Genomic DNA, 141614 nt, shown 5'->3' with positions numbered 1-141614 from the left:
AGCAGAGTCTCGCCTGGCCGGTGTGGCTCAGTGGATTAAGCGTCATCCCATGGACTGACAGGTCCGGGTTCGATTCCCGGTTAGGGAATGTGCAGGAGGCAGGCGATCAATGTTTCTATCTCTCTCCCTTCTTCTCAAAAAAAAAAAAAAAAAAAAAAATCAATATTTTGCCGGGCCGGTGTGGCTTAGTGGTTGAGCATCGACCCATGCACCAAGAGGTCACCCGTTCAATTCCCGGTCAGGGCATGTGCCCAGGTTTTGGGCCTGATCCCCAGTGTGGGGCACGCAGGAGGTGGCCAATCAATGTTCTCTCTCATCGATGTTTCTATCTCTCCCTCTCCCTAAAATCAATAAAGAAAAATAAATAAATAAAAGCAGAGTCTCACAGGCTGCTCTAAGTGCACTGTCGGGGGCCCAGCGGGAAGGCCTCAGGACCATACAGGCTCACGGAGAAACAGAGGCAGAAGAGTCGGTCCATCTCCCCACACCAGCCAAGCTGCAGGGGTGTCGCTCTGCAGCCGCCTCCCCCCACCCCTTCACGCTGTTGCTTTCCAGTCTTTCCCAAGCTTGCAACTGGGACCTGCACTCAGACGGGGCAGGATCTCAGGGCCAGAACAGAACCAAGGAGCAGCAAAGAACATGGAAAGATGGTCATTCCCCCATCAACTCTCTCCCACAGACAACACACCCAACAGCTTCCCGCCTACCCCGCCACCCTGCTAGAGTAGGCGCGTAAGAAAACTGCCTTGGAAAGGGAAAGGCGGGACGAGGCAGCTGGGTGGCCTCCCATTTATGTGACACCCATCAGACTGAAGGACTGGCTATTTCCCCGGAAGAAGGGAGGGTAGTGACAAAGGACAGGGCCGGCCTGGCAGCTCAGGTGGGGCAGCGGGGAGAGCAGAGAGGGAGGAAAGCAAAGGGGGGGCAGCTGCGTACCTCGCCCTTTCCTCTGGCGGACCGGGGCGTAGTAGCGGATGCTCACCACCTTGGTGGTGCCCCGAGGGGTGGTGCACTTGCGGGACTGTCGCACCACGTTGGTGAAGGACAGTTGCATGTGTTCCTCAGCCGTCTGCAGCCCAAAAAACTTAGTGTTGAAGAACATGAGGGTGTTGAGAAGGACAAAGGGTGAGTACACCCCCAGCTGCTTACACTCCCAGAGGTGCTCTTCCTCCACTCGGGAGAACACCGTGTCTGCAATGGTCAAGGAGAGGCTGGTCAGCAGGGAGCAGCTCCCCAGCCCGAGCGCTCTGGCCCCGGGTGTCCTGCTCATAGCACTTCCATTCAGTGAGCGACCATGGTTAGGGCCCCTGGCATCGGCTACATTCCGCCGTAGAACCAGATGGTTCTTCATCTAGTTCCCACCTGCCTTTGGATCTTCTCTCTCCACCCACGCGTTATAGGCAGGTAGATGTCAACTTGGAGGAATCCCCCAACTTCCTTTTTTATTTTTTTTCAATTACCACCCAAACTCAGGCCACCTTTTGTGGTTCCAAAAATAGTTGTTGAGACCTAAGTCCTGATGCCCTCATGTTCAAGGACAGGGGCTCCGCATCCTCCAGCTCTAAACCCCAAGCCCCGGCTCCATGCTCCTCCCTCAGGCCCTCCGTGGAGAGTGGCAGACCAAACAGCCCGGGACTCCCGGGCTGGTGTCTCTGAAGAACGGAGGGAAGCGCAGGGGGTTGCTATGTCCCTGTCCCTTACTGTTGGGAAGGAGTGTGGGCTGCCAGGTACTCAGAGATTTGTTGAGCTCTTGAACGAAAGTCAGGTAGTAAAGGTCCGTGAAAATGTTCACCATTCGGTTATTTTCTAGCAAGTACTGGAGAAAGAAAAAGAGACACACATCAAGCTAGACTCTGGGTCCCAGAGAAAAGACAGTGATGGCAAAAGCCCCGGGCATGGCAAGCTTGATCATTAGGAGATGGCGGGAAACAGGTGCTTGATGATGTCACCCAGGTGTTCTTCCCCAGGTGTATCTCCACCTGAGGCACCAAGGCCTTGCTGGAAGAGGAGGAGGCTTGGAGATGTCATCGCGGGTTCTTCACAAGCCCAGACCCCTTGTCAGGGATGGCGCCTGGCTGGCCTCTCCCGGCAGGAACTAAACACTGCCCCACCACCCAAGGAGCCCAGTTCTACCCATCCCCATCCCTGGACTGGGTTTGAGGGCTACGCAGGGGACCGAGAACACTGAAGATGGCTCCCCGGCCAACAGTCCTGGAACACAGCTTTGATTTTCGAGGACTATCGACGAAAGGCCGCCTGCTCAGGGTAGCAGGCAGGGTGAGGACCGGGGAGTGGGGCAGAGTCATCCCCGCTCGGACCTTGCCGGCCACGTCACTGTGTTCAGTCGGCAGGCGGGGTGATATGCAAGGGGTACCTGTCAGAAGCCAAGGGGTACCTGTTGGATGCCAAGACACAGATAGTAGATACTGTCAGGTTCATATCGTTCACCGTTGGGTCGAGTGATCTCCCTCACGAACTGGGCCAGCCCGTAGTTGAGCTCCGCAGCCGAGCACGCCAGAATGTCTTCTTTGATACGCATAGGTTTGGCTGTGGGGACAGGTAGTGAAGGCAGGGAGGATTCAGAACAGTTCGCATCGAGAATTTCATTTAGCTCCACCATTCACTCCTTGGTCCCTTAGTCACGTCCGGCTACAGCACAAACCGCCAATTACCAAAAGAGCCCGAAGCCTTGAAACCTAGACAGCATCTCCCCTTATTCTGCGACTCCTCCCGTGTTCGCAGGACAGCCTTAAGCGATCGCAGCCTATCACTGCTAGACATCTTCAGCCGAAGGACAGCCCTGCCCCTTCCCCTCCTCCCCGGGCACTTACGGCCAAAGCGCAGCTCATCACCCTTGCTGGTTTCTCCGTTGGCATATTTCGACTGCACCCAGCACTTCCAAGCATTGACCCCGTATGAGTAGTTGAGGCCGGTACAGCTGGGCTGGCTGCTCATGGAGTCCCGGGAACAGCTCTCTGAAAGCACCAGCCGCTTTTGACCCTGGGGGGGGGGGGAGAAAGGAGGGGGTGATGAAGGAGGCAAGGTTGGGGACACCACCGAAACTAATCAGGACCGTGTTTACCACCAGGGGAGCGGGGGCTGATGCCAGAACACAGCCCCAGGGAGAGCTCTGATGACATCGGGAAGTGGGGAGAGAGTGAAGTCTGGCCGTATCTTCGTACTCACCACGGTGGAGAAGGGAGGTCAGTCAGGGAACAAGGTCAAATTCAAGCTGCTGACCCGGCTGTGAAAGCACCCCCACCGCACCCAGCGCTCTGAACCCCCATCTCTCCTCTGGGGATCCAGCAGCCCCAGCCCTCACCTTCCTCATGGTTCGGGGAAGGTCCTGTTCAGTAGGCACGTCCTCGGGCCCCACCAGGCCACAATCAAAGAGGAAGTCTACGCTGGGGTTAATGTCCAATGGATCTGTCCAAGGGGAGAGGAAGCAAACGGACTTTTCAGATCTCAGCCCTGACCTTCTCAGACACCGCCGATCGCACTCAGTGGGAAGCAGCAAAGCCAGACCCAGACGTGCTCAGAGGCGCGCACAGGCCACAAGTCCCAAGGGGAAGCTCGTAGCGCTCCCCGACTGCGCACTGCAGCCGGGTCAAGGTGCTCAACTCCACAGTCTGTGTTTTAGCACCGTCGAAACAAAATGAGACTCAAGTGTAAAAGTGTGCACCTGTCCCAGGATCTCTGCCACCACTGCCTTGACAGCCTTTTGTCACTGGGTCACCCTTTCCTCATGGCACAAATGCTACCGTACCCGGTGGGCACGCCTTGACTCCCACTCACTCTTGGGGAAGTCCGCCTCCAAGTCTTGCCCGGGCTCATCCAAGACATTGGCCATCTTCACAGCCATGGCCAGGACATCATCGCGAGCTGGCCCAAACAGGTCACAGTCTTCCAGAAGTCCCTCTGCACTCTGGTTGCTCACGAGATCTGGGAGGAAGAGAAGTTGGCTCAGTCACGCGGCGGCTCCCCCACAGGCTTCCAGGGGCTGACCCCGAGCACGCCCCCGGCCCGCTAGGCACCAAAGTCACCACTCCCTGTCCCCCAGGGCAGAGGTGGGCCAGTAAAACCCTGACTCCCTCATCGCCGCCATCCATGGCGTACCACACAGGTCAGACGAGGCCTTGTCTAACTCTTCAGCCTCTGCGATCATTTCTGCCATAGCCAGGATGTCGGCCTCCAAGGGGTTGGAAGGGATCTTCACCTTCAGCTCCTCAATGGTCTCCACAATCTTGTCTGTGCTCTCCAAGGTAGTGGGCAGGAACATGGGCACAGGCACCTAGAGACATGAATCCCGACTGAACGCCCAGGACCGAGACCGCGCCTCAGGGGGGCAGGTTTGAGAGGAGGGCCGGGGGCAGCCCCCCCGGCAGGGCGCTTACCGGGATGGGCATTGAGAAAGGCACCGGGACTTTCTGGCAGTACAGATGCATAGGCACTGGCACGAAGATGGGCACTGGGATGGGCAGCACGATCACCTGCGGCTTCCACTCTTCTGCGGGCAAGAAAGGGGTCTTCTCAGAGCCCCTGTTAGGTGGGTGACATCCAACCCACGACCTGATGCTTGCCTGCCAAAGCTCTGATATGTGCTCAGTGTCACAAAACTGCCCTGGCATCGAAGGTGGAGAGCCAACTCTGTGATCTAGGACAGCCACATCCACGACACTTCAGCCACCTAAGAAACCCCCTCGTGTGGCTCCCAGGCACAGGGCAGGAGGCCTGGAACGACGGAACACCGCCCGTGCGTCTGGGCACCCTGGCTCACCTGTCTGACTCCCTTTGGACTTCATCTCCACTTTGCAGGAGACCCCCCGATTCTGCATCAGAGGCTTACACATGGCAGCTTTGTTTTTGCGGGGTGTGGCTGGGGGCGGTGTGGGGGGAGGAGGGGTAGAAGCAGTGGGAGCCAACCGGATCTTCACAGGGATCTGCACACAAAGGACGGTCAGTGCCACCAACTGCTGGACCCTCCTGCGAGGCCACCTCCCCCTCGGCTTGTGCCCTGACCTTGCCCAGATTCCCATTTTCCTCTGGGATCTTCACTGTATTGCTGTTCTCCACTTTGGTTTGAGAGGGTGTCTGGGGCTTTGATTCAGAAGACTGACCTGTAGATCAAAACAAATGAGTGTTTTCCTCTGCGGAACCAGCTCTCCGTTCTCATCAAATGGGAATGGGAAGCCTAGACCTTCTCCTCCTCACCACCCCAGGGCTAGTCTTCTCTAGGCCCCAGAAACAGTGGCCAAGAAGATTCTTTGCTCCTGGCTGCCACGGAGAATGAAAAACATTAAGTTTCCCCAATAACCCATAATTTGAGCCCTTCTGTTTCATGGCCCTCGGGAGGGTGATCCCCGTGGAGTGGCAGAGGGGCCAGGGTGACATTCTGGAAATGACAGTGGTCTTCAGTTTCACTAAAGGCAGAGCTTAAAGGCGGACATTTCTGCAGCCCCCACATGCCCAACCTACCTGGTACCCATTCCCTAAAAATACATCCTTCTAGAAGATCAGTAGAATCTAGCCCTGGAAACCTTTTTTTTTTTTTTTTATCCTCACCTGAGGACATTTTTACATTTATCTTCAGACAGAGTGGGAGGGAGGGAGGGAGAGAGAGAAACATCGATGTGAGAGAGACATATCGATTGGCTGCCACCTGCATGACCCCAACCGGGGCCAGAAACAAATCGCAACCGAGGCACGTGCCCTTGGCCGGAATCGAACCTGGGACTCCCTGGTCTGCAGGCTGACGCTCTAACCGCTGAGCCAAACCAGCCAGGGCAGGCCCTGGAAACCTTTAAACAAGACTCCCCCTAGTACCTGCACAGGAGCTCTGGCCAGGGAGGAGACGGAAGCCAGAGGAAGAAGAGAGGGCCCGGAACTGGAGTCCAGGCCAGTGCTGACAGCGCGCCCCCTGCCCGGGACTCACTGTTCAGGAGGCTCTCAGGCCCGCTCTGGGTGTCCAAGTTGGGCTGGTTCTGCTGGCTGTAGAACCGTAGCAGACACTGTTGGTTGCAGAAGTGACGGATCTGCCCACGCCAGTGGATGGTCTCCAGCAGCTTCCCCTGGCGCTTGCAGGCGTGGCACCGCGCGGCCTGGGGATGGCGGGATGCTCAGACGGGCCTCCCCCACTGGCCCGGGCCCTGTGCCCTGGAGCCCAGCCCCGCCGGCCCCTTACCTTGCAGTACCACAGCAGGTACTTGCTCTTACAGTCCTCGCTGCAGAAGTCCCAGGTGCTGCCGTCCAGCTGCTCGGTGACGCCGCGCTGGCAGGTCTGGGAGCAGTAGGTACAAGTGATGCAGCACAGCCCCAGCTTCTTGGTGAAGTCCTGTTTGTACAGCAGCACACAGCCTGCAAGAGTCCAGAGGACAGGCGCCGTGGCTGGGAGCCCCACCTTCGCAAGGCAGGACAACCGAAAGCGCTCGCCGACAGCCTCTCGAACCCGGAGCCTCACAAGGGACGGGGCCGAGCATCCTGAGGATCGCATCCCAAGCTCTCAGCCGTTCTCCCCCGGGGTCCGGGGCCTTGGGCCGCTTCTCCACGTCCTTACCTTCGCTGCAGAAGCTCTTCTCCACCCCGCTGAACCGGAGCTTCTCATGCAGGAGTTTCTCCTGGCGGCAGTGTTCGCACTGGGACACGACGCCCCGGAGCCGCTTGAAGTCCTCACAGCAGTCACGGCAGCAGAACTGGAACACCTGGTCCTGGGATGGGGTCACAGGGCGGGGGGAGAGGACTGTGACATCTGGACCTGGCAAGAGCCAGGCGGAAGGACCCCTGCAGACAGACGTCTGGGCATGTGGCAAGATGTGGGCAGGGTGGGGGTCTTACCTGCCAGTCCAAGACCTCAGGCTTGCCACTGAAGAGGCTGTGGCAGTAGTGACAGCTCAGGTGAATGCCCCCCTCAGGGCTTGTGCGCTGGAGGGAAGGAAGACAAGTAAGGGAAGGGCACGAGATGCGTGCTGGCGGTGGGGAGGGGCGGCCACCTATTCCCTGCTCTGCCCAGGCCTACCTACCCCGATTCTCACACCCTCTCTATGGCGCCACACCCTTTATCCCTGGTCCAGGGTCTGAAGTACCTGGAACTTGGTCCAGCAGCTGGGGCTGCAGAATTGGTAGACTGTGCGATCGACCTTGTTGTAGTAACAGGGGTCAGAGAGGCTGCGGCGGCAGAAGCTGCAGGGTCGGGGAGGGCCTGGGGCATAGAGAGAAAGGGAGAGAGAAAGGAGACAGAGAGAGACACACACACACAGAGAGAGAGACAGAGAGAGCACAGAAGGTGTAAGGCAGTGCAGAGAGGGAACAGGAAACCCACGGGGAGGTGTGGTTGGGGCCGAGGTCAGGCAGCAGGGGGTACTTTAGAAGAGGGGAGTATGGGGGGTAGAAGGAAGGCCAGCAGGGGTCTCAGAGAAGAGGGCTTTGCACCTACCAGTGAGCCCTGCCTGCTTCACTTTGTAAGAGGTGGTACAGCAGAGGGAACAGAACAAGCTCGTCTTGCCATTCCGATCCACGTGGGATAGCATGTCAAAGTTCTTACACAGGGTCTTGCACCAGACACAGGGGTACACACGTGTGTTTTTCTGTGAGGATGGGGAAGGAGAGGCTGAGGCTGGATTTGTCCCTTCACTTTTATTTTTTAAATGTTTAAAACATGAAATATTTCAAACATACAAAAAAGTATAGATGATGATATAACAAAGACCTGTGGATCCACCAGCCAGCTTCCAAAAATAAAACATAACAGATACAATTGAAACCCCCTTTATTTGTTTTATTCCTCCCAGCCCTCGACCCATCAGGCACCTTTATTTCTCACCCAGGAACCGCACCCCCTTCCACAGCCCTCTAATACACTACTCCCTCGGCCCCACCTTCTTGTACGCCCCCAAGCAGGTTGTGTTGCAGAACCGCTTTTGTTGGCCCTCGTGGAAGAGGAGCTCGGGGCCAGGGCTCCCGGTCTTGGCGTAGATGTAAGCCCCGCACTGGTCACAACAGTTGGTTTTCAGTCCCTTGTTGGCCCGGAATTTGGAGAAGCAAGAATCGCTGCAGAGCCGGTGCACCACGCTGCCGTTGCTGACCTCGTGCTGAACCTGCCACACACACACACACACCCTGAGCTGGGGCCTGGCCACCACCACCCACCCAGTGCGAGGATAGCCCACCCCACCTCACCCTAGACCTTCACAGCAGACACTGTGCCCAGGGACCCCCCAACCTGCACATCAGGCTGCCGACTCGATGGTGAGGTCCTGGGAGGCAAGGAAGGCCGGCTGCGCACATCCTGGAGAAGCTCTAACCTTGAATATACTCCCTCACGACGGCTGCCTTTCCTCCCCGCTCCCCTCCTCCACAGGGCCTGGCCCCCGCAGCCCCAGGATTGCAGGGGCAGCTTGGGGCTGGCCAGGCTCTGTCATCAGCCCCCATCCAGCGTCCTCACCTCTCCGGTCTTCTGGCATATGCTGCAGCGAGTGGCATCGGCAGGATCTCCAGCCTGGGGCACGGGCCGCTGCTGCTGGGCCTCGTACAGGGAGAGGCAGACGGACGTGCAGAACTCGTGGAAGGAGCCTCCCGAGCCAGTCTGTGCCACGACCAAGTCCTTGGTGTTCCAGATCTCCCTGCAGTGGGGAACAGTCTTGAACATTCACTCATTTCAACCGCTTCCCCCCTTGCTCTGAAATCCATGACCACAGAGCCGACGTGCTCAGACCCCCTACCCAAATGGCCTCTTTCTCCCAGCCCCACTAGGTTCTTGCCAACATAGTCTGTCTCACCCATTATTCCTGGCCGGATGCCTCCCCACAGCCCAGTACCCACACGTACTTCTTGCAGAAGGTACAGGTCTTTTTGCCTGAGGGCTTCTTGGAGAAAGTGGTGAGACAGGATGAGGAGCAAAAGAGCTGAGGCAGGCCCTTGCGCTGGTAGGCCGTCTGTCCCTTCTGCAGCGGTGTCCGGCAATGCGCACAAGTCATCTTGGTGCCCACCGAAGAGCGCCCGGCCCTCTGCGCCACGCTGGAGCGCAAGGACATGCGAGGGGAGCGCCGGGGCCGGAAGGGCACAAAGTCCTCATCGTTGGGGTCATCTACCATGGCGTCAGAATCCTCATCTGACACTGGAACTGAGCAAGGGGGAGGGGCCATGAGAAAACACTCCTGCAAGGTCTTCCAGCCAGGCCCTGACCAACAGGTAGCTCTGCTGCTCCTGGGGTCCCCTCAGCTCTTGCCTTTACTGCCCCCCACCCCATCACATTGGTATCTTCAGCCATGAGCTCTAAGGGGGGACATTCTTCGGGACAAGGATGGCAGAGCTGAAACAGGAAACTCCATTCTCACTGCTCTTGTTTTCAACCTCCCCCACTGCCCCTGGTTCCCATGCCAACCCACAGCAGAGATAGGCACGTCACACTTTGCATGGAGCCAGGAGACCCACGGCGCTTCCCACTCATCCCACTGGTCCGTACTTCCTCCGGTCCTACTCACTGCTCTCAGTGGAGTCCACAACCTCGGGTTTGGGAGGTTCTACTCTTCTAACGCGCTCACTTCTCTTCTGCACCTTGGAAACATGGGGAGGAAAGGAAAACTGACACCAGGGGCCACTGCACTAGCACAGGGTTTAGGGGGCTACAGAGGGGAGGGGGAGGGAAGGTAGGGACCCTTGGCCCAGCCCCTGGGAGGAGGGGAGAGAAGGAGGCTGGCCTTAAGAAGCCATAGACACAAGAGCTCCCTCCCTCCTCCTAACTCTCCTCACACGCACCCTCTACAGAACAACATCTGGGAGGGAAAATGAAGGGTCTGTCCTTCCCAGAGCTAAAGGGGGAACCAGACTCCTTCCAGTCCCCTCCCCCCTCACCCTCTCAGGCGGCTTCTCACTCGCCTTCCCAGTCAGGCCATCTCCTGCAAAGGAAGCAGAAAGCAGCCTAAATCCTCAGCCTGCCCTCACACCCCCTCCCTGGCCCAACCTCGGCCTCCATTCCCGGGGAAGAACTTACTCAAAACTGAAAGGGAAAACTCAAGTGCCTGTGGCTTCTTGGGGCCCCTCTCGGGGTTACCTCGAGCCCTGCACTAAGAGGAGGGTGGTGGTGCAGCTGCTCTCCATGGGAAAGAATCCTACCTTCCCTCCAGCCTTCTGCCCCAATCACCGGGAGTGGAGCAAACACAGGTGGCACACCTCTCACCCACAATGAATCGTTTACCAACAAAAACCAATGAAATCCCCCAAAGGGAGGCAGCAAGGGGAGAAGGTAGGTGCCCTAGACTCAGGTGGTTACATAAGTGCTAAGACCCTGGCCACAGCCTGGGAGAGTCACCACTAGGCAGAACAGGGGAGGAACCAGAGCCTCTCCAAGTCCGAGGCGCCCCTCCCCTCTCAGAGCCTCAGTCCTAGGCCCTGCGCTTCCACCATTCCCCTGAATTCACCAGGCTGTTGGTGGCCCCAGAACCGTCATCCTTGGTCAAACCCAGAATCCCTGCTCTCAGATAAAACAAAACATCTGGAAAGATCTTAGACCCCAGGAGCCTGGAGTCCTCTCCAAATCCTGAAGGACCTGGCACCCAAAACCCACTGGGCTAAGAAAAAGGGAACCTCTCCCACCAAATTCACTCTCACCCACCCCTGAAACCTCAACCCTAGTCCTCCCCCACAGCAGCTGATCTTCAGCCACCCCTACCTTCCTTAATCTTCTTCACCACCTACACTTCTCCCTTCCAAACCCCCAACTCCTCCTCCATACACATCCCTCCTCTTCTCTCTCAAATCTCCCCCCCCACCTCTTCCCCAAACACACACAGCAGCCCCTCCTTACCCCCACCCTCTCTCCAGCCTTGATTCTCCAGCTCAGGAGGCAACCTACCTGGTAAGGAAGGGTGTGCAGGGGGGCTGGGGCCCCCAGGTTTGGTCTGAGAACTGTTGATTCCATCCCCCAGAGTCTCTCCCACTGAAGGGCTGGGGGGGCCATTTGGGCTCTGTGGCTGCCCTTGGGGAAGCTCCTCCTCCTGCCCAGGGGAGCCCCTTTTCCCTGTAGCTATGGAGGTGGTCTCCTCCTCTTCAATATGTGGGGACTGAAGGGTTATTGGAGAATCTGGAGCCAAAGGTTCTAGTAGTCCCTCTGGTGAAGAGGGATTCGCCCCAGTCCCTGGGTCAGGTGGCACCAACTCAGGAGTCTGGCCCCCTGGTCCAGGCTCTAGGGTCTGATCTCCTGCATCCCATGCAAGGGTCTCCTCAGGACCATGGTCCACCTCTGGGGGGGAGGGGGCTTTATAGAGCAGCCCCCCCAGCCCCAGCAGCTCAGTGGCTCCATCCAGAACTCCAGGGTCTTTTTCCAGGCCAGCAGGGGTATCAAGCAGGTCCAGGGCTCCTGAGGATGGAGAAGGGCCAGGGGGGGCCCATCCTCGAGTTGGGGCAGTCTGGGATTCCAGTAGATCCTCTCCAAATTCCATGTCTACTGGAAGGTCTCCAGCCAGGGGCTTCTCTGGCAGGGTCAATGGGTCAAACGGACTGGGGAAATCACTGGGGTCCATGAGGATGGCTGGATATGGGCTGCAGATTAGGGGTAGAAGAGGGGGCAGAAGAGGTGGTCTTCGCCAGAATTCCTTCTCATACAGGCTCTGGGACACACCCCATCATCCACTTGTATTTCTCACGAACAGCCCCCACCACAAACGACAAGCATTTCCACAAGCTCTGGTCCAAACGACCACTCCCCCCCCACCACCACATACAGCGCCCCCTGTGGGGAGAGGCGTTCCCCGCCCTGGCCCCGCGCCCACACTCGCCGGGGCAGTCGTTGGCCCTACCAGCCCGCCTGCCCCCACCACCCCACTGCAACTCCGTTTCCCTCCTCCTTTACCTTTCGCCCCCCCCAACTCGGGCTGAACGCCCCATTAGAGTCTCCCAGGGCCGCTGCCACTAGGAGCCTTTCCCGCCCCCGCGATCCCAGTTTCTACCCCCTCCTCTCGCCCCGGGAGCCCCCCAGCTCCCCAGTCTCTACCCACCCAGCCTGGCCCCACCCCCCCTCCCCGCGCTGCACGGTCCTCCCTCAGCCCTTCCCTCGCCCCCACAAATTGCCCTTCCTAACCCCTCCCCCCAGTTACCTTTCAGGTCGCCCACTTCCTCAGCCCCGTCACCCTTTCCTATTGCTCCCTCAGTCCTCCTCTCCTGTTGCCCACCCCCCACCTCAGGCATTTACAGGAAGACATTTTGGAGCTACGATCTCTCCTTAGACCCCCCTCCCGGCTACTGCGAGATCCCGCCTGCAGGTTCGGTTCGGCTTGATCAGGCCCGACCCCTACCTGCGGCAGGGTTAGTGTAACGGCTATAAGCCTAGAACTGCAGACAGAGACGGCCCCGCGCTCCTTCTCCACCTCCCTCCCTAGCAGCCGGGACAGGGGTCGCGGCCCCTTTAAATGGCAGCGCTGCTCACAGCGCCCAGCTCTCTGCACCAGGCGGGCGGGCGGCGCCAGCAACCAACCCCATTGGCTGGCTCCGGGAGGGGGCTCGCGAGACAGCGCCGGCCCCCGGCGCGAGACTCCCAGCCCAGTGGCCGCCTGGAAATTGCGGAGTGGAGCCGAGTTGCTGGAGATGGAGCTTGAGCCCCCGCCCGGGGCCCCGTTAGTTGGAGAGGAAAAGCTAGGCTCTGGAGCCTGGAAGCCCGCCCCTGGGGGAGGCGGCACCCCCTTTCCACCGAAGGGCTGAGTGCACTAAACCACAAAATCCCAGATCTACGCACCTGCTGCCCTTACCTGGCGCAAGAGTCTGCCCCCCCTCACACCCGTGGCCGCCCTGCCTCCTGGAGCCCACTCTACCCGTGATCCCCTCCTCTCATTCAAATGGTTCCCGGTCCCCTCCCCCTCCCCGTGTCTCTCTTCGCTTCCCACTCGTGTTCAACCCCCGGGCGTCCGCCCCCCTCCACAGTCCCTACCTACGCCATGCAGCAAGCGCCTGCCAAGATTACCCTCCCCCCAACCCCACCTCTCCGGGGCCCGCCCCCTGGGCGACTGTTGGGGTAATGAGTGACAGCAGAGGGTGAGGGGAGGCAGGGACCCAGGCCGCACGTGCCCCTCCTCCCCTTGTCTGCAGCCCCGGGCCCCCCTGACCATTCTGAGAGTCATAGTTGTGGGGTGTCTTAAGCTTGTTCTCCAGTCACCCAGGGCGGGTTACATGGCTCTGGCTCAGTGACAACGCCTATGCAGTAACCGTTACAGCCTGATGACTCCAAAACCAGGTCCTGCAAAGACACTCCCCCCACTCCCTCGAGGGTCTTAGGGTAAGTTCTGGGATCTTCTCCCTGAGTCTAGTCGCAGGGCCTCCCTGCGTTCCCTCTTCAGTAGTTTTCCTCACCAAGGCCCGCAGCTCTCTTGCCCTGTTTCTCTCTCTCTCTCTCTCTGCCTCTCCCTGTCTCAGTCTCTCTCTCCCTCCCTCCCTCTTTCTTTCTGTCCCGGTCGATCTCTTTCCTCCCCCCACCCCCTCTCCCTCTCCCTGGCGCGTACTCTCTCTCTCCCGGTCTCTTTTTGTCTTGGTCTCTGTCTCTCTGCCTCCCCTAAGCACGAGCACGCACGCGCGCGCGCACACACGCTCCCCTCCTGGATGGTCCTTAGCGTGTGGGTGTGGCTGAGGTTGAGGCTGGAGAAGTGGGGTAGGGGGAAGGGGCACCAACACTAGGCCTACCGGCTCTTAAAACTGCGTGCCAGGATCTGTTTTCAGTCTCCATTATAGTTTGAGTACTTTGCAATCCCTGCTCCCCACTTTCCTCCCCCAGCCCCTAGGGCTGAAAAGTGTTTAGTGTCTGAGATACTGCTGGAGGTTCAGGCTAGGAGTCCTGCCACGGATTTAGGCACCAGAAGGTTTGGTGTCCAGTGCCTACCCGAGCCTGCCTCTTTGCTCTGGGCCTTTCTTCCTTCCCACATTAAGCCTTTCCTAGCCTTACAGGGAGTTTGATCCTCCCTTGTCTCATTCACTTTCCCAGAAACCTTATCCTTCCTGACTCCCCACATGGCCTTGAGGTTATCTTTGCTCTCTCCTTATACACAGAGATAAAACCAAGAGTTCTCCCGGTTTCTCAAGTCCCGCTTTCTCTTGATCTTAACCAGCATTCTATGTATCCGTCTTATTTCTCTGTCCGTTTGTTTCTCCCTTTGCGTTTTCAATTTGTTTCATCTCATTTGGGACACTTCTTTCTTTTGCATATTGCCTGCCCTCCTCAAACACATGCTTGGATCCTTGGCCACTCTTGGACTGGGGGGAATGCCCGGTTTCGAGTTGAGGGGAGACACTCTGTGGGTGTTAATGCTGTATTATTAATTCAGAGGCAGCGCGGTTGCATAAAACTGGTCGGGTTCTGGAGAGATAAACTAGTTTTCTAATCCCAGTTCTGCCCACTTTTTAGCCAGTTGACTTTGGACAAGTCACTTGTCAACTCACCGGGTCTTAGTTTTCTCATCTTGAAAAAGAGATAAGAAAACAATCTAAATGTCCAATCATATGGGAACTCTGTACTTTCAGCTTATTTTTTGCTGTAAACATAAAACTGCTCTAAAATATAGTCTATTAAAAAACAAATGACACACGAAAATGCTCCTGATACATTTTTAGAAAGGAGTTAAAATATGATACTTTGTAGGGAAATTCTTCGTCCATGTACACATAGAAAAAGACTAGAAGGAAATAATGGAGATAATACTTCATAGAGATGCTATTGAGATTAAGGGGGGGGCGACGCTGGCTGCCCGTGGCCCCTTTCCCAAGTCCCCCCACCCCCACCCCAGCGGACCACCTCCGCCAGGTGACAGGCCAGACCCCAGCTCCGACCTCCTCCAAAAAAAAGGAAGAAAAAATTTGAGATCAACACCCGCCCGACATACTTAGTTACTATTATCATTAGAAGAGAAATATACCTGACTTCATGCATGGTCGGGGACTTCACACACCGGAGCCTTCATATTCTCAAAAAAAATGTTTTTGTCTTTGACTAAGCCGAGTGCCCACAGTTAATAGGTTTGAGTATGTATCAGCCAAAGATGAAAGGCTCTAGCGAAGAATGGGCTGATTTGGGGGAGGGAGGTTATAGGGTAAGAGTGTAGCCTGCTGCTCAAACATTATCTTCAGCCTTGATTAGTTACAGTTACTCAATGTGCTCATTCTGTTACTTTTTAGCCAACATTTATAAAGCACTCCTTAAGTGCCTTTCCGAAGCACTACCGGGTGGGCAAAAGTAGGTTTACAGTCATTTGTTACAATTATTGCTTAGCGTTCCTTCTGTTACTTGTTAATCAACATTTATAAAGCACTTCTTAAATGCCCTCCGTAAGGACTACGGGGTGGGCAAAAGTAGGTTTACAGTTGTTGTATGGAAAATAATACAATACGAAATAATACAAGAATGAACTATTATTTCACATATTCACAACTAAACCTACTTTTGCCTCACCCCGTATACGATGTAGAAACTCAGTCTTTGTCCTCTAGAGAGCACTTTCATTTTAATTATATATATATTTATTATTACAAAAATATAAATTTTCACTGTAAAAATTTTGGAAAGCATAGAAAGTTTGAAGAAAGCAATAATTACTTATATCCTCCCTATTATACTTGAAAATAACTATTGCCCTTTAAAAATGTTATTATATATATATATATATATATATATATATATATATATATATCAGAGAAACATCGAAACATCAATGTGAGAGCAAAACATCTATCAGCTGCCTCCTCGAGGGATTGAGCTGCAGCCTGGGTATGCGCCCTGACTGGGAATCAGACAGGCAACCTTTCAGTGCCTGGGACAATGCACAACCAACTGAGCCACTCCAGCCAGGGCCCACTGCTCTTTTTTTTTTTTTTTAATTGCTTTTAGAGAGAGAGGAAGGGAGAGGGACAGAGAGAGATAGAAACATCGATGAGAGAGAACATTGATTGGGTGCCTCCTGCATGCCCCCCGCTGGGGATGGGGCCCACAACCTGGGCATGTGCCCTGACCGGAATCGAACCAGTGACCTCTTGATGCATGCATTTATGCTCAACCACTGAGCCACAACAGCCGGGCCCCACCGCTCTTTTTGATGTATAGCCTTTCAGTCATTTTTTTTTTTTGCAAACATATTTTTACAAAATTGGAATTATTTTGTATATGTTCTTCAACATAACTGCAGCAGTTGTATATTGTTTCAGCATTTGGATTCACCGTGCCTTATTTAACTAATTACTGCTGGATGTCAAACTTTAATTTTCTCATGACACGAAAGTTTACATATAACTTGATCAAACAAATGGAGGCACTATTCAGCAGTCATTGATTACAGTGTGGTTCACTTTTTAAAACTTACTCTGAAAAGACATGGGTTTTTTTTTTTCCAGATATTTTTATTATTCAATTGCAGTTGACATTCAATATTATATTAGTTTCAGGTGTTTAGCATAGTGGTTAAACCTTTATATAATTTACAAAATGATTCCCCTGGTAAGTCTAGTACCCGCCTCCCCGACACCATACATAGTTATTACAATATTATTGATGATATTCCCTATGCCGTACTTTACATCCCTGTGACTAGAGGGTATTAGGTGTTAATAAGTTAGACAGAGAAAGACGAATACCATATGATTTCACTTATATGTGAAATCTAAAACACAAACACAACAGAAACAAGCTCATAGATACAGAGAACAAGCTAATGGTTGCCAGATGGGAGGGGGCTTGGGGGGACTGACTTAGAAAAGTAAAGGGATTAAGAAGTACAAATTGGCAGTTATGAAACACATGGATTTTTATTTAGTGTTTTATGTCATTCTAAAGTACCCTGCAATGAAGAAAAGGGCAACAGGTACTCAGGGGGACGCTAGGGAAATGCTAGGCTGAAGTTCCTCAACAGTAGGGACCAGTTCGTACTCATCTCTCTCCAGCATCTAGTATAGGCCCTGATACATGATAAATGTTTATTGGATGAATTGGTGGATGGGTGAATAAAGGAGACAGAAAAGAAGCCCCAAATGAAATCAAACTGTAGCAATATTTCTATAATATAAGGCTTAATAAGGAAAGAAATGAGAGTGAAACTAGGGGAAGCAAGGGCAGGACAGACAATAGTGTGGTGAAGGGCCAGTGGGGGGCGGGAGCGAGGTGGCAAAGGTCAGTGGGGGGAAAGGGAGGACATCTAATACTTTCAACAATAAAGATAATTTTTTTATTAATTTATTTTTGTTACAGATGTTTCTCCTTTTTTCCCCATTGATACCCTCCTCCCCATCCCCCCCTACCTTGTCCCCAGCTTTGTTGTCCATGTCCATTGGCTATGCGTACATGCATATAAATTCTGTGGTTTATCTCTTCCCTCCCCCCACCACCCCCTCTTCTGAGGGTTGTCAGTCTGTACCCTACTTCCACGTCTCTGGGTCTACCCTGTTCCTCAGACTGTTATGTTCATTATATTCCACAAATAAGTGAGATCATGTGATATTTGTCTTTTTCTGCTTGGCTTGTTTTGCTTAGGATAATACTCTCCAGGTCCCTCCATGTCGTCTCAAAGGATAAAGATAATTTTTTTTAAAGAAGGATAAGGGGGTCCTGGCCGGTTTGGCTCAGCGGTTAGAGCGTGGGCTGTGGACCAATGAGTCTCGAGTTCGATTCCGGTCAAGGGCACGTACCTCGGTTGCTGTTCCTCCCCTGGCCGGTCAGGTTGTGCGGGAGGCAACCAGTCCATGTGGCTCTATCACGTCGATGTTTCTCTCTGTCTTTCTCTCTCTCTCTCCCTCCCACTCTATCTAGTGATAAATAGAAAAATATCCTCAGGTGAGGAATAAAAAATAAAAAAATATATTAAAAAAAGAAGGTAAGTGAAACGTAGCAAAAAGGCACCTATTTGTCCTTCTCAGCAAGTCCAATAGTGGCAGTCTGACTTAGTGTGATTCTGACTATACTCCACTCTTTAATATTCACTATGTCTGGTCCAAATATCTCCCCCCAATTTGGAGGCAACATGTCTTAGTTTACTCCACAGAAGGTCTACCAACTTTATGAGACACACTCCCTTGGGTCTATATAGGTCCCAAAGTCTCTACAGGACTTTATGCTATGGCACTGTGCCTTGGGAAATCAACTTAAGTTAGTATTACTCCTTTGGGTCCCACCTACACTTTTCTTTTATCCTCACCCGAGGACATTTTTCCATTTTTGTTCAAATAGACTGGGAGGGAGAGAGAGGGAGGGAGAGAGAGAGAGAGAGAGAGAGAGAAACATCGACGTGAGAGAGACACATCGACTGGCTGCCACCGACAGGACCCCAACTGGGGCCAGGGACAAACTGCGACCGAGGTTCGTGCTCTTAGCAAGAACCGAACCCGGGTCTCTCTGGACCGCGGGCCAATGCTCTAAACGCTGAGCCAAACCGGCCAGGACTTTTTTTTTTTTTTAATTAGAGCTTCATCGAGATAGAATTCATATATTATACAATTTGCCCATTTAAAGTATAAAATGGATTTTAGTATATGCACAGTTGACTTCATGTTTTTATCACTTAAAAAAGAAACCGTGTACCCTTTGGCTATCTTCCCCTACCTTCCCATCCCCCACAGCCTGTGCAAGCACTATTCCACTTTCTGTCTCCATAGATTCACCTATTCTGGACATTTCATATAAATGGAATCATATAATATCTGGTCTTTTGTGACTGGCTTTTTTCTCTTAGCATGTTTTCAAGGCCCATCCATGTTGTAGCATGTATTAGAACTTCATTCCATTTTACAGCTGAATAATATGCCATTGTATGGATATACCAAAGTTTGTTTAAGCATTCATCAGTTGATGTACTTTTGGCTATCATGAATAATGCTACCATAAACATTCATGTGTACAAATGTTATGCGAACATAGGTTTTCAGTTCTCTTGGATAGATAACAACGAGTGGAATTTCTGGATCATGTAGTAACTTTATGTTTGTTTGAGTAACTGCCAGGCTGTTTTCCAAAGTAACTGCACTGTTTTATATTTCCATCAGCAGAATTCCAGTTTCTCCACATTCTTGCTAACGGCTGGTTATCTGATTAATCAAAGTCCATTTATTTAGATCTTCTGGAATTTCTTTCAACAATATTTTGTAGTTTTCAGAGTATAGGTTTTTCACTTCTTTTGTTAAATTTGTTCTTAAGCATGTTATTCTCTTTCGTGTTATTGTAAGTGGAATTGTTCCTTAATTTAGCTTTCAAATTATTCATTGCAAGTGTATAGAAATGCAGTTGATTTGCATATATTGATCTTGTATCCTGAAACTCTGCTTAACTTGTTTATTAGTTCTACTAATTGTTTTAGTGGTTTCCTTAGGATTTCCTATATACAAGATCATGTCATCTGAAAATAGAGGTAGTTTTACTTCTTCCTTTCCATTTGGGATAACTTTTATTTCTTTTTCTTGCCAATTGCCCTGGCTAGAACCTCTAGTACAATGTTGAATATAGGTGACATCCACTTATCATTCTTTTTTGTTGTTGTTGTTGAAAGTATTACAGATGTCCCCTCCTTTTCCCCATTGACCCCCCTCCTCCACTTATAGTTCTTAAAACAGTCTTGCACATTAGGCCATTCACTTTTTCTTGATTGATGTTTCCTGTTTATCTAGTTATTTGGTAACTTACTGAGGACAGTAATCAACTTCAGTACGGATAGACCACACATTATTATGTTCGATACTTTGAAAGTATTAAATAAATATTATGTGGCTGATGATGATAGTAATTAGAAAAAATGAACTCTCAGAGCCTCACTTAGACCCTGTTCTTCTGTTGCTTGGCTGACTCCTCTCACCTTGAACTCAACTTGACCAAAACTGCATTGATTGACTTTCTCCCAATGCTGCTCTGCCTCCTCCATCTCCTATCCTGGTTAGTGGCACAACAACACAACCAGGCACCCAAAACAGAAACCTGGGAATTGTTCTAGTCTTCTTCCACTTCTTACCCCCTGCATTTATTTGGTTATTGTGTCCCCTTGATCTTACCTTCTAAATATTTGGATTTGGTTTCTTCTTCTCTAGCCCTATGACCACTGTCACAGTTCAAGCCTTCCTCATCTTTCACCTGAAACTATTTTTGTGTCCCTCTCTCCTAGCTTACCTTCTCCAATCTTTTCTACACACTATTGCCAGGGTGATTGTGGTAAACTGAATAATGCACTCCCAAAGATATCCCTGTCCTAATTCCTGGAGCCTGTGAGTGTTACCTTACATGGGGAAAAAGTAGGATTTTGCAGATGTGATTAAGTTAAAGATCTTAAGATGGAGAGATGATCAAGGTATGCCTTAAATGTAATGACAAGTATTCTTCCAAGAGAGGCAGAGGGAAGTTTGACACACAAAGAGGAAAAGGCCATGTGACCACGAAGGCAGAGATTGGAGTGATGTAGCCACATGCCAGGGAATGTTGGCATCCACCAGAAGCTGGAAGAAATAAGAAACAGTTTCCCCCAGAGCCTCCAGAGGGATCACGGCCCTGCAAACACCTAGATTTCAACCCAGTGATACTGATCTCAGAGTTCTGACTTCCAGAACCATGAGAGAATACATTTATATTGTTTTAAGCCACTGAGTTTATGGTCATTTTTCACAGCAACCTTAGGACATGAACACAGTGATCTTTCTGAAGTTCAAACTTATCATACACGGAAAAAATGAATTCTCTTTGTCTCTTTCTGCATCTATCTGTATCTATATAGATGACCCCCCCCCTCCCACACACACACCCACAAGCACACATATGTGATAGTTTGGAAGAAAACATATCAAAATATTAACAGTTATTTCTACATAGTAGGATTATGATGATTGTTATACTCCAGTGTATTTCAAATTTTTCCCTCAATAGGCATGTATTACTTTTATAATCAGAAAAAAAACAAGTTATTTTAGTAAAAACCCTTCAATGTCTCCCCATCACCTACAGATTCAAGTACAAACTTCTAAGCATGGCACAGACCCTTAATTACTTGACCTCTGCCTATCTCTCTAGTCTAATTTCCTATTACTTAGCCTCCACTTCTCTTCAGCCATGACAAATGACCAAAAACACAGGTCATTCTGCCTCTGACCCTTTGCACATGGGTCCCTTTGACTCCAACCTCTTGGTTAAGACCCAATTCAAACGTGCTCTTTCCTGTGAAGCCATTCCTGATCCACTCAAGCAGATCCATGCTTCCTTTAAGTTACCACTTCACCTCTAATATGCCATTGTGATCTTATTTACAGAAATGATTTGTTTTCATTAACATTTCTCTGCTTATGTTGTGATGACTTGAGGAGATACACAAATGTACGACAATATCTTTTAAATAAAATTTCCCCTACAACAGATACTAAAAACCATCAAGTGGTAGTTAATATTAAAATATCCTCATAAATCTTTAAGTATTTATATGGAAAGATTGCTAAAGTATTTTTTAGTGCGGTCATGACTCAGAGAACTATATACAGCTTAATCCTACATATGTAAAAGAGTAAAAACATTTCTGTTTGACCAGAACAAGACAAACACAGAAAATAGAAAGGCAAGAACGTGGTGATACTTGTAACCATTAGAATGAGCAGAGAAAGATTCTTTTCTCTTTATACTGTTGGGTATTTATTTTCCCATGAGCAGGAAGAAAATGTCTTTTTCAGAAAAGATAGAGGTAAATTTTCTTTTTTCATAATGGAGGCGTTATTAATTCTCAAAAACTTTGGGGCCTTGGCCAGTTTGGCTCAGCGGTTGAGTGTTGGCCTGCAGACCAGAGAGTCCTGGGTTTGGTTCCCGCCAGGGGCACGTACCACCAAAAAAAAAAATAAATAAATAAAAGTTTGGGAACCACTAGTCCAGATACACACAATATGGTAGCCACTAGCTATATGGACTAAATTTTAGCTAATTATTAATTAGCTAATGAAATAGAATTGCCTTGGCTGGTGTGCTAAGTGGTTAGAGCATCAGCCTGCTCACTGAAGGGTCGAGGGTTCTAGTTCCCCGTCAAGTACCTGGCTTTCCAGTTTGATCCTGGCCTGGTCATGGCATGTTCTGGAGGCAACCAATTGATGTGTCTCTCACATGGATGTCTGTCTCTGTCTCTCTGTCGTCCCTCCCTCCCTCTCTTCCACTCTCTCTAAAAATCAATGCAAAAAATATCCTCAGGTGAGCATTAACAAAAAAATAAAATGAAATAGAATTAACAATTTAGCTCCTTAGTTGCACTAGTCATATTTCAAGTCCTAAATGGTCACATACGGCCAGTAGCTACTGTATTGAACAGAGCAGATACAGAACATTTCTATCATTGCAGAAGGCTATATTGGACAGTGCAGGTCTAGTTCACTGCGTCCCCACATAAGGTGGAGCCACTTAGGACACCCTGAAACCCTGAGTGTGAATTAGTTAACTAGTGGGAATTAACTATGAAGTCCTATCAGTTGAGCCTTGTAGCCCTTGATTTACCACAAGGCTAAGGCTAGTTAAGCGTTACTGAAAAATAAAGGCGATTACCTGATTGGTGTCCTATATAGAATCAGTCTGATCTGGAGGTCTACAGTGTATCCACGCCAATGATGACACCTGTTGAATCTCTGTAAATCTTAGGAACAATAGTGGTGTTTGGACTGCTGGTTTTCCTGGTTACCATGGAAATGAGTACCTGACTACAATTGTGTCATCACAGAGAACAAGGTAGCAACCCTTTCTCCCCTCCCCCACCCCTTTTTATAATCATAACCATAGTGATGATTATTTCAGTTGGGCTTCATGAGCAGACCTGGCAGCAGGAGAAACCACCAGAAATCTGATTAAGTATGGAGTATCAGAGTCCAAGCCCTAAAGAGGAAGTGTGGAAAAGAAACATGGCGGGGCCTTTTTTCAGTAGGAAAAGGCTACATCTAACACACCGAATACAATGACATTGTTACTCTTGCTTCTTGCACAGGCGCAGTGCAGGAAGCCTCAGCACGCCTACGCGCACACTTTCTCCCCTTCTCTCTCTCTCTCTTTCCATTTTCCTCTCTCCCCCTCTTTTCCCTCTCCTTTCCCCCTCCCATCACTTGGTCTTCCAGTCTTTCCGTTAGCCCGTGCACGACTCTCCTTCCGAGCCTCCATCCCCCTCCCCCCTTCCTTTTCGGTCTCCTGCGGACGCAACTGGCGCATGCGCACCAGGCCGAACGCCTCGCTCTTTGTCCCCCATCTGTCGTTCACACGAACTCAAGTCTTTCGCATTCGGCAGCCAATAGGATCGTAGGAATGGCGGAAAGCGGATTCCGCCTCTGAAGATGAACCTTGATTGGCAGTTCAGCGAGCCAATCGAGAAGGCCATTCTGTCCCCCTGGGGAGGCACCGAGCTCCGTCGTCTCGTTTCCGGCGGTCGCGCGCTCTTTTCTTGGGACGGTAGAGGCCGTGTAGCGTCGCCGTTACTTTGAGGAGAGAACAGTCGTTAGAGGGTGAGTTTGGGGACGACTTAGTTCTCGTTTGAGAGGAGAGGGGGGTTTCTCTCGACAATCGAGGAAGGAAGACGCCAGGGCAGGGCTGGGTTTGGAGGGAGGCTGGCCGTTCTTCCCAAGGCCCCCTTGAGGCCTTGTCCCCGCCGCCCCGCGGGCTTCCCAGCCTATCCGCGCGCGGGGCCCATCGCGCTCAAACCTGCCTCCCGCTTCCTCTCCCGCCGCCTTTGTGCGGCGTGGCCCCAAATCTTAGCCCTGTCGGTAAGTTCCCCGGGCCCGAGGGTGTGGGGTCTCAGCCCAGAGCCCTGGAGCGGCGGCAGGAGGAGGAGGCGCTTTGTGGGCCGCTCCTCCCCTCGGCCTCGCGAGGCCATGAATTCCGAATGAGCCACTGGGCCCCCCGAGCGGGGTTCCTTTGTCAAAACTCTTCGCCGGCAAGTTCGTCTGCGAGGCCAGGCCCCTCCGCTCGCCTTTGGCTCCTGGATGCCCTTTTCCCAAGTCTCATTGCCGAGCTACTCGAGCCATGTGTAGCATCACTTTAAAAAAAACAGGGCACTTAATTTTATGGCTATTTTGTGCCGACTCCTTTCCACTCGGAGAACGATTGTTCTTTTGTGTCCTTCGACGAGAAGTCGGGGTTAGAGAACACTGGGAGGCACTTGGCTATCTTAAATCTAAGTTGAGGTGGTTGGAGGATAGCCAGATAAAATATAGGACGCCCCTTTACATTTAAATTTGATGCAGACAACGAAGTATTTTTTAGTATACGTTGCATGCGACTTACACACAAAAAAGCATTCATTGTTAATCGTAAATTCAAATTTTACTGTGTTGTGTATTTCTGTTTGATAAACCTGCCAACTCTAGTCGGGGTACACTGGCTAGATTTATACTGTCTTTGTCCAGCTTCCTTGTTATCAATGAAGGGTCCTAAGAAACTCTTAGGAAATAAAAAAGGACCTTACCATGCCAGTGCATTCTACAGCATTCAGTCTGGTCCACATCCGGGTGGCCATCTGGACCTGGTAGGTTTTTAGCAGGTTTTCCCCACTGTTTCCACTTAAAAAGTTGATCCTTATCCTGAAAGTTAAGGGGACATTTATTTAGGTTTCAGATCTGTGTGATACAGTACTTGGTCCTGTACTTAAACACCTGTGCAGCTGTATCTTGTGCCCAGTAGCCCCAGTCTTTCTACACCAGCAATACATATTTTCCCAAGCAGGTCCTTCCTTCATCAGGGTTAGTCTTTTGGACAGAAATCCTTGCTGCTGATTTTTGTACTTTATTCTTTTCTCAGAGGCATCACGGTTGGGGGGCAGTGACTTCTGCATATTTCCAAATTATATTGGTGGTCAGCATCAGAAGTAGGTGATAGGGACAATACTTAGTACTTGGCTACTCTGGGCACTGAAAGGAAAGATGATAAAGGTGAGCATTGCGGAGACATTTATTTAAAAACACAAAGGTAGGAAATTTGGTTATACAAGTGATTTTTACTAGAATCCAGAAGAGTGGAGGAAGAATGTAATGAATTACATTTGTCTAACTGAAGCACCCACCATATGTGGAAATAAGAGTAGTGACTGCCAGGAGGAACAGGTGTCTGCTGTGTACATGATCTCATTTAGTCCTTAAAATAACCAGCCCCGTGAGGTAGGTATTGTTACCCCCATCTTACAGGTGAGGAAACTGAGGCTCAGAAGTTAGGTGAACATTATGGCTAGTAAGTTTGCGGGACTCTGAAATTGAGGTGAGTTTGATTATAAAGCTTGTAGCATAGTGATGGGTATGAGATTCTCCCCTCCGTGCTTCATCACACTGCATGACCTGGGATGGGCATCATTTTTCTCATCCAGAAGAATAATGGTTGTGAGTACTAAATGAGATAATGCAGACTTAGAACAGTGTCTGACATATAATGGTCGATAAATATCTTGTATTTTCACCTTAACTACCAGGCTACACTTTCTAAAATCAAAAATATCCTCCTTGAAGTAATCTTAAATGGCTTAGAACATCTTAGCACCAAGAAGTAAAATGCCCTTTTTGAAATGAAATAATGAGGTGAGGGTAAGATGTAAATACAGAGTTTGAATATTCATTTTTTAAATGGATCTCTAAAGATTTCTATTAACATGTAAATTATAAATTGTGGATTCCTGAATGGGATGCTAGGTACTGAGGCTGGAGGAAAAAAAGGGTGCTTGGATTCTAGCCAGAGATAATACTGAAGAAATGGCTGTGAAGATAATTCAAGTTTCTGTTATAGGCCACTTTGGGGTCAGGGAAGGGGAGGTGTTTGATAGCTGGGGCTCAAATAGAAAAAGATCTGATTCTAATGCCCACCTTACCTGCCCCCAACTGTTGCTGGGATAGACTTTAAATTTTGTATGTTTTTATTTCTGTTCTAGATCTTTAAAATCATGATTTCCTTTTTTTTTTTTTAAGTTACTCCATTTGTGGTGAAACTGCTACACCTATTCATGGCATTTAAAGTTATTAGAACTTTTTGAGAAAACTGTTTCACTGTGGCAAGAGTCACAGATTCAGTTATTCTATTTTTATCCTAAGGAAATAATGAAGCAGAAAGCTACAAGCAGAGAGATAATTTACTACAGCGTTATAATAGGAAAACATTGAAAACAGCCTAAATGTCTCATAGTAGAGAATAGGTTAGTAGATCCATCTCGGCTTTATGTAGCTGTGAAAAATTATAATTGTGTTCACACTAAAAATGAGGGAAGTGGAATATACAATGGTGCATTATGATTACAGTCATTGACCTGATAATGTACGTTTGGGAGGGTAGAGAAGCAAAAATGGAAATTGTGAGAGGAAGATTTACTCAGAGCTGGTCCCCAAGATTTAGCTATGAGCACTGTTTAATAATGGTGAAGATTTAGAAACAACCCAAGTGTCCACAACAAATGGCTTGGTTGACAGCCGAATACTGTGTCCATTAACAATTAATGTAGTGACATAAAAACTGTTAGTCGTGTGTAAAGTAGAAAAGGCATTATAAAACTATTATAAAATGATTTTTATCATATCTTGTTTACAGTACCTACAAATATGTAAATCAACGACTGGAAGGGTATACCAGAATGTTAACGGTGACTATTTTAGTCCTGGGTCTTAGGATTTTAATTTAATTTTTGTTTTTATTTCTAAGTTTTCTATAACAAAGATGTATTTTGTGATAGGTGCCTTATTAATGAGAAACATAAAGTTGACATAGTGACATAAATGAGAAAATTCAAGTCTGGGCTTAAATGTCAACTTTCCAGTGAGGCTCACCTCACAGCTCTATTTAAAATTGCTGTCTTCACCTTCCACTCCTTGCCCACTTTGCGTGCGTGCGTACACATGCTTTTTCTCTTGATTTTCCGGTAATATCTCTTAGCTACTATGTAATTTAATTATTATGTATATGGTTTCATCTCTCTCCTTAGAAGATAAGATCCTGGAAGGCAAGAATCTTTGTTCATTGATGCATCCCAAGCGACCTAAAATACCCACACGACCTAAAATAGTGCCTAGCAAATAGTAGGCATTTGGTGAATATTTGTTGAATGTATTAATAAAAAATTTATCGATAACCTACAAGGAAGACAGTTTTCATTTTTGCCTACCTTCTGTTCCTTGTCTACATTCTTCATGTTTACATGGTCTTCATAGATACGTACCATAATTTATTAAAAATTGTGCCCTTAATTTTGGGTATGTAAGTCATTTTTATTGTTATAAAGGCCATTGCAGTGAATAGTTCATGGACATGATTTTTAAATTTTAAAGTCATATTCTTTATTAATTTTTTTTTGTTACAGATGTTTCTTCTTTTTTTTCCCCATTGACACCCTTAAAGTTATATTCTTTTTTTAAAATCCTCACCTGAGGACATTTTTCCATTTTTTTGTTTAGATAGAGTGGCAGGGAGAGAGGAAGAGAGAGAGAGAGAGACACACACACACACACACACACACACACACACACACACACGTCGAGTGGTTGCCACCCACACGACCTCAACTGGGGCCGGGGACAAACTGCAACCTAGGTACATGCCCTTAGTGGGGAACCGAACCCGGGTCTCTCTGGACCGCAGGCCGACGCTCTAACCACTGAACCAAACTGGCCAGGGCTAAAGTTATATTCTTAAGATGAATTTCTAGGAATATAATTCCCAAGTTAAAGAATATGAACATCTTTTTTATCTTTACCCGAGGACATTTTTTTCGTTTTTTGTTCAGATAGAGTGGAGGGGGGGGGGGAGACAGACAGACAGACAGACATCGACGTGAAAGGGACACATTCAGTGGTTGCCACCTGCATGACCCAACCAGGGCCGGGGACAAACTGCAACCGAGGTACATGCCCTTAGCGGGAACCGATCCCGGGTCTCTCTGGACCGCAGGCCGACGCTCTAACCACTGAGCCAAACTGGCCAGGGCAAGAATATGAACATCTTGATAGCTCTTATTACCTGTTATCTTATGAAACAACTTTTGTCTATAGTATTTCGTAATTGCATTGATGTTCCCAGTTTTGGTAGGATGTGATAAAAACTATATTAGTAAAGTTTTTATACACGTAAAAGTATTCTCATATGCTCATCATCCAAAATAATAGTTATCAAGCCTTTGTCACATTTTCTTCATCTAAGGAATATAACTTGCACTATTTTATTTTTTGACCTTTATTTATTTATTTAATCTTAGCTTTATTATTGAATGTATTGCAGATGTCCCCCCTTTTCCCTCATTGACCCCCCCCCCGCGTGCCTTCCCCACGCTGTTGTCTTGTGTCCATTGGTTATGCATATACGTTCTTTGGTTTATCTCTTCCTTGCCTTCCCTTTGAGGTTCATCAGTCTAACAACCACTTTGTTAACTTGCGCTATTTTAAAGAAATGATACAAGGTTAACACAGTAGTCATAGAAAGGTCTTTTTCTGCATCTTTCCTTCAGCTGAATTCTGACTAGAGGGTTTTGTGTTTAAGGGAAAGGATTTAGAATTGACTTTGCCCTTTTATTTACTGAAGAACTATCCTTGGATGCCAAGACTGTCCTCAGTTTGTTAATCTGATCAGTTGGAAAATTTGCATTTTGAAGCCATCAATTTCTGGATTGTGCCAGGAATTTTTATTTTGTTTTCTTTCATTCTTATTTTGATTTTTTAAAAATCCTCACCTGAGGATATATTTCTGTTTATCTTCAGATAGAATGGGAGGGAGGGAGAGAGAGAAACATGGACAGGTTGCCTCCCGCACAACCCTGACCAGGGCCAGGGACGATCCGCAACTGAGGTATGTGCCCTTGACTAGAATCGAACCTGCGACTCATTGGTCTGCGGGCCGACATTGTAACTGCTGAACCAAACCCACCAGCGCTTATTTTTATTTTTAAATGACAGGATTTAACATTTTATGTTTGTAGGTTTATCATTTTGTATTGGCTTCTGTTACTACCTTGTTAGCCATTTATCTTTTCATTTTGATTATTAACAATATTTACTGGGTGTTTATCATGTGCCAGTACTTAAACTAGTGTTTTCACATATTGACTGATTCTCATAGCCACCTTGAGAGGGGTATTTATTTATACCCTTTATGACAGATTAAGAAACTGATGCAGATTTACTGAGTAGTACATTAATTAGTATTAGGACCATGCTTGAAACCTAAGTATGTCTAACTCCACAACCCATACTTTTCCTGCTGTTCATTCCATAGTATCTAGTGTAGGTTAGGACTGTGCAACGTGCCAGAGAAAAATAGGACTTATAGTTTCTTGTCCTTGTGATAACTAAAATCTGTTTCAATCATCGTGTTTTGTTTTTATCCTCACCTGAGGACATTTTTGCGTTCATCTTCAGATAGAGTAGGAGGGAGGGAGGGGGAGAGAGAGAAGCATCGATGTGTGGGAGACACATCGAGTGGTTGCCACCCACATGACCCCAACCGGGGCCGGGGGGAGAAACTGCAACCGAGGTGCGTGCCCTTAGTGGGAACCGAACCCAGGTCTCTAGTCTGCAGGCTGACACTCTAACCGCTGAGCCAAACCGGCCAGGGCAATCATTGTGTTTTTAAAATGTGCTTTAATATTATGATAGGGTCAATATTTAAGGGGTAGGTTCTTTTGGGAAAGTAGTTTACTATTATGTGTAAAATGATTGAACTAGAAGATTCCTCAAGTCATTCTAGTGCAAGCAGTTCTTGTCTGGTACGTGTCTAATTTCTGTGCACAACATAACTGCTAATGTCTGGTTGTTTTTGTTTTTGAATTGTACTCCTGTGCCATACTTGTTCAAAATAACCAATTGTTTGGAACTGGCAAAAGCCAGGGTACCAAATGATTGATGATATATAGTATAAGTCATCAGGAAGGTGACTGACTGCATTCTTAGCACTGAATGTAGTATTTGACAGTCAATATTTTCTTTTTAAGTACAAAAAATGCAGAGCAATAAAACCTTTAATTTGGAGAAGCAAAACCATGCTCCAAGGAAGCACCATCAGCACCACCACCAGCAGCACCACCAGCAGCAGCAGCAGCAGCAGCCGCCGCCACCAATACCTGCAAACGGGCAACAAGCCAGTAGCCAGAGTGAGTGCGTCTAAGTAATGGGGTAGTGAGAGCTAGGTTACCTCTTGGGAATGGGTTCTTGCTTTTTACATTAGTGTTTTGGGATTATAAAGAAATAGGTCTTTGTTCTATTTACCTCTTAATACGTCTTAAGATAGAAAAGGGCTGATTCTCTGAAACCAAGGAGCAAACATGTTGTAGGGATAGCAGTTGAGTATAGGTTGCTTTGCTGTGTTGGCACATTTTACTGCTAAACAGATGTCTGCATGTATTACTTCAGAGCTTGGTTTCTTAGAGATAATCAGATGTCTGGTAGTTAGGGTACATATAGAACAAGTCTTTTAAGACTTAATGGAGAAGTAGTATGGTACTGAGTATTTTTACACTTTTAGCCTGGGGTCTGTGCCAGCCCATTTTTAATTGGAGTAAAAAGTCTTTAAAGGTATGTTCCCATTCATTCAGCAAACTTTGAACGTCTATTGTGTGCATCTAAGACTAGAACCTAAAAGAACTCGTGGACATGGACAACAGTATGGTGATTGTGGGGGAGTGGAAGAGGGCATAGAGGGGGGGGGGATATGGTGATGGGAAAGACTAGAACCTACTTCAACCCTCTTTGTTTCCAGAGATTTCTACAAAGAATACTTTTTCCTAACTCATTTCTTTTTATTCTGTTACCCCCATCCCAGCCTGAAAGAATGGGAACTGTTAAGGTTAAGAAGATGGGTGAGAGTGGGAAATGGAGCAGTTATATTTTGCATTTAAAAATCTGTCCCTTCTCACATAGAGTTCCTTGACTTGCTTAATTTTCTCTTTGGCCAGTATCTCCTGGGTTGTCTTTCTGTCTTTGACTTGGTCCAGATTGGCTCCTGGCCCACAGTAGTCCCCCAGGTCTCAGCATGCTGCTTTCATATTCTACGGTGTAATTTAGTAATAAGTGGTTAGTGGATGGATTGCACTGGGAAATGGTGTTTGGCTTTTCTACAGCAATTAGGTTTCCTAATCTAGCAGTAGTTGTAGTTCTTTGAGAATGACTGTACGTCTCTTGTCTTCTCTCAGATGAAGGCTTGACTATTGACCTGAAGAATTTTAGGAAACCGGGAGAGAAGACCTTCACCCAACGTAGCCGGCTCTTTGTGGGCAATCTTCCTCCTGACATCACCGAGGAGGAAATGAGGAAACTGTTTGAGAAGTATGGGAAGGCGGGCGAAGTCTTCATTCATAAGGATAAGGGCTTTGGCTTTATCCGTTTGGTAAGCAGCTGTGGGCTTAAAGAGCAAAGGTGGGGAAGCTGGGGGATGGATATGGAAAATTAGGCAGTAAATGATTCTCAGATGGTCTGTTAAAAGCTTATAGTTGTAGTTGATGGAACAGGACAGAAAATGCAGATTTAAACATTTTTTTCCTTACAGGTTTTTGTTTTGTTTCAAAGACAACTGTAGGTTTATTTTGCCTAAGATACTAGGGCTAAAGTGTGCCTTTTGGAACTTTTTAAAAGTTTATTTCGGAGAGAGATCCATCGATTGGTTGCTTCCTGCACCTGCCCCAACCCACAACCTGGGTATGTGCCCTGACCAGGAATCAAACCTGCCACCTTTTGGTGTACAATACTGTGCTCCAACCAACTGAGTCACACCAGCCAGGGCCCCTTTGGAACTTTTTTGTTTTAAACATACAGAAATAGACAGAATAATGTATTGATCCTGCACATACTGCCCAATATCAGTACTTAACTCATAATCTTGTTTTATCTATACTCTTCCCCTATTCTACCTCCATAAATATTTTAGTGTGTTAGATTTTTTTTTTCAGGAAAGATGAAAAAATGTTTTTATTTTAGTAATGGTCAGGGTTTATATAATTATTTCCAGAGCCCTTCCACGTGTATTGTCTCACTTAAGACTCTTTAAAACTGAGGGGACAGTTTGGGGTTTTTTTGTTTGTTTGTTAATTCTCACCTGAGGATATTTTTTTCTGGGAATTGAACCTATGACCCTTTGGTCTGCAGGCCGACACTCTAACCTGTGTGTTTTTTGTTGTTGTTAATCCTTACCCGAGGATATTTTTCTATTTTCCATTAATTTTTAGAGTGAAAGGGAGAGAGAAAAAGAAGCATTGATGTGAGAAAGACACATCAATTGGTTGCCTCCCACACGACCCTCACCAGGGCTGGGAATCAAACCTAAGACTTCAGTCTGTGGGCTGACGCTCTAACTGCTGAGCCAAACTGGCCAGAGCTATTTGTATCTTTTTTTAAAATTGATTTTAAAGGCAGCTATAGTACTATTATTATTTCTTTAATTGATTTTAGAGAGAAAGAGAGAGAAATATCTATTAGTTGCCTCCCACACGCACCCTGGTTGGGAATCGAACCAGCGACCTTTTGGTACATGAGACGATGCTCAACTAACTCAGCCATACTGGTCAGGGCTGCATCTATTTTTTAATTTAATTATGCTAACATACACATAACATAAAATTTATTACCTTAATCATTTTTAAGTACAGATCTTTTTTTAAAATTGATTTGATTTAGGAAACGTGTTAAGTTTCCTTTCTAGGATCATGATGTGGTCAGAGCTAGTATTCCTTCCAGATGTACCAGTCATTCAAGACTATATAGACAAGTCAGTTTCTCTGGGGCCCAGATTACTCTTTAGTAATATGAAGGGAGTCCCATCAAGGTCTGTGGTTCTAAAGAGGTCTCTTGGAGGGCGTAAGTGATTCTGGGTAACTTGTTTGTGGGTTTTTTAATATGTTTTTTAAATTTTTTTTAGAGAGAGAGGAAGGGGGGAGAGAGAGGTAGAAACATCCATGTGAGAAACATCCATCGGCTGCCTCCTGCACACCCCCTACTGGGGATCGAGCCTGCAACCGGGACATGTGCCCTGACTGGGAATCGAACCAGGACCTCTCAGTCCATGGGATGATGCTCAGTCCACTGAGCCACACTGGCTGGGCTGGGTAACTTGTTTGTAGCTAGCTGAAATTTAAATAATCTAGCTACAGTATTGTAAGGGTAGGTGTTAGGCTGGTCATTGCTATCCAGATGATCTGTTACCCCTTGGGAGAATAACCTGTGATACTGCTGACCATGCAAGTGTTAGTAACTTCTAGGATTTCAAGTTGGTTTATTGCAAGGCCATCAGAGCAGTTAGGCTAATCAAAGAGTTATCTGAAACAAATAATTCCATTCTTTCGTTCTATCTGTGTTTCTTAGTATGCTGTTGACAAGCTTCTTTTTAATTGTTTTGAGACGTTTTATATTGAATTATGCTACTTTAGACTTGGTAACTGTGTAGTTGGTCTGTCGAACTGAGTCATCATTCTAACTTCCTTCTGCTTCCTAGGAAACACGAACCCTAGCAGAGATTGCTAAAGTGGAGCTTGACAACATGCCACTCCGTGGAAAGCAGCTGCGTGTGCGCTTTGCCTGCCATAGTGCATCCCTCACGGTCCGAAACCTTCCTCAGTATGTGTCCAACGAACTGCTGGAGGAAGCCTTTTCTGTGTTCGGCCAGGTGGAAAGGGCCGTGGTCATTGTGGATGATCGAGGAAGGCCCTCAGGAAAAGGCATTGTTGAATTCTCAGGGAAGCCAGCTGCCCGGAAAGCTCTGGACAGATGCAGTGAAGGCTCCTTCCTGCTAACCACGTGAGTGAGGGGTTGTTTTCAGAACTAGACCTTAGACTGTGACTTCCTTTTGTGGTCTGGGGAGTTAGTCTTTAGGACCCTTTTCCTGTGTTCATTTGAAGACTGCTGGTGTTAGTTCAGCTTTCTAGTACGGTTTTTAATGGAATGTGAAATTAATACAAGTAGTATGCAGATTAAGAAATAAACTTTAGCCCGGCTGGTGTGGCTCAGTGGTTGAGCATCGACCCATACACCAAGAGGTCGCCGGTTTGATTCCTGGTCACAGGACATGCCCAGGTTGTGGGCTCAGTCCCCAGTGGGGGGCCTCCAGGGGGCAGCCAATCAATGTTTTCGCTCATCGATGTTTCTATCTTTCCTCCCTTTCTCTCTAAAATCAATAAAGAAAATTTTTTTTTTTAATTTGAAAAAAGCTTTATCAGCCCTGGTCGAGTGGCCCAGTTGATTGGAGTGTCACCCCATACACTAAAAGGTTTCGGGTTCAATTTTCAGTCAGGGCATATACCTAGGTTGGGGTTATGGGAGGCAACCAATTGATGTTTCTCTCTCTTATCCGTGTTTCTCTATCCCCCCCTTCCTCCCTCTCTAAAATCACTAAAAATACATCCTTGGGCGAGGATTAAAAAAATAAAATTTTTCAGCCCTGGCCAGTTTGGCTCAGCGGTTAGAGCGTCGGCCTGCGGTCCGGAGAGACCCGGGTTCGGTTCCCGCTAAGGGCACGTACTTCGGTTGCAGTTTGACCCCGGCCCTGGTTGGTCGAGCGGGTGGCAGCCACTCGATGTGTCCCTTCACGTCGATGTTTCTCTCTCTCTCTCCCTTCCTCTCTCTCCCTCCCACTCTATCTATACAAAAAATGGAAAAATATCCTCGGGTGAGGATAAAAAAAAAAAAAATTAAAAAAAAATAAAATAAAATTTTTCAGTTCTTCAGTGGGTTGTCATTTAATCAGTGTCAAATCTCTCCTTTGAAATTTTATAATTCTGAAAAGTTGTTTTGTGCGAGCAACATCTTAGTATCTACCCCAAGTTGTTGTCTGGAGTCCTGTAGATAATAGATATTTAGACTGTACCTAAGTGCTTTAATTACTTTGAACATCTATTTTTATTTTTAATCCTCACCTGAGGATATTTTTCCATTTAATTTTTAGAAAGTGGAGGCAGGGGGAGAGAGAGAGACAGAAAGAACCATCAATGTGAGAGAGACATATTGATTGGTTGCCTCCTGCACGCACGCTGAGCGGGGCTGGGGATCGAGCCTGGAACCCAGGTATGTGCCCTTGACTGGGAATTGAATCTGTGACCCTTCAGTGCAAGGGCTGGCACTCTGTATCCACTGAGCCACACTGGCCAGGGCTTGAACATCTATTTTAAGGCTGTATTCAGAGTTCTGAAGCCTGACTCGATCCTGTCCACCCCAAATTCCACATAATACCATTAAAAGGAATTGGTTACTTGGGACTGGGTATAAAACCCCTTTAGAAGTTTAATTGTGTAGTTAGTTCATTGTGTCAGTAGCGGGTGTAGAGAGGAAGCCTGGTGTAGAGTATAATTTGATCCTTCTTTTTCCCAGATTTCCTCGGCCTGTGACTGTGGAGCCCATGGACCAGTTAGATGATGAAGAGGGACTTCCAGAGAAGCTGGTTATAAAGAACCAGCAATTTCACAAGTATGTTGTCCTGACAGATTCCCTGTTAGGTGTCTGCCCATTCTTAAGGAAGCTTGTCAGGGGGTGTGTAAAAGAGGTGGGTCTTGGCTGCACATGTTCACTGGCAGCCATTATCTTGGCCCTTGGGAGGAGTGCTTTGCTTAGTTGGAATCTTGGACAGTTTTAGTAACTGGAACCTTGTCTTTAGGGAGCGGGAGCAGCCACCTAGATTTGCACAGCCTGGCTCCTTTGAGTATGAGTATGCCATGCGCTGGAAGGCACTCATTGAGATGGAGAAACAGCAGCAGGACCAAGTGGACCGCAACATCAAGGAGGCTCGTGAGAAACTGGAGATGGAGATGGAGGCGGCCCGCCATGAGCACCAGGTCATGCTAATGAGGCAGGGTGAGTATAAGCCTGCAAGTCTTAGAACTAGAAGGAGAACAAAATAAGTTTTTCCGGAGTTTCTTTGTATCAGTCAGTAGAGAAAGGCCTAAACCTCTACTTTTATTCTCTGAAATATTTTGTTGATCTTGGTAGGCAAATGATCTTGGAGATGTGGCAGAGAATACTGGATTCTGTGGAGAAGGAAATAATAGGTTTGGCTTTATTTTTGGAATCTGGATACCTCGGATGGCCACTCAGGGATTACATATCCCCTTTGCCTTCTGGATCTTTAATTATGGAAAGCTATTGGGCCCGTAGGAGGAGAATGAAGAATACTCTCAATCAATCTGTCATTTTTCTAGATCTGATGAGGCGTCAAGAAGAACTGCGGAGGATGGAAGAGCTGCACAACCAAGAAGTGCAAAAACGAAAGCAGCTGGAGCTCAGGTAACTCCTCACCCTATCCTCCCAGCTTGAAAGGCTATGGGTGTCTTCACCCCTCTCCTGCCACCATGCTGTCTCGTGCATCTGGATATGTTGGCGGGCATTTCCTGGCTGTTTCTGAAGTTCTCCCTTCGGATGGGAGATGGTTCTGAAAATTACTCAGGGCCACACTAGAGGAAAATGGCTGAGTGCTGGTCTCATGAGGTTCCTTTGGGAAAGGACTTTCCCCCCCTGAGAAACACATCTGGGTTGCTTTAGCGCTGGGCACATTTAACATGGAGTTTCCTGGAGAGCTCTGATAGTTTTCAGTAGGCTCTTGATCCCCTTGGCTGAGTACCCTATTCAGATCATCTGTTCACGTTCTGGAAGGCCTCTGCTTAAATACCTTGGTGACTATTGTAGGCAGGAGGAAGAGCGCAGGCGCCGTGAGGAAGAGATGCGGCGACAGCAGGAAGAAATGATGCGGCGACAGCAGGAAGGATTCAAGGGAACCTTCCCTGATGCGGTATATCCTCTTTGTGCCTATGATGTACTAGGCCAGTTGCGATATGACAAACCCACCATGAATTGCCTGCCCACTAGGACTAGACGACCCACCGGGTTATGATCAGTTTTTCCATTCTGTGAAACTTTTTAGAAAGAATTCGTAGGAAGGAAAGGTATGGTTTGAAGGAGAGCTTTTTTTGCCCCACAGGCAATTTAGGATGAAAAGCGGGGACCAGTGTATGCTGTTCAGACTCGGTGGCTCTAGAATGAGCTACATCCAGTTCTATAGCAGCCTTGCCTAGTCCTTTGCTGGCCTCGAAGTTGTACAGGTTGGAGCTATGGACGAAATCAACTGCCTCTCCCCTTTCCTTGCACCTCTCTTGCATCTACTAGGAGGCTCTGCCTTGTGTCCTAGTGGCTCTGATCTGGAACTCACTGTACAATAGGGAGGAGCTGTTGGTGTTCCTCGGCTGGGTGCTTCTCTTAGTGTGTGGTCTGCAGTGGACTGTGGTAGAATGCAGTGCTGTCTTAGACTGTCTTTAGTGTTTTTTTGTTTTGCAGAGAGAGCAGGAGATACGGATGGGCCAGATGGCTATGGGAGGTAAGGACACAGGTCAATGCTCTGATTTCTTTTTTTGTCTTGTCTCTGGTGGCCTATGCAGCTTATCTTACCTAGTCCAGATTTAAGGGGTTCACATTTCTGGGAGCATCGTTTTGGGGCGTGGGGTGGAGTAACATGTCTTAGCCCAAAGGTCTTGTTGAATTGTTTCCTTAAGAACAGAAAGACCCATGACGTCTGTGTCCTGTACTGATCACACTCCTTTGCTTTAGGTGCCATGGGTATAAACAACAGAGGTGCCATGCCCCCTGCTCCTGTGCCTGCTGGCACCCCAGCTCCTCCAGGACCTGCCGCGATGATGCCAGATGGCACCTTGGGATTGGTAATCACTCTGGGGCCTCTAAACGGTGATAGGAGGGGAGAGGACTTGGCCTCCCCATCCCTGGGCCTGCCATGATTTTGCTACAGATAACTGTTTAGAACCACTGTTATCGACTAAATGTAGCCTCAAGGTCTTTATTTTGGAATCTTGAGCAAACCCACTCTCAAAATATACTTTATGTAGGACTAAGCAGATGCTTCGGAGGGCCAGTCTGACTGACGGTTTAGTTGCTACTCTGGGTGAATGGATTCTTTTTTGGAGAGAAGCAATGAAGGCTAGGCATTATCACAGAAAATAGATGTGAATCCAAATGGCTTTATGGTTCATACAATCCTCATGTCAAAATGTTAAAACTGGGTAGGCTTGAGGTTGCTTGAAGAGCGATACCTGCCTTTGTCCGTGTACCTAGTTCAGCAAAACAGATGGGGGTAGAACCTAACCATCCTAGGAAATTAGTATGTAATATTGCTTAGCCAATAAGAGTAGGGGTAAAGTTAAAGGTGGGATGGTTGGGTGGGTCCATAATTCGGGCAACCTTTCTTTCAGGGACATCTATTTGCTAGAATTTTAAACATGTGTGGGCACCGTCAGCATCAGGAGTCTTGAAAAATTGGGTGGAAATGGCCTCCAAAGGAGGGGCTCCAGGTGGGTGGGAAGTTTCGGATATAGGTGGAATTGTAACATTGCTCTCTCTTTCTTTTGAAGACCCCACCAACTACCGAACGCTTTGGCCAAGCTGCTACAATGGAAGGAATCGGGGCAATTGGTGGAACCCCTCCTGCATTCAACCGTGCAGCCCCTGGAGCTGAGTTTGCTCCAAACAAGCGTCGCCGATACTAATAAAATTGCAGTGTCTAGTTTCCCAAAACCCTTACGAGAAGGACCCTTTTTGGACTAGCCGGAATTCTACCCTGGAAAAGTGTTAGGGATTCCTCCCACTAGCTAGGTCTTCCCTGCCTGTACTACTCTAAGGGAGTGTGCTGGAGACAGAGGGCAAGGGAGGGGCGGTATGTAACAAATCATGTCTGTGTGGTATATCGTTCGATCACGTCTGCGTGGTGCATTCCTGAAGTCTCGTGGTTATTGAAGGCCTGGGGGGGGACAAGGGCAAAGTGGATCCAGTTAGAGTCCCCATTAATCTTGATCATTCCATTCTCTGTTTATCATGTTCTATTTGCATTCTCATTAAATTTCCCAACCCCAGAGACACTGCCACATGTACCACAGACCATAAGCATCCCCCGATGACCTTAGCCCATCACTCCATTCCCTCCCAGGTGGGAATTCAGGCAAATGTCCACAGAGGTCACAGGTAACATGCACACGGTTCTGTTATAGCCCATATATTATCCCTTCATGTCCTAAGGAAGGCATTTTCTCTTAGAGGTTTTCATTTTAGTATATCTTTAAAAAAAATCTTGTGTTAACTTGCCTCCATCTTTTTCTTGGGTAAGGATCACCCAGGAATGCCCTGTTGTGTCTGATGTTGCTGTCCACAGCTTTTCTTGATAGGCCTAGTCCAATCATGGGAACAGGGTTGCTGTATGCTGAATGTCACACAGTAGCTCTTAGCCTTGCCTATCTTAGGTAGTTACGCTGTGCTTTTTTTTTTTATTTTTATTGGTGTACCATGTTTGATTTGTCCCTGATACCTTTGGAGTTTTTCTGAGAAATGGAGCAGTAATGCAGCATCACCTTATTAAAATACATTTTAATCCTTTTAATTTGCTGTGCAATTTTTGAAGGGGAAGGGAGGGATGGGAATTCTATCTCAGGAGATGAGCAGTAGGTTTTATGAAGTATTTATCCATCTAGGGCTCAGGGTTGGGGAGCCTTTTTTCTGCCAAGGGCCATTTGCATATTTATAGCATTCTCAGGCCATACTAACTTATCAACTTAAAAATTAGCCTGCTATATTTGGCCAGGCTAAGTTGGGGGTGTGTGTGATGTTAACTGGTATTGATTATGCAGCCCTTACGTGGCCTGTGGACTGGACGTTCCCCACCCCTGGTCTAGGCAAACATGGCGAGGGTTGCATGCGTACTGTGGCTGAAGTCCAAGATCGGTGCTATTGGCGGTACACAATGAATATGGATGGGGAGAAAGCTGCTTTGAAAGAAAACGGGCTGGGGGATTGGGGTACCCTCATAGAGTTGGGAGGGGTCTCAAAATTGGTATTTGTTTCTGAGCAGCTGCTGGTATAGCAGGCTTGGAATTGGCACGGTAAATCTAAAATGGTCTCGCAGTGATTAGCTGACCTCACCCAAGTTCCAAGCCCTACTCTGCCTGATCCTTTTCTTGAGCCTCAGAGCTAAAATGCTCCTGAGCTCTATCCTATTGGCTGCGAAGACCAGCTGAAGTTCCCTTGCCCATGTTAGGAGGTGTACGCCTCCTGAACTAAAGATAGACACAGCTGGCCCTTCCAGGCAGCTAAAAGCTTCCCGGCTGAGAGGTGTTCCCCACTCGGCAGCCAGGCTCCTTGAAATACCCTTTCAGTAATTCGACCAACGCTTCCATGTCTCTCCTCTGTCGTAACAAAGGCTGTGGGCAGCTCTTTGACCCCAGTACCAACCTTCCTGGTGAGTAATCCCGGTCTTGTCAGGGGGCTCTGGGCGCTGGCAAGTGACTATCTGTGGGCAGTCTGTTACAGGAGTAGAAAGAAAGCTAGTGTACCTGCCCTGGTTCACGGGCTGGGTGGTCTTCAACCTTCACCGAGTGTTTTCACATCGTGCCAAAACCACTGTGTGTAGACCTGGGAAAGCGGTAACAAGTGACATTTAGTATAGTTTCCTTTCTTGATCCTTCTCCCGGTACCCACAGATTCCTGTTGCCATCACCCTGGGATCCCAATCTTCCACGACGCACTTAAGGTGAGGTGTAAGGGAGGGGGGCTAGCCAGAGCATTTCCCAGAGGAAACCCACCCAGGGATCTAAGATGAGCTGGGTCTCCTTATCAGGGCTGGTCCTGCTGCCGGAAGCGAACTGTAGATTTCTCTGAGTTCTTAAACATCAAGGTAAACTCCTGACTTCAATTCTGCCCCTAAGAGAAGGATTCTCGCTCTAATCCTTCTCTCCTTATCCGTACTAGGGCTGTACTGTGGGACCACACTGTGCCGAGAAACTCCCCGAAGCCCCTCAACCCGAGGGCCCTGGCACAAGCGGTTCGCTTCAGGAGCAAAAACTGACGACGCTTCCCAAGTCAGCAGAGACTTTGCGTCGGGAGAGGCCCAAGTAAAGAGGAGGAGGTCCCAGGGTGTTCGCTGCATTCATAGAGCTTCCTAGGAGAGACTAATGGGTCCTTGGGGGTTGGGAGCTAGGGAGTAGAGACGTGAGGAGGGCCAAGTGTCAGGGCTTGGCGTATATTTTGTGCCACAGAGAAATCTGTCCGGAAATAATGTCCCTTGCCGGAAGATGGTCTGGAGTGATAGAATAGGTATTTTGAGTTAACAGGCCAGATACCCCTCATGAATACATACAGGGCGTCCCCCAAAATGTATACCGGGTGTCTAGATTCTATTACATTTAGAAAACGAGATATCTTTTAATAAACGCTGGCTTTATAGTTGCACTTTTTTCATGTATACATTTTTTAGGGACACCCTATATTTAGTTACAGTACAAAGGGGAATTGATGGGAAGGTCTTGCTATTTCTTCTTTTGGGAAAAGAGCTTTAAGACAGTTTTACATCGAGGAAAGGGTGTAGTGTCGGTAGCCAGGAAGCTGCAGAGAAGAGTAAGTTGATTTTGTGGAAATGGCATGAACAGAAGCAAGTCATTATTAGGTCCACAATTAATTAGAGGAAGAGGAAAGGGTGCAATTCTACAGTGAAATGTGAGATTCATAGCAACTGAGTAGAAGGGCAAGAGAAGTCCTAGGCATTTCCCGAGGGTCAGGGATCTGGGATGTCCACAGAGAAGAAAATTGGCAATGGGGTTGCTACCTGACTTCACCAACCCTGACCCCACTTTCACCAAACTTTGACTCCAGTAGCACTGGTGGGGATGTTGGAGCTGTCGATCATGGCTGATGAGTCAGAACTAAATCACCCCACCCTTACCCCTAGGTCAGAGTTGCCTCCAAAGCTGCTTCCAGTAAATATATCCCAAGCTCTGGAAATCGCATTGGAAAAGAAGGAGTTAGACCAGGAATCTGGAGCAGGTAAGTGGGTCCTTAGTAGAACAGGCCTCCCAGACTGGAATTTAGTGGAAGTGGCCATTGGGTGGAGGGGATGGGTTGGTTCCTGACTCTGTTTCTCTTGCCTAGGACTGGACAGTAGTCTGATCCGGACTGGTTCCAGCTGCCAGAACCCCGGATGTGATGCTGTGAGTGAGAGTTTGTGGGGGTTCAAGCGTGTGGCCGAGGGATACTACACTCGAGATAACTGGGTACAGATCTGAAGTTGCATGGGGTACACTTTAGAAGGACCTGATTCTTTTTAGAAGGACCAGATTCTTCTTGATCTGTCTTAGGTTTACCAAGGCCCTGAGAGTGATGCTACTCCATGTACCTACCACCCAGGGGCACCTCGATTCCATGAGGGGTGAGGCAGGGTGCTGGGTGGGCTGTGAGAGAGGTTTCTCCCGATGTTGATCATAAGATGGAAGTGGGGCTCGTGGGAGTGGACAGGGATTCAGTTGAATTATCTTCCTACCTCAGGATGAAGTCTTGGAGCTGTTGTGGCATCCAGACCTTGGATTTTGGGGCATTCCTGGCACAGCCAGGATGCAGAGTTGGTAGACATGACTGGGGGAAGCAGGTAAGCTCTGACTTTCCTGAGCTCTTGATTAGAACCCAATTCCTGAAATAATTTCTCCCCCACCGGACTTCATAGCCAAGCTCTCTATCTCCTTTTTGTACGGACCAAGTTAGATTCTGCTCCTTGTCCCTCGACAGCCCAGAAGCTTTGCAATATAAGGTAGTGTTAATCCTTCTGAGACTGTCTCTTCTCCACACAAACCATGAGAACTCCTCTTGGGCTAAGAGTTTATTTTTACCACCTACATCTCACATCTTCTCTTTAGCTACCAGCGTCTTGCCGTCATGATTGGCACCAGACAGATTCCTTAGTAGTGGTGACTGTGTATGGCCAGATTCCACTTCCCGCGTTCAACTGGGTGAAGGCCAGTCAAACCGAGGTAAGCAACGCCTGCGGCTGGCTGGGCGCCTCGTGAATTGGGTGCTACTACAATCTCACAGGCAGAGTGGCTGTGTGTGGTTAACACGCAGACTCCGTAGTCCCCCGAGAGGAGGGAAGAGCTGTTAGGTCAGGGTCATCTGACTGACCTGTAGATGTATGGATCACACCTCTGGCCCGGTTCTGTGTCAGCGTGACCTGTTTGGACCTTCTGGGATTGTTACTACCCCTGTAATTCTTTTCTCTCAGCTTCATGTCCACATTGTCTTTGATGGTAACCGTGTGTTTCAAGCACAGATGAAGCTCTGGGGGGTAAGTGAAGATAAGGGAGCACAGGAGGGGGGCAGATGGGGTGAATAGAAGGGCCAGGTGTCTCGAGGGAAGGAGCTGTACTGGGGAAAAGTGGAGGTTTTCTCTTCATTTGCTTTGATATTCCCTCCCTCCCTCTTTTCTTCTTCTCTTCCCCCTTCCCTTTCCCCTTTCTTCTTTCTCTCTCTCCCTTACTATGTTGTCTTATTCCTCCATCTTTCCCCCCACCTTACATTGTGATTTGTCTCCCTGTCATTTATCACCACCCCACCCTGACCCCAACCCCTTTGATTTCCTCATTTTCTCTTTTGTTCTGTGTTCCTCTATCTTTCCCTCTTCCTCAGGTCGTAAACGTGGAGCAGAGCTCTGTCTCCTTGATGCCATCTCGGGTTGAGATCTCCCTGGTGAAGGCTGACCCAGGATCCTGGGCGCAGCTGGAGCACCCCGATGCACTAGCTCAGAAGGCTAAGGCAGGGGTTGGGTTAGAGATGGATGAGGGAGAGTCTGAGGACTCAGATGATCTGAGCTGGACAGAGGAGGAGGACGAGGAGGAAGCAATGGGGGAATAGTGACACCAAAGAGTCAAGTGTTTAGACAGGACCTCAGTGACTCTCTTAGGACCTCAGAGACCAGGATATGGTTGGCCATGTGGTATTGAGCAGCAGGAGGCTGCAAGAGGGGAGAACAAAAGTATCCAAACCATGCTGTTTTTTCTCTTAAATAAATCTTGTATTCTACAGTTTCACATAGTGTCGTTCTCTCACCTCACTATCTAAGATTGCATTCATTCCCCCAACTTCTGTGTGTGTTTGACACACATGTGTGAAAATAAGCACATGCGCATTCAGTCTCTTCTTCACAACCACCAGGTATTTACTGAGTACTTCATGGAAGAGGTACTTACTGTTTCACAGCTTTATTGAGATACAATTCACATACCATACAACACCCATTTAAAGTATAAAATTCAGTGGTTTTTTTTTTTTAGTATACTCAGAATTGTACAACCACAATCAATTTTAGAACATGTTCATCACTCCAAAAGAAACCCCGTCTGTACCCATTAGCAGTTACTCCCAATTTCCGTGCAAACTCATAGCCTTAGGCAACCACTAATCCACTTTCTGCCTCCATGGATTTACCTATTGCAGATATTTCATATGAATGGAATCATACAGTGTGAGCTTTTATTGTGACAGGCTTCTTTCACTTAGCACAATATTTTCAAAGTTTATCCATATTGTAACATGTATCAGTACTTCATTCCTTTTTATGAACAAATAATATTCCACTGTGTCATATACTACATTTTGTTTATCCATTCATCAGTTGAGGGATATTTGGGTTTCCCCCCACGTTTTGGCTGTTATGAGTACTGCTGTTATGTACCTTCATGTACAAGTCTTTATGTAGACATATGTTTTCATTTCTTTTGGATAGATACCTGGGAGTGTAATTTCTGGGTCAAATGGTAACTTGAACCTTTTGAGCAACTGCCTGACTATTTCCAAAGAGGCTACACTATTTTACATTCCCAGCAGCTATGAAAGAGGGTTCCAGTTTCGCCACATCCTCAATAACACTCATTTGTCTTATTTTATTCTAGCCATCCCAGTGGGTGTAGAGTGGAATCTCCCTGTGGTTTTAATTTGCATTTCCCTGATGGCTAATGATGTTGAGCATTGTTACTTATGCTGATTGGCAATTTGTGTCTTTTATTTGGAAAAATGTCCATTCATATCCTTTGCCCATTTGCTAATTGGGTTATTGGTCTTTTTATTGAGTTATAAGAGTTTTAAAAATTATTTTGGAAACAAGTCTCCTGTCAGATATATGATTTGCAAATATTTTCTCCCGTTGTTGTCGATCCACTGCTTTAGTGGTGTCCTTTGGTACAAAAAAAGTTTTTAACTTTTATGAAGTCCAGTTTATCTATTTTTCCTTTGGTTTTCTTATGCTTTTGGTTTTATATCCAAGAAACCATTGCCTAATCCAAGGTCATGAAGATTTGCTCCTATGTCTTCTTGTAAGAGTTTTATAGTTTTAGTTCTTACATTTAGGTCTTCGATCCACCTTGAGTTATTTTTGTATGTGGTATGAGGTGGGGGGTTCCAACTTTATGCTTATGCATATGGATGGATACATGGTTGCCCCAGCACCATTTTTTGAAAAAGACTCTTCTGTCCCCATTGAATTGCTTTGGCATCCTCGTTGAAAATCAATGGACCATAAATGTGAGGGTTAAGGAATACATTCTGAATGGAAATTTGAAGAATGGGACATTTGGATGGATATGGAAGAGAGGGAGAGCCAGGATGGGGCAAGAAAGTGTTTTAGTTTACTTTTTGTGTTTTAATTTTAATTCTAAAAGTAATACATTGCCACTGCAGAAGAACTCAGTGCAGAAGTATGGAGAGTACAAAGTAAATGTTCCTCTTCAGATGGTCTCCAAACTTAGTCTCTTTGCTGTTTGTAACCACTGTTAATGCATAAGAAAGCATGTGCAAGGGAAGGGACAGAAAAATTAAATGAAGTGTGGCTAGATTAGGAGGAGCCTAAAATTCTAGATCAATGATTTTGAACATGATTTAAAAGAGTTAAAAAGGCATTTTAATGTAGATTCTTAATGAGAAGGTACTCTCTTTTAAGTCTCCCTTGAGTCAAATTTACATCCTCTACAGCATGGCCAAGAATCTGGGAGATTCTAACTCCAAGGAACATCAACTAGGAAGCTCACCAAACCTCAGATCATCTCAAGTTCTTTTCGTAGCAACCTTCCCTCTCAGTTCAGATTCAAGAAACCTAAGGTCTCATTGGGAGCTAGGAGTAAGATGGGGGTGGGAGAATGGATATGGGCGGCAAAGCTGAGGTATCACAGCGCAGTGTGGCTGAGGATTTGGAGACTGAGGCAGGAGTAGGAGACACGAGGGAATGAGCTCCAGGACATTCACCAATTCTCACTCAGTAGTTCTCCACTCTCATTCTATGGATTTGAAGCGCAAATACAATTTCCCCCTTCGACTGAACCCTTCGAATCCTTTCTAACCCTGGCAGCAGTTCACTTTTAATGTCATTTTTCTGTGGGTGAGTTGACATCCACAGGGGCTTTGGTGGACATTTAAAAATATGTAGAAGTGAAAATGCATATAGAAAAATGCATAAAGTGCACTAATCTTCAATGTACAACTTTTTTTCTATCTTCTTATCAAAATCAGGGGACCAGCAACTACCCAGAAATCCTGGAGAGGATGGAGGTGAGGAATCAGAAAGTTCAAGTAACCCTTGTTGTATATAAACTTGATATATAAAACTTCACATTTACAGCATTAATAAAGTAGTGTACTAGCTACATAGCCCAGCGCCTAAAATGTAAGACATTTTCCAGCAGGTGTATAACATTAATAACAACAACAACAATAACCATAGCTACCATGTCTGATACAAACTAACCTGCCAGGCACTGTGCTAAGGGCTTTGCACGCATTCTCGACTTTAATCCCCCACTTCCCACCACGGAATATATAGATTTGTTCACATTGGCACAAATCCTCTCCCTATCTCCTATGACACTTCTCATTTCTTCCTCCTGTGCTTTGTATCCTATCCCCTCACACCTTCCCAGAAACCTTACATTATTAATTATCCTTTCTCTTTCTTGTTTATTCAACTTTTCCCTCTGGTTGGATATTTTCATTGGAATTTAAATCTGCTCAAGTCTCTCCAATCTTACAAAAACAATTTCCCTCGAGTCCACAGCCCTCCCTAGGTACTACTTAACTCTGTTCTCTCCTTTATACCTAAACTTCTTGAAATAACTACTTTTGCCATTTCCTTCTTCCTAAACCCTTCACAACACACTTCATCCTGTCTTCCAACCTGCTCAGTCTGTGCTGATTAGGTCACCATTGGCCACCAAGTCACTAAGTCAGTCCAATGGATACTTTTTGTCCTCATCTTGCTTGATCTCTCAAGAGAAATTGGACCCCAATGGTGGTTTCCCTTGAGACCCACTGGCTTCTGGGACACAGCACTCCTCTTGGATGCCCTCCTACGTCTCTGGCCATTCCTTTCATCCCCTTTCCAGGCTCCTCCTCTGCTACTTGGCCATTCAGTTAGGAAGCTTTTAAGGGCTCGGTCCTAGGCTTTCTCTCTTAGATATAACTCTTCTAGACACTCTCTTTTATGCCCATGATTTAAAATTCCACCTACAGCCCGCCCAGTGTGGCTCAGTGGTTGAGCATCGACCCCTGCACCAAGAGGTTGCTGGTTCGATTCCTGGTCAGGGCACATGCCCAGGTTGTGGGCCTGATCCTCAGTAGGGGGCATGCAGGAGGCAGCCAATCGATGTTCTCTCTCATTGATGTTTCTACCTCTCTCTTCTTCTCCCTTTCTCTCTAAAATCAATAAAGAAAAAAAAATACCACCCACACGCAGATGACTCCTACATGTTACCCTCTAGGACGTATCTTTCCTTTGAGGCCCATGTCTGTGTCATAGTACGAATGGCTGGCACGTATTTGGAACAGTGTCTGACGTATAGTAAGTACTATATAAGTGTTTGCTATTATTAGTACTATGACTCCTCTTTCTCTTCATCAAAAGCTTTGGCCTTAGACTATTAGGAAAGTCGGGGTGCTTTTTTCTTGGGAGGGACACATCTCCAATATCCAAATGTATAATGTTTCAGTAAGAAAATCGCATTTTCTTCATAGTCAGGTTTTGCTACTCTATAAAGTGATAACAGTGCTGGCGGATGTTGCTCAGTGGTTAGAGCATCTGCCCGCCAACCGAAGGGTTGCAAGTTTGATTCCTGTCAAGGGCACACACCGGGGTTGCAGGTTCAAACCCCAGCCCTGGTCAGGGCACATGTGGGAGGCAACCAATTGATGTGTCTCTCTCACATCTATCTTTCTCTCCCTCTGTCTCTTCTACTCTCTCTCTAAAAAATATATAAATAATAATCAAAGCAAAAAATATCCTTGGGTGAGGATTAACAGAAAAAAAAGTGATATTTACCATAACATGGCGTCAGCTTCCGGATTAATGGATATTGTACTCACCTGCTGAGGGAGTCAAGTCTCATGAACAGAGTCCCACTGGGCTAGGCACTTCTACCCACATCATTTCACTTCATCCTCACACCTGCTCTGTAAAGTAGGTATTTTCCCAAAGTTTTATAGATGAGGAAACCAAGGCTCAAAAAAGGCTACTGATTAAAACCTCGGTCATTGCAAAGAGCTGTCCTAGAGCCCTTTGAGGACATCCCAAACCTAAGGGCCGCATTGGGACCTCAGAAGAGGAAATTGACACCACGCCCTGTAGCCTGACAGAGTCCCTTTGACAAGACTGACTGCAAAGCAGCGAGGCCCGTAACACTCCCCAGACAACGTTTATGCCTCCGATCACCTCCTCTCTGACCTCGGGGGCACTCCTAGGGTACTTCACCTTCCACTTCACCCCGATCAGTAATCACCTCCCCGTTCCACCAGCTTCAGTGTGACTGGCTCTGGGACCCCTGCCTCCACTGTCCTCTTTCTTCCTTTCTGCTCCCAAAGTCCCCGGACGCTGCTAGAGGGAGAACCGAGCGGACCAGTGTGAACTCATGCTGTCCAATTTCAACAGGGCCCTGGCCGCTGCCCAGCCACCCTTTTATTTGTCTCCTGCATTCCCTGGCTCTCCCCACAGGGCTGTTCCAGACCTTCCTCTTCTCAAATTCTCAAATATCATCTCCTCCTGTTCCACTCCTTCAGAATAACACACTCACTTTCATTAGACGCTTGACAATTCGACAACATTGTTTTAAAACTTCTCTTAGGGAGAATTTAACATATGCACAAAAGGAGACAATAAAAGAATGAATCTCCATTGCCCACTCAGCTCAACTAGTACCAACTCTTGGGCACTCTCATTTCATCTCTTTCCTCCCTCACATATTATTTTGGGGCAAATCCCACACATACCATTCCATACCCAAACCTTTCAGTATGTGTCTTTAAAAGGTAAGCATCCTTTTTCAAAAAATCACAATTGTAATCCCATTAGCACACATAAAAAACAAACAAACAATAATTCCTTAATGTCCTCAAATACCAAGTTGCTATTTAAATTTCCGATGGTTTCATAAATGTCCAAAGAAGTTTTCACCACTTTCTTGTTTGAATCAGCATCCAAATAAAGTCCTCACTTTTCAACTACAGGTTCCCTTTCATTTCTTCTTCTCCTTCTAACTTTTTGTTGAGGAAACTGGATAGTTTTTCAGTCGAGTCTCACATAGTCTGGGCTTTGCTGATTACATCTCTGGTTTATGGCTGACCCGTTTCCTTGCCCTCTGCTGTATATACTGGTAAAACCAATAACATCTGTACAATGCATCTTCTATGTTTATTGTCCTGTTTTCGGTGCTGTGAGGAAATTGTCCATGTGACCAAAGAAATGGAAGGTTTCTGGCTCGGGGAGTGACTCAGGAAGGAGCTAGGACCTCTTTATCTGGCCCGAAACAGATGGTTGGGGTCAAAGCTCAATAAATAGTAACAGAAGTGCAGGCAAGATAGGGCGGGCGGGGGGCCGCGCGGGGTCAGGTTTCCCCTCTGCTGGTATGCGGAGCAGCGGGCGGGAAGGAATGGCCAGGCTGAAGTCGGCTGCAAGGGGAGAGCTCGCACTTGACGCAGTGGCTGGGATTCTTCCTCGGGGGGATTACTCTACTTGCGATACCCTGTTTTCTAAATATAACTTATTCATTCCCACCTCTACTTTTGCCCAGGGTGTTTCCTCTGCTTGGTATATCATCTCCTTTGCTCTGCACCTATCCAGATCCTACATATCTTTGTTTTTTAATATGGTTTTTATAAATTGATTTTTCAGAGAGAGAGGAAGGGAAAGGGAGAAATCGAAACATCGATCAGCTGCCTCCTGCATGCTCCCTACTGGGGACTGAGCCCAAAACCCGATTCCTGACTGGGAATCAAACTGGTGACCTCTTGGTGCATGGGATGATGCTCAATCCACTGAGCCGCACTGGCCGGGCCAAATCCTACTCATCTTTTTTTTTTTTTTTAAATCCTCGCCTGAGGATATTTTTCCATTTATGTTTATATATATATATATATATGTGTGTATATATATATATATATATATATATAGAGAGAGAGAGAGAGAGAGAGAGAGAGAGAGAGAGAAACATCGATGTGAGAGAGACACACAATGATTGGTTGCTTCCTGCATGATTGGTTGCCTCCTGCGACCCTGACCAGGACCGGGACCAAACTGCAACTGAGATACATGCCCTTGACCGGAATCTAAGCCTCGACTCTGGTCCCTGGGCCAGTGCTCTACCCACTGAGCCAAACCGGCCAGGGCTAAATCCTACTTATCTTTAACAACCAGTGCAAGTTCCCTCTTTCCGTATTGTTGAGTCATAGCATCTCTGTGAAAGCGTAAATAAGAGATCACCGAGTGCTTTCCCATGAAGGGGGCTGGATGGCCAGAGGACAGGGCTGGAGGGGAGAAGGACATTCCCAATTTGTTGCCGGAGGCACAGTTCATCTGACGGAAGTACCTAATATGAAGCCTGTGGAAGTAGAAGCATGGAGATTGGAATTTGTCATTTGAGGAGAAAGAGGAAGGTCTGGAACAGCCCTGTGGGGAGAGCCAGGGAATGCAGGAGACAAATAAAAGGGTGGCTGGGCAGCGGCCAGGGCCCTGTTGAAATTGGACAGCATGAGTTCACACTGGTCCGCTCGGTTCTCCTTCTAGCAGCGTTCGGGGACTTTGGGAGCAGAAAGGAAGAAAGAGGACAGTGGAGGCAGGGGTCCCAGAGCCAGTCACACTGAAGCTGGTGGAACGGGGAGGTAATTACTGATCAGGGTAAAATGAAAGGAGTCCCACTGAGGTTAGAGATGTGATCAGAGACATAAGCGTTGTTTGGAAAAGTGTTGTAACAATGTGAGATATCATTGATCGACCAAGGGCCTCGCTGCTTTCCAGTTTGGCTTGTCAAAGGGCCTCTGCTAGGCTACCGGCGTGGTGTCAAGTTCCTCTCCTAAGATCCCAGTGAGTCGGTCCGTAGGTTTGGGATGTTCTCAAATGACTCTGGACGGCTCTGCACAATGACGGAGGTTTTAATCAGGTGGAATTTATCAGTGAAACTGGAACTTCTGCAAGAGGCATAGAATAAGGAGTCATTTAAATTTTTTTCAGTTTATGAATTTTGGAGAGAAACAGGAAGGGAGAAAGGGGGGAGAGAGAGGGAGAAACATCGATCTGTTGTTCCACCCATCCAGGCATTCACTGGATGACCACCCTGAACCTGGAAATCCTGGCACACCGGGATGATGCTCCCACCAACTGAGCTACCCAACCAGGGTGATGTAAGGAGTCATTGAAAAATTAAAGAAACTTTAATTTTCTTTGAGCTGGGACTCAAATTCAAGTCTGACCACAGAGCCTGTGCTCTTTGGATGAGCATCAACCCATCCACCAAGAGGTCACCAGTTCAATTCCCAGTCAGGGCACATGCCCAGGTTGTGGGCCTGATCCCCAGTGGGGGGTGTGCAGGAGGCGGCCAATTGATGTTCTCTCTCATCGATGTTTCTCTCTCTCTCTCTCTCCCTCTCACTTCCTCTCTCTCTAAGATCAATAAAGAAAAAAATTAAAAGAAAACTACTCTTTATTGAGAGTTTACTATGATCTAAGCACTCTAATAAAGACATATTTTCCCCTGTTCTCTCTGTCTCTCTGAGATGTTATATGTTATGAGAATATATATACTCATTTAATTCTTACAACCATGTATTAAAAGCATTATTATCGATTTTTGCATAGAGCAGGGAACCGAAGCTCAGGGAGGTTACAGAATTTTCCCTAGGTCATATTCCTATCAAGTGGCAGAGCTGGGACTCAAATTCAAGTCTGACCACAAAGCCTGTGCTCTTTGGTGTCCAGCAGTACTTTCAAGCAGACACTGCCCTCTAACAAATGAATCTGTTTTACTGATGCCATCTGTTATAAGATTATGGATGCATCCCCAGCAAAAAGAACTATACACAGAATTGCAAGCTTCTGGGGGTGGGGGGACAGAGTTCATTGAGTCAGTTGGAAGAGCTGGTTGGAGGCAGTGAAACCAGTTGGATAATTGCAGTGGTCCAGGGGAGAAAGATGAGACCCCCAGACGAAGTTGGTGTGGTAGAAAGAGTGGAGGAGAGAGTAATGGATTTGAGAGGTTTCTTAGCCAGCTCAGGCTCCTATAACAGAGTTCCATAGACCGGGTGGTTTATAAACACAGAGATGTATTTCTTCCAGTTCTGGAGGCTAAAAGGCCAAGGTCAGGGCGCCAGCATGGTTGAGTTCTGGTGAAGGCCGTCCGCAGAGAAAGAGAAAGCAAGCTCCGTCATGACTCTTCTAAGGGCACTAATCCCTCTAATCACCCACGGCAGGCCGTCTCCTGACACCATCACAGTGGGGGATAGGATTCCAACACAGGAACTTCCGGGGCACACGTTCCATCTATAACAACATAATTCCACAGGCAGGAGTGAAAGTAGCCATGCTGGTCTTTTATTATTATTATTATTATTCTCACACAAGGACATTTTTTCAACTTTTTTTTGTTCAGATAGAGTGGGAGGGAGGGAGAGAGAGAGAGAGAGAGAGAGAAACATGAGAGAGAGAGAAACATTGGCGTGAAAGGGACACATCGAGTGGTTGCCACTCGCACGACCCAACCAGGACCGGGGACAAACTGCAACCGAGGTACATGCCCTTAGCAGGAACTGAACCCGGGTCTCTCTGGACCGCAGGCCGACGCTCTAACCGCTGAGCTGAACCAACCAGGGCTTTTTAAATATGTTTTTTATTGATTTTTTTTTTTTTTTTAGAGAGAGAGGAAAGGAGAGGGAGATAGAAACATCGATGAAAGAATAATACATGGATTGGCCACCTCCTGCATGCCCCCTACTGGGGATCAAGCCTGAAACCTGGGCATGTGCCCTGACCAGGAATCGAAACAATGACCTGTGGTGAAGGGGTCGACGCTCAACCATCTGAGCCGCACTGGCTATGCTGATCTTTAAAAAAATTTTTTTTAATTGATTTTTGAGAGAGAGAGAGTGAGATTTGTTATTCCACTTGTTTATGCATTCATCAGTTGATTCTTGTATGTGCCATGACTGGGGATTGAACCCACAACCTTGGCATATTGGGATGATGCTCTAACCAGCTACCCAGCCAGGGCCGTAATGTTGGTCTTCTGTGTTCTTCTAACTTAACGAGCTCACGCTTCCTCAGCGCCTCCGTACTCTCTGATACCCTGGGGGTAATCTTCTCCAGGTCTTTCAATACCAGCTCCTTCCTGTCATTCACATCTCAGCCCAGACAGCACCTCTCATGATAGGAAATCAATTCATTATCTTGAAAATTCATCACTAAAGGGAGAGTAGCAAGCATCCTGCCTTTTCTAGATGAACTAGGTAACAAAATAGTAGCATGAGGGGACATGTCTTTTTACAAAATGATTCCAGTGAATAAAAAATAATAGTAAAATGAGAATATCACCATTCTGCAACCCTTGGTAGATAGTTATAGATAGCAAGCATCAACAGCTTCTAAGATGACAAAAAGGGAACCATCAAACACTATCTGTATCCTATAGGCGTACCAAAGGGATGGAACCCGAGTCTGATCCAGTCTTTGGATCTAGCTACCAATTTGCAGGAAATACAGAGGAGCTGCCTGATGCCTGTGTAATTAGAAAAATCCACAGTGAGACTGAGTTCTTCCACAGATCACCTCAGAGAGGCCTTTTAAAAAATCCTTACTGAGCCCTGGCCAGTTTGGCTCAGTGGTTGGAGCGTTGGCCTGCGGACCAGAGAGACCCCGGTTCGGTTCCTGCTAGGGGCACATACCAAAAACCCCCCCAAAAACAAATCCTTAATGAAGATTTTTTTGGTGCATTTTTTAAAATGATTTTTAGAGAGAGAAGAAGGGAGAAAGAGAGAGAAATATTGATCAGTTGCCTCCCATATGTGCCCCAACCGGGGATCAAACCCTCAGCCTAGGTATATGTTCTGACGAGGAATTGAACACGTAACCTTTTGGTGCACAGGATAACGCTCCAACCAAATGAGCTACCCAGCCAGGGCTCATGACCAACCTTGTTTCATCAGCTATATTCCCTTAACCTTTGCTCCCCCACCTACACACCAAGGTTATTCTGAAGCAAATATCAGCCATCACAGTATTTCATTTCATTCATAAATATTTTGGTATATATCTCTAAAATATAAGGACTTTTCTTAAACATTACAACAAAACCACCACTTCTAAAAAATGAACAGCTCTTTACTATCATCAAATGTACCAACGCTGTTCAAATTTTCCTGATTGTCTCATAAATGTTTGTGTGGGGTTTTTGTTTGTTTGGTTGGTTGGTTAATCCTCACCTGAGGATGTTTTTCCGTTGATTTTTTTTTTTAGATAGAATGGAAGAGAGGGAGAGGGAGAGGGAGAGGGAGAGGGAGAGAGACATTGATATGAGAGAGACACATCAAGCAATTGCCTCCCACACCAGGGTGGGGATCAAACCTTGAAGCCCAATAGGGGGTGTGCAGGAGGCAGCCGATAGATGTCTCTCTCTCACATCGATGTTTCTATCTCTCTCTCCCTTCCTCTCTCTAAATAATCAATAAAAACATTTAAAAAGCCCTGGCCGGTTTGGCTCAGCGGTTGGCGCGTCAGCCCATGGACCAGAGAGTCGTGGGTTTGGTTCCCGCTAAGGGCATGTACCTTGGTTGCAGTTTGTCCCCGGCCCCAGTTGGGGTCGTGTGGGTGGCAACCACTTGCTGTGTCTCTCTCACATTGATGTTTCTCTCTCTCTTCCTCCCTCTCTCCCTCCTGCTCTGTCTGAAGATAAATGCAAAAATGTCCTCGGGTGAGGATAAAAAACAAAAAAAACATTAAAAAAGAGCCCGACTGGTGTGGCTCAGTAATTGAGTGTTGACCCATGCAACCAAGAGGTCGCCAGTTGGATTCCCGGTCAGGGAACTTGCCCAGGTCATGGGCCCGATCCACAGTGGGGGGCCTGCAGGAGGCGGCCAATCAATGTTCTCTCTCATTGATGTCTCTCTCTCTCTCTCTCTCTCTCTGCCCCCCTCTCCCTTCCTCTCACTCTAAAACCAATAAAAAATAAATAAATAAAAGCTCTGGGACTACTGAGAGGAAGCTAAGTTTCAAGATCAGAGCTTTGAGGAAAAAAACATAAAAAACAAACAAACAATGAAAGTTGTATACTACCCCAACTCTTATTTTCTAGTTCCTTTTGTTCCCTTTCCAGAGACCATCACTATTGTCAGTTTATTGTGTATATTCTATACAAATCATGCATATGCAAGTGTAAGTGGGTGTATATACGTGTGTGCACACGTGTTTGGATATCTCTATCTGGTCTGGTTTATTGATGAAAATGGAAGTTTCCCTTTTTCACTTAAAAATGTCTATATCTGTATATCCATCTCTTCTCCCTTTTATTTCACAATTGATAGCAGGCTATTCAGTCTGTTTTTTTCACTTAATATATCTCTGAGATTGTGTCATATCAGTATATTTACAGCTGCCTTACTTGTTCATGTGGCTACATCATAATTTATTTAACGAGATCTAGATTTCGGGTGTTTCAAATATCCTATTATTACAAACAGTCTCTTTGAACATACTTATTTGTGTACACATGCCGGTATACTTGTAGGATAAATTTCTAGAAGTATTGGTTGCTGGATCAAAGTATCTTGTGGCAGCCCGGCCGGTGTGGCTCAGTGGTTGAACATTGACCCGTGCACCAGAGGTCACTGGTTCGATTCCCCAATAGGGCACATACCTGGGTTGCAGGCTCAATCCCCAGTAGGGGGCATGCAGGAGGCAGCTGATAGATGTTGATGTTTCTTTCTCATGGCTCTTTCTATCTCTCTCTCCCACTCCTTTCCTCTCTCTCTAAAAATCAATAAAACATCTATTTTTTAAAAGTATATTGTGGCTGATGTGATTTCCTGCCCAACATCCATTCCATGCCTTCCCCATGGTTTAGCAGTTATAAAGTCTGAAGGGGTATCGTTGATCTCACGCCCAGTTTTTGGCAGGTGGTACCATCATGTAACCCAGTCAGGGTAAGTCCATCCCCTTGTGCCTCAGCGACTGGTTTAGGCAACCCTGGCCTTAGCCAATCAATGCACACCACTGTCCTGTCAAGGAGATTGCTCAGGAATGGGCCACTGACCCAATTCAAACTCATGAAATGTTAGAGATGTTTGTTGAAGTATTTGGAGGAAGAATTTTTTGGCTTGTTTGTTTTTGTTCTTTGCTCTTCTGAGAGAGATAGCAGAAGGCCAGCTTTGTCTCTTCTTTTGGACAGTGTGACATGGCTGATGTGAAGCCTTCAAATGCCGCAGCCCTTCTGCTACCAAGAAGGGAGTCAATTTACCTTGAAGCTCACACCGTGGAAGGCTGAACTAACAGATGGAAAGAAATTAGGTCTTTGGTTATATTGTTGATCCATGGAATCAAACCAATTGCAAAGCCTGCTCATCCCCTGGAATTTGCAGTTGTATGAACCAATAAATCCTCTTTGTTGTTTTAAGCCTATTGGAGTTGGGTTTTCTGTTACTTACCAATAACAAAAGCATATTTACTTTTTTAAAAAATACTTTTTATTGATTTTTTTTTTATCCTAACCCGAGGACATTTTTCCTTTTTTTTTTTTTTTGTTCAGATAGAATGGGAGGGAGCAAGAGGGAGAGAGAGAAACATCAACGTGAAAGATACACATCAAGTGGCTGCCACCCTCACGACCCAACCAGGGCCGGGGACAAACTGCAACCGAGATATGTGCCCTTAGTGGGAACCGAACCCGGGTCTCTCAGGACCGCAGGCCAACTCTCTAACTGCTGAGTCAAACCAGCCAGGGCCTTTTTATTGATTTTTTTAGAGAGAGAAGAAGGGAGAGGGAGAGAGAGATACATCGATTGGCTGCCTCTTGCACATGCCCGACTGGGGATCGAGCCCGAAACCTGGGCATGTGCCGTGACCAGGAATCAAACCAGTGACCTTTCAGTGCGTGAGATGACACCCAACCCACTGAGCCATTCTGGCCAGGGCAAGGTGTATTTACTTTTAAAATGTTTTGACAAGTCGCCTTCCAAAAGTTATACTAATTTACAATCCAACAACAAAATATGAGTGTTTCTCCACACACCTGCAAAAAGAATGCATTATGAGTTTCTGATGTTGTCATTTTTATAGGAAAAGAGTGGTATCATATATATGTGTGTTTGTGTGTATATCTATATTTTTTGGTTAATCCTCAGCCAAGGATATTTTTTCCATTGATTTTTGGAGAGAGTGGAAGGGAGAAAAGAAGGTTGGGGGGAGAGAGATATATTGATGTGAGAGAGCTACATCGATTGGTAGCCTCCCGCACACCCTCCGACCAGGGTTGGGGATCAAACCTGCAACCCAGGTACATACCCTTGACCCGGAACTGAACCCATGACCCTTTGGTCTGCAGGCCAATGCTCTAACCACTGAGCCACACAGGCCAGGGTGGTATATTTTCAATATAAAGTTTATCATGAATAAGGTTAAGCTTCTTTCTAACATGCTTAAGTCTCATGTATTTCCTTTGTGTGTGTGTGTGTGTGTGTGTGTGTGTATACCGCTCATATCCTTTGCCTAGTTTTCTATTTCTATCTATCTTTTTCTTATTGTTTTGTAAAAGCTTTTCACACTACAGAAACCAGGCCTTTATCATATGGGTTGAAATATATTTTCTGAGTTTCTACTTTAGCTTTTGACTTTTTTTTGGTATTTAAAAAAAATATGTTTCCTTTATTGGTTTTAGAGAGAGAGGAAGTGAGAGGGAGAGAGAGAGAGAAACATTGATGAGAGAGAACATTGATGGGCCGCCTCCTGCACGCCCCCCACTGGGGATCAGGCCCACAACCTAGAATCCAACCAGCGACCTCTTGGTGCATGGGTTGACACTCAACCACTGAGCCACACTGGCCGGACTTTTTTTTTTTATCCTCACCCGAGGACTTTTTTTTTTTTTTTTAATATTTTGTTCAGATAGAGTGGGAGGGAGGGAGAGAGAGAGAGAGAGAAACATCGACGTGAAAGGGACACATCGAGTGGTTGCCACCCACACGACCAAACTGCAACCGAGGTACGTGCCCTTAGCGGGAACCGAACCCGGGTCTCTCTGGACCGCAGGCTGATGCTCTAACCGCTGAGCCAAACCGACCAGGGCTTTTTTGGTATTTTTTATAGCAAAATATATAAAACATAAACTTTATCATTTTAAAGTATACAATTCAGTGGCATTAAGTACATTCATAATGTTTGTATAACCATCACCACTATTTATTTCCAGAACATCATCATCCTAGAGAAACTCTGTACCCATTAAACAATAATTAGTTATTACAGTATTATTAATGTTTCTCTCCCTCTCCCTTCCTAACAAAAACATATTTTTTTAAAGTGCATGCTGTATGATTCCATTATATAAAACTCTAGAAAATGCCAACTAATATGTGGCGACAGAGAGCAGCCCTTATTCGTTCACTTACCTCATTTTCTTTCACCGCCTCCATCTTTCCCAACACTTTCAGTTCCCTGACTGCCTCTTATGTTAATATTGGTCTTGGGGGAAAACAGGGGCCTGGGGATGAAGGGGTGGCCTCACTTTTTCAGGTGGAAGGTGAGACCAGGGAACCACGAACCTGATCCTGGGGTCAGGATGAGCCAAGTGATCCTCAATTACCAGGAGGGGTAGTTTAGGATCCTGTGATTTGCAGACGGCGAGGGCGGCCTCGGGACTCCACTTCCCAGGAGGTCTCGGGGCGCAGGGTCGAGACTGCATCCAGACTGGATGGGACTGGATCGCTGCCCGGATGTGGCGCTGAGCCCTCCACCCAGCAAAATTCGCTGGGGGCTCTGCAGGTGGCGGTTGAACCTGCAGGATGACCAGCACTTTACCAGGTAATCTACTGAGAACCCCCAGGTGGTGCCCACTTCTGAGCTTTTCTCCGGTCTCCCCGTCCTTAGTATATGAGCCACACCTTGGATGGAAGGGATCTGAGGGTGCCATGGGCTGTCTGTGTAACGGGAGGGTGAGCCAGCTCTATTTGTGAATCAGATGGGGGGCACCCCTCTGCCCCGGGCTCAAGAGTCCAGATGAAGTCCCAGAACCCATCACCCATGGTGGAGAGGGATAACAGAGACATGCCCAGCGGGCTTGTGGTGGCTATTGATGGGTCACTGGGGTTGCCTCCTGGCTCCAGGTTGGGGCTTCCTTCCATCCCAGCCCCGGAGTCTTCTTTGCACTTGAACCAAAGAGATAAGTCTTCAATGTGAAAAGCTCCCCCGATTTAGAGGACAACTGAGTTGCAGAAAGTAGTAAAGAAAAACGGGGTCTTCTGCTGAATTGTGTTGGTTTCAGAGTGATTGCAAGTGCATCAGACTGAGACTTGCGGAAGGCTTGAGACTTGGAGAAGGAGCTACAAACAGCAGTACTTTGAGTGGCATTCTTGTCTCCACTGTTACTGGGTCTTGTACATCATGTCCAACCTAGGAGTAAGCTGACTGTAGTGTAGACTGTACTTGTGAAGAAGGAGGCTTTATCAGACGAGATGGGGAGATTTAGAAGAAACGATCAGCCCTGGCCAGTTTTGCTCAGTGGTTAGAGCGTCGGTCTGTGGACCAATGAGGCGCGGGTTCGATTCCGGTCAAGGGCATGGACCTCGGTTGCGATTCATGCCTGGCCCTGGTTGGGGTTGGCCCTGGTTGGAGTTGGCTCTGGTTGGAGTCATACGGGATGCAACTAACTGATGTGTGTCTCTCTCATTGATGTCTCTCTCTCTCTGTTTCCCCCCTCCCTCCATCCCTCCCTTCCACTCTCTAAAAATCAATGAAAAAAATATCCTTGGGTGAGAATTAACAACAACAAAAAAACCCTGAAATTCTATACCCATTACACACTCCATTTCCCCTTCCCCCCGCCCCCTCCCCGCCATTCATTCTACTTCCTGTTTCTATGACTTTGAGTCTTCTAGTTTCCTCATATAATTGGAATCATGCAGTATTCGGCTTTTTGTAACTGGTACATTTCACTTAGCATAACGTCCTCAAGGTTCACCCATGGTGTAGCACGGGAAAAGATTTCCTTCTTTTTTCAGGCTGAAATATTTATTAACCATTTCTTTATCCAGTCATCCACTGACGAACATTTAGGCCACTGCCACTTCTTGGCTCTTGTGAAGAACGGGGCAGTGAACACGGGTGTGCAAATATCTCTTTCAAGATCCTGTTTTCAATTATTTTGGGTATATTTTTAGTATTATTTTAAAACTTTGGAACTATGGAGAATTTGAAACTTATACACAAGTAGATAAAATAGTATCATGAGCATGTGGGCTGAATAAAGGAGTCAGTTGTACAAAACGGCCTCCCCTAAATACCTGGGGCATTTGCTGAACCCTCCTTTCGTAGAGAGTTTCTCATGGGTGAGCATGTTTTGAGTTTTGTTTCAGACCTGAGATGTTCTAGCTGCATTTCATCATCGAGGCTCTCAGCCATCAGTGCGAGTGCCCCGCCACAGGCCACATATACCAGGAACATCGGCAGATATAAACAAGTAGAAATGAGTGGGGATGCCTATTCCCAGCTATAGAGATGAGGAGCTGAGCTTGGGGCGCAAAGCGGTCTTTGTACCCAACACTTTTGCTCTGATTCAGCAACCCTCTCAGATGCACTGTCGTCCTGAAAGCAGCCACTTTGAGCAGAGATGTTTGACACTGGGTGATTCCTAGAGGAGGCTGAGCAGATGAATTGCACAAGCAGTGATTGCTCTAGGAATTCAGAGGAGAAAAATTAATCCAGCCTGGGAAAGTCAAGGAAGACTATTCTCAAGGAATGTGGTAGTAATTTTGCCGTTTCCACTGACCACGTGTGTTTGATCCTTGTGCCGATCCCTACACGGAAAGAGAGCGCTGGTGGGCAGTGAATGCCCTGGGACGGTTGCCTACCAGTCCTAAGGCGCCCCTGCAATTTCAGCGATGGGACCTGCACCACTGAAAGCTTCCAGGGGGAATGCTTCCCTGATCAGAATTGGCTGTGTGGGAAGAGAGCTACCCCTAGTGGGCCTGTGTGAAGCATACCCTGAAGGCCAACTTTTCTTTCCCGTGACCCAAAATGAATTGTTTTTTGTTTTGTCTATGATATGAGCCTAATATAGACCTTTGCTAATGAGACAACAGGATGGGGGAGGTGTCTATTCCCCCATATTCCCAAGGTGAGAAATGAATTGATTCTCAATTTGTGTTTCTATAATCAAATGCATATGACAATTTATCCCATTTCCTCTGCGTTCTGACACTTGAAGTTAATGCTATAAGGCTCCGGTCTGAAATTAGGGCAGTAGTTAAGAAGCTAAAAAACCTCAAAGGGAGGGGGGTGGGGGTGGGAAGAGATTAACCAAAGGACGTATATGCATATATGCATAACCAATGGACCCAGACAATGGCGAGAAGGGGGGCCACTGGGGGAAAAAGTTGGGGGGTGACTGTAATACTTTCAATATGCTTCTTGGAGATCATCTATGCCATGACATTAACCTGCAAATACGTTATTCATGAAGAAATGGACAACAGCATGGTGCTCTTATGACCTGTAGTTTTACTCAGAGACGGTGGGAAGTCTTGTCTAGCATTGTAATCGCATCAGAGAACTTTTGCCTTTCTCAGCAGAATAGTAGAATTATCATGAAGACATAGTAGCTTCTGAAACTTAAGCACTTCCTGTGTGGCAGGCACTAATAATTACTGCACCTGCATTCTTCCATTTAAGCCTCAGGTTGAAAATTTGTCCAACTTCAGAAGGCTTGGGAAAAGAGAGGGCTGGTTTTGGACTCCAGGTGGTCTGACCTCAGCGCTAGGATTCTTCTTCTTCTTTTTTTTTTTATCCTCACCCGAGGGCATTTTTCCATTTTTTGTTCAGATAGAGTGGGAGAGAGAGGAAGAGAGAGAGAGAGAGAAACATCAGTGTGAAAGGGATACATCGAGTGGCTGCCACCCGCACGACCAACCAGGGCTGTACAACCGAGGTATATGCCCTTAGCGGAACCGAACCTGGGTCTCTCTGGACCGCAGGCCAATGCTCTAACTGCTGAGCCAAACTGGTCAGGACCTTCTTTCTTTTTTTTTTATCCTCACCCGAGGACATTTTTCCATTTTTTGTTCAGGTAGACTGGGAGGGAGAGAGAGGAACAGAGAGAGAGAGAAACATTGATGTGAAAGGGACACATCGAGTGGCTGCCACCCGCACAACCGACCAGGGCCGGGGACAAACTGCAACCAAGGTACTCACCCTTAGTAGGAACTGAACCCGGGTCTCTCAGGACCGCAGGCCGACGCTCTAACCGCTGAGCCAAACCGGCCAGGGCTTTTTGTTTTTTTTTAATCCTCACCTGAGGATATTTTTCCATTGATTTTCAGATAGAGTGGGAGGGAGTGACACAAATATTGATGAGAGACACATCAATTGATTGCCTCCCGCATGAGCCTGAAGAACCTGTGACTTGTGGTCTGTGGGCCAGCGCTCTAACCGCTGAGCTGCACCGGCCGAGCCAGAGCTCGGATTCTTGTTTTTTTTAAATATTTTTTTCTTTATTGATTTGAGAGAGAGACACGAAGGGAGAGGGAGAGAGAGACAGAAACATCGATGAGAGAGAACATCGATTGGCTGCCTCCTGCATGCCCCACACTGGGGATTTGACCCACAACCTGGGCATGTGCCCTGACTGGGAATCGAACTGGCGACCACTTGGTGCAGGGGTCAGCACTCAACCACTGAGCCACACCGGCCGGGATAGAGGTGGATTCTTAACCACTTCTCTACATGGCTGATTCTGGCCGCCCACCTTTCACTCCAGTAGTAAGTGCTGCTGTTTTTTAGCAACAGAGGTTCCTATAGCCACTCACCCAAAGTGAGCGCCTTGTTTCTTTTCTTTCGGCTTTGGGAACCTTCTTTCTATACTTTCAAAAAAATTAATTACCATTTTTGAACACCTACTCTATTTCAGCACTTTGGATACAATATATTCAGAGCTTATGACCACAACGTAGCACAAACACCTCCGTATATGAATGGTTTTTAACACAAATACCTCCGTATATGAATGGTTTTTAAGCTTTTCAGGCTCGCAGCCCTTTTCAAGAATCTAATAACAGCTTTGGGTCTTCTTTTTTTTTTTTTAATCATCCTCACCCGAGGACATTTTTCCATTTTTTGTTCAGGTAGAGTGGGAGGGAGAGAGAGGAACAGAGAGAGAGAAACATCGATGTGAAAGGGACACATCGAGTGGTTGCCACCCACACAACTGACCAGGGTCGGAGACAAACTGCAACCGAGGTACATGCCCTTAGTGGGAACCGAACCCGGGTCTCTCTGGACCGCAGGCCGATGCTCTAACCGCTGAGCCAAACCGGCCAGGGCAGCTTTGGGTCTTCTTTCCAGAAAACTTCACTTACTCACATACATGTACGATTGCACACAACTTCAGTGGCGGCTTTTAGGACCCAGTGAAGCCTGACCTCTACGGTCCACGTAAGAACTCTTGCCCTGCACCACCTTCCGGCTGATTCTTCCGTGGTGTGCAGGGGATGGGCAGTGGGGTCACCTCCTGTCTTTCTCCTCAGAGACAAGCGTTTGAAGCCTAGGCTCTCTTACTGAACCCAGCATCTGGGGCATTCTTCATTTCCCTCTTATCAGAGGGCTCCAAAGGGAAGAATGCAGATAATCAAATGTGTGGTTGTAGGAGACGGGGCTGTGGGTAAGACGTGCCCCCTCATCAGTTTCACAACCAACGCCTTTCCCGAAGAGTACGTCCCCACTGTCTTTGACAACTATGGCGCCCAGACATCTGTGGATGGCCCGATCGTCAGCCCGAACCTGTGGGACACAGGTGGTCAAGAAGAGTACGACCAACTGAGAACGCTCTCCTAACCCCAGACCAGTATCTGTCATTTGCTTTTCCATTTGAAACCCATCTTCTTATGCCAATGTGAGGCATAAGTGGCACCCAGAGGTCTCCCGTCATTGCCCCAATGTACCTGTTCTGCTGGTAGGCACCAAGAGGGACATGCGGAGTGGCCTGGACACAGTGAGGAAGCTGAAGGAACAGAGCCTAGTGCCCACAACTCCCCAGCAGGGCACATCCCTGGCTAAGCAGGTGGGGGCTGTGAAGTATCTGGAATATTCTGCCCTGATGCAGGATAAGGTGCACAAGGTCTTTTAGGAAGCTGTCCGGGCTGTGCTTTACCCTGCAACAAAGAACACCAAGAAGTGTGTCCTCTTCTAGCTTCTGGGGTGGCACTTAGGGGCTGTACCCAAGGAGAATAAGAGGGGATCCCTTTGACAGCATTTGTCTCTCCTGGGAAGCCCAGGCTCCGGGTGACTCAGCTCACGAAGGGACGCAGACACAGGCTAGTCCGCACAGGGCTGCTTGGCTGGAACCTGTGGGGGACGTTTCAGTGCGTGTCCCGTCAGTGGGGTAAGAGGAGACACCGCCGAGTGCAGCTCTTTCCTGTCCTGGCCGGGCCACAGCTAAGCAGAGCAGCCTTGTTCTGTTCTTTGCAGACTTTCACTCATCTGCTTCTAAATCGAGTTTCAGCTTTCCTGGCTGTGTTCCCCATTGAGCAAGTGCCTCACAGAAGGACAGGGCTCTCCAGTTTCCAACTCATCGCCTCAAACTGGCTATCATAATTTAAAAAAACAAACAACTTACCTTTTTTTTGTTGTTAATCTTCACTTGAGGACATTTTCCCATTGATTTTTAGATAGAGTGGAAGTGAGAGAGAGAAAGAGAGCGCGAGAGAGAGAGAGAAATATCGAAGTGAGAGAGACATATTGTTTGCTTGCCTCCCACATGACCTCAACCGGGGCTGGGGATCGAACCTACCACCCGGGTACCTGCCCTTGACCAGGAATCGAACCTACGACCCCTCAGTCCATGGGCCAACCCTCTAACTGCTGAGCCAAACTGGCCAGGGCATATCATTATTTCTGAAAACCCGTGTATGTGCGATTCCTGGGTGTCCCCAGTGTTGACATGTTTTTCCCATTCTTAAGATGAGACATTTTTGTAAAACCAGTTAAGCAATATTTTCCAAAGTTCTGTGAGATGGTAATAGATGTTCCCTAAAAGGGTTCCGTGGTCAAATAAGCCAGGGACTAGCTATTTAAATAAAGCTGAAGAGGTTCCTCTACTGCTGGAATTTATAACTTTTACTAAATATGCAGCTTTTGCAGAACTTTCCTGTGGTATTCCACAACACCTATTTACATGTCTGGAAACAGCTTGAGATGCTGGGTTAATAGGACTAGGAATTCCCATGGCGGAGTCTATGGGGGAAAGCACAACATGGCCCTCCTCATGCCTTTGAAAGTAATGTCAGTCATGGACTCGTCATTGCTCCTCTTCTGTTCTCAGGAGCTAGGCTTGGCACTTGGTCAAGATAGTGCTTTGGATGTGGGATCTGAGGGTCAGATCTGCTATGAGATTCTTTTCTTTTTTAAAAGAAAAATTTTTAAATTTACTTTTAGAGAGAGGAAGGGAGAGGAAGAGAGAGATAGAAACATCATCGATGAGAGAGAACATCGACTGGCCGCCTCCTGCACGCCCCCACTGGGGGTTGGGCCCACAACCTGGGAACCTGGGCATGTGCCCTGACCGGAAATCGAACTGGTGACTTCTAGGTGCATGGGTCAACGCTCCACCACTGAGTCACACCGGCTGGGCTGCTATGAGATTGATAGCACTATGGCCCTGGTGAGGTGGAATTAACCATTTGAAAAGCTGTGCTGCTGAGGCTTCTGTGTGACCTTTTATTCTTTTTCTCACCTTCCGTTTTAAGGAACTACCACTGAAGGTGAACCTCCTAAGTAAAATCAGCCAATCAACCAGCCAACCAACCAACCCGAAGGTCTTGTCAGTCATTGTGAAGGAGTTCTGGTATTTCCTCTGAGTCTTCTCTTTTGCTGTCATTTCTCCGAGTTATTAGCAAAGCTACCTTGTTCTCTTCCTGCTCTTTCTTCCCTTGTCTGTACATCTTGGGTGTGTGTGTGTTCTGCCCCACGTGCCCTTTGAGGTCTTTCAGTTGCTCCAAGAGAGTTGGAGTATGTTGGATCTGGGGAAGTATGAGTCAGATTCCTTCTCCCATAGTGGTCTTTCTTTTTTTTGTTTTTTAATTTTAGAGGACATTTATTAAAGCTGGGGACAATGATACAAGGAAGGGCTGGGAAAACGAGCCTTGGCTGGTCTGCTTTGGCTCACTGAGAGGTCAGGGAAAAGGGGGCCTTGGGGACAGGCTCAGGGGGTTTTCCTGGGAGGAACTGCAGCTGCTCACTGCTGCCCTGGTTGCACGCCTCCCGGGTTCCTTAGCGTTGAGGAGATGCACGCCTGTGGGGAAGAAGGGGGGCAGTGCAGACATGCTCCTGGGGGAGAGAACACTTCCATAGTACTGTCGCTGACCTTTATTGGATCTGGAAGAAAAACTTACTTCTCCACCTGGCTGATAGCCGTTGACAACTCCATCGTGTCTGTACCCTCTCATCCTGCCAAAACAGCATGGGAATTTTTTAAAAAACCCTCACCCAGGGATATTTTTCCATTTATCTTCAGACAGAGTGGGAGAGAGAGAGAGAAATATGGATGTGAGAGAGTGAGAGAGACACATCGATTGGGTTGCCTCCTGCACCACCCTGACCAGGGCCAGGGACTGAACCGCAACTGAGGTACGTGCCTTTGACCAAAATTGAACCCACAACTCTTTGGCCTGCGGGCCGACGCTCTAACTGCTGAGCAAAACCATCCAGGGCTAGCGTTGGATTTTTGAGAGTTTGGCAGCTAAAAGGATCACATGCCTCCCTACCTCCCCCTGTGGTGGCTGAAGTGTCCCTGATTTGCTCTGTGATAGTCTTGCTGTGGTTTTTTGACAAGATGTGATCAGAGCAGCCTCAGGCTAACTGAACCTCCTGGATAGGGTTGCCAGAAAAAACACAGCAATGTTCTGCAGGACTGAAGACCAGCTGGGTGGTGAGCACACAAGGGAGTATGCAGATGTTGTATTATAAAGTTATACACCTGAGACATACAATGCTATTAACCAATATCACCCCAATATATTTAATTACAATTTACAAACATTAAAATGATTTTTACAACTAGTTTTTTAGTACAAGTATGTACCATGCAATATTTGGGACATACACTAAAATATTATTTGCTGTTTATCTGAAATTCAAATTGAATGGAGGCATCCTGGATTTTTATTGGCTAAATCTGGCAACCATAGAATTAGAGAATCTGGAGCCTGGAGGTCAAGGAGAAATCAAGTATTGACAGAAGAGAAAAGATTATGTCAACTCTCTCTTCTTCCTGCATTTCTTCTGGTTTCTCCTTTTCCTCACCAGGTACTCAAGTGTTTAGTTTTGTTTCCCTTCATCACTGTACACCACTTCATTCAATACTTCATTGGTGTGTATTTTTACAGCAGCTGATTGTCTAGAGCTATGGAGGAGCCAGGGCGAATAGTATGGTGTGGCACATGCCTTTTCTCTCAGTTCCAATGTACTGCATCTATTTCCTGCTGGGTGACCCAGGGCTTCCTACTGGAGGTAGGGGTTTGGGGGTAGGGGGTAGAGATGCTTTCTCTTTAAAAAAATTTTTTTCCTTTATTGATTTTTAGAGACAGAAACATCGATGGCCGCTTCCTGCATGCCCCCCACTGGGGATCGGGCCCATAACCTGGGCATTTGCCCTGACCGGGAATCGAACTACTGACCTCTTGGTGCATGTGTCGATGCTTAACCAGAGCCACACTGGGTGGACAATTTTTTTTCTTTTAATAGAAGGGAGAGAGAGAAACACTGATATGACAGCACAGCATCGACTGGCTGCCCCCTGCACGCCCTGCACTGGGGATCAAGCACACAACCTAAATTGTGCCGACCGGGAATAGAACTGGCATCTTTTCAGCGTGCAGGAGGACGTCTAACCAACTGAACCACCTCCACCAAGGCGGTGGCAGGGATTCTTTCTGAGCCATGTGTTAACTGGAAGAGTGAGAGTGGCCCTTCTCAACTAAGGCCCAGGAGCACTTTGGGAAGTGGGGTTGCTGTTGTAGAAGCAGGGTGACTTCAGCAGTCACCTGGCCTGCGGGCATGTGTGCCCTTTGCCCTGTGTGGAGCCCGTTTTCCCTCGGGCAGCCAAATGAAAGCCCTTATTGCTCGTCTCAGGATGTTCTGATCCATGCTGCTTGGGTGCTCACAGGACTTCATGGTGAGAGGGCCTAGAAGCATGGGAACCTTCTGTTTAGCTGCTGAAATATTTTAAAGTGGTTTTTAATGTAACAGTGCCTCCTGCTCTTCTTGCTGGCAAATTCCCAAATGTAAGCCTAGGTTTGGTTTGGGCAAACTTGTGTCCTCTAATAAACAGAGGTGTGAGCCACACGTCTGAGAGAATAGTTTTGTATTGGGCTGACGTGATGATCCTAATCATACACTGACATCTTTTTTTTTTTTTAATCCTCACCCGAGGATATTTTTTGTACAGATAGAGTGGGAGGGAGAGAGAGGAAGGGAGAGAGAGAGAGAAACATCGACGTGAAGGGACACATCGAGTGGCTGCCACCCGCACGACCAACCAAAGCCAGGGACAAACTGCAACTGCAACTGAAGTACGTGCCCTTAGCGGGAACCGAACCCGGGTCTCTCCGGACCGCAGGCCGACGCTCTAACCGCTGAGCCAAACTGGCCAGGGCTACACTGACATCTTGATTTTTATACTTAAAAGGATTTTGTATGAAGACTAACATGCTAGTATCACTTTTAAATAATTCATAATGGATGGTTATAAACTTTTCTGACTTTCCTGGGTCTGTTGCTTTCTAAAAATCAAAGCAATTCCACACACACACACACACACACACACACACACACCGCCCCCATTTTCAGTGGTTTCACCTCACACCTGTCACAATGGCCGCCATCAACAAATCATCAAACAAGTGCTGGTGAGGGTGTGGAGAAAAGGGGACTCTAGTACGCTGCTGGTGGGAATGCAGACTGGTGCAGCCACTATGGAAAACACTATGGTGTTACCTCAAAAAATTAAAAATTGAACTTCCATTTGACCCAGTAATCTCACTTTTAGGAATATACCCTAAGAAGCCTGAAACACCAGTCAGAAAGAATATATGTACCCCCATGTTCGTAGCAGCACTATTTACAATAGCTAAGATTTGGAAACAGCCCAAATGTCCATCAGTAGATGAATGGATAAAAAAGCAGTGGTACATATACACAACAGAGTACTATGCACTCCGTAGGATATCCTTTGAGATGACATGGAGGGACCTGGAGAGAATTATCCTAAGCGAAACAAGCCAAGCAGAGAAAGACAAATATTACATGATCTCACTTATTTGTGGAATATAATGAACGTAACAGTCTGAGGAATAGGGTAGTCCCAGAGACGTGGAAGTAGGGTACAGACTGACAACCCTCAGAAGAGGGGGGTGGGGGGGAGGAAAGAGATAAACCACAGAACTTACATGCATGTACGCATAACTGATGGACACAGACCCCAAAGCCAGGGACTGGGTGGGAGGGATGGTGAGGAGGGTGTTAATGGGGAAAAACAGGAGAAACATCTGTAAGAAAAATAAATTAATAAAAAAAAATGCTTTCCAACTTGGAAAGGATAGAATAACTATAATTGTTGTATTGAACATCACACCTGTGTGTAACTGTACTCATTTTTCTACATCAGACAATCAGTGTATGGAACTGTCTGCTCTGCTAACATTGATCTCTAGTTCTACCCCCAGCCCCCACCAACTCATCTCCAGGATTTAGCTTCATTTTTTGGTTTTCACTAATGAAAGACCAGTTAGTTCCCTGTAGGGGGTTTTTCTCATTTATTACACTATATTCAGTAAACAATTATCAAGCTCCTGCGGTGTTACAGGCATTACTGTACTAGAGGCTGGGGTCGTAAAAATAAGACATATTTAACATCCTTTGCCTCTCCTGGTTATCTCAGGAAAAGAGTCTTCCTCTGTTTGTTATAAAAATTAACTAATCCTGGCTGGTAATTGTATATAGTGCAGGTGCATTATTTTTTAAAAATATGTTTATTTTTTAGAGATAGATAAAAACATCAATCAGCTGCCCCTGCATTCCCCCCACTGGGGATCCAGCCCGAAACCTGGGCATCAAACCTCTCAGTCCATGGGACAAAGCTCAATCCACTGAGCAACACCGTGGGGATGCTGGTGCACTATTAAATGCACTAGGAGGGAAGAAAAAAAAACACGTTTTGTTTTGTAAGTAGCTTTACTGAGGTACAATTTACATACTTTACAATTCACCCATTTCAAGAATTCAACTTAAAGATTTGTAGTAAATTTACTGAGCATTGCAACTATCACTAAAGTCCAGTGTTAGAACATTTCCATCACCCCAGAGATCCCTCTTCATGCAGTTAATCCTTTTCCCATCCCCCAGCCCTAGGCAACCAGTTATCTACTTTGCCTTTTCTGAACATTTCATATAAATGGAATCAAACTATATGTGGCCATTTGGAACTTGCTTCCTTTATTTAACCTCATGATTTCAAGGTTAATCCATTTTTTAGCACATATGGGTACTTCATTTCCTTTTACTGCTGAATAATAGTCTAATATATGGATATACCATATTTTATCGGACATAGGATTGTTTCTACTTTTTGGCTATTATAAACAATGCTGCTATGAACCTTTGTGTTCAAGGTTTTGTGTGAACATGTTTTTAATTCTCTTGGGTGTTTTGTGTTTTTTTTTTAATCCTCACCTGAGGATATTTTTCTATTTATCTTCAGATAGAGTGGAAGGGAGGGGGAGAGAGGGAGAGGGAGAGATAGAGAAACATCACTGGTTGCCTCCCACACCCCAAAGGGGGTGGGAGAACTACAACCTAGGTATGTGCTCTTGCCCGGAATAAAATCCAGGACTTATAGTTCCGTGGGCCGATGCTCTAACCACGGAACCAAATGAGCTGGGGTGGGAATAGTTTTTTATGTAGTTTTTACTTTGAGCCACGTAAAGGTTTACATACTTTAAAAAGAAAGTTAGCCCTGGCCAGTTTTGGTCAGTGGTTAGAGCTTCGGCCGGCAGACCAATGAGTCACGGGTTTGATTCTGGTCAGAGGCACGCACGTACCTCGCACCTCAGTTGCGATTCATCCCTGGTCCTGATTGGGGTCTTGCAGGAGGCAACCAGTCGATGTGTCTTTGTCATGTTGATGTTTCTCTCTTTCTCCCTCTCTCCCTCCCACTCTATCAGAACAAAAGTTGAAAAATGTATTCGGGTGAGGATAAAAAAAAAAAAAGAAAAAGAAAATTATATAAAAAGGATAATAAAACATCCTAAAGTTGACTACAAACAGCAATAATTCCAAAGAGGGAAAAAAATGATTCAAGTAATTTTTTATTTTTTATTGTTATATATTTTTTTCAGGTAGAGTGGCGGGGGGGGGAGAGGAAGAGAGAGAGAGAGAGAAACATCGATGTGAAAGGGACACATCGAGTGGCTGCCACCCGCACAACCGACCAGGGCCGGGGACAAACCGCAACCGAGGTACATGCCCTTAGCAGGAACCGAACCCGGGTCTCTCAGGACCGCAGGCCGACGCTCTAACCGCTGAGCCAAACCGGCCAGGGCTCAAGTAATTTTTAGTATATCCTCAGTAGGATGTATTCTAAGGATAGAAAACTGAAAAGAACTTACTAACTTTATTTAAGTTTACTGTTGGAGTGGTATTGGTCTTATAATTTTGAAATCAATGAATATATTGGTAATGGGAACCAGAATTTTCATTGTAAGAGGAGCAAGATACAAATATGAAATGGGGAAAAGTGAGGGAGAACCTTGTGGTATTGGATTTGGAAATATTAGTATAAACTCTATTTTTTTTAGCTCTCTCTCCACTGACAGGGCATAACAAGCAATGATGCCCAGTTTCTAAACACCATTCCCCACTAAAAGGAACAGGGCTCCTTGGTGAAATGGCAGAGAATGTACAAAGTAAGACTGGAACATCTTATACCAAAAAACAAAGAAGTGATCAAAGACTAGTGGGTCATGTCGAAAGGACAAAGGAGCCAGAGTTAAGTGGTTCCCACTGGACAAATCTGGGAGAGTTTGAGCATCATAAAGGATAATGATGGTGCTAGATTATAATACATTAAAAATGTCAGAAAAGGGGTTAGTTCTTCTTTACTGGTAAAGTCGTTAATAAATGTAGAAGGAAGAATGAGAAAAATCACCCTCTTGCATTCTCCCAATATAATTGATTCAGGCAAAGATCATCAATGATGCTAAAAACCACCAGGTTCGCCTTGGCCGGTTTGGCTCAGCGGTTGGAGCGTCGGCCTGCGGTCCAGAGACCCGGGTTCGGTTTCCGCTAAGGGCACGTACCTCGGTTGCAGTTTGTCCCCGGCCCTGGTTGGTCGTGCGGGTGGCAGCCACTCGATGTGTCCCTTTCACATCGATGTTTCTCTCTCTCTCTCTCCCTCCTGCTCTATCTGAACAAAGAATGAAAAAGTGTCCTCGGGTGAGGATAAAAACAAAACAAAACAAAAAAAAAACACCAGGTTCAAGGGCTATGGGAAACCGTTATCACTCCATAGATCATTTCCTGATTACAAAAGGAAAAATATGCCTTTTCTATGGAGAGATCTGATGGTCCCCATTTTTTTGATGTGATCACAATTTAACATCACCCATATTGGTACACCTGGTGCCATCGGGTAAGCTGGTAAAATATTCAACCTAAATCAACTTGAAGAAACAATCAGATGAATTCAGAATATGGAATATTTTCAACTTGCCTGGATTCTTTAAAAAATGTAGTGTCGTGCAACACAAAGAAAAAGGCTGGGTTATGAGACCAAAGGGAGATAACCTAACGCAAGCCATGAACCTTGACAGAGTGGACCGTAGACTGAAATGTAAAATGCTCCAAGGAAAGGACAATTGGGGAACTTTAAATATGGATCGTATTAAATGATATTGGATCACTGTTAATTTCCAAAGATGTGAAAATGGCCAGGCGGTTACGTAGAAAAATGTCTTATTTTAGGCGGGAAGAATCGCGGTATCTGTAGCCCACGTTCGAATGGTTCCGGAAAACACCTGGGAAAACATCAACAATCGTGAATCGAGGTGAAAGGTCGGCTGCTCACTCTACTCGGGCTTCACTTTCACATTTCCCTAAATAAAACGGAGGGAAAAACTCACTTGGGTGGGGAAATGTCGATTAAAAACCACCAACTCACGAAGGCAGCCCCGGCACAGCACAGTTTACGGCCCGTTGCTCTTTGGGACCGAGGGGCGAAGTGACGGACAGCACACGAGGACCGGTTCTCATGCTTACTTCCGTGTACTGTGACGTAAGGGGGCGGCTACCAGGACGTAGTGCGCGTCATCCGGGCCGCTCCTTCCGATTGGTGGAAGATCCGGCGCTAGGAGACTGCTCCTGCGCAGATGAGTGGCAGGAGGCAGGACCGGACATTTCCTTTGACCAATCGCTTTGCACACGTCCGGCCTCCGCTCGCGGCCGGTCGAATCAAAAGGCGTTAGTAAAGTAGTAACAACAATTCTACTTTGTCCTAGGAAGACCGGTTCTTCCGGGTTTCTCACCCTATTCCGCTTCCGGCAGGGGCTGGGAAGGTCAAGGCGTGCCTTGAGTCACTTCTGGGCCACTGACGTTCGTATATCCGGTCTATGGGTCCAAGCAAGGATTTGCTGGTTCCCGCGGCTGCTGCGGGCGCCGCGACCGCCATCATGTCAGACACGGACAGCGATGACGACTCTGCTGGAGGCGGCCCGTTCTCTTTAACCGGCTTCCTTTTCGGCAACATCAATGGAGCCGGGCAGCTGGAGGGGGAGAGCGTCTTGGACGATGTGAGGGGTGGGCCGGGAGGGAGGGCTGGGCGTGGTGCGGCCGAGGAAACGGAGCGGGGCGAGCGGAGGGTGCACGGGGACCGGGGACGGGGCGCTGTGGCGGGCGAGCGGGGAGCGACAGCAGGACCCGCCGGTCGTGCAGTGGCGGGGGCGGGGCGGGGGCGGGGCGGACGCGCAAACCCCCGGGGGGGCCGGGCGGCGGGGCGGGCGGCTTGGGGACAACCCGTCCGATCGGGCAGCAGGGGGACAGCGGCTCCCCTGGGGCGGTCGCTGTCAATGCGCCGCCCCGGGAACCTTCCCGGGCGTTCGGGAGCGGCCTGCATCCCACCCGGCTGCGCTCGGCGGCCCCCGGGCCGGGGGCTGCACGGGGCCCGCCGCCGACCGTGGGGTGCGGCCCGGCTCTCAGGCCAGTGACTGTCCGACCACGCGGGGCAGACCCGTAGCGGTCCCCAGGCCCCCCCACCCCCGTAGCAGTCTCCAGGCCCCCCTGTAGCGGTCCCCAGGCGCCCCCCCCCGTAGCGGTCCCCAGGCCCCCCTGTAGCGGTCCCCAGGCCCCCCTGTAGCGGTCCCCAGGCGCCCCCCCCCCGTAGCGGTCCCCAGGCCCCCCTGTAGCGGTCCCCAGGCCCCCCTGTAGCGGTCCCCAGGCGCCCCCCCCCGTAGCGGTCCCCAGGCCCCCCTGTACCGGTCCCCAGGCCCCCCTGTAGCGGTCCCCAGGCGCCCCCCCATAAGGGTCCCCAGGCCCCCCTGTAGCGGTCCCCAGCCCCCTCCACCCCCATAGCAGTCCCCAGGCCCCCCTGTAGCGGTCCCCAGGCGCCCCCCCCCCCTAAGGGTCCCCAGGCCCCCCTGTAGCGGTCTCCAGCCCCCCCCCCCGTAGCAGTCTCCAGGCCCCCCGTAGTGGTCTCCAGGGCCCCCCCGTAGCAGTCTCCAGGCCCCCCGTAGTGGTCTCCAGGGCCCCGGAACGGTCCCCAGGCCCCCCCTGGGTGCTTTGCCCCGCCGATCAGAAGCCTCCCAAACTCTCCTCCTTCCACTGCTCCTGGAGGAAAAGTTGAGCAATTCCCCCACCCTCGCTTGCAACACCTGCAAGTGAGCAAAACACGCTCCCGCCCCGCCCGCGAGCCCACGCACCTCCGGGCCGTTATCCCTGCAACTACCGGTCAGTCATTTAGTCTTGGTGGCGGTCCTTGGAAGGATCCTTATGTCACTTCCCAGCGTGGCGAAGAGACCGGTCTGTGCTAATAAAGGCTCGGCCCACGTGGAACTGAGTGGCAGGGAGGTGGACCTGACCGTCCTGGACGTGATGGCCACTCCCTGCAGCACGCAGCGCGGTCCTTTGTCACGTGTGCTCGTAGCGTTGTGCACCCAGGAAAGGAGCCTGGTGTGGGGAGCTTGGGTTTAGCTGTCGTCTTCCACTCTGGTGCTGTTACCTTTTTCAGGAGTGTAAGAAGCACTTGGCAGGCTTGGGGGCTTTGGGGCTGGGCAGCCTGATCACTGAACTGACGGCCAACGAAGAACTGACGGGGAATGATGGTGCTCTGGTAAATGACGAAGGTGAAGTGGGTCATGGGGAGCTCGGCGGGGGAGGCCAGCCACGTCCTGTCCTCATGCTTTGCAATGGCAGTCACCTGAGGGACTGACAGCTCCTTGCTGAGCTCTGTCCCTCCCCCCTGTTATTTACAGGTTGGATCAGGAGCACAGAAGATGCCGTGGACTATTCGGACATCAGCGAGGTGGCAGAAGATGAAAGTCGGAGATACCAGCAGACAATGGGGAGCTTGCAGCCTCTTTGCCACTCAGGTGATTCTTTGGTGTCAACAGAGCGTTCCAGTGCGTCTTCCTGCCGTGCAGTCTATTGGTCTCTGCACGCTTTCTGCTGCTGTTCTTGCTCTCTGCGCCTCTGTTCTGCTTCGCTGCCTTTCTCAGCCCAGTTGTAAGAGCTGCTGGCCTCTTCTGTGTTCTGGGCCAGAGTCTGTCCCCATTCTCAGGCTTTTATTCCTCATACAGGCCCGTCCCGTATGAAGAATAAAAGCCTGAGAATGGCAAATTCTTGAGGAATGCCAAGTAAGGATGATAATGCTTTCCTTCTTATCATCTGGTATTTTAGTAGCTACAATGTTCATGGCACTGTTTTAGATACTATTTAAACTCAGTCTTTGTCCTCAAGGAGTTGGTAGTTCAAGGATTAAGTCTACAATGTCATTATAAATGAACGCATGTATTTACTGGTTCCACTTCTAATTATCACTCACGACCTATAGGCCGACACAGTGCACTTCATGCTTACTCACAACATATGTAAAGTGCTGCATTATAGAATCATAATGTCAGAGTTGGAAGGGGTCTTAGTGATTATTTATTCTTAACTTCATCATAGATTAGCAAAACTTAACTTCAGAGAACGTTAAGCAAATGTGGAACTTTATCAGAAGATCTACAGTTAGCTAGTGGCAGACCTTGACATATTTAGCAACTCAGTTTATTAGACATTGATTGAGCATCTGTCATGTGCTATAAACTGATGGGCGGTATGGTACAAAGATAACAAAATTTGTTTTTTGACTTTGAGGAGCTCAGTTCGATGGTCTAGAATCTAGAGCTACTGGTTGTGGTTCATTCTTTCCACAACCCCACACCACCTCTCACTGCTTGAAAATTTTACATGAAGTTGTTCATTGTCCACCTCTTTGAATTAGATTTCAAGCTGTTGAGGAATGTCGATAAAACCTTGGTAAATATTTGAACTTAGTTTTTTCAGGGCCAGTTAATGAATTTGAGTGCTGTTTATATAAAGAGAACTAACTACACCACATACACAAGAAGTAACCCAGAAAAATAGAGGACATGAGCCTTTCCTTTAGGGATATTGTTATCATTTGGGGAAGGGTGGGATAAATGAATGCAAAGCAAAAGTATTCATCACAAGACGACATAAACCAGCTATAAGCACATGTTTGTGTACAGAGCATTATATTTAGTTTTGAGGAGCTGCCAGAATAGTGAAGTCAAATGGCATAACTTATTTTTGAGCATTCTGACTTAGGCTAAGGGAAAGGTGGTAGCAGCTCAGATTTTCAGAGGATGTTGTAATTTTCAGGTTTGAGTTTATTGTCTTGGCTAGGGATGCTAAGGAAGAGGGTAGGTGGGGCTCTCCTAGCTGGGTTTTGTGACCTCACCTGGGAAGGATGATGCTGCATTAGGTAGCGTCTCAGTACTCTGGGATGCTCTTTTCTAAGTTTCCTTATCTTCTGAGGATGCCTTTAGCTTCCTCCTTCCCTGACATTGGTCCCTTCACACAGTTTGATTTACAAGGATGTTTCTTTGGAATAATTGGAAGTGGGTGAAGGTCATTAGAAAAGGCTTCACGGAGGTGAATTTTAAGTAAAATTTTGAAAGACAAGTTTTGAGGGAGAGGAAGGGCGTTTTGGTTTGGAAACATGTCTAAAGGTTTGAAAATGGGAATCAGCGAGTAGTGGGAGGTGGCGGTAGGGATTGAACAGCAGATTTTCTTGAAAGGAATGGAAAATATTCTGCCAAATAGCAAGAACCAAGAGTAGAGCAATGTGATAGCACCTTTTTGTATGTATTACTTGGGATTTGATGCCATAAAGGATTGTGAACCAAGATTGTTAAGTAAGGCAGGCTGGTATAATGAAAGGAAAGTAGACTTTGGGAGTTGGCATTTCATAGGTTCAGATCCCAACTCCATATTTAGTTTGACCATGGGAAAGTTACTCATTCCCTGAGGTTTGGACTTGTCATTTGTAATAATCCCTCAATTTTCTTGTCTGCAATAAAGGTGATAATACCTACTTCATTAATATAGGGCTTTTGAGGGAATTTAAGTTCATTATCACATGGTGTGAAAGCACCTACATAGTACAGAGCCATGATAGATTTCTGTTAATGTTAGTCGTCGTCCTAAATGAAGATGGAAGATGGTAGCTGATGCTTTGGGGATTTGATTAGAAAAAGGTTAAAGGGGCAGAGTTACTTGGGCACTGTTTTTGCAGGCTAGATATAAAGTTATCAAGGTCTAGAGTAGATGACAATAATGGAAAATGATAGGCAGGGTCAAATTTTAGAGTTGCTGATAAAGGATCAGTAGGACTTGCTGAGTGAGGAAGTGTGTTGGAAAGCTTGTAGGCTCTTATTAAACCAGGCTAGAATTCAGATTTTGTCACTTAAAACCATATCATCCTAAGTTGCTTAACTTTTGTGTATCAGAATAATTCTGCATTGCTGTATTATTGGGAGGATTATAGATAAAATGGCTGCAAATGCCTAGCACATTATGGGAGCTCAATAAATGGAAGTTGCTATAATGACTATTAATGATTGATTGGATAAGATGTGTTGGGGCTAAGAGATTGATAAAGGAGACAGGAGACCACAGTTATAAGCTGGGAAAATGAAGATGGAGGTGGTATCGATAGTAACAAGGGATTTAAAAGAGGTGAAGGAGCCCTGGCTGGTTTTGCTCAGTGGTTAGAGCATCGGCCTGCGGTCCAGAGAGATCCGGGTTTGGTTTCTGCTAAGGGCACGTACCTCAGTTGCAATTTATCCCCGGCCCTGGTTGGGTCGTGGGGGTGGCGACTACTTGATGTGTCCCTTTCAAATTGATGTTTCTCTCTCCCTCCCTCCCACTATCTGAACAACAACAACAACAAAAAAGGGGGTGAAGGATGTCTCAGTGTGATGAGATGCACTTGTTGAATATCTGAGTGGGAAGGTTCTTTAGGCAGCAGAACATGTGTGGCAATTGTAGAGGGGGATACGTCAGGGCAAGACATAGATTTGGGTTAAATCTGGAAAAGGTGATTCTTGAGAAAAGGGAAAGGAGAGTGTGTAGAGGAATAAAAGTGGAGTGTTCAGGACCAAGTATTGAGGGATGCTATAGAAGAGAATAACAAACTGCAGAAGGTAGACAGAAAAAAAATGTATCAAAGACTTGGGAGGTGGGAAGAAAGTCCTGTCTTAAAGCAAACTGACAGAGAAAGAATGTTAAATTCAGTTATGAGATTGAGCACGGTGAAAATAAAATAGGGTTTGATCAGGAGTAAGAGCAAAGGTTTCAAGCAGTTCTTGTGAGCTCCCTCAACTCCTGCATGAGGTATAATATATATACATAGTGTTACAGCAATTTGGTGATACCATGTTATCTCTTTCCGAAGGCGGAAACTGCACCTCTTGTGTGTTAAGGGGTTTGCATAGTGCTTCCTGTGGTACTTTAAATTCTTGAGTGACAAGGGAGCTCAGGGCTGTTTTCTGACATTCTGGATATCGAGGAGATCACCTTCTTGGTTTTAGTTGATTATGATGACGATGACTATGATGCTGATTGTGAAGACATTGACTGCAAGTTGATGCCTCCTCCACCTCCACCCCCAGGACCGTTAAAGAAAGATAAGGACCAGGATGCTATTACCGGTGGTAAGCAGAGACTGTCTACTTTTGTCTAAGTCTTAAGTTCCATTCCTAAGTCCAGGTTTTTGGCGTGCACTGGGGCTTTTAAAATTAAGCTGCTGGGAAAGACTTTAACTTCCAGAGTGAGTCATAAAATTTTCAAATGTCTACATTAAAGGGAAGTTTTACTTTTAAAATGTTTGACAGCAGTATTTTAGGATGCATTCAAGAAAATGTTTGGGTCAGTGGTTCTCAAATCTGGCTGCCCATCAGAATCACTGCAAGTCTTTAAAAAAAAAAAATACAAATTTCTGACCCACCCCTGGAAAGTGTGATTCAGAAGATCTGGGGTAGACCCCAGGAATTTCAAAGCATTCCCTAAGTAATTTCTGAAGCAACTGGTCTGCATATTGGTATTTGGAAGCTACCTGTTAAATGACTCTCTTGAAAAGAAATGGTTAAATAGGGAAGGCACCCTAGAATGTATATAAGTCATATGGAGCCAACTACCCAATTCAGAGACTTCTAAGGCAGGGTCTTCAAGGATCCCTGCACCTGTTTCTATGTCTACAACAGTACCTTGAGAAGAGCAATGTGTTTGATCCTGTTGTATTTTGAGGCTTATGTTAACCTAAATTCCTCCTATTAGAGCTTTAAGTCATTTCCTTTTCGGTCTGCAGGCTAAATAACACCAGTTAACTTTATGTCATGGATCTTACTTTGTGCTAAATAATTTCATTATCATGTGGGCTTAAAAAATTCTTCAGCTTCTGGGTCTCTGAACTGGACATGATAAGGCCTGACTGGTATGAAAGTATGAACATAATTTTGTTATTGGTCATATTCCTTTAACCTCACATACTTACAGAAAGTAGTAAATGTAGTAATAGTGTTTGTTTTCTCTCATTACAACCCTAGGGTACCAGGTACAAGGTGAGTTGGGGATGGTGGGTGATACTGAGTTGGAATGAATTTTCTGGGTTGCATACTACTAGTAATTTGGGTGCTTGGAACTATATCCCCTGCCACTGAGCCATGCATATCGCCTGGACTGGTTATTGGCTGAATTTAAGGACATATGCTCACAGTTACATGCCAAGGGGGTTTTTCTTCCTTGTTGCAGTGTCTGAAGATGGAGAAGGCATCATCTTGCCCTCCATCATTGCCCCTTCCTCTTTGGCCTCAGAGAAAGTGGACTTCAGTAGTTCCTCTGACTCAGAATCTGAGATGGGACCTCAGGAAGCAACACAGGCAGAATCTGAGGATGGAAAGCTGACCCTACCATTGGCTGGGATTATGCAGCATGATGCCACCAAGCTGTTGCCGAGTGTCACAGAACTTTTCCCAGAATTTCGGCCTGGGAAGGTACTTTCTCTGGAGAATATCTACATTGAAAATCACTGACCTCATTAGTTCTCTTGTTGAAAGCTGAATACAGAATGGATAAGACCTAAAGTTTTCCCTATTCAATGACATTTAAAAAGCTGTATACATTGTAGTACGTGTGATTTATATAGTTCTCATTATAAATTGTCTTTGTTGTCTTAAAAGAATTAGTCCCAGTTATTAAGGGGCACTTCTTTATTTTTTGGATAGATGTTATAAATCTGAATTCAGCACTCCTTGTTCCCTCCCTGACAGTTGAATAGTCCCCTCAAGGGAATTTCCAGACCCAGAGGCTGCTGTTTTCTGCCTGACATTGAGTCTCTGACATAGCAACATGTTCTGTGTTCTAGGTGTTACGCTTCCTGCGTCTTTTTGGACCAGGGAAGAATGTCCCATCTGTTTGGAGGAGTGCTCGGAGAAAGAGAAAGAAGAAGCACCGTGAGCTGATACAGGAAGAGCAGATCCAAGAGGTGGAAGGCTCAGTAGAATCAGAAGTCATCCAGAAGTCTCTGTGGAACTACGATTATGCTCCACCACCTCCTCCAGAACAGTGTCTCTCTGATGATGAAGTAGGCAAAATAGAGTCCTGGGATTATGAGGGGGACAAATGAATTAGCCTTAGCTCATGTCTAAATGGGAAATAACACCTTAGCAGGCAGAGTCCTGTGTTGTCAGTGACTAATCATGAGTTCAATCCCAGTGGCTGTCCCTTCTCTACTGTAATAGAAAAGTACTGGGGGCAGACAAATGGTAATATACACACTAATGAATAAGTAAGTTTAAATGATAGGCAGTGTGCCAGGATATACCTTCACTGTATTCTGACTTCAGTCCTGTTCAAGAATCATCCTTATGGCTCCTCTAAATTTCCCTCCTGCCTGTTAATCCCTTATAGTCTTAAGACATCTGTGATCAGGAAATCTTCCTCCCCTTCTACTTCTTTGTTCTGTTGCAGATTACAATGATGGCTCCTGTGGAGTCCAAGTTTTCCCAGTCTACTGGAGATATAGATAAAGTGACAGATACCAAACCAAGAGTGGCTGAGTGGCGTTATGGGCCTGCCCAGCTGTGGTATGATATGCTGGGTGTCCCTGAAGACGGCAGTGGGTTTGACTATGGCTTCAAACTAAGAAAGATGGAACATGAACCTGTGATAAAAGGTAGAATGATAGAGGTAAGCAACACTGGTATGGAAGAAAAGAATCAGTGTGCCCAGGGCCCTAGCAGTTTTACTTTACTGTTTAATTGGGAAAATAATGGGTAGGGTTTCTTTGGTGGGAGATTAGGTCTCATCTTTTTGCTTGGTCTGGTATATCACTCTGGCAGCTAGGCCCCATTGCAAGAATTCTGTTTGCGAAAAGAGTGCTGTGCTAGACTAGGAGTAGGAGAGAGCAGAAGTTCCTTCATTACCAGGTTTTTCTCTCAAGTCAAGGACCACATTTGATGTATCTGATGTGGGATTTGGAGTGGGAACTTGGACCAGCGAGTATTCAGGGATTTGCTGTTCCTTCTTTACTTTTACAGGAATTTAGGAAACTTGAGGAAAGCAATGGCACTGATCTTCTGGCTGATGAAAACTTCCTGATGGTGACACAACTGCATTGGGAGGATGATATCATCTGGGATGGGGAAGATGTCAAACACAAAGGGACAAAGCCTCAGCGTGCAAGTCTGGCAGGCTGGCTTCCTTCCAGCATGACTAGGAATGCCATGGCTTACAATGTGCAGCAAGGTATGCTGCTATGCCAGCTGTGTCCAGCACACTGCCTTCATCTCAGTAACCCTAAGTGGGCTTTGCTCTGTACTTTTCTTCTGCTGAGGGATGGGGAAATGTTTGGGATCTGAGCCCTTATTCTATTCTGTAATAGTTTGGGTTTTTTTTTTTTACACTATTAACAAGCTTGGATGGAACTCTGATTTCTCATTAGAAAAATGTGAAAACCACTTTAAAGTTAAAGATCTTTCTGCACCATAACGATGCTTTATCTTTATAGTCTGTTTTTGTTTACAAAGCCCCTTCGTCTTCATCATTCTGGAATTTGCCTTTTCTCTCCTTAAATATGCCAAAAAAAGCTATGCCATGTAGAAAACTTTGAAAATGCAACACAGTATCAAAAATCACTGGTAATTCTATTCAGAGATTATCACCCTTTAACTTTTTGGTGTGTTTTGTTTTCAATTTTCTGTCTTCTGTGTGTGTATGCGGGTGAGCTCATCTCTATAGATAGTTTTGTATACTGTGCTTTTCTCTTAACATAAATATTCTCTGTCATTCAAAGTTCTTCATAAAGAAAGTTGAATGACATGGGATGCTCATTTTAAATGGAAAAAGATATGAAGTAGCATATTTAATATCCTGTTTGTATTTGTGAAAAAAAAAAGCACCATGCTGACTAAAATAAGATATACCATGGGGTACATAGTGGTTATTTCTGGTTTGTAACATCACAAACTTTAGTTTTCTTCTTTATACCTTTCTCTGTTTTCTAGATTTTTCTCAGTTAACCTGGAGTACTTTATAATTTGGAGGAAAAACCAAAATGTCTTATTTTTAAATCTAAGAAATAGTTTTTCTTCTTTCCATTCTAAATACTTTGTTGGTTTTGGTTGTATAGTATTCTTGTGTGGATGTTTTCATAATTTAGCAATAATTATTACATTTCTAATACATTTACTGTCATCATTGACATATTTTACTGTGTTATTTATTACCATAATTTAACCAATTTCTCATTAAACATTTGGTCATTCATATTTTGACTATTACAAGCAATATTGCAGTGAACATTTTTTGTCTGTAACATTTCAAAATGAGAAATACACTGTATTAGGTTCCTTTTCAGTAACACCGGTAACTTTTCAGTCACATGATTAACTCTGCTAACATTTGCTCCTTTTCCTTTTGCTAAAATCATGATTGAAAGGAGTATAAATATTTTGTGTTATTGAATGTTTATTCTGTTTTGACTAGGTTTTGCAGCCACACTAGATGATGACAAGCCTTGGTACTCCATTTTTCCCATTGACAATGAGGAGCTGGTGTATGGACGTTGGGAGGACAATATCATTTGGGATGCTCAGGCCATGCCCCGGCTGTTGGAGCCTCCTGTTTTGACACTTGATCCCAATGATGAGAACCTCATTTTAGGTAAGGCACTGGCAGGGACCAGTGTTACTCCTTCATAGTTGACAGCTTGTAGCTAATGTCAAGGAACAGGAAGAAATCAGAAGTTTTGGGAAGGTCAAGACTAGAAGCTTCCAAGTAGCAGTTTGAGAGAGGAAAGTTGTGGTGGTCAGTTTCTGGTATTTGTATATTGTTTAGGGAAAACACATACTGTAGGAATGTTGGAAAGGAGTACCTTTCCGATGTCAGGAGTATAGTTCGGTTAGAGTAAATCATGGACTGGAAATGGTCTGGTGGGTGAGAGATCTGGTTCGGAATTGCAAAGGTATCAGTAGGAAAGGTGACTCTCTAGGGATAGCAACTCCAAAGTGACTTTGTTTCATCCTCAGAAATTCCTGATGAGAAGGAAGAGGCCACATCTAACTCCCCCTCCAAGGAGAGTAAAAAGGAATCATCTCTGAAGAAGAGTCGAATTCTCTTAGGGAAAACAGGAGTCATCAAGGAGGAACCACAGCAGGTCTGTGAAGGGAAAGGGGTGTTAGGGTTTAGAAGAACAAAGGAAGGTAATGGAGAAGGGAAGTCTGACTTAAGGTTTGTTTGATGACCTGTCATTAGAACATGTCTCAGCCAGAAGTGAAAGATCCATGGAATCTCTCCAATGATGAATATTACTACCCCAAGCAACAGGGTCTTCGAGGCACCTTTGGAGGAAATATTATCCAGGTAAAAGCATTTTTCTGTGGTGGATGGGAACCGCTGCTTTGTTCTGATGGGGAATATGAATCAATCTTGCCTAGGCTGGAGTTAGTATTTAATTTGAATCCTTGTATTTTCTGTCTTAGCACTCAATTCCTGCTGTGGAATTACGGCAGCCCTTCTTTCCCACCCATATGGGGCCCATCAAACTCCGGCAGTTCCATCGCCCACCTCTGAAGAAATACTCCTTTGGGGCACTGTCTCAACCAGGTCCCCACTCAGTCCAGCCCTTGCTAAAGCACATAAAAAAGAAGGCTAAGGTATGATTGAGTCCTAGTTAGAAAAAAAAAAAAACAGCTATAAAAGTGAACATTAAAGTATTAATTGGGGAAATGGGCTGGATGTTAGATGGTATTAGGGAATTACTGTTTATTATCTCAGCTGCAATAGAATGTTGATATTTGGGAGAATGTCCCTATTAGGAGGTGCATGTGAAAATACTTAAGTGTGAAGTGTAATGATTGCAGCTTTCAAAAGTGGTTCAAAATCTGTAGAGAGATAGTTACAGGTGAATCATGGTAAAGATTTAAACATTGGTATCTAGGATGTGGGATAATAAATGTTCATGTGTTTGAAAAAATTTTTAATGTAACTGAAAAAAGGCAAGATAAAATTGTTTTTGATGTCATTGTTTTGGAATGGACAGCATTGATGTGTGTCATTATTGTCCTATGAGGAGCTGGACTGTATTCTCTTTGTTCTGGGCAGATGAGAGAACAAGAGAGGCAAGCTTCAGGTGGTGGAGAGATGTTTTTTATGCGCACACCTCAGGACCTCACAGGCAAAGATGGAGATCTTATTCTAGCAGAATACAGTGAGGAAAATGGACCATTAATGATGCAGGTTGGCATGGCAACCAAGATAAAAAACTATTATAAGCGGGTAAGTCTCTGCTCAGAAAATCTTTATTAATATACCTGTAGTTAGATATCCCACAATAATCTGTGAACATGTATTTTGTCTTTTTTATACTGTAAGTTTCTTAGGATAAAGGAATGGCATCTTTTTTGTAGTTCATAATATTAGTAAAATGCCATGCTCATGGAATATTTTGTGCGGGCTTATTGATTATATTCTGTGGTAGTAACTGGGTCTGCTGTGTTTCATATAGAAACCTGGAAAAGATCCCGGAGCCCCAGATTGTAAATATGGAGAAACTGTATACTGCCATACGTCTCCTTTCCTAGGCTCTCTCCATCCTGGCCAGTTGCTGCAGGTGAGGAATTCTTTCCTTTTATAACCCTTCCCTAAGGAAATTGACAGATGAGCAGCTATTTCGTTCAGAAAGGGCCGATTCTAGTTGATTGAGATACTATTCATACATCAAGTATGGGGAAGACTATTATAATCCAAAATGTTTTTGATTTTTTAAATTAAAACTGACTCTTAATTATGTTATTCATAAGGTACATTTAAAATAGTTTTTTGAGTCCTGGCTGGTGTGGCTCAGTTGGTTGAGCATCGTTCCATGCACCAAAAGGTCACAGGTTCTGTCAGGGCACATGCCAGGGTTGTGGGCTCAATCTCCAGCAGGGGGTGTGCAAGAGGCAGCCAATTGATGTCTCTTTCTCTCCCTCTTCCTTCCTCTCTCTCTCTCTCAAATGAATTTTAAAAGAGAGAGAGAGAGAACTCAACTGTGCTGTTAAAAAACAGTTTTTTGAAAATTCACAGAGTAAGAAGTCCAGAAGCGTAGGTGGCATAGGGAAGTCAACCTAGGAGTGATTATTTACTGTAGTTAATTTTGACTTGTATGTATAAAATTGGTATGTTTTGATTGTATTAGTTGTCATTTTGAGTATTGAACCACACCTGAACCTTATAGTCCTCAGCCATAGTGAAGTAACCCCCTCTTTGTTCTGATGGATGCAGCGGGGCTCTCTGGTCACTTAGCTTTTACATATTTTGTTAAGGGGAAGTAGAGTCGTCTACAAAGGATGTGAGGAAATCTCTAGCATTTGCCTTTGTTCCTCCACTGCATTTTTCTTAGCAATCTTAACCACTTTCCCTACTCTTATACCAAGTTTATTTCATTATTACTATTGCTTATTTTTCTAAAGCATCTACAGAGCCTTTTTTTTCCTTTATCCTTTGTATCTATGGTCCATTTCCCACCATGTTTTGGGTGCCATTTTTTTTATCTTCACCCGAGGACATTTTTTGTTCAGACAGAGTGGGAGGGAGAGAGAGGAAGAGAAAGAGAGAGAGAGAGAGAGAGAGAGAGAGAGAGAGAGAAACATCGACGTGAAAGGGACACCTCGAGTGGCTGCCTCCTGCACGACCCAACCAGGGCCAGGGACAAACTGCAGCCGAGGTACGTGCCCTTAGCGGGAACCAAACCTGGGTCTCTGGACCTCAGGCCAATGCTCTAAACGCTGAGCCAAACCAGCCAGGGCTTGGGTACTGTTTTTAATATTGTTCCTGGCATTCTCGCCTGTAACTTCGTTTTGAGATTTTCTACCAATCCATGCCCTTCATTTGTGGCTAATTTTGTAGTTTCTTTTTTTAAATTTTTGTTACAGACATTTCTCCTTTTTCCCCCATTGACACCCTCCTCCCAATCCTGGCCCCCCAGCATTGTTGTCTATGTCCATGGTTATGCATACATGCATATAAGTTCTGTTGTTTATCCCTCCCCCTCTTCTGAGGTTTGTCAGCCTGTACACTACTTCTATGTCTCTAGGTCTATTTTGTTCATGTGATATTTGTCTTTCTCTGATTGGCTTGTTTGACTTAGGATAATACTCTCCAGGTTCCCTCCATGTTGTCTCAAAGGATAAGAGATCTTTCTTACAGCTGCATAGTATTCCATTCTGTATATGTATCACAGCTTTTTTTATCCACTCATCTTTTGATGGACACATGGGCTGTTTTCAGACCTTAGTGATTGTAAATAGTGCTGCTGTGAACATAGGGGTACATATATTCTTTCTGATTGGTATTTCGGGATTCTTAGGATTATATACCCAGAAATAGGATCACTAGGTCAAAAGAAAGTTGATGGTCTAGTTTCATTTTTTTGCATGTAGCTGTCCAATCTTCCCCAACACCATTTATTTATTTATTTTATTTTTGGTATGTGCCCCTAGTGGGAACCGAACCCAGGACTCTCTGGTCCACAGGCTGATGCTCCAACCACTGAGCCAAACCGGCTAGGGCCCTGACACCATTTATTGAAGAGGCTGTCTTTACTCTACTGTATGCTCTTGCCACCTTTGTCAAATATTAATTGAGCATAATGACTTGGGTCAATTTCTGGGTTCTCTGTTCTGTTCCATTGATCTATCTGCCTGTTCTTGTGTCAGTACCAGGCTGTTTTGATTATAGTGGCTTTGTAGTATAACCTGATATCTGGTATTGTGATCCCTCCTACTTTGTTCTTCTTTTTCAAGGTTGCTATGACCATTCGGGGTCTCTTTTTATTTCATATAAACTTTTGGAGTATTTGTTCTAGTTCTGTGAAATATGTTGTTGGTATATTATTTTATTAAATTTTTTTTTTCTTTATTGATTTTAGAGAGAGAGGAAGTGAAAGGGAGAGAGAGATAGAAACATTGATGAGAGAGAACATCGACTGGCCGCTTCCTGCATGCCCCCACTGGGGATCAGGTCTACAGCCTGGGCATGTGTCCTGACTGGGAACCGAACCAGCGACCTCTTGTTGTATGGGTTGATGCTCAACCACTGAGCCACACCGGCCAGACTGTCATTGGTATTTTAATGGGGATTGCATTGAATGTGTAGATTGCTTTGGTTGGTATGGACATTTTAATGATGTTAATGCTTCCAATCCATGAACAAGGTATATACTTCCACCTTTTTTTTTTCTTGTGGTACGTGCCCCTAGCGGAAACCAAACTCAGGACCCTGGTCTGCAGGCTGATGCTCAACCGCTGAGCCAAACTGGCCAAGGCTACTTCACTTTTTTTTAATATCTTTCTCTATTTCTTTTTTCAATGACCTGTAGTTTTCTGTGAAGAGGTCCTTATTTGGTTAAGTTTATTCCTAGGTATCTTAATTTTTTTGCCACAGTGGTAAATGGGATTATTTTTTTTTAGTTTTTCTTTCTATGAGTTCATTGTTGGTATATAAGAATACCGTCAATTTCTTGATGTTAATTTTGTATCCTGCTACTTTGCCAAATTCATTTACTAAATCTGGTAGATTTTTTATGGAGTCTTTAGGATTTTCTATGTACAATATGTCATCTGTTTTTTTCATGTCTAATTGCTGTGGCTAAGACTTCCAGTACTATGTTAAATAAGAGTGGCGAAAGTGGGCATTCCTGTCTTATTCCTATTCTTAAGGGAAATACTTTTAATTTTTGCCCATTGTACTTGTGTAGTTTCTTAAAGATACTTTTAAATTTTCTGTAGTTTTTTTTCTCTCTACATTTTATATTTAGGATTTTCTTTTCACACCCATATATTGAAGATCTTTCTTCTTTCTGGCCATTTTTCTGATTTTCTGAGGTTTTTCCCTAGAATGATGGGTTTCTTTTAACAGGTGATCCCCATCTGGCTGCTACTTAAACAAGCTCAAATGTTTTTGTCCTATGTGTTTAATGTCTTCTCTAGCACACTTTCTACTTTGTTAGTTGTTTCTGTTGTGTTTGAAAAAAATATATTTAACAAATGTTTTGCTCTCACCTTTATTATATCAGGGTCTATGCTGGGGTCTAAGGTTACTTGTATAGTACTTGTTAGTTTGTGTTTTTTTAAAATGTTTTTTCTTTATATTAGAGAGAGAGGAAGGGAGAGGGAGAGAGATATAGAAACATTAATGAGAGAGTGTCCATTGGCCGCCTCCTGCATACCCCTCACTGGGAATTTGACCCACAACCTGGGCATGTACCCTGACTGGGAATCAAACCAGTGACCTCTTGGTGCATGGGTTGACGCTCAACCACTGAGCCACACTGGCCGGGCAGTACTTGTTAGTTTTTAAAGTGATTTTCATATATAATCTTCATAGCAATCTGGTGAGGTGTTAGGCATTTTAAATATCTCAGTTTTGTATATGAGGAAATTAAGTTCAGAGATATTAAATTACCTGACATCAGACAGCAAATAGCAGCAGAGTAGTCAGGGTCATTTGAATCTATATCTTTTGGTTTCTTCACTACTAACTCTTAAAATCAGGCAGTGGGAAAAATGATTTATCTAACCCCATTCGATATTCCATATTATAATTTGTTTATATTACTGGATAGATGGCGTGATGGAGATGGAGAAAGCAAATTAGCATAGTTTTTCTTTATCTTTAGTTGCATACACTTCCTAGGGTTTCTAGAAAAATAACTTTCATGTTTTTACTTTTGTTAGGCATTTGAGAACAATCTTTTTCGTGCCCCAATTTATCTTCATAAGATGCCAGAAACTGATTTTCTTATCATTCGGACAAGGCAAGGTTACTACATTCGGGAATTAGTGGATATCTTTGTGGTTGGCCAGCAGTGCCCCTTATTTGAAGTTCCTGGGCCCAACTCCAAAAGGGCCAATACACATATTCGGGACTTTCTCCAGGTAAGGAGAGCATAGGGAGGGGATCAGGACATTTAAAAGGGTATGCGTATTTGGGGGCATGTCAGGAAAGATCAAAACACGTACAGGCTTAGCAGGGGAAGGACCCTGGTGACTTTTATCCTTTTTTTGGCCACATAAAAAAAGATTTGGTTTTTTGGGCAGGTTTTTATTTACCGCCTGTTCTGGAAGAGTACAGATCGGCCACGGCGGATCCGAATGGAAGATATAAAGAAAGCCTTTCCTTCTCATTCAGAAAGCAGCATCCGGAAGAGGCTAAAGCTCTGCGCTGACTTCAAACGCACAGGTCATCAGTTGTGACTGATTATTTGTCTTCCTTGCCTCTTTCCAAGAAAGGAATTATGGCTTTCAGTTAAGGATAAGCATACAGCTGATAAAGTAGAGATAGAAATAGATAATCATCAAAAGGAGGAGGTAGCAGATCTTTTACTTATGGAAGCTATAATTGCATCTTGATTTTGTCTTATATGAGATGTAGGAAACCTAGCCGTAGGGATTTTCTTGGTTAGTCGGGCTAATTGTGGCTAGGCCTAGTACCTCTTAGGTCATTGCCTGGTTCAGTCTTGGTTTGCTATCCCTGTTGTTGGTAATAAAAGGGCCTTTGGAAGTCATTCTCTCTATCTTTTCTAGGGATGGACTCAAATTGGTGGGTTCTGAAGTCTGATTTTCGTTTACCAACCGAAGAGGAAATCAGAGCTATGGTGTCTCCAGAACAGTGCTGTGCTTATTACAGCATGATAGCTGCAGAGCAGCGACTGAAGGTGAACATCTTCCTCTTGGGTACTGCCTGTGCCTGTGGGTTTTCAGATGAGATTGGGCGCATTCAGGGTGGTATGGCCGTAGACGCCTGTGGGTTTTCAGAGAGATGAGGACGAAGACCATTCTCACTGTTTTAGAAATGACGGGGAAGATTGAAAATTCTGTATGAGGTATATAGGTTCTGGGGAAAACTACAGTATAGCTAAATATCAATGGAAAGGCTTAATGAGGGGGACTTAGTGCAGATTGTTTTGCTTTGAAAATGGTTACTCATCCATTTGGTGGTGACTTTGAAGTCTCTTCTTTACAAGACAGGTATGTAAACAGGGAAAATACTTCTCAGTTGTTTGCCACAACTTTCCAGATGGGCTGTGGTGATGTGCTGCACATGTGGTTTAAAGAAGCACGGTGCCCTTGTCAGGCCAGCATGTGCCAGATCGAGCTGAGGGGAGGTAGTGCAACTCAGTCCCACGGAGTTAATGAGCATTTCTGTTCAGCTTCCTTATGTTGTCATAGCCTAAGGATGTAAAATGGTGATAGATGCAGCAAAAACTAGACAATACCTTTTCTGTATGCAAAATGTGCTTTGATAGTCTGTATTCAGTGAAACTGTATTCAATGAAACTTGTTTTGTGTTAACTGATTGATTAATGGATGGATTTGTCCTTTTCCAGGATGCTGGCTATGGTGAGAAGTCCTTTTTTGCTCCAGAAGAAGAAAATGAGGAAGATTTCCAGATGAAGATCGATGATGAGGTAGGCTTTACATTTACATTTTGTATTAGTACATTCCATTTATCCTTAAAAACAAACCCAGCTTTGTTGAGATATGATTGACATTGAATAAACAACTCCTATTTAAAGTGTACTATTTGGTATGTTTTGATATATGTTTATACCTTTGAAATTCTCATGACAAGATAATAAGTGTATTTGTCACCCCCAAGTTTTTTAGTGCCCCTTAGAAATCCCTTGCTCTCTTCTCTCCACCCTCCCTGTCCCCTGGATAACTATACTGATTTGGTTTCTATCACTATAGATGAGTTTCCATTTTCTAATATTTTAGATAAATGAATCACATAGTACGCACCCTTTCTTTTTTATATGTTATATAAAATGGGCTGTCTTAATCTAAGTGTACAGTTCAGTAGTGTTAGTACATTCACGTTGTTGTACAATCAATCTCCAGAACTCTTCATTTTCTTTTTAAAGAATGGTTTATTGATTTTTAGAGAGAGAGGAAGGGAGAGGGAGAGAGAAAGAGAAACACTTATGTGAGAGAACAACGTCAGTCAGCTGCCTCCTGTCCACCCCCTACCTAGGATCAGGCCCACAACCAGGGCATGTGTCTTTAACCTGGATTTGAACCAGCAACCTCCTGGTGTGTGGGATGATGCCCAACCAACTGAGCCACATCAGCCAGGGCTATAGTTTGTTCCTTTTCATTGCTGCACAGTATTTCATAGTATGGATGTACCATACTTTGTTTAATAACTCATGGAAGGATATTTTGGTTATTCCATTTTTGGCTATTATGAATAAAGCTGCTGTGAATGTTCACGTATAAATCTTTTTACATGTTTCCCTTTTTCTTGTAGAATTGCTATATCATGTTCTATGCTTAACTTTTGGAAGAACTGCCAGACTATTTTCTACAGTGGCCACATCATTTTACATTCTTACCAGCACTGTATGAGAGTTATAGTTTCTCCGTATCCTTGTAAACACTTGTTATTTTCCATGTTTTGTGTGTGTGTGTCTCTCCTTGTGGTTTTAATGTGCATTTCTCTAATAGGGAAGGATGTTGAGCTTCTTTTCATGTGCTTATTGATCATCCAGATATCTTCTTTGCTCAAGTGTTTGTTCATCTCTTTGCCCATTTTTATTTTTAATTAGTTGCTTGTTTTATTATCATTATTGAGTTTTGTGAGTTCTTTATGTATTCTAGGTCTGAGTCTTCTGTAGGGTATGTGATTTGCAAAGATTTTCCCTGGTCTGTGGCTCTTCTTTTTTTTTTTTTTTTTAAAAATGTTTTGGTATTTTTAATTTGTTGATTTTAGAGAGAGAAATAAGAAGGTGGTAAGAAAGAGAGAGAGATACATTGATTTGTTGTTCCACTTATTTATGCATTCATTGGTTGGTTCTTGTATGTGTCCTGACCAGGGATCAAACCCGCATATCAGGACAATGCTCTAACCAACCAAGCTACCCAGCGAGGACCTGTGGCTCTTCTTTTAATTGTCTTAACAGTTTCTTATGAAGAGCAGAAGTCCAACTTGTCAATCTTCTCTGTTACTCATGGGTTTGGTGTTATATCTGAGAAATTTTTATCTAAATCCAGGTCACAAAGACTTTATATTTTCTTCTAAAAGTTCTATTGTTTTCAATCTTATCTTTAGATCTATTTTGAATTAATTATATATAGGTAGGGTACATGGTATAGATTAAGGTTCTTTTTACATATGAATGAATGTCCAATCATTCTAGCATCTGGAATATTACGCAGCTGTAAAAAAGAAGGATCTCATACCCTTTGAGACAGCATGGAGGGACCTGGAGAGTACTATGCTAAGTGAAATAAGCCAGTAAAAACAAGACAAATATCACATGATCTCACTTATATGTGGAATCTAATGAACAAAATGAACTGACAGACAAAATAGATCCAGAAACATGGGAATAGGGAACAGACTGATGAACCTCAGAGGGTAGAGGAGGGGGAAGGGGGAAGAGATAAACCAAAGAACTTATGTGCATATATGCATAACCCATGGGCATAGACAACAGTGAGGTGAAGGCAGGCGGGCGGTGGGGGGGGATGGTGGGAGTGGGGAGGAGGTGTTCAATGGGAAAAAAAGGGAGGGGACATCTGTAATATTTTCAACAATGAAGATAAAAGTTATTTAAAGTTGAATGATCTTTCAAGACAAATTTTTGATCATATCACTCTCTTGCCCAAAGACATCCTTTGGGGACATATTTCTTTCAGGAAGAAGACCTTAACATGATTTATAAGGATCTGTATGACTTGGGTCTTGTATACAACTCTAACCTCCTCTCATCTCCTGTCATTGCCTATCTTGTACTCTAAGCTGCAAACATACTAAAACTCAGTCAGTTCCCTAAATTTCTTTTTCTTGCCTTCTAGGTTTTTATAACTTCTGTTCCTTCTACCTGGAATATTTTCTCTCCACTCTTCTACCACCTGACCTTCATCTATAAGTTACATTCTCTTGGAAGCTTTCCCTGACTCTTGCCCTCACTCTCGCCCTTCATTCAGATTGGATCATCCTTTCTTTCTTTATGTATATATAGTACTATTTTCTTTCCTATCATGGCACTGATCGTGCGGTGTTGAATTTGGTTGGTTGATTGTTTCTTCCTCACTAATATGAAGTCCATGAAAAAGCAGTTCTGGCATGTGGTAGATAATCATTCAAATCAATCAGTCAGTCAGTGAGTGAATGATTATAAATGAGGTGAAACTGAGTAAAGAAGCATTGCTGTACTATTCTCTTGAGATTGAAGTGAAAAATGATGATGACTAAGAATTTCAGAAATTAAGTAAGGATTCTGTTGAAGGCCTTCAAGATTGAATTTTGAATAGAGAAATGGCCACTTTCTAGCTAATGTACTCTTGACTAACCTGTGTAGACAAGCACATTCCCCTTAATTCCCTGATTATTTTGTGGGGTTGGTAAACACTGTTTAGGGACCCAGGAGAGGATAGGCATTTTTGACCAAAATAGTGGCAGAGGTGGAATGGACTTTGGTTTAGTGCTACTTGGGTTGGGGTCAGTGCTTCGTAAAGCATGTTTATCATCTGATTATGAGACTATCTAGGTCATTCTAAAGCCATTTGAGCAATTGGACAAACAAATAAAATCGTCAGTCTAACTCACCTCTTTGCACATCCCGAGGGTGTGGGCAGCACGTCTGAAAACTGCTGAAAGGGTATCATTGTTCCAGATACTCCTCCTCACACTGCAATCTTGACTCTATATAATAACACAATTTAAGTATCATAGAAAAGAAGAACAGCAAGCTGAGTACTGGGTAGCTTTATGTAATCATTGAACTTTGTGGACAGTTTAAGAAAGCATCCAATTGTATATTATTGTAAGTATTCCAACCATCTAAATCTGGCTAGACATAGAGCAAAGATTCCCTCAGCCTTTAGGATCTTTTTCTATACCTCAGGTTCGCACTGCTCCTTGGAATACCACAAGGGCCTTCATTGCTGCTATGAAGGGCAAGTGTCTCTTGGAGGTGACTGGGGTGGCAGATCCCACAGGATGTGGTGAAGGATTTTCCTATGTGAAGATTCCAAACAAACCAACACAGCAGAAGGTGAGACTGTCTGAATTTCTAGAAGGCGAAAATCAAGGGAGGAGGAAATGGAGGTTAAATAGTGGAGCCTAATGGGATAGAGGATCTGGAAAGCAGTTAAGTTGACGGGATGAACTTAGATGCCTATTATAAGGAATTCAACTTCTTGGGATTCTTACCTGTTTTGTTTTGTTTTTGCGCTAGGATGATAAGGAGCCTCAGCCAGTGAAGAAGACAGTGACAGGAACAGATGCAGACCTCCGTCGCCTCTCTCTGAAAAATGCCAAGCAACTTCTACGCAAATTTGGTGTGCCTGAGGAAGAGGTGGGTGTGGAAGGGGAAACTTAAAGGTTCCTAGGGGCTTATGATTTTTTAAGAATACGTTTTTATTGATTTGAGGGAGAAAGAAAGATTGATTGGCTGTCTCCTGCATGGCCCCTACTAGGGATCAATCCTGCAACCCGAGCATGTGCCCTGGCTGGGAACAGTGACCTCTTAGTGCATGGGATGGCACTCAACCCACTGAGCCCACCAGCCAGGCATCCTATGGGCTTTGTATAAAGAGGGAGAAGTTAAAGAACTATCTGAAGAATTTTGTGATGTAGCATGTAGCTGATTGGATCTTGGATACTTTTTTAGGAGTTAACTTTCCCAAAGCTTTCTGTTTAATTTGCTTTGTGTGAATTTTTTGTCTACCCCTCTTACAGTGCTTTGGTTTGTTCTGTGAAACCCCTGAATGATTCGTGTATGTGTATGTCTGTCTCTCTTGTAGATTAAAAAGTTGTCCCGCTGGGAAGTGATTGATGTGGTACGAACAATGTCAACCGAACAGGCCCGCTCTGGAGAAGGGCCAATGAGTAAATTTGCCCGTGGATCAAGGTTTTCTGTGGCTGAGCATCAAGAACGTTACAAAGAGGAATGTCAACGCATCTTTGACCTACAGAACAAGTATGTTGTTTTAGTGCCACAGGAACTCCAAGCTGGCAGGGGGTGGGGTCCCAGATATTATTTGATAATGAATAGGAGGTCACGTAATAATGTGACTTAGGTAGTGAGGTATCTGAGATTTCAGTGTGGTATATATTCATAATTCTGCTAGAGTACCTACTCCCTTCAAAAAAACTCGTTTTGAAGGGTTTTGAATGGTAAGGTGTGCTAGGTTTGAGCTTTGGTTCCGTGGTAATTTTTGTGGTTTACTTGGGCCTGGCAGCCAACCACAGTGGTGATAGGGGACAGGTGTGTTTTCTTTGAAGGCTTACTGGCTGGAGGATGGTAAAGCCCTATTAAAAATGAGCAATATGCTGATTTGTTTCTCGGACTTTCTCTGGGAATTCTCAGTATGAAATGCTATACTATTTCATATTTCAAACTTGCCTTGTTGACTAAATGTCTAGGAAAACTTTGTAAAGCTTTTCTGGTAGGGTCTCATGACTTTAGTGGATTTTGAGTATTCTTTTTTAAAGTTGATTTTCCAGTTTTCTATTCTTTCCTAAAACCATATTTGTTCAGGTTTTCCTATACTTTCATATTTTCCCTTGTCTTAGTTTATTTCTTTCTCTTTTTAGGGTTTTGTCATCAACTGAAGTCCTATCAACTGACACAGATAGCAGCTCAGCTGAAGACAGTGACTTTGAAGAAATGGGAAAGAATATCGAGAACATGTTGCAGAATAAGAAAACCAGCTCTCAGCTGTCACGTGAACGGGAGGAGCAGGAGCGGAAGGAATTACAGCGGATGCTGCTGGGTGAGGGTAGTGGCTTCACAGACAGACAGACAAAAAAGAGAAGGATCAAAGAGATATAAATAACTTCAGACTCATAACCAGGCAGAAGTAGTAGGGAATGTGTAGAAAAGCCTGTAGATGAGGTAGAGATTGATGAAAACTGGACTCTAGCTTTGTCTGGGGGGCACAAAGGGAAGAGATACTGCCAATCTACTAACTGCTTCCATCTGTGCCACGCCTTGCCAAGCCAAGGTTATCAGTGCTGTCCATCAAGTGAGCTTTCTGGGCATTCATTCATCCTAGAGGGTAAGAATTTTTAGTACAGAATCTATGGATGAATTTGGAGGGTTGTTCTTGAACTCTCTGAAATTACATGTAAAATTCTATGCATATGTACCTTTTCTGGGAAGATCCATAATTTTCAGAAAATGTTCAAAGCAGTTTTAGATCCTAAAAAGGGTTTAAAAATAACCAACCCAAAATTGCAGAAGTTGAGGGTGGAGATGATAAACGCCTAACCTGGTATGGGATATGGACACTGGGAATGAAAAGAGAAAAACCAAGGTAACCTTAAGATTTCACTCTGGACTTGCTAGAAAGATGGTGGTACCATTGATTAAAGTAGTACATTTCAAAGAAAGAAGCAGTATTAAGAAGGGAAGGTGTGATGTGTGAAATTCGAGGTCCCCATGACACGCCCTACTATGAATGTCAAGCAGGCAATTGAAAACTTCGATGTAGACACTGAAAAGAGGATAAAGGCTGAAGATGGAGGTTTAAATGACTATTCTCATAGTAGTCTCCTTTGTTTCCTTCTGTCTGTAAAAGCTTTGTGTAATTTTGTTATTCTGAACTACTTTGTAAAGATGTGATAAAGCCTTTCCACCAGGGTAGTCCTGGACCAGCAGTATCTACATCACGAGAGCTTGTTAGAAATGCAGAATCTCAGGCCTTGTCCCAAACCTACTGGAGTAGAATCTGATCCTCAGGTGATTTCTATTCATTCATATTAAAGTTTGAGAAGCATACTCTAGGCCGTGAGACTCTCGATTTGTTTCTGTGGTGACATTTTCCCCCCTGGGTGCTTGGGTGTTTTTTTTTTTTTTTTTTTTTTTTAACATGCTCATCAACTCTTTCCTGTTTGGGCTTTTCCTCTTGCACTGTTGCTCAGAGGAATCAATACTGCTCTTCTGTCCTCTATAAACAGGCAGTTCTTTGAGATCCTTTCAGAACTTTGCACTTGTAAAAATGGGAGTATTGGCAGTGGTAAAATGAAGTCAGGAAAGGACAAATCAGTATATTTGGGGGCTGGTGGGGACTTTTATACTTTCTGTAGAACCATAGTTTTGTGGCATGTTGAGCTTCGAGGTTTTCACTGAACCCCAAGAAAACGGCCATTTGGGTGGTAGGGGGAATGTGTGGAAATCTTTTTCTGCCTTGCAGCAGCAGGCTCGGCAGCAGCAGGAAACAATCACAGAGATGATGACACAGCTTCTGTGACTAGTCTTAACTCTTCTGCCACTGGCCGTTGTCTCAAGATTTATCGCACATTTCGAGACGAAGAGGGGAAAGAGTATGTTCGCTGTGAGACGGTCCGGAAACCAGCTGTTATCGATGCCTATGTGCGCATACGGACCACAAAAGACGAGGAGTTCATGTGCGTTTGTCTCACCACTTTCCACGGGATTACAAATGTTAATGGTGGGGAATGGGAGTGAGGGTGGGTGCTTGAGTTTTAGTGACAGGGTTCTACACTCTTGTCCCTGGAAGGCTACTAATAGGGAACCATCTTGCCTTTAGAGCTTTGGGTTTGGTAGAGCCAAATCACAGGGAGAATTCTAAGTGCGCCACAAAACAAAGACTGATTTTCAGTTGTGCCTGGATCCTTTGCATTTTGGTTAGTTGGTTGTCTAGCAAAAATATTAGGGATTACTCAGGTTCTGAGAGAGGTGCCACTCTGCAACTGAAAGGCTGATGAGTGGGGGAGATGGGAAATAACCCCTTTTATTTCAGTATGGATGATTTACTTTAGTTCGGAGACATTTAGCTATCAAAACAGTCTTCTTGGTTTAGGTTTGCTTATGGTCCTATGATCCCCGCCCCCTTTATTTAGTCGAAAATTTGCCCTTTTTGATGAACAACATCGAGAAGAGATGCGAAAAGAACGGCGGAGGATTCAAGAGCAGCTGAGGCGGCTTAAGCGGAACCAGGAGAAGGAGAAGCTTAAGGGTCCTCCTGAGAAAAAGCCAAAAAAATTGAAGGAGCGTCCTGACCTAAAAGTAAGTATAGTGTGGTGTGATCATAACTAACAAAGAAAAGAAGAAAGCACATCTTTCTCCTTAGCTTTTGGATCCTCCCTTACTGGGAATGAGGGCAGCATCTTCGAAACCTAGTCTGAATTGATGTGGCTACTTGAGTATTTTCAGTATTAGTATGACTGGTACCAATGACACCAAACCTAATCTGGTGCTATTGGGTGTCATTTCATACCTCATCCATTGGAAACATTTTCTAGGAGCTGAAATAGGTTTGGTGGATTTCTTTTACATGTACATATATACTTACACATGCACACATCTTGTTTTTAAATTGTATATATTAAAAGAAGCAATAGAAACAAATATAAAATACATGCTGCTTTACATAACTTAGGTAGGATTCCAGATATCAGCATACAGTGTGACTGTACCGTGCACCATAAAATGAGGCAACTGTGGTTTGGTACAAAGGACCGTGCACTGCAAACAGAAGATCTAGACAGATCTGGTTGCCATCTAATAGCACTCTGTGACCATAACCCCTTCAAACCTATTTTCTCTTCTATAAAATGATACCTATCTCACGGTGTTGTTGTATTAAGTGATGTAATACATGGGAAGCACTTTATAAAATTCTCAACAAATTTAAATTGCTGTTAACATGAAGAGAAAGAGAGAGAGAGAGAAACATCGATGCAAGAGAGACACATCAAGTGGCTGCCTCTCGCACAACCCTAACCAGGGCGGGGACAAACTGCAACTGAGGTACGTGCCCTTAGCGGGAACCGAACCCTGGTCTCTGGACCGCAGGCCGACGTTCTAACCGCTCAGCCAAACCGGCCACGGCGGTCATTAAAGTATTTTAATGTTTCTTTCTTGTACATGATCTTACAGAAATATGATACAGCATTGACCACATTTTACAGATGAAAATGGGGTCGATTTCAAAACAGATGGAAACTTGGTATTATTTAGCCTTTTCCTTGGGGTTGGGAATATGTCCCTGCTGGCTGCCTGTGCTGTTGAATGCAGTCTTGGGCTTCCAACAGTTTTTCTTCTGTACATTTACTATTTGCATAGTTTACAACTCAAATTGGGAGTGGAAATCCTCTCCCTTTTCTTTCTTTCTTTGATTTTTTTAAATCCTCACCCGATGATATTTTTCTGTTTATCTTCAGATAGAGTGGGAGGGAGAGAGGGAGAAAAAGAAAGAGAGAGAGAAACATCGATGTGAGAGAGATATATCGATTGGTTGCCTCCTGCATGACCCCAATCACAGCTGGGGACAAACTACAACCAAGGTACGTGCCCTTGGCCGGAATTGAACCCAGGACTCTTTGGTCCACGGGCAGAACACTCTAACCGCTGAGCCAAACTGGCCAGGGCTCTTACTTAATTTTTAAAGAAATGTTCGTGCTCTGTATTTTTTTTTTAAAGGCAAACCATTTATTTTATTTTATTTTTTATTTTTTATTTTTTTATCCTTACCCGAGGATATTTTTCCATTTTTTGTACAGATAGAGTGGGAGGGAGAGAGAGGAAGGGAGAGAGAGAGAGAAACATCGACGTGAAGAGACACATCGAGTGGCTGCCACCCGCACGACCAACCAGGGCCGGGGACAAACTGCAACCGAAATACGTGCCCTTAGCGGGAACCGAACCCGGGTCTCTCCAGACCGCAGGCCGACGCTCTAACCACTGAGCCAAACTGGCCAGGGCTGTGCTCTGTATTTTTTAAAAGGCGAAAGATTTATGCGATCTGAAGAGAAACCAGAGTATGCGCTCTGTATTTTTTAGTGTCATTTCCATATATGTACTTTTGTCTAATGCCTTCTGGTTGAAGGTATTTAACAGTTACTTTTCAAACAAAATTCTGAGCCTGCCTTTGTTTCTCTCTTGCCTTGTATATATATATTTTTAGCAGACCTTTGTTTAACTTTATTTTTCTACGCAAAATGAAACTTCATTGAAATTAAATTAGTTTTATTCTGGAAAGATTGTAGGCTGAACTACCCATGTTGTATATATTTCCTAAAGCTAACATCATACAGCCTGCTTACCTCTGACATTGATATTTTCCTCCTGCAGCTGAAATGTGGGGCTTGTGGAGCCATAGGACACATGAGGACAAACAAATTCTGCCCCCTCTATTACCAAACAAATGCTCCACCTTCCAACCCTGTTGCCATGACAGAGGAACAGGAGGAGGAGTTGGAAAAGACAGTCATTCATAATGATAATGAAGAACTTATCAAGGTTGAAGGGACCAAGATCGTCTTGGGGAAACAGCTAATTGAGAGGTAAGGGATAGGAAGTGCCACAGAAGAGATCTATTGGAGCTGGGTGATATTGAGAGGTGGCAGGGGTGAATGGGATATATTTTCTGATGTGGAACTGAGGGCATAGGAACTTTGATGGATTTTCCTCTGTAATTGTTCCAGTAATGAAAATTACAATCTTTTGTTGTAAAGTACTTACTAAGTTCCACCACTGGCTCTTGGGCATTACCTGTTTTCTTACTTACAAAATAAAACTACCCTTCCCAGGGTAGTTATGAAAAAAAAAATGAGAGAGACTAAAGCACAGTGCCTGGCATATAGTAGATGCTCTTCCTTTTCTGTTTCCAGGTACTCAATATTTATAAGGTCCCTAATTTCAGGATGTTCTAATTATAGACCATCCAAAAAGATTAAGGAGACATCAACTATGTTTAATACCTGTCTATCTCTTGCCCTCAAGAGAACTTAAATGGAGAAGTTTTTAAATTAAAAATTTCCCCTAACTTGTTAGTTTAAATATTGCAAACCTACAGAAAATTTGAAAGACTAATACAGCATACTATTCCTCTAAATTTACTGTTAGCATTTGTCACATTTGTTTCATCTTTATATACTTCATCTTTTTTGGCAGAACTGTTTGGAAATAAGATGCAGGCATCATGACATTTCCCTTATAAATTCTTTAGCATAGGACATAACAACATGATACTTATTATTACAACTGAGAAAATTAATGTTGATTCAGTAGTATCTCATATCCAGTTCTTATTCAAATGTCCTTAGCTGTCTCAGTGTCGTTATTGCCTGTCTCCAAATTCAGGATCCAGTCCTAGTTCAAACATTAAGTATTTTGAGTCTCTCCTAATCTAGAACTGTCCTCCCCACCCTGTTTGGTTTTTATGATAATTGACTTTTTTTGAAGAGTCCAGGCCATTTGTCTCATAAAATATCCCCCATTCTGGATTTGTCTGGTTATTTTCTCATTGATTATATTCAGATTAAATGTCCTTGGCAAGGTTATTGCATAGGTGGTATTGTATACTTAAACACCACATCAGGAAGCTCACTGTATCAGGTTTTCTTACTGTTTTAATCATCTCGTTCAAGTGATGATCCTCTGTAATAAAGGTATGTTTTTCCACACATGTTGTAATTAATATGTGGATCAATATCCTGATCCCTAAGTCATTCTCTCAACAGTTTTAGCATCCATTGATGATCCTTGCCTAAATTTAGTATTACATTGGAGGTTGCAAAACAATGGTTTTTTCCTTCTAATTCTAGCATTCTTTCTACATTAAATGGCATTTTATAAAGAAAAGCTTCCCCTCCCTTTTTGAGTACTATTGTGGAGTTTCTTTCCTTTGTAAATTTAACCTCATCATTAATTTTGATTCCTATATTGTCCCAAACTTGACCCCTTCATACCAGAGATCCTATGTCCTTTTGAAATGACCCTATATCTTTGAGAACTTCTTTGCTTTCTGGCACAAGATGTTCTAGGCTCTCCTTGAAATTTCCCTGTCCCAGACCTAGAATCAGCCATTTCTCTAAAGGAGCCCTGGTTCCATTTATTCGGGAATGCTATTTAGAAACCAAGATCTAGATATCATTGCTTCTATTCTAGGCGCTTAGTGGACAGAACTAGGAAATATACATGTATTGTAAATCACAACTTCATAGAAATACTTCCAATTCAAATTGTATTTACAGATTCTTTCTCATCTCCCTCCATTTTATATTTGTATCTTTTCTCTGGTTCCCAACATCAGTATATTTATTCATTTGCTTTGTCTTATGGTATATCCAAAATAGTTTGAGAATTATAATACCGATATCACTTCCAACAACAAATCTATAGAGTCAGGTGTTTTCTGTAGTTGTCCTTGGACTACTGAAGTGTACAGTAGGGTATTATATTCAAAATATATTTGAATTATTTTTTGTGTTTGTTTTTAAATTTGATATTCAGTTGTTTCTGTTTCTTCTAAGTTTTGGGGTCTTTTTCTGTCCTTGTTGAATTTCCCCAGTCCTCTTGATCCCAGTCCCATATAGTGGAAGGGAAGAAGGTAGATGGGCTTTTAATGACTGAGGGAAGCTCAAACTAGTATTTTTGGTTTTTTTGCAAACCAGTTTTTAATGTCTCCCTTGTTTCTATTCTGAGTAAGTTAAGTTTCCTAGCCCTTTAACCCTAAGACAGAATGTTGGAGTTAAAAGAATTCTTGAAATTCCTTTAGCCTCGTTCCCTATGTTCTAAATAGGAAACTGAGGTGAAATTGTGGCTTGCCTCGTTCTTTATTAATTTGGAGATCCTATGAGGCCTTGCCTAATCTGAGCCTTAGAATGTGAATTTCTGGCCTTTGGTTTGGCTTTTTTTCTCCCCAGGCCTATGCTCAGGTACTTTGGACTATTTCACTGTAGTTGCTTTTTTCCATGGGGACTAGAAATAATTACTGCATGCTATGAAAGTTATTATTGATTGCAGTGCAGATGAGGTTCGCAGAAAATCTCTGGTTCTCAAGTTCCCTAAACAGCAACTTCCTCCCAAGAAGAAACGGCGAGTCGGAACCACTGTTCACTGTGACTATTTGAATGTGAGTATTTGCATTGCTTCTTTCTGACCAGATGAGATTTTTCATTGAGTCCCCTAGCCCTTTAAGCCATGATTCTGACACAGCCTTAGATTTTCTCTTTGTCCTTGCCCTGAAAATTATGTGTACTGTTCATTACAAGACTTCCAAAATATATTTGTCTAGCTAGAAAGGATTGTGTTTTAGTGTATAGATGCATTCTGATTCCTTGTTTCTCCTTAGAGACCTCATAAGTCCATCCACCGGCGCCGGACAGACCCCATGGTGACACTGTCATCCATCTTGGAGTCTATCATCAATGACATGAGAGATCTTCCAAATGTGAGTTCATTGCATTCGTATCTATAGTAGGGATGGCAAGGCTCTTTGTTCTATCTGTGATTTCAGATAGAGGACAGTATAGTCCTAGGTATGTGGAACTCCTAATTCTTTGGGATGTAGTTTTCTTTCTCTCTCTCTCATTCTATGTTTGATTGAATCTGCAACCTAGGTATCTGCCCAGAATAGGAATCAAACCCACAACCTTTTTGTTGTATGAGATGACACTCTAACCAACTGAACCACCCGGCCAGGGTTTATTGATGAGAAAGAGAGGGAGGGTCCAGCTGGTATGACTCAGTGGTTGAGTGTTTACCCATGCACCAAGAGGCCACTGGTTCAATTCCCAGTCAGGGCACATGCCCAGGTTGTGGGCCTCATTCCCCAGTGGGGGGCATGCCAGAGGCGGCCAATTGATGTTCTGTCTCATTGATGTTTCTATCTCTCTCCCCCTCTCAATAAAAAATAAGGGGGAAAAAAAGGAGAGGGAGGGGGAGAGAGAGAGAAACATCTATCAGCTGCCTCCTGCATGCCTCCTTACAGGGTTCAAGCCCACTTACTGGGCATATACTCTGACCGGGAATCGAACTGGCAACCTCCTGGTGCATGGCATGATGCCCAATCAACTGGGCCACACCAGCCTGGGCTGGGTTATAGTTTTTTTGTTTTATTTTTCTAAGATTAGTAGAGGAAACAGACCTGCTCCATCTAGAAAGAGTCCTTTGAGAGTTAATGACCAGGTAGACAGGTAAGATGTGAGAGAATCTTCAGGAATTGGCTCTGGCAAGTGTTCTTTGCTTATGGATGGTGCTGGCTCTTGTTTGCACAGACATACCCTTTCCACACTCCAGTCAATGGAAAGGTTGTAAAGGACTACTACAAAATCATTACTCGGCCAATGGACTTACAGACACTCCGTGAAAATGTGCGTAAACGCCTCTATCCATCTCGGGAAGAGTTCAGGGAGCATTTGGAGCTCATTGTGAAAAATAGTGCAACCTACAATGGTAAGAATCATCTATACTTTGACTGACGAAATCACTCTTCAGAACCTGATTTATCCCTTACTAGTCATAAATTCAGACTGGATTGGACTGATGGAAAGGTCCTAAAATGTATTAGTGCGTTTTGGGGTTATGAAAATCAGTATACATTTTAATCATTTGATATATAGTTGACCCTTGAACAACATGGGTTTGAATTGAGTGGGTCGATTTCTGTGCGATTTCTGAATTTACCCTCGCAGTTCAAACCCACATTCTTCCTGTCAACTGGCAGTGGGAATCTGAATATGCAGAGGGCCAACTTAAATTATACATGGGTCTTCGACTTTGTTGGTGGTCAGCACCCTAACCTCTGCATTGTTCAAGGTCGACTGTATATTGCTGCTGCTTTTTTTGTTTTGTTTTGTTAATCCTCTTTCCATTGAATTTTAGAGAGAGAGAGAGACATCGATTGGCTGCCTCCCGCATGTGCCCCAAACAGGGCCAGGGATTGCACCTGCAACCCAGGTATGTGCCCTTAACCGGAAATCAAACCCGCAACCCTTTGGTATGTGGACCAACACTCTAACCACTAAGCGACACCGGCCAGGGCTGTATTGCTTCTTTTTATTAACACTTTTTAATGTATCCTCTGGAGAATTTGGAGTCTTATCTGTTGAAATGAAACGATTACATGGGGAGTACTGGGAGGTAGAAGTGAGCCTACGTAAAATGAAGGGAGAAACATTCATTGTGGATAGAACCTGTGCAGAGTATGTGCTTGTGACCATATTTGCTGTGTGTGACTCTTTGATTTGGTCTACAAGTCTATCATAGGGGATGTTATATGTCCACTTTGCTTAAAAGCTGGAAAGGCAAGGAGGAAGAAATGTTTTGAGTCTTTAAAAGGGGGAAAACAAGACAGCTTCTGCATGTAAAGGATGAAGTTTTCTGTTTTTCCTTCTATCCTTTAGTATAGATTCATGTACAAGTTTAGGGATTAAGAGTACAGGTAGAGTATGAGTCATGGCTCTGCCTCTTACTGTTTGAGCCGCCTTAGACAAATTATTTAAATGCTCATAGCCTCCCCAGTTTTCTCCTCTGTAAACATGGAGCAACAGTAGTACCTACATTTCAATACCTTTCACAAGCAGGTCTGACCCATTTATCTAGTGTCATCTCCAATAACTGGCTCCCATTCCTACTATAGACTTCTGCTCTACTCAACAGTACATTTTACTAAAAATCCTATGCCATTTCTTCATACCTTTGCCCAGTCTTTGCCCTCTATCTGAAATGCCCTTCCTTCCCTTTCAAGTGTGGTGAATTTCCATTCATATTTCCTGACCAATTCATATCATCTCTTCATGAAGACTTGTTCAAATTGCACAGAATATCCATTTTTGATCTTCTGTGCCCCTCAGCAGAAAATTAAATCAATGTTTATAGCTTTTACTGTTTTATATCATTCTGATTCTCCCACCACTTTGTGACTTCCTAGAGACTTTTTCTTATTCATCTTTGTATTCCCATGGCCTCACAGAGTGCCAGACACTTAACAAGGGAAGTATACATTTGTTAGGCTCAATTGTCATTCAAGTTGCAAGGATAAATACTTAAAAACCAGATTGGAAGGAAAATGGGAAGGAAAGAGTTGATTTTGAAAATACAGAGTTTGAGATAGCTGTAGTTCATTTAGGTGGAGATGTTAGTAGAAAATTAGAAATTTAAAAGTTATGACTTTCTCACATTTTTACATATATGTCATACAGCAGTGTTAACTATCATGGTCATGTTGTACATTACATCCCTAGTGCTTATTTATCTTATAACTGGAAGTTTTTACCTTTTGACCACCTTCATCCAATTTCCCCTCCCCTCCCCTCTACCTCTGGTAACCACAAATCTGATTTCTTTTTCCATGAGTCGGGGTTGTGTTTTTAGGTTCCACATATAAGTGAGATTGTATAGTATCTGTCTTCATTGTTGAGCACCCTGAATGTGCTTAGAAATGGCTTTCTTGAGCTTTGCTGTATTTGAGCACTATTGACCACCTTTTCCTTCTCTGATACTCTCTTCTGCTTTTTCCAGGAGTACTTGATCTAATCCTTTCCTATCTTTTTCATTCTCATGACTTAAGAAGCTACCGCTGCCCTGGCCAGTGTAGCTCAGTTGGAGCATTGTCCATTGTGGGTTCTTTTCCTGGTCAGGGCACATACCCAGGTTGCATACAGGAGGCAACTGATTGATGTTTCTCTCACATTGATGTTTCTCTCTCCCTCTCCCTTCCTTTCTCTAAAATCAGTAAAAAAAAAAAAGAAGCTACCATATATCCACTGATATCACTGTCTCCAGCCCATACCTCTCTTCTGAGCTTTATACTCATGTTTCAGATTGCCTGCCAAACATATTCCATGCCCTACTGGAAGCTATCTGATTGCCTTATTTAGATCGATATTACCGTCCACCTAGTTGTGCAGCCTAGAAATGCTAGTCGTCTTTGATTCCACCCTCTCTTTTCCACATTATAGATCACTAAGTTTCATAAATTGTACCTTACAAATTTTGCTGGAACACACCCTTCCCTTTCAGACCTCACTGATACTTCCTTAGTTGAAGTCCTTCTCATCTCTTGTTTGACCTCTTAAAACAGCTTCTAAACTTCTCTTCTACTGCTTGCCTTAATTCTTCACACTGCTGACAGGGTATTTTTCTCTAAAACACAAGTTTGAAAAATTATCCTCTAGCTTAAATCTTCAGTGGATTTCTCTTGCTTGTGAGACCTTTGTAATGTAGCCTCTCCTGCAATGTTTCATTTCCTGTTGTTTCCTCCACACATGCCTGTATTCCAGTTGTACCAAACTACTCTGGTTTCTGTCATGCAATGTGCTACTTGATGTTTCCATGAATTTTGCTTACTTCTGTCTTTGTGCACTTTTTCCTTCCTCTGGAATATTTTTCTACCTTATTGTCTTCTTAATGGACTTCTCTTCATTAACGACACTGCTCAAATGTTCGTCATGACAAGCCTTCCCTACTCCTGCTCAGTACGCAGATTTAATTGTTGTAAAACAACTTACAACATATGCAATCCCTCCATGTTTCATAGTAACCAGTGTATTTCTTTATTCATACTTACACTCGATTGTAAAAACTTTCTTATGGGAAATTTTAGGCATACACAGAAGTGGAGAGGAGAAAATAAAAAAGAAGTGGAGAGGAGAGTAAATAAATCTCAGTGCACCTATTCACCCAGTTCAATAATTACTAGCATAGGGCTGATCTTGTTTATTGTTTAGTTTGTAGTTACAGACATCGTATTATTTCATCCATAGATACTTTAAGCACTTAAAATCTGTCTTACAGTGATCTATTTTCATGTCATTCTCTTTGACTAAACCAAGAACTGTCTATGGTAGGAACTGTCTTATTTTTCCATTATTATCATTAAACGTGTCATTAAACATTTGTTGAATGAATAAACAAATGAATGCTAAATTAATTAGTGGTTTAGAAAAGAGCTGAGGTTTAGACTCTGGGGAACACACGAAAGAATAGACAAAGGAAGATAATCAAGCAAAGAAGTACTAAAAGGAAGAAGTCAGAATTACTGTCTAGATGAAATGTTTTAACTATCCTGCTGAGCTTAAATTAGGGCAGCCATAAGCAGGCAATGTGGGAAATGGTTCAAGGATTTTCTGAAGCTCTTGTTACAGATTTTAGGAAACTAAAGTAATAGTATGATGTGGGATGGAGATTCTATTATGAGAAAGGCTTTGGATCAGCCATACGTTGGGGGGACATCACAAAACATGAGTTCTGCAAACAAAAATTGCAGTAACAAATTCTTTATGCCAAGAATGGAAAGAGTTTAAATCATCCATTGATCTCCGTAGCCATCTTTAAACATATTATTATTTCCCATCCATAGTATCATTTTTAAGGTATTAAAGACAGCAGTATCAACAGTTACACTACTATATGTGGATACACACAAATAAGGAAGAGTTAAAATTAGTTTATTCATTCGTTGTGTGTCTACTATTTGTTAGGCACTGAAAACGAAGATGAGACTGGTATATTTTTGTAACCCAGCAGCTAGGCCTGTGCCTGGTACGTGTAAATGTGGTAAAAGTCTGGAGAAGTGTTGGCAGCTCTTGTTTCCCATTTGTAACAGTTCCATCTCTTCTTGTTGCTCTATAATTTAGGGCCAAAGCACTCATTGACTCAGATCTCTCAGTCCATGCTGGATCTCTGTGATGAAAAGCTCAAAGAGGTAAGGCATTTAAAATGAGTGAAAGACAGTGGAATTAGAAGGTGGTGAGCAGCAGAGTTGAGGGAGTAGGGAATATAACAGAAGGAAGAGAAATGTGGGGGTAAATCTTTTAGTATGTTACAGTCTGGAAGGGACCTTTGAAATTATATAGTCCAATTTTTTCCTTTTGTAGACAGAAAAATTGAGATAGAAGAAAATGACTTGTCCTGGGCATTATGACTATTAAATAATAGAACCAGGGTTAAATTCTAGAACCCGTATATCTCTTTAGAAAGAACCAGGGTTACATTCTAGAACCCATATATGTCTTTAGAAAGAACCAGGGACAGTGATTTTCCAGGAAGTCCATCTGGAGCTAAGAGACTATTTTGGCAGGGAGGAATTTTAATTTTTAAAAGAATCTATTCATATTCCATTTTCTTACCCCCCTAAAATGGTGCCTTACAAGCTTAGAAAAATGTAGTGATGGTAACAATAATGATGTTGATACTTCATAAAAGAGGATAATCAAATGGCCAGTGAACATGAAAAGATTCTCAACTTGATTGATCATTAGGGAAGTGCAAATTTAGAGCATGATTAGATACCACTACAGACCCACCAGAAAGGCTAAAATCTAAAAAGACTTTTTTAAAAAGATGGACAATACTAAGTGTTGGTGAGGATGTAGAGCAGTCAGTACACAAACTTTTCCTAGTACAGTCTGAAATGAATTTGATTTAGATTTTCTTAAACACAATCACTGATCAGCAGTAATGTGTTCAGTGTTTTCAGCATTAGCTTTACAGCAAAAACAGTGTGATATTAAAACCTAACTTGGTGAAGGTGTTTCTGTTATGGAAGCTAAGGTTTTGATGTCTAGGGATGTATATTTTTGGTGATCTACAAAGAGTAGAATACATAATAGCTAAAGGAGTGGTTGGTACAACCTTTTGTACCTTTTTACTGAATATAATTTATCTGGACTTTCTGCCTGAAACTGAATAATTAACAATTCATAGTTAGACTTTTTTGGGCAAGGGCAGTAGACAACTGAACTTTGTTATCCTTAATTTTCTGTGGTGATCACACCTCAGGGAAACCACTGCTTTGCTTTGTTTCATGTCAGAAAGAAGACAAGTTGGCTCGTTTAGAGAAAGCTATCAATCCCTTATTGGATGATGATGACCAAGTGGCATTTTCTTTTATTCTGGACAATATTGTCACCCAGAAAATGATGGCAGTTCCTGATGTAAGTGGTCTTTGTGCTAAATATTGTGAAGATAGTATAGGGGAAAAGGAAGAACAGCAGGGTGTGCATGTGTATGAATGCTGGGGAGTCCGGAGGGTGCTGTTTGTCATTTTGGACTGACATATACGTTTAAATACTGCCTTTGTTGCTCTGTGTGCATTATCATTGAAATCAGAGGCCAGAAAGCTGTGGACATAGAGAGACTCTTTATTCCTGTTGTTTACATTCAATATTGGAATGCTCCTCAATAGCCCTGGAGAACAATTAGTATGCCAGCTAATGGAAGCTTGGGAAATAGAGTTGCTTCTTGAAAAATGACAGTTTGATAATTACCCAGTGTTTATTGTCTTGTCTTTTGTTTCATTTTTTGTCTTTTGCAATTTTGTGACCAGGACTACCATGTTGGTTCTGTGTACCATTTTATTGTAAGGATCCTGCCTAGGAATTCTGAACTGTTTTGTGTTGTAGGTATATGTTGTATATGTATAATGCTATAAAACTTCTGGATGGGACTAGGGAATAAAATTTTAATCATGAGTATGGAGCAGGGGTTCTTACTCTTTTAGGGCACAGGAACCCTTAAAGGAATACATGAACACCTTAAATTACATACAGAGTTTTGTGTAATTATGTGTCTTTCTCTGAAAAGCATCAATAGCTTTCGTCAGAATCTTAGGAATATCTGTGACCCAGTAAGTATTGAGAATCTCCAGTATAAAGAATGGTTTTTATTTAATTTCTCATGCTTTCTTTATTAGTCTTGGCCATTTCATCACCCAGTTAATAAGAAGTTTGTTCCAGATTATTACAAAGTGATTGTCAGTCCGATGGATTTAGAGACTATACGGAAGGTGAGTGATCTGATCTGAGATGTCTTTTTGGAATCAAGTAACTTTGTATGTGTATCTGAGTGCCTGATTCTTTTAATCACAGAATATCTCCAAGCACAAGTATCAGAGTCGAGAGAGCTTTCTAGATGATGTCAACCTTATCCTGGCCAACAGTGTTAAGTACAATGGTGGGTATGTCTCTTTGTTTTTCTCTCTTTCCATCAATCTGTCTGTCTAACATTAGTTAACATTAAGTGCATAAAGCAGCCCTGAGCAGTGGTAGTCGGCAGAATCAGTCAAGTATCCTACTCTGCTTTGAAAGCATGCACATATTTCAGTGTATGTGTTCTGTAAAGTTTGTTTACAAGTTAATGATGAAAAAGCAATGTACATTTATTTTTTAAACTTTGGAAAGCACAGAAAAATGAGGTGAGAATAAAAATCAAGTGGATATTATTTGGACTTTGAGTCATCACTGCTTTCCATGAGATGTGAAAACTCACCTATGTCCCAGGCCCTGAGATAGAGCTTAGGGAAATGTGTGACATAGACCACAGTGAGCTCAGTATGTGAGCTGATTGGATAATATATGCCAGGTTCTGTGCTAGCTACTTAATCTACTAATAGGAAGAACATAGTCATGGTCCTCATGTAATTCACAGTCCAGTTGAAGGGAAAGATGGTTAAAATGCAGCTTGGCAAGGGCCATGTTACACGGATGTACAGAGTGTACTGCAAGAGAGGAAGTAGCCCCTTCACCTAAGGATTAGGGAAGGCTTCTTAAACTAATAAATTTCAGTTTTAAAGGACTCACTTGTTAAGTAAACATTGATTGAGCATCTACTATGTGTTGTCACTGATAGATGCTACAAATATAAAATCGAATTAGATATGGTCCCTGCCCCCCAACTTGGTTATAGTTTAGTTGGGGAAACAAAAAAGAAAAAATATGGAATTTAAATATTATGCTAGATGGATGCAGAGTGCCAAAAATACACAGAAACAGGGTATCTAAATCCAAGTAGGATTAAAGAAACTTTCTGGAAAAGAGTTTTCTTAAGCTAAGTTCTAAAGGATCAATGGAGTTTGCTAGGCAGAGAGAGCGGTGATATGTAAAGGCATAGAGGCCTGAAATTACATTATAGGTTTACAAAAGAAGTTATTGGGGTTGCAGTTTAAGTGTATGTGTTGGTGGGTTATATGTAGAGAGGTACATAAGAGTCAAGTCATAGAGAACCTGTGTGCCATATGCCATAGGTGAGAGTTTTTACTTTACCCTAAGCGGGAGGACAATGAAGGGATTTTTAATGGTGATCCATATAACTCATTAAGCCAAGTAGAAGAAGGCACTAAGGGCATTTGAGAGACTTGACTAGCATACTGAGATCTCAATTAAAATCCACATGATTATAGGGCATTTCTCCAGCAATATGCAGCAGCCCAAGTAGTATGGCTGCAAGTTTGCCAGATAGAAGGGACAGAGAATTGGAGGGAGGAAGTGACGGAAGGGACAGCCAGGAAGACCGATGAGGAAGTGGGCATTCTCACCAGAGAGAACAGAATGTTAAGTATCATGAGAGAACAGGGCAAGTTTTGTAACTGTATTTGACTAGAACCTCTATGTTCACTAAGGGAAGTGGTGGGAGATGAGCCTTCCGTTTTGTTCCATCTGTGTTGGGTTAGAAGAATGTGCTTTCTCCCTTGTGCTCTCCTTATTGCTCATTAGAAATTAGAGAGTGGAAATGTCCTTTGTCAGGTCAGTTATCTATCTGTTATTGTCTCCTGAAAACACCTAGAGCTAAGCGGTAATATAGAAGTATTGGTAGGCTCACAGATGCTCAGTAATAATGATAGCAAATGGTAAGCAAGCAGAAATGTTAAGAAAGACTGCTTGGCCTTGTGATGGCTGGCTTAAGATAGGAGCTTTTGTAAGGCAATAGGAAAAACTCAGAAGATGTTCATTGAAAAATGAGCAGAGGGCAGATGGACAAATCACAGAAAACAAAAATTAAATAGCTAATGAACATGAGTAAATATTCAGTTGCACCTGGTAATCAGAGGAATACGAATTGAAACAAAGAGGTACCAATTTTTTCACCTACTAGATGAGCTCATTTTTTAAAGGGAGTATTCAATGCCAGTGAGGCAGGTGCTCTCGCATACTGCTGTTGGCAGCATAAAATTGTAAGATGTTTCTGGAAAGCTCTTTGGCAGCATTGAGAGACTTAAAAAATAGTTAAGCGAACAGACTTTATAGTCCAGTAGGCTTGAATTTGAATATTGTCCCCTCTGCTTAATATCAATGTGACTTTGGGTAAGTAACTCAGCCTTTGCTTTCCCATCTGTAAATGGGAATAATAATAGTACCCTCCTCAGAGGGCTATTGTGAGGATTAAATAAAATGAATTTCTGTATAGTAACCCTTTAAGGACTGGGAAATTGGAACTCAACTTCTACTGTCCTCCCCCCCGACACACATACTTTTATTATTCCCACAGTGGCCCATTTATCTCTGTAAGTCTTTTCACTAGACTCCTCTTTTCTTCCTAAGCTGTGAAACCTAAAGCTGATTATCTTACTTTCAGTAAGCTCCTGATTGCTTCAGAATATAGAGCAACATTTTTAGCTTTATGGAGGTAGTTATGGACCCTTCTGAGAGTCTGATGAAGAAACAGATTTTGTACTCAGAAAAATTGGTATTACATAGAGAATTTTGTTTAGAGTTTGAGGAGGTTTATCTCTCTCGTTATCATCTTGTTAAAAAATTCCTGGTATATGCCCTGGCTGGTTTGGCTCAGCGGTTAGAGCATCAGCCTACAGACCAGAGAGTCCCGGGTTCAGTTCCCACTAAGAGCATGTACCTCGGTTGCTGTTTGTCCCTGGCTCCATTTGAGGTTGTGTAGATGGCAACCACCTCTTCCTCCCGCTCTATCCGAAGATAAATGCAAAAATGTCCTTGGGTGAGGATAAAAAAAATAATAAAACAAACTTAAAAAAAATTCCTGGTATGGGTAGAGATAAGAAAACATCTGGGTAATTTTGTCCTTTTTTGGTGGTGTTAACCAGTGGTTTGCCAACTTCACCACCATCTTTCATCAAAAATATTTCAGTGTTACTTTGCATACAGTAAAGTAATAAAGTTAAATAGCTGAAGCTCTTGTAACTCTTGAGAGCATGGACTGTCAGAAACAGAACAGACACGGTAGTAATCAAAACACATAGACACTGTATTGGCTATGTAAGTAAGTGTCTGTTTTTTAATATTCTGGGGATATTAGTGGGTATAGAGTTGTATGTTGCAAAGAAAATAGGGAGGGTCTTGATGTGTAGTCTGTAATTTTAGCCGTGAGGCAGGTCCTGATAGGTAGGAGGGCCAGTATACTGTGAGAAGCTAATGTACTGGCTCGGTGAAGGAGACCTGTAACCTGTAGACAGCCTTTTTCTCTAGCATAATGCATTACTGTCAACATGAAAGCTTGTCTGATAACTTCTGTAATCTGTCTCCATCAGTACTGTGAGGACCAACCCACCGGTGGTCCTAGGAGATCAGAGCTCTGGAAACTTGAGCTGCAGTCTTCTCGTCACTCAAACTGTTCTTGATTGTGAGCCGGCTCTGGCTGTATTTATGTGTCTGGAATATCCTGATGGTTGACTGAGTTTTCTTTCTGGTTTGTTTGTATTAGGTACAGTCAGATTGTGTGAGGACACAGCTTTACTTTACATCTTTTAAAGAATAAATGGCATATACTTGTGAGAGGTTTTAACTGAAAGAGACTTCTTTGTTCATAGAATAGCTTGTAGCAGTCAGAGTGGGTTTGGCATGAAAGCTTCCCATATACACGCAGTATATTTTGTGTCCTTTACATCCTGAGAAATAGTAGGTTTAACTCAGGGATCACCTCCCCTGTGAAGCTTTTCCTAATTCATCTTTCCCTCTTACCTCCCAGAATTGGCCACTTCCTTCTCTGTGCTTCTCCTGAACCCTGTATGTATTTTTTCACAAATAATGTTCCCTATTTGTTTATAGTCTATCTCACCATGCTAGACTATAAGCTTCTTGAGGATATGGTCTGTGTCTTACTCATTTCTGTGTATAATGCTTGGCCCATAAAAGGTACTCAAAATGTTTTATGAATGAATGGGTGAATAAACAGTGTATTAAAGAATATTATAAAGCACTAAGGCAGGGATTAAAAACTCAGATGCCTTCAGGATCCAGGCATAAATGAATTAAGCAGACCCAGTAGGACTGTGGTAACCTGGAGAAGACATACTTTATCTAAAAGGGGCAGCTGTTTCTCAACCCCAGCCAACTGGTGCCTTGTGGGGATGCTGGCCCTGTGTTGCCAGAACTTTGAAATTTTTAAGAGAAGTTAGACATTTGGGTTTTTATATAAAATATCTTGGTTGTTAAGTGTTGTCATTTCGGATTTTTAAACAACTTTATTGAGGTATAATTTACATACAAAAAGTGTATATAGAATGGGTGTATAGCTCAATCCATTTTCACAAACTGTACTGCATTTTTTTTTATGGGCCAAAAAAAAACTGGATTGACCTGCAAGCCACCAGTTTGCAACTTGTGACAAAGCCATATGGGGAACTGTATAGTTTAGTTCAGAATCACCTAAGAGGTAAAAGCATCTTAAAGAGACATCATCCAACTGCAATGTGTAGGCCTTATTTGGATTCTGATTCCAAGAAGTCAAATGTAAAAGAATATTTATGAAATTATTGGAAATTTGAATGTTGATTGGTTATTCAATAATATTAAAGAATTGTTTATTTTAGATGTAATATAGTTGGATTTTTTTTTTTTATCCTCACCTTGAGGACACTTTTTTTCTTTTTTCTTTTTGTTCAGATAGAGTGGGAGGGAGAGAGAGGAAGAGAGAGAGAGAAACATCGACGTGAAAGGGACACATCGAGTGGCTGCCACCGGCATGGCCCAACCAGGGCTGGGGACAAACTGCAACCGAAGCACATGCCCTTAGCGGGAACCAAACCTGGGTCTCTTTGGACTGCAGACCGACGCTCTAACCGCTGAGCAGAACTGGCCAGGGCTGGTTGGATTTTTTTATACACTTTATTTTTTTGAACAATGTAGAGCAAAATTGAGCTAATATGGTATAGAGGGTTCTTATGCACCAGTTCCCATATGCTGTGTGCCCCGCCACATGCACAGCCTTCCCCATTATCAACGCCGGCACTAGAGGCACATTGTTACAATAGAACCTACACTGGCACATTGTTATCACCCAAAGCCCACAGTTTACATTGGCTTTCACTCTTGGTGTTATACAATCTATGGGTTTTGGCAGTGTTATAGTATCATATGTGCTTATTTTTCAAAAGAGTCCTTAAAGCCCTGGCCGGTTTGGCTCAGCGGTTAGAGCGTTGGCCTGCGGTCCGGAGAGACCCGGGTTCGGTTCCCGCTAAGGACATGTACCTCGGTTGCAGTTTGTCCCCGGCCCTGGTTGGGTCGTGTGGGTGGCAGCCACTCCATGTGTTCCTTTCACGTCGATGTTTCTCTCTCTCTATCTTCCTCTCACTCTACCTGAACAAAAAAGTGGAAAAATGTCCTCAGGTGAGGATAAAAAAAACAAAAAAACAAAAACAAACAAACAAACAAAAGAGTCCTTAAAGATACACACTGAACAATTTGTGGATGTAATGAAATGATACTGGAATTTGCTTCAAAATAATTTGGGCCCTGGCCAGTTTGGCTCAGTGGTTAGAGCGTCGGCCTGCGGTCCTGAGAGACCCGGGTTCGGTTCCCGCTAAGGGCGCGTACCTCGGTTGCAGTTTGTCCCCGGCCCTGGTCGGTTGTGCGGGTGGCAGCCACTCGATGTGTTCCTTTCACGTCGATGTTTCTCTCTCTCTCTCTCTCTCTCTGTTCCTCTCTCTCCCTCCCACTCTACCTGAACAAAAAAATGGAAAAATGTCCTCTGGTGAGGATTAAAAAAATAATAATAATAATAATTTGGGAGGAGTGTGGAAGTTCAGATTTAAATGAAACAAGATTGACCATGTGTTGATAATCATTGGTGCTGAGTAGTGGGTACATGGGAGTTCATTATGTTAGTGTCTTTGTTTTTTAATACATTTGAAAATTTCAATCTCCAAAAGTAAAGTCAGAGTCCAAGGGAAAGCTGAAGCATGATCTTCAGGGCTAGGATAATATTGGAACACCAGTGCTGGTGACAGGATGTAAATTTCTGGAACTGAAATCTGCAAAGGTAGCAACACTTTTTTTTCTCACTTATAGGGCCGGAAAGTCAGTACACTAAGACTGCTCAGGAGATTGTGAATGTCTGTTACCAGACATTGACTGAGGTAGGTGGCAAAGAGAAGGTCCCCTTGGGATCTAGCTTTATGGAATCCTTTTGTTCCCTTGGGTGTGGATGCCTTCCCTGCCGATTCTATTTTAAAATGTAACATCCTGCTCCCCCACCCTCACCCCACAGCCCTTATATCCTTCCCTGCTTTATTTTTCTATCTAGAACTAAATGTTTTTAACAAACTATATAATTATTTAATTATCATGTGTCCTGCCTCTAGAATAAAAGCTCCATGAAGACAGGAATTTTTGTCGGCTTTGCTTACTTTTATATCCCCAGTGCCTAAAAATCATGTTGAATGAATTCACTAATTTTATTTCTCAGTATGATGAGCATTTGACTCAGCTTGAGAAGGATATTTGTACAGCTAAAGAAGCAGCCTTGGAGGAAGCAGAATTAGAAAGCTTGGACCCAATGACCCCAGGGCCTTACACACCACAGGTGAGTCTGAGGACTAGGAACCTCCTCTTTTAGTTTTATTGGTTTGGGAAATTGGGAGCATGTTCACAGATGCGTTTACTGAGATACCCTTCTTCTCTGTCCTTCCTCTTCATATGCCTTTCGTGTGCTTTCTTGTCTTCTCAAAGGCTAAGGTGAGTGAGGGCCATGGGTCTTGGTGGCCTTGTTGAATTAGAAGAGGCAGGTGTGGGTTGATTGAGTGGGGTGGGTTCTTAGTTGTTTAAGCAGTACTTAGGAATACCAGATTCCTGACTACTACAGCCAGAGGCCTTTCTCTTGAGTCTCTGGAGCTTCCTTGCCTGTGAATTAGGGCTCTGGCACTCCCTAGAGTACAGACTTCTCAGTTCTAGGGATGGGCCATATTGTTTCTTTGCTTTATACACACCTGGTTATTCATTCCCTCAGAGGTATCTCAGTGTAGCTCAGATGTCACCCATTTTCCTGGATTGATTCCCTCTTTTCGTAAATGAAGAGAGGTAATATTTATAATCTTAAATTTATAAGCCCAAAGACTAAGAGAGTAGGATTAATACGATTTTTTTTAGTGCTGCTGTTCTGACCCTTGAATAAACTGAGTATATTTCATCAATGCTATACTCTTAGAGGGATGGCATATTTGAAGAATAGGACTTACCAGAATATATTTGGTGCTTGGTTTCTGTGTTGGAGGCACTATGGTAAAGTGGAAAGTACATGAAGTTTGGCATAAAATAGGCCTGGGTTTGGATCTTAGCTCTGCTACCTTCTAGCTTAGTGAACTTGGAAAGTTAACCTCTCAAACTCAGTTTTCTTTTCTCTAAAATGTACTTTTCAAGATTGTTATAAACACGAAATGAATTAATTTGCCTGGCACATTAAGTACACATTCAGTAAATGTTTGTTTTCTTATCTGTACAAAAGTTATCTACAACGTTTTCAAGGGCCCTTTCAAATTTAACCAATTGTTTTAATGCAAAAATTCTCCCAATTCCCACTGGAAAACTTTTTTTTGTTCTATTTAGGTTTTGCTCTGAACTGATAATGCAACCTGTATAATTTCTGTTAGATTATTGCTGTCTGTATTTCATTCATGCACTCGTCCTATCTGTCTTTTACTCTCTCTTTCATCCTAAAACATAGGTTACTGAGGGGCCGTGTGTAAAGAACCCTAAGATACTTCTTCCAGGCCCAGAACAAGGAAAGGCTTTTGGAGTGTGTGGGCAGATTGGGTCAAGGGGGCTTGGGTGAGTGATGTTGCCCAGAAAGGCCTTATTTGCTAATGGGCCTACAGCTCCCACCAGATGCTTTCTGGTAAGTTAAAGCCTGGGTTTTAGCCATCATTCCCCAGGAGATTTTAGCCTCGAAGTGGCACGTGGTTTGCTCTAGCCTATGACAGCATGGGCCTAGTTCTTTGGTGAGTCAGAGCCTTAGACCTGAAAGTCTTCTTCCTTTCTTCTCTCCCCTCCCATGCTCTCTCCGATGACTGAAGAAAACCTGGCAACTGTTCTCCCTCCTGAGCAGTAGCTGTAGCTTGGTACAGGTAGAGGGTCTTCTATGAGGAATAGGGCGTAGATAGTGCTTCTTCATTATTCCAGTTCACCCTCTCATCATCGCCTTCAATCATATATATATAGATTTTTAAATAATTAGCCCAGCTCATTACCTCTTAACCTGTGGAAGATGCATGTGAGTGATCCTCCTGACTCATTACTACCCTCAAACCCACATGCTATTAAAGAGTGTTATGTGAGTTAACCTGTTATAATACAATTCTGGTTGTGTAGAAACATCATAGTAATCACACTTGACCGCTGGCTCTAAAGGGTAGTGGTCAGTGATTTATTTACACTCAGCTATTCCCACCTCACTTGTATTACATCACACATTCAGCTTAACACTTCTTTAAAACTGCTTACTTTGCCCTGGTCTGTTTGGCTCAGTGGTTTAGAGCATTAGCTCGCGGATCAGAGAGTCCCGGGTTCGGTTCCCGCTAAGGGCACGTACCTCGGTTGCAGTTTGTCCCTGGCCCTGGTTGGGGTCATGTGGGTGGCAACCACTCGATGTGTCTCTCTCACATCGATGTTTCTCTCTCTCCCTCTTCCTTCCTCTCTCTAAAATCAATATAGGAAAAAAATAAATAAAAAGATAATACTTAAAAAATAAATAAAACTGCTTACTTTGCAGTTGCCCACATAGCCTTTCATTCCCTGGTTTTCTCTTCCATCCCATAATTTGTTTATTTACTCTGTAATCCTTTAAGTTCTGGTTTGCCTCTCTTTCTCCAAGACCCTCTTCTTGGTCGGCCTTGCTTGTTAAAAAAAGCAACAACAAAGTAACATATACAGTTTTTTGTTGTTGTTGATAAAACTAACATGTTCATTGGAAAATATAAAGAAGAAATAAGTTACCTAAAATAAGTTCACTACTCAGAACTAACCACTGTGAACATTTTGGTGTGTTTCTTTCACATCTGTGATGTGTGTGTATATGCACATACATGCACGCATGTGTGTTTATAGACGAGCTTTTAAAGTGAAATTGTTCAAGATAGTTTTGGGTCTTGTTTTCACTTCACATTATATTACAAGTACTTTATATCATTAACTAGTCATTGAAAACATGATTTTTTAATAGCTGCATAATATTTCTATCCTAAGAGAACTCTATTTCTCCAGTCTGTTCTTTATTGGTCCCCCCTGCCCTACTATCACTGAATAAGTCCTTTTGCGAAATCCTTGTTCTCTTCAGGAGAGGGAAGAAGGTATCTATAATATATTAAATACCAGGCATCGGGGAAGGAGCTTACACATGTCTCTTAAATCTCCCAACAACCTTGTGAGATAGACATTATCATCCATGTTTTACAACGGAGGAAACCAAGGTTTAGAGAGATTAAGTAGTTTGTTAAAGTTACTCAGCTAGCAAGTGGTGGAGCCAGGACTCAAACCCAGGGCAGTTTACTCCAAAGCCCATGATTTTTCACCACGCCATTTTGCCTCAGAGCATCCTCCGATGATCTCTTGTTGGTACTGAAATTTCTTGATCCTATTTTCTATTAGATGTCTCTAAACCAATCAAAACAGCACTGGTACAAAGCCCTGGGTCTAAAAACAGTAAGACAAGGCTTAGAAGAAATTAGATTATTGGCCAGAAAAGCTTTTGGGACATCCAATTGTCCCATAGCTCTTATGCTTTCTGCTTCTGGCACGTACTGATCATATACATTAGATGCCTCTCTGCTAGAATGAGCGACATTTGTAAGATTCCCCAAAACCTGTCCATAAAGTTGTTTCAAGCTATGTTTTCTCATTAAATGGATTGGTCTGCATGACCTCTTTCTGCAGTGAGTGCTCTAAAGGGGAGTTCTCTGTAGTTCTTACTTCTTTTCCTAAATAGAAGCTAAGTTGTATGATTTGTGCTACAGCCTCCAGATTTGTATGACACCAACACATCCCTCAGTGTGTCTCGAGATGCCTCTGTATTTCAAGATGAGAGCAATATGTCTGTCCTGGATATTCCTAATGCTGCTCCAGAAAAGCAGACGACACAGGTAGGGGGTTCTTTTTCTCTGTGATATTGGTAGTGTGCTTCAGAGTGGGGGAGTGCTGGTGCTGATACATGACATGTGTCAAGGCTAATTGAGCTCCTTGGCCCTGGGAATTCAGGTTAAGGATGTGATTTCAAGGTGGGATGGTGGCAGGTCGCATGATGCTCCAGGGCTGAGGTGGGCTGGGCAAGAAAGACTCTGACGTAGTCTTTGAAGGGTATGAGGAGGGGGAGGGGGAAGATGGAAAACCTAAGACACCAGCCCCAGTGAGTATGCTTACCAGAAGCTTCTGGTTACATTATACCTTTATATGTTAGGAGCCCCACCAGTACAGGGCAGGCCAAATCCCAAGGCGATATCAGAGGGCCTTTGTAGTGAGTCCCAGTCTGACTTTAACCCTTGGAACCAGCTAAACAAACCAATCCACCAGAATTACTGTCTACGTTCTGTCCCCATGGGCAGTCAGGCACAGCAGAACTTTGAGGAAAGCACAAGTGTGAAAAGTAGAGGACGCATCAGAACAACCTTACAGGTGACTAAAAGGACCAACTATATTCAGAGACAGAGTTCAAAGTAATTGCCCTTCTACTCTACTGTATGTGTGCTATAATCTAAGTTCAAATTATTTATAAAATTAGATTAAAATTTTAAATTGGCCTTTGCTGGCGGTATCAGAAGATACTTCTCATCTGAAGCCAGAAATCCTATTAGCTGATTTCAATCAGGGTTCTACTGGAGAGCATAAAACCCAAAAGGGTTTTTTCTATTCCAAAGAATCCAAGCCAAGCTAAGGAAAGCTTGGATTAGAAAGGAAGAGTCTCCTTGTGATATTGTAAGAGTGGACAAGGACCTTCCTATTCGTTGGTTTTTTTCGCCCTGTTTGTGATTTCCAAAGAATCATCGGGGGAAAATGCACATGCCCTGAGCTGTGTAAACAGCCCCCACTAGCTGTGGGGTTGGCTGGGATATCAGGGAGGAGCATCCACCCTGGGTGAGAGCCCTCGTTAACTCCTCCTACAGGCACGTCCCTCAATGATGTGCTATTTGTGTTCCTTACTCAGATGCGCCAGGGCCGAGGTAGGCTGGGCGAGGAAGACTCTGATGTAGATATTGAAGGGTATGATGATGATGAGGAGGAGGATGGGAAACCTAAGACTCCAGCCCCAGTGAGTATGCTTACAGGAAGCTTCTGGTTACATTATACCTTTTTATGTTAGGAGCCCCATCAGTACAGGGCAGGCCAAATCCTAAGGCGATATCAGGGGGTCTCCATAGTGAGGCCCAGTCTGACTTTAATCCTTGGAACCAACTAAACAAACCATTCCACCAGAATTACTTGACTTCCTGTGAGGCAGCAAGGGGGGGGCTGGCGGTGGCTTCTGGTCTCTTACTTTGGTGATTGATGGGACTTTTCCTCCCAACTGGTCTTCCTCAGGAAGGTGAAGATGCAGATGGCGATCTTGCAGATGAAGAGGAAGGAACTGTGCAACAGCCTCAAGCCAGTGTCCTGTATGAGGATTTGCTTATGTCTGAAGGAGAAGATGATGAGGAAGATGCTGGGAGTGATGAAGAAGGAGATAATCCTTTCTCTGGTAAGTCTTGCTCCTTTGCTTCTGTTCCTGTGTAGCTCACTGTAGCACCCTGAGGACTGGATAGGAAGCTCTTGACCACATATGCTCTTTTGATGAAGTCCTAGTAATAGACCTCAGAGTACAGAGCACTCACTCGGAGGCTGACCAGATTCACTGGCCTTAGAGGAAGTGAAGAAATTCCACACAGGAGATACGAAAGATGACAGTGGGAAAGGCAGTGCCCAAGTAGCACCTTTGATTTGAATACTTGATGAAAAATAGAAAAGTGTTCCATGTGGCAGTAGGAAAGGACAGTTGAGAACAAAGATCCTGCTTTCAGATGTTTTGTGGATCAGTGACAATGGCAGGAGAAAATGTAGGAGATGATAGAAGAAAAACAGATAGATTGGACTGAGACAGAAAAGGGAAATGGTTCTTTGGATTTAGTTTCTAAACTACATCTCTTGCCAGTGTTGACCCGAGGCGAGGTGAGGCGTCTAGGCAAGATGCCTGTCTAGATGTGTGGAGTTTTGAAAGACCAAGCCAAGATGTTCATTCTGTCAACTTATCTCAGAATCTGTCTCTTTTCACAGCTATCCAGCTGAGTGAAAGTGGAAGTGACTCTGATGTGGGATCTGGTGGGATAAGACCCAAACAGCCCCGCATGCTTCAGGAGAACACAAGGATGGGCATGGAAAATGAAGAAAGCATGATGTCCTATGAGGGAGACGGTGGGGAGGCTTCCCATGGTTTGGAGGATAGCAACATCAGGTAATCGACAGCAACATGCTACAGGGCTGTGGCATTCGTGCCCAGCTATGATGTCAAAGGGCCCAGCGTCAGATTACTTTCCTCCATCAAACATTTCCTGGGCACCTACAAGGGCCAGGCACTGTGCTAGGCCCTTGGGGATACACAGAGGAGCAAGATATACCCTGCCCTTGAGGAGCTCACAGTCTAGTGGAAGAGACTGATAAAAACAAAATCATTACAAATACAATATGATAAGTGCTATAGCATAAGTTAAGTACAAAGTGCCAAGTCACCAGTGAGGAAGGAATGTCTCACCCTGCTTTGGAGTAATCGGGAAGTTTCACATACAGGGAACACTTAACTGGCCCTTACAAGATGAATAGGAGTCTACTAAGTAGATAAGTGGCAGCAGGTGAGGAGATCCTTAGAGATGGAGCAGTATGTTCAAAGGCACAGAAATGTAGCAAAGTATGTGCCAGAGTGAAGGGAGGTTGTTGGGAGTTGTAACTCCAAAAGCAGCAACGTTTCATATTGCAGAATACCTCAAATGGCATGCGAAGACGTTTGGATTTGGGGTGATGGGAATCATTATTTAAGGAAACGGAAGTAACATCAGATTTGTGTATTAAATAACTCTAGGGCAATGATAAGGATCTCAACTGGGCTCTGTTAGAGGCAGGGAGGAAGGCACATATTCAAGAGCTATTTAGAAGGTAGATTGATGGGATTTGGGAGGTAAGGAGATCAGGTATATAATGAATGGAAAGCCACTGAGATAGCGAAGAGGAAGAACAGGCATTAGATGGGGTGGGAAAGGAGGAAAAAATGAATTTGTTTGGACACGTTGGGTTTAAGCTACATATGATACATCTAGCCAAAGGTAGCCAGAAAGCAGTTAGAGTCTTTATTCATTCAGCAAATATTTATCACAAGTACGAAAGTCACAACGATGTGGATCCTTCCTCTGTGGAGTTAAGTCTAATGGGAAACCTAAAGCAGGTCAACAGATGACCATAGTGTAGCATGAACAGTGCTGTGATAGGAGACTACAGGATTTTTCTGGGACTTGGGTAGGAGTGGGGTAGGGGAGCTGGTTAGAGAAGGAAACTGAGCTAAGTCAGAAATCAGAAATTTTGAAAGTGCGTTCCCTTTGGCCCCCAAATTTCATGTCTAGGAAATCCTATGGGAATAATAAAACACCTTCATCAGGATGTATGTACGAGGATGTTTATCACAGCATTGTTTCTAATAGTGACAAAATTGGAGACAGCTTAAATGTCTTAGTGAGAGACTGTTAAATAAATCATGTTACAGCCACACAATGGAATACCGTGCAGCTATAAAAATGATTTTGTAGATGTATGTTTATAAAGATGTTCATTAAAATCAATAGTGAAAAAAGCAGATTCCTAAAGAGTATGTAGAGTATTCTAATTTTGTAAATAAAAAATATTTAAGCATCTAAGTGAAGTGCTTAGAGAAAAATTGGAAGGTCATATACCAAAAGATTATCTCTGGGTAGTGGAGTTATTGGTGATTTTTTTTTTTTTCTGGTTGTCTGTTCTAATATTTTTAAACCAGTGAACGTGCATCATTTGTGTGATTTTTTTTAAGTAAAATTAAGAATAAACAAACAAACAAAAAATAAAGCACACTCTGGCAGAAGTGTGAAGAATTAATTGGAGGAGAGCAAGCCTAGAGGCATGAGGACTGATTTCAGTGGTGCAGGCCAGAGGTGACAAAGGCCTAAGGCAAGGCATGCAGAGTAGGGATGAAGCGAGGGATAAAGACAAGATATAATGAAGAGGTAGACTCCTAGGACTGTTGCCTAACTGGATATGTAGGTGAGTGAGGCCATAAGTGGTAAATGAAGTGACGAGGCTATCAGAGCATTTATGGTCACATAAGCTGGCAGTGTGTTGTTCAGGCATAGGGGAGTTTCTCTCATTCAGGTTCTTGTGTACATGCAGTTGGCAAGTTGATGTTTTTGAACAGGATAATTTTTCTCTCAGGGACCTGTAGAACAGTCCAGAACTAGTCATTGTAGTGTCCAGGGGAGGTGAGATGGGCTGATCCCTTGGTGGCACCAAGAACGGGACTGGTCAGCTAGAGGATGGTGCTCGAGCTTGAGAGATGACATGTTTCTCTTCTCAGTTATGGGAGCTATGAGGAGCCTGATCCCAAGTCGAACACCCAAGACACAAGCTTCAGCAGCCTCGGTGGGTATGAGGTATCAGAGGAGGAAGAAGAGGAGGAGGAGCAGCGCTCTGGGCCGAGCGTACTAAGCCAGGTCCACCTGTCAGAGGACGAGGAGGACAGTGAGGATTTCCACTCCATTGCTGGGGACAGTGACTTGGACTCTGATGAATGAGGCTTCCTTTAGGCCTCCTTGGTCAGCCTTCCTTGTTCTCCAGCCTAGGTGATTCAATTTGTTTATATTTGTACAGTGTCTGATCCTGAAATCACCAGATTAACTAACACCTTAGCCTTTAAAAAATAGCAAATGAATGATAATGAATCGCCTCTCCTGATCTTCCTGGGGCAATGTCACCCTTTGAATTGAAATCAAGCAACCCATTTCCTCTACCACTGATAAAAATAGAGCAATCTCCTCTTTCTTCAGTGCCCACCTTTAACTTCATTTATTGTTCTTCATATCATTTGTCCCTGGGGAAGGAGGAGAAATTATTAAAGGACTAATAACTTTATGTCCTCTTGGTGTATTAGAAATTTTCCAAGCATGGTATCAACTCAGTTTTCTAGCAGGCTGGAACAGATGACAGCTCCCCTGCTGGGACAGGGAATTGGGTTCGTTCTCGTGGTCTCTATGCCACACTGAACATACAAACCTGTTGAACAAACTGCCCATTATTTTATTATTTATTTGAAAATGCAATTCCTTGTTCCTAAATGGGTTTGAGGCAAATGTTACAGACCTTTGAAACAGCCTATATGTCAGAAGTGATATGTTGCCATGTGAATGTGTTCTGTCCCCCACCCCCAGGGGAAATGGTAGGAAAATGGTAAGTTCCTTAGGGCAAAGACTGTGTCTTCTGTTTCTTTTCATGCTTAGGATATGGTTCTGTGCATAGTAGGTACTCAGTAAATATTCCTAGAATCATAAAAGTTCTCAACAGATTTGTTATTTAACATCTGCTTCATCATAAGCACTCTATCAGATCCTTGGGATGCAAAGCTAAATAAGACACATTCCTTTACCCAAAGAGCTCACCATCAAGTTGGGGGAAGGGGGGTGAAATTCAAAACATGTTAATAAAGCATTACAGTTCTGTGAGATAAGTGCAATTAAAGAGCTAGGTATAAAGTATAGGGGAAAACAGGAGTGATCATGTCTGAAAAAGTCAGGGAAGTCTTCCTGGAGGTAATTTTTAAGCTGATTGTTGAAGAATTAGTAGGAGCTTGCCAGATGGGAAAGTCCAGGCAGAATGAAACATGAAGTGGAAAGGCCGAAGTCTAGAAATGGCAGAGTGTGTTCCTAGTTTGTTTGTTTGTTTGTTTGTACCTGCCTTGTCCCAGAAAGGATTTAAGGTGGTTTAGTTCCAGTCCTTGAATGCTGGAATGGCTAGGGATGAGACTGAAAGATGGGCAGGAAGCGTATCAGCAGCTTCGATTCTGATGCTGATGAGTGTGAATTTTATATTATAGGAAATGAGCTCTAGAGGAGTGATATAATCAGGTTTGTGTTTTAGAAATTTTCTGTGCATTGAATGAAGAAATTGAAGAATCATGTCAAGTGTGATCCCATTTTTGTAAGACAAAATCATGTGTGTATATTTATATGTATTTATATATACTTGTGTGTGCAAAGGAAAGGGTCTAAAAGGATATATGCTAACCTATTCACAGCGATAACCTCTGGGGAATGGGATTGGAGGTGAAGGGGCTTATATGGTTGCATGTATGCTGGGTGGGGTATTGTGCTTTTATTTCTGTATTGTTTGAATTTTTTACATGTATTCTTTTTTGTAATAAAAATGTTTTTTAAAAAAATCAAGCGGTAGTGTGGAGAGTGGTTTGGAGGGGAGCAAATCTAGATCAAGTAAGGAGTAATGGAACCCAAACTAGAGCTGTGGCTTTAAGATGGGAGGAGCGGGATGGATTTGAGAGGTCTTTAGGGCATAGAATCAATAGGACCTGATGACCAGTTGGCATTTGGGGGTGGAAGAGGACGAGGAATGGAAGGTGGCTTTGAGAATTTGGGTTTGGGGGAGTGAATGGGTACAGGGTATTCATGCATTCATTCAACATTTATCAAGCCACCCATTTTTGTCAAGCAGTCTGCTAGATGCTGATACAAAAGTAAAATATAGTTTCTGATTGCAGAGAACCTAGGTCTAGAATAGAAGGTACATATGTAAATAACTAAGTTGAATAAAAAGCAATCGTTCCAATACATATTTATAAGGTTCTGTGGTGAGAGGAAGGAGTTACCAACTCTGCTTATGGGGTAAGAACAGGAAGTCTTCAAGAAAAGATCCTTGAGATGGATCATGAAGAGGAGGAAGGAGTTGGCCTGACAATGGGGGGAAGAAGGGAGGAGGGCTTTCTAGGCAAAGAGAACAGTGCTTGGGGGCATGAAACTACATTGTCTGTTCGTGGAACAAGTAGTTGGGGTGGGTGGAATGTAGAGAACATATATAGTGTAGTGATTACAAGGCTCAGGATCAAATGCTTCTTGCAGAGAGAGAGCACTCTGGCAGCAGCATGCCTGTGGATGGACTGGGGAGGAGATGTCAGAGAGAGAGGGAGATTTAAACTGGCTGAGGTATTGGCAGTAGGGGAAGAAGTGCATCTTGGTGACTGATTGGAGAATGGAGAGTAACCAGAACCTAAGTTTCTGACTTAGGTGACTGGGTAAATGGTGGTGCCATTCTCTGAACAGGTTGAAGGTGGAAGGAAGGAGAAATAGCTAAGCTTGACTGGAAGCATGCACATTTAAACTGTGATAGGTATAAAGCTTAGGATTAGTGCAACCTTGGAAATAGGTGACATCACCCAGCGTGCTTGTACAGTCAGAGGAGCATGGAGGACAGAATCCTGGAGAAGACCATTATTTAGGGGTGGAAGGAAATGGAAGGAAAAACCTGAAGAGTGATAGCTTTCAAACCAAGGAAGGCATTTTAAGGCATAAAAGAGACAACATATATTCCACAGAGAGGTGAAGTGAAACGAATCCTGAGAGACAGCCTTTGGGTTTTGGCAGCTCGGATGTCCCTGGTGATCTTAGCTAGCAGAAGCAGTTGTAGTGAGATTGGAATCAGCCAGCAGCAGAACGAGGCACAGATGGAAGATGAAGTAACAATAGAGATCACACTCTATTCTCTCAAGAAGCTAGGCTGTGAGGAATAAAAGGGAGAGTCTGAAGATGGAAGACAAATAAGCCTTCTTACAAAAGCTTAGGGTAGAAAGCAATAGAGAAGTTAGAAAAAAGCAAGAGAGGACAATTGTGGGAAAGACCTCAGTGTAAACAGGAGGGAATATTAGTTACCTGGAGGGGAAGAGATCTTTCCCCTGAGATAGAGAAAAGTAGTTACAGATCAGTGTGTAGATAAAGGAGATAAAAGTCGAAGAGGGTCATAGTTTATAGTTTCAGTTTCCTCTGTGAGACAAGTAAATCATCCTGGTGAGAAAAGCGAAAACTGGATGTGAGCTTGAGGAAGGGTTGAACTGCCGCGGGGGATAGGGAAAAACTGGAAACCAGCTAAATGTACCTCAGCAGCAGAGACGATGAATCATGATGGTATATCATTCAGTAAAAAATATGAAACTTAAAAAAATGTGAGGAAAATCTGTATGTGCTTAATATGGAAAGACAGTCTTTTTATTATGCAGTTCCAGGTGTACAACATTATAGTTCATCAGCCATATACACTACATTGTGATCACCCCCAAAAGTAATTACTATTCATCTCCATGCAATTGATCCCTTCACTTATTGTTTTTGTTGTTGTTGTTTTTAATCCTCACCTGAGGACTTTTTTCCATTTTTGTTCAGTTAGAGTGAGAGGAAGAGAGAGAGAGAGAAAACATCAACGTGAAAGGGACACATCGAGTGGCTGCCTCCCACATGACCCCAACCAGAGCTGGGGACAAACTGCAACCAAGTTACATGCCCTTAGTGGGAACCGAACCCGGGTCTCTCTGAACCGCAGGCTGATGATCTCACCGCTGAACCAGACTGGCCAAGGCCCCTTCACTTCTTTTGCCTATCCTCCTGCCCAACCCCCTTCCCCTCTGGTAACCACCAGTCTGTTCTCTATCTATGAGTTTGTTTCTGTTTGTTCATTTTTTTTAGATTCCTCATGTAAGTGAAATCATGGTATTTCTCTTTCTGACTTATTTCACTTAGCATTGTACCTTCAAAAATATGCTTTTTTGTTGTTAATCCTTACCCGAGGATATATTTTTTCCATTGATTTTTAGAGAGAGTGGAGGAGAGAGAGGAAGGGGAAAGAGAGAAAGAAACATTGACATGAGAGAGACACATTGATTTGTTGCCTCCCGCATGCACCCTAACTGGGGCCGGGATAGAACCCAAAACCCAGGTATATGCCTTTGACTGATAATCTAACCTTTGACCCTTTCATGTGTGGGCCAGCACTCTAACCACTGAGCAACACCAGCCACGGCCCTCAAAGATATTCTTGAAAAAATAAGTGATAGCATGGTAGGCAGCATTTAATTTAATCTGTTTAGGGAGCAAAGAAGATACAAACCCATGTTTGCATAGTCACAGAAGATTAGGCAAGATGCAGTTCTGTGAGGTAGAGTGGGAGGAGGGCTTGTTTTCACTGTAAACCCCCCTGTTAAAGTGTCTTTTTTTAATGGTCACTGAGGGAAATGAGAGCTGACTAAGGATCCATGAAAGGGTTGCTGGGTGTCAAATGCACCAATGAGGTTACAGCCCATTCATTTAAAGTGGCACCAATGTACTTTATTGCGTGATTTTTCTCCAAAGGTACTTAGCAACACAGCTGTCAGGGTGTAGAAACAGAAAAGGTAAAGCAGTATCAGGTGGAGACCTGGATAAAAGAGACAGATTGGTGAATTGCCTTTCTTTTTTTTTAAATTTTTATTTATTAATTTGTTTTTGTTACAGATGTTTCTCATTCTTCCCCCATTGACACCCTCCTCCCCTTCCTCCCTGCCCCATCCCCAGCTTTGTTGTCTGTGTTCATTGGTCATGCATACATGCATGTAAGTTCTGTGGTTTATCTCTTCCCCGCCAAACACCCTCTCCTCTGAGGCTTGTCAGCCTGTACCCCACCTCCATGTCTCTGGGTTAATTTTGTTCAGCAGTTTGTTTAGTTCATTATATTCCACAAATAAGTGAGATCATGTGATATTTGTCTTTCTCTGCTTGGCTTGTTTCGCTTCGCATAATACTCTACAGGACCTTCCATGCCATCTCAAAGGATAAGAGATCTTTCTTTCTTACAGCTGCATAGTATTCCATTGTGTATATGTACCACAGCTTTTTAATCCACTCATCTACTGATGGACACTTGGGTTGGTGGTGAATTGCTTTTCAATAACCATTTCTTCACTACTGTGTACCAAGAACTGTGCTGGGTGCTGTGAATACAGTGTTGGAGGTGGACAAGTCCACACAAGAGTGTGATAAGTGAAATGATAAATGCAGCTTCATGTGAAGGCACAGAGGAGGGTGTGTATTCCTAGTCTGGAACTATGGGAGACAACTTTTGCAGATGACTAGTGTGAGTTATCCAGACAAAGAAGGCATGGGGATGCCCGCCTGGTGTGGCTCAGTGGTTGAGCATTGACCCATGCACAAAGAGGTCACTGGTTCGATTCCCAGTTAGGGCACATGCCTAGATTGTGGGTCAAATCCCAGTGGGGGCATGCAGGAGGCAATCAATAGATGTTCTCTCTCATCGATGTTTCTATCTCTCTCTCACTCTACCTTCTTCTCTCTCTAAAAATCAATAAAGAAAGCCCTGGCTGGTTTGGCTCAGCGGTTAGAGCATCGGCCTGTGGTCCGGAGAGGCCCGGGTTCGGTTCCCGCTAAGGGCATGTACCTCGGTTGCAGTTGTCCCTGGCCCTGGTTGGGTCGTGTGGGTGGCAGCCACTCATGTCCCTTTCACATTGATGTTTCTCTCTCTCTCTCTTCTTCTCTTTCCCTCCCGCTCTATCTGAATAAAAAATGGACAAATGTCCTCGAGTGAGGATAAAAAAAATTTTTTTTAAATCAATAAAGAAAAAATTAAAAAATAGTAAATGAAGGCATGGGGGGTGGGGAATGGGTATCATTCCAGGTAGAGAAAAGACCATACGAGTAGTTAGGGATGGCTGGAGCATGGTGCACATGGAAGGGGCAGGTGGGAGCTGAGACTAGAATTAGCCAGGGTCCAGATCGTGGAAAGCTTGGCAGTCTTTGCTAAAGACTTTGGACTTAACCCTTAAGGTTGTCGGAATCTGTTTGTTGGAGGACTTGGATGACTTTACCATTTTGGAATATGGATTGTAGGAGAACAGGACTGGAGATGGTGTGACAGTCATTTAGGCAAGATGTGAGTCCATTGTAAGGCAAGAACAGAAGGCAGAGATTTGAAAGAATTTAGGAGGTAGACTCTGCAAGGGACGGATTGAATGTGGGAGATATTTCAGTTGGTCAGTCAATGCCTATTGATTGAGCCTAGTGGGTACCCGGCATTATTCTAGGTGCTCTGAAAATAGCCGTGAATAAAACCTAACCCCTGCCTGAAAAGAGCTTAGAACCTTAGTGGGGGGAAGTAGATAGTAAACAAGAGTGGCAAGTACTGTGAAGAAAAAACTGATGTGAAGAGGGTATGAAAAAAAAGAGTATGGGGTGAGGGTACTAATGTAATGGTCCAGGAAGGCCTTGCTGAGTGGCTGTCACTGGCATAGAAATAATGCGTGTATTACTTTGATAAAGTTGTAACATTTTTTGGAAATCTGAAAAGGGCCCTGGCTGGTGTGGCTCAGTCGGCTGGATGTTGTCCCAGGCACTGAAAGTTTGTTGGTTTGATTCCCGGTCAGGGCACATGCCCAGGTTGTGGGCTCAATCCCCGGTAAGGGGCGTGCAGGAGGCAGCCAATCGATGTTCCTCTTTCCCCTTCTCCCTTCCTCTCTCTCTGTACAAATATTAAAAGAAAAAAAAAAGACATCTGAAAAGGTAAGCAATGAAAGAACCACAAAAGTTACTTTTATTGCTCGTCATCGTCTGCGCGGCCGCCCGGGCTGATGCACGGGGGTGGGGCTGTAGAGGAAAGTGCCAAAGCCACTGGGTGACGGGAGAATTCTGCTAGGAAGGACATGGCTGCCTCTTCACCTTCCTTCTCAGCTGGTCAGCTGGTGGGGTCAGTGGAAGTTCTGTCACTGGATCTGGTTTCAGGGTCTCAGACCTTGCCCTACCACAGAAAGCCCTTCTCACCTAGCCCGAAGGAGCTGGGGAGATGTTAGAAGACGGCTCTGAGAGATTCCTCTGTGAATCTGTGTTCAGCTATCAGGTGGCGTCTACACTGAAGCAGGCGAAACATGATCAGCAAGTTGCTCGGATGGAAAAACTAGCTGGTTTGGTAGAAGAGCTGGAGGCACATGAGTGGCGGTTTAAACCCATCGAGCAGCTGCTGGGGTTCACACTCTCTTCTGTTGACCTTGCCTGGGTGGTCACCTCCTGTGTGCACAGCAAGTGCAGGGCCAGAGAAGGACTTGCCTTACTGTGTACACAGCCATCGAGAGTTCACAGCTCCATCACTGAATTGTTAATTCACATCAGTACTTGGTTTCTCTGTTTTTATCCACAAGCAGCAAATATTTAAATGTGTGATCTTGCAGGGAAAATGTTTGTTTGTTTGTTTGTTTGTTTAAAACATCATTGAGAATTAGGTTAAGACAATCGGCGTCAGAGAACCAGGAGGTTTGGGTTTAAGAGATGTATAAAACTTCGCAAGCCGCCCTGGCCAGTTTGGCTCAGCTGTTAGCGTGTCGGCCCTCGGACCAGAGAGTCCTGGGTTTGGTTCCTGCTAAGGGCACATACGTTTGTCCCCAGCCCCAGTTGGAGTCATGTGGGGGCAACCACTTGATGTTTCTCTCTCTCTCTTCCTCCCTCCCTCCTACTCTGCCTGAATATATATGCAAAAATGTCCTCCAGTGAGGATAAAAAAAAAAAAAGTAAAAAAAAACCTTTGCAAGCCAGGTAGGTCACACGCCAGAATTGGCCAAAGGAATGGCTTCTCTCCTGACATTCATGCAGGTGCGTGGGATCCTCACAGGTCAAGTCTAGGTCAGGATCTGGGGTTGTAAAATACCATTCTGACCTAGAACATTCTTTTTGCTGATGAATGTGATTTCTACTCAGGACCTAAGTGAGGAATTTTTAAATGTTTAGGGTTTTTTCTATTTTTAGACACCTAATTCTATAGATTCTAACTTTTTCTAACCTCTTTCAGACATGCCAAATGCTGGCAAAAAGAATTGTTTTTTTAATATTGAAGCACTTGTAAGAATAAAGCAGTGAACAAAATCCTTTAAAAAAATAGTTACTTTTATTTTTAGTATGTTTATTGATTTTTTAGAGGGAAAGAGAGATAGAAACATCCATGTGAGAAATATCTATCAGCTGCCTCCTGCATGCCCCCCACCCCACCCTACACACTGGAGCCTGCAACCCGGGCATATGCCCTGAACAGGAATCGAATTGGGACCTCTCAGTCTATGGGACGATGCTCAATCTACTGAGCACACTGGCTGGGCACAAAAAGGTACTTTCAAAAACTATTCAGAGCCCTGGCCAGTTTTGCCAAGTGGTTAGAGCATCGACCCGCACACTGAAGGGTTGCGGGTTTGATTTCCAGTACAGGACATGTATCTGGGTTGCAGGTTCCGTCCCCAGCCCTGGTCAGGGTCATGCAGGAGGCAACCAATCGATGTGTCTCTCTCACATCAATGTTTCTCTCCCTTTCCTCCCTTTCACTCTCTCTAAAAATGAATGGACAAAATATTCTCAGGTGAGGATTAACAAAAAAAGACTTGCCAGAGAAGTATGAGGAAACCAGGATACACTGTGTTCAGGGACACCAAAGGAGAATTCCAAAGGAGGGAGTGGTCAGGAAGGGCCAAGGGCCAAGGGCCAATCCTTGCAGAAAGGTCATTTAGATAAGGGCTGAAATTTGACATTTGGACTTGGCAGTTGGTGAGCCTAATGAAAACAGTTTCTGGAATGGTGGGTGTAGAAACCAGATGGCAAGTTAAGGAATTGAATGCGAGGAAGTAGAAACAGCTTGATTTGATTAAAGAAAAGGTATCATTGCCCTGGCAGGTTTGGCTCAGCAGTTAGAGCGTCGGCCTGTGGTCCAGAGAGACCTGGGTTCGGTTCCCGCTAAGGGCACAATCTCTCTTGCGGTTTGTCCCTGGCCCTGGTTGGGTCATGCGGGAGGCAGCCACTCGATGTGTCCCTTTCACGTCAATGTTTCCCTCTCCCTCTCTCTCTCTCCCTCCCACTCTATCTGAACAAAAAATGGAAAAATGTCCTCGGGTGAGGATAAAAAAAAAAAGTAAATTCCTGGGCTTGGAATGTGCATTTTTAATGCGCTCACCTATAATTCTGATGCAGATGGTCGTTAAAGTAATAATAGCAACAATATCAATAATCCTTTGGTAAACAAGTTCTTTAGAAGAAATATAGAATCACAGTTTTTTATGGACTTGAGAGTGAGAGGAAAAGAAAGAAACAGTGTGAGAGAAAAACAGCAGTTGGTTGCCTCCCTGACTGGGGATCGAACCTGCAACCTGGGTATGTGCTTTGACCAGAAATTGAACCTGCAACCCTTCAGGACGACGCTCCAACCAACTGAACCACACTGGCCAGGGCCAGAATTACAATTTTTAAATTATCAGGAAATATAATATTGCAAAAATTTATCCTTGGCTTTTTGGTTCATGATAACTTAATAGTTAAGGATTTAAAAAATATTACCGTTAATATTATGTGTCTCACCTATTTATAAACATGCATAAACTGTGACAGTTTAAATTACATACAGATTACAAATTCGGCAAATTGGTTTAAATAGATATAAGACTTTCAAAATAATTTCTTTTATATTTTGCATATGTGCCCTGGCCAGTTTGGCTCAGCGGTTAGAGCGTCAGCCTGCGGACCAATGAGTCTCGGGTTCGATTTTGGTCAAGGGCACATACCTCGGTTGCAGTTTGTCCCCGACCCCTTAGGGTTGTGTAGGTGGCAGCCAGTCGATGTGTCTCTCTCACATCGATGTTTCTCTCTCTCTTCCTCCCTCCCTCCTTCCTGCTCTATCAGAAGATAAATGCAAAAATGTCCTCCGGTGAGGATAAAAACAAAACAAAACAAAACATTTAAATGTATACTTATATCCTGTGTTTCTTTCTCACTTACATAGTCCAAGTAAGACTTTCTATCAACCAAAAACTTGACTCAGCTATCTATAATACAGGGTGGGGCAAAATTGGTTTATCATTATTTATATGGAAAATAATACAATAATTAATAAATAAATAATAATACAAGAATAAACTCAGTGTTACATGCTCACAAGAGTAAACCTACTTTTGCCCCGCCCTATATAATGTGAGCAGTGATCAAATAATAGAGTAAGCAAAATTAAATTACATTTTAGCCTTAGCCAGTATGGCTCAGTTGGCTGGAGTGTCATCCTGTACACCAAAAGGTCGTGGGTTTGATTCCCAGTCAGGACACATACGCGGGTTGGGGGTTCAATTCCTGGTTGGGGCACCTACAGGAGGCAGCCAGTTGATGTTTCTCACATCATTGTTTCTCTCTTTCTTTCTCTCCCTTCCTCTCTCTAGAATCAATAAAAACATATCTTCAGGTGAGGATTTAAAAAGTTACATTTTAGTAGGTGGAGCGTGTGTCATATCATTGATCACAAAATTATTCGCTCTTCCTGTGTTTTTCTTCTTCTTATGAAATCAGGAATATTTTAAGGAGAGGAAAAAGCTAGATTGGAAAACAAAGCAAATAAATGCTCAATACTAGAGAGATAGTTAAATACTTAGGAAGGAAAATGAATTTATAAATGAGAAATGAAGATTGCCAGATATATTTTGCTTTACTTTTATCAACTATGTAAATATATCAGAAGAAAGTATATCATTAGTAAGTGTATTAGAGGCTGTTTATTTTATTAAAAAATTTTTTTTCTTTATTGATTTTGGAGAGAGAGGAAGGAAGAGGGAGAGAGAGATAGAAACATCAATGAGAACATCAATCAGCCGCCTCCTGCATGCCCCCCACTGGGGATTGGGCCCACAACTGGGCATGTGTCCTGACCAGGAATTGAATCGGCGACTTCTTGGTGCATGGGTCGACGCTCAACCACTGAGCCACACCAGCTAGGCATAGAGGCTATTTGTTTTAGACAACTTACTTTCTAAATTTCTTTATTCTAAATTTTGACATCCTGCCTATTTTTAGAATAATGTCAGCATAGTATACATATTATGACCATGAAGTCAAGAGTTTTGATTTGTTTCTTTGTTTCTTCCCCCAAAACAAAGGTTCTAGATTCTCAAGGGGTATACCTTATAGATGTGGTGGGGAAAGTCATAAGTCTGGGAGGAGGATTATTTATTTATTTATTTATTTGGTACATTCCCCTAGCGGGAACCGAACCCGGGACTCTCTGGTCTGCAGGCCGATGCTCCAACCGCTGAGCAAAACCGGCCAGGGCTGGGAGGAGGATTTTTTTAAAGCCTCCCAAATGATAGGGAAGCCTACCCCCCTCTTCCTCAATCTCTGATTAGACAACATGATGAAGTTTCTGCAATATGGCAAAAATTTTTAGGTCTCAGTATTTAAATTCAAAATCAATGAATTCCTTCTCAATAAGGAATTTTTCAACCTTTTACCTTTGTTCTGCTCCATCAAACAGTTTTCAATCTATTGAACAATGCTTAAAATAATGGATCTTAGCCTGTTTAGGGGGTATGGACACTTTTGAAAATATGGTAAAAGCTGTGAAATCTTCCTCCAGAGGAAAAAAAAAATTCATACAAGGTTTTGTGTATATAATATTAAGTGTGTTTCTTGGGCTCCTGTTTAAGAAACAAATTTAAAAAGAGGTATAGCTGAAGTTTAAAGTAACTTTCTTGCCCTGGCCGGTTTTGCTCAGTGGTTAGAGCTTCGGCCTGCGGTCCGGAGAGACGCGGGTTTGGTTCCCACTAAGGGCACGTACCTCGGTTGCAGTTTGTCCCCGGCCCTGGTTGGTCATGCGGGAGGCAGCCACTCACTGTGTCCCTTCACGTCGATGTTTCTCTCTCTCTCTCTCTCTTCCTCTCTCTCCCTCCCACTCTATCTGAACAAAAAATGGAAAAATGTCCTTGGGTGAGGATAAAAAATAATAATAAAAAATAAATAAAGTGCCCTGGCCGGTTTGGCTCAGCGGTTAGAGCGTTGGCCTGCGGTCCTGAGAGACCCAGGTTCGGTTCCCGCTAAGGGCACGTACCTCGGTTGCAGTTTGTCCCCGGCCCTGGTCGGTTGTGCGGGTGGCAGCCACTCGATGTGTTCCTTTCACATCGATGTTTCTCTCTCTCTCTCTCTCTGTTCCTCTCTCTCCCTCCCACTCTATCTGAACAAAAAAAAAATGGAAAAGTGTCCTCCGGTGAGGATTAAATAAATAAATAAATAAATAAATAAAGTAACTTTCTCTCCAAAGTGTGTAAGTCTCAAACAATAGAACATAATTTAATTTTTAAAATTTTATTGATTTTTAGAGAGAGACAGAGAGACATTGATTTGTTTTTCCACTTATTTATGCATTCATTGGTTCTTATATATGCCCTGACCAGGGATCGAACCCACAACCTTGGCATATTAGGTTGACATTCTAACCAACTGAGCTACCCAGCCAGGGTACACTAGAGCATAATTTAAATACTCCTAATCTTAAGAAAAAAATCATAAGCCAGTTACAGGTGGGGTTGTCAGTTTACAGTAGAAAAGTTGGGGCAGCACATTTCCATTCTCTTGAGGTTAATTTACAATTCATTCCACTTCCTCCCACCTCCTAAATGCCAGCTGTAACTCCAGATTCCAGAAGAATCTATTTTGTGGAGGAAAAAAACCTTTCAACACAAACCCACATTTCGGATCCAAGTGTCTTAAGGAAGTGTAGTTTGCTGGTTTCGAATATAGGTGTGTCATCCCGTGGCTCCCACAGCTGACGTGTGCCCTTGAGCAATGAACCAAGTTTCGTTTCCTCAGCTGTCCCCAGGCTTGGAGTGAGAACTGAGGGAGATTCAGCATGGGAATTGCTTAGCTCAGGGCCTGCGGTAGTGCACACCCAGGAAATGGTAGTTGTTCTGCATAAATAATAGCTCATCCTTTAGACCAATTGAAGTTATTCTAACTCCTGAAAGTGAAACCTTACTGTTAAATTCCAAACACCAGTTTGTCAGAATTACCTGAGGGACTCGAACTCCCATTGTCCCCATTAATCTTCCCCACATTCAGATACTATAACTACCACCCAGAGTTACATTAGCCCCTTGGCTGAAAGCCAGCGCCCTGGGGGACCACTGGTACCGGTGAGAATGTGGAAAGGGAGGGGAGGACCTTCGAGCCGCTTGTTGTCGTCACCTCCCATTCTGGCAGGGCCAGAAAACACCACCTTCCAATGGACTTGGCACTCCTCTATGTAAAATAAACTTTATGACACAAATACGAGTAAAACAAATACTTGAAGGCTCTAGACGTCTCCTGCATGATGTACGGCTTCAGATGCTGTGATACCAACTGTACTGCAGATAGGGAAAAAGCCAGAAGCATTTGCTTAGCACCAACTTTTGTAACTTAAACATTTTAGCTTTTCTTCCAAGTTTCTTGATGTGTTTCCAAAATTCACGTTTAGAATACAAATCTGGCATTTTAAAAGGTTTGCTTCTCATGGTTTTTTTTTCCTTTGTATGATTTCATTTTTTTTTTTTTACTTTAAAATTAAATGGTAAGTCATCAGATTTAACTCTCAGATCACCAAGTATGGCTTCTTCTAACTTTGAACAATAAATATCATACTGGGCAGAATTTGTTTACCAAAAAATGTAATGTAAATTCTTTTTTTTTTTTTTTTATCCTCACCCGAGGACATTTTTCCATTTTTTGTTCAGGTAGAGCGGGAGGGAGAGAGAGGAACAGAGAGAGAGAGAGAAACATCGACGTGAAAGGGACACATCGAGTGGCTGCCACTCGCACGACCGACCAGGGCCGGGGACAAACTGCAACCGAGGTACGCGCCCTTAGTGGGAACCGAACCCGGGTCTCTCAGGACCGCAGGCCGACGCTCTAACCGCTGAGCCAAACCAGCCAGGGCTGTAATGTAAATTCTTAAAACCAGAAGCTGTTCTCTTTAACTCCACCCTAGCATGATGACTTTTAAAATCATTATTTAGAAGTTTTTATGTAGTAACATACCCATTCAGTTAATACACTTTTTTGTTGTTAATCCTCACCCAAGGATATGGTTTCCATTTATTTTTAGAGAGAGTGGAAGGGAGGAAGGGGGTGAGGGGAGAGAGACATCGATGTGAGAGAGACACATTGACTGGTTGCCTCCCACACAATCCCAACCAGAGCCGGGGATCAAACTTGCAACGCAGGTACGTGCCCTTGACTAGGAATCGAACCTGTGACCCTTTGGTGCTTGGGCTAACCCTCTAACCACTGGCCAGGGCCAATTAATACACATTTTATATCCCAGTTCAGTCGATTGACTTCTAGTTTCAAGGGCTCCTCATTTTATAACATATAAATTCTATGTTTTTCATGCAAACTTCTAATTAGTACAATTTTAAGCACTTAAACCACTTGTCATGTCAGGGGGAGCTGTGTAAAGAGGACAGCCTGGACTTTCCCTGGGTGTCCAGTCTTACTACAGCTGGAAGTCTAAGACTTGGAAGATAGTCTCTCAACTTATAGGTCAGACAGCCTATGCTGCTCTGTCCCCTCCCCCCAGTACTCATTACAAAATAATAACTGTGAATTTCCGTGAAGTCTTCTGTTCTCCACCATATGTTATCTTTGTGCATATTGCCAGGGACGTGCTTACTTGCCCAGTCTGTAATGTGCTG

The 141614-nt window shown here is 44.3% G+C and overlaps 4 protein-coding genes, 1 long non-coding RNA gene and 1 pseudogene across 16 annotated transcripts in view; 4 read left to right on the top strand and 2 right to left on the bottom strand.

Moving 5' to 3' along the window:
* Positions 1 to 12396, bottom strand: part of ZMYM3 (zinc finger MYM-type containing 3) — a 13981-nt gene extending 1585 nt beyond the window's left edge. Inside the window, exons 1-23 of one of the 2 annotated variants that reach the window (XM_036271481.1) lie at positions 12285 to 12396; positions 10847 to 11532; positions 9847 to 9890; positions 9477 to 9549; positions 8821 to 9115; positions 8438 to 8615; positions 7872 to 8090; positions 7430 to 7580; positions 7080 to 7195; positions 6832 to 6918; positions 6554 to 6704; positions 6182 to 6354; positions 5933 to 6098; positions 5020 to 5117; positions 4778 to 4940; positions 4395 to 4507; positions 4117 to 4291; positions 3796 to 3942; positions 3323 to 3426; positions 2832 to 3000; positions 2396 to 2547; positions 1702 to 1816; positions 937 to 1191 (exon numbers count right to left, since the gene is read on the bottom strand). In XM_036271481.1, the coding sequence (XP_036127374.1) occupies positions 937 to 1191; positions 1702 to 1816; positions 2396 to 2547; positions 2832 to 3000; positions 3323 to 3426; positions 3796 to 3942; positions 4117 to 4291; positions 4395 to 4507; positions 4778 to 4940; positions 5020 to 5117; positions 5933 to 6098; positions 6182 to 6354; positions 6554 to 6704; positions 6832 to 6918; positions 7080 to 7195; positions 7430 to 7580; positions 7872 to 8090; positions 8438 to 8615; positions 8821 to 9115; positions 9477 to 9549; positions 9847 to 9890; positions 10847 to 11513 (3811 nt within the window). In that variant the 5' untranslated portion in view covers positions 11514 to 11532; positions 12285 to 12396. The remainder of the gene's footprint in view (positions 1 to 936; positions 1192 to 1701; positions 1817 to 2395; positions 2548 to 2831; positions 3001 to 3322; positions 3427 to 3795; positions 3943 to 4116; positions 4292 to 4394; positions 4508 to 4777; positions 4941 to 5019; positions 5118 to 5932; positions 6099 to 6181; positions 6355 to 6553; positions 6705 to 6831; positions 6919 to 7079; positions 7196 to 7429; positions 7581 to 7871; positions 8091 to 8437; positions 8616 to 8820; positions 9116 to 9476; positions 9550 to 9846; positions 9891 to 10846; positions 11533 to 12284) is intronic. The other variant, XM_036271482.1, reaches the window with a different exon arrangement.
* Positions 12397 to 23365: 10969 nt separating this feature from the next.
* Positions 23366 to 39252, top strand: NONO (non-POU domain containing octamer binding). The gene is made up of 11 exons (XM_036271316.1): positions 23366 to 23433; positions 29874 to 30032; positions 31071 to 31264; positions 33362 to 33663; positions 35230 to 35325; positions 35513 to 35709; positions 36054 to 36138; positions 36538 to 36640; positions 37183 to 37222; positions 37453 to 37562; positions 38268 to 39252. The coding sequence occupies exons 2-11, from the start codon at positions 29882 to 29884 to the stop codon at positions 38400 to 38402; spliced, it is 1413 nt and encodes a 470-aa protein (XP_036127209.1). The 5' UTR covers positions 23366 to 23433; positions 29874 to 29881; the 3' UTR covers positions 38403 to 39252.
* A 166-nt stretch (positions 39253 to 39418) lies between these two features.
* ITGB1BP2 (integrin subunit beta 1 binding protein 2) lies at positions 39419 to 51416 on the top strand. Of its 3 annotated transcripts, XM_036270858.1 has the most exons (12): positions 39419 to 40141; positions 40383 to 40432; positions 40520 to 40576; positions 40651 to 40793; positions 41627 to 41721; positions 41827 to 41885; positions 42033 to 42103; positions 42220 to 42319; positions 42585 to 42698; positions 42947 to 43009; positions 46222 to 46260; positions 51286 to 51416. In XM_036270858.1, the coding sequence occupies exons 1-12, from the start codon at positions 40078 to 40080 to the stop codon at positions 51298 to 51300; spliced, it is 870 nt and encodes a 289-aa protein (XP_036126751.1). In that variant the 5' UTR covers positions 39419 to 40077; the 3' UTR covers positions 51301 to 51416. The 3 variants fall into 3 exon arrangements, with proteins under 3 accessions (XP_036126751.1, XP_036126749.1, XP_036126750.1); XM_036270856.1 differs by lacking the exons at positions 46222 to 46260; positions 51286 to 51416 and adding an exon at positions 43351 to 43751; XM_036270857.1 differs by lacking the exons at positions 40520 to 40576; positions 46222 to 46260; positions 51286 to 51416 and adding an exon at positions 43351 to 43751.
* Positions 51417 to 63835: 12419 nt separating this feature from the next.
* On the top strand, positions 63836 to 64324 carry LOC118636046 (annotated as a pseudogene).
* Positions 64325 to 73837: 9513 nt separating this feature from the next.
* TAF1 (TATA-box binding protein associated factor 1) lies at positions 73838 to 128417 on the top strand. 9 transcript variants are annotated; one of them, XM_036270374.1, is made up of 40 exons: positions 73838 to 74055; positions 75489 to 75603; positions 75733 to 75849; positions 79360 to 79482; positions 80374 to 80388; positions 80642 to 80820; positions 81192 to 81410; positions 81797 to 82015; positions 82366 to 82573; positions 83813 to 83989; positions 84355 to 84482; positions 84581 to 84688; positions 84808 to 84981; positions 85430 to 85603; positions 85833 to 85937; positions 90043 to 90243; positions 90406 to 90547; positions 90892 to 91022; positions 91695 to 91775; positions 95220 to 95369; positions 95553 to 95672; positions 96121 to 96296; positions 96914 to 97092; positions 98515 to 98728; positions 99185 to 99350; positions 101418 to 101629; positions 104094 to 104202; positions 104422 to 104520; positions 105347 to 105524; positions 109709 to 109776; positions 110885 to 111007; positions 111766 to 111858; positions 111941 to 112025; positions 118106 to 118173; positions 118503 to 118619; positions 122041 to 122166; positions 123225 to 123329; positions 123599 to 123755; positions 124328 to 124505; positions 126642 to 128417. In XM_036270374.1, exons 1-40 carry the CDS (start codon positions 73876 to 73878, stop codon positions 126856 to 126858), a joined length of 5736 nt encoding a protein of 1911 aa, XP_036126267.1. In that variant the 5' UTR covers positions 73838 to 73875; the 3' UTR covers positions 126859 to 128417. The 9 variants fall into 9 exon arrangements, with proteins under 9 accessions (XP_036126267.1, XP_036126269.1, XP_036126268.1 ...); XM_036270376.1 differs by lacking the exon at positions 80374 to 80388 and having other exon boundaries at positions 79441 to 79482; positions 80579 to 80820; XM_036270375.1 differs by lacking the exon at positions 80374 to 80388.
* On the bottom strand, positions 94921 to 95644 carry LOC118635662. Its single transcript, XR_004960548.1, has 3 exons — positions 95528 to 95644; positions 95215 to 95387; positions 94921 to 95017 (listed from the first exon to the last, which is right to left on the bottom strand). It is a non-coding gene; the product is annotated as an uncharacterized LOC118635662 (long non-coding RNA).
* Positions 128418 to 141614: the final 13197 nt, after the last annotated feature.

This window comes from Molossus molossus, unplaced genomic scaffold (assembly GCF_014108415.1).
Source record: "Molossus molossus isolate mMolMol1 unplaced genomic scaffold, mMolMol1.p scaffold_m16_p_2, whole genome shotgun sequence".
NCBI classification, from domain to species: Eukaryota; Metazoa; Chordata; class Mammalia; order Chiroptera; family Molossidae; genus Molossus; species Molossus molossus.
This window is presented reverse-complemented; position numbering and strand designations above follow the sequence as displayed.

Bases quoted from the DNA above. Each gene is read 5' to 3' on its own strand.
- NONO (XM_036271316.1), top strand. From the start codon at position 29,882: ATGCAGAGCAATAAAACCTTTAATTTGGAGAAGCAAAACCATGCTCCA. The intron at 30,033-31,070 runs GTGAGTGCGTCT...GTCTTCTCTCAG, and splicing joins GCAACAAGCCAGTAGCCAGA to ATGAAGGCTTGACTATTGAC. The intron at 37,563-38,267 runs GTAATCACTCTG...TTTCTTTTGAAG, and splicing joins CAGATGGCACCTTGGGATTG to ACCCCACCAACTACCGAACG.
- ITGB1BP2 (XM_036270856.1), top strand. From the start codon at position 40,078: ATGTCTCTCCTCTGTCGTAACAAAGGCTGTGGGCAGCTCTTTGACCCC. The intron at 42,104-42,219 runs GTGAGGCAGGGT...TTCCTACCTCAG, and splicing joins GCACCTCGATTCCATGAGGG to GATGAAGTCTTGGAGCTGTT. The intron at 43,010-43,350 runs GTAAGTGAAGAT...CCTCTTCCTCAG, and splicing joins CACAGATGAAGCTCTGGGGG to GTCGTAAACGTGGAGCAGAG.
- TAF1 (XM_036270373.1), top strand. From the start codon at position 73,876: ATGGGTCCAAGCAAGGATTTGCTGGTTCCCGCGGCTGCTGCGGGCGCC. The intron at 104,203-104,421 runs GTGAGTATTTGC...GTTTCTCCTTAG, and splicing joins TTCACTGTGACTATTTGAAT to AGACCTCATAAGTCCATCCA. The intron at 105,525-109,708 runs GTAAGAATCATC...TCTATAATTTAG, and splicing joins AAATAGTGCAACCTACAATG to GGCCAAAGCACTCATTGACT.